The sequence below is a fragment of the Takifugu rubripes genome, chromosome 15, assembly GCF_901000725.2.
Source record: "Takifugu rubripes chromosome 15, fTakRub1.2, whole genome shotgun sequence".
NCBI lineage: Eukaryota > Metazoa > Chordata > Actinopteri > Tetraodontiformes > Tetraodontidae > Takifugu > Takifugu rubripes.
Window position 1 is genome coordinate 2,841,574 of NC_042299.1, and position 121,352 is coordinate 2,962,925.

The window sequence follows — 121,352 nt, forward strand, 5'->3', positions numbered from 1 at the left end:
AACGTTGACTTCAAATGCAGCGTAGTCGAGGTTAAGGGGACCGAGAACTGCTCTCTCGCCACCTTATTGTGTTTTCAATCTTTTCCTCCCTGCATCTTTTCTTCGTCTTCATGTTTGTGACTATCCTCCGTCTGCGCGCAGTGGGAAAATGAGCAGAACAAAGCATTGTGGGGGTTTGAGGATGTTTGGAGTCTTTGTTGCGCGGCCAGCTGGACGTATAAAGAGCCGGAGGAGGGGAGGTGTGAGCAGAAAGCTCGGGGTCTCCAAACTCCTCTCTGCTAGATCCTCCATTCAGATTCACTCAAGCAGAACTCCTGGCTCGCTGTTCACATCCTCAGCACCTCGCCCTCTGTTTGTGATACTGTCGCCGCCCTGCCCGCCTCTCACAACATCCCAAATCCGTGATGGATTCCAGAGAGAGCCGCTGCACTCACCCTCAAGAATGCGATTCAGTCGTGTTAAATCAAGCGGGCGCTCGTGTTTGCCGTCTTTTCATTCACAGCCTTTGGTAAATAAAACTTGATGAGGAAAAACTGAAGATACCTAAGCAGGAAAGCCTACAGCACTGGATTAAGCCAGCCTTTTATCAGCTAACGGCTGAAATGTTTGGCAGACGTGACGGCCGGGCAGTTTTTCACTGAGCTGTGAAAGAGCTGCTGATAGAATGTCACCTTGTCGCCGTGGCAACAAACTATGCATTTTAGAGCCAAAACAGTCTCTTTTTTTTTTGCTTTTCTAAATTATTCTCGTTCTATAGAAGGGTGGAGGCGCAGGCGTTCCATCACACTGGGGGGGCTAGGGGGGCAAAGTGGGCCCACTGATATCATAATGTGGCCTTGGCCTCTTACCGCTCCCTCAGAGAGGATTTAGCCAGAGGGAAAGGATCATGGGGGGGGGGGGCGCGATGACGACCCACATGAGAGGTCAGCTACCTCACCAATAGCCCTCCACTGCTCGAACATGACCCCCCATCGTGGGCTCATGCTCAACCCTACGGGAGGGGGCTCGGCTTGAAGACACGACTGAACTTTGTCCAGGCTTAGAAAAGGCAGCGGCTGCACTGATCAAAGAAAAGCTGCGCAACAGACGTGCGCGGGTGGTCAGCAGGGCCGAGAGCTCACACTGACGTTTGAGGGAGAAGGAGCACTTCTGCTCCATGTGAGGGTCCGACTAAAGTCCGGCTGGGGGAGATAAAGCCCGAGGATTTCGGACAATGTGAAGGAAATAAAGGAATGGAAAAAAAAACCTGTGCTTTTTAATGCAGCCGTTGACAAGAGGGATAAACAGAGTTTTAATCTTTAAGTGTGTGAATGGTTGGATCTCAGTGATAGCGTTTTATTAATGTAACACCTTTAGTCACATGATCTGGTGTAGATGTTTTCATCATGTCAGTAGGGTGGTTTCACCCCCCCCCCCCCCCTCCCCCACGAGCTGCCGCGCCACCTGCATTATTTCTCTGGTTCATCCAAAATCTGCCGCTAACCATCATTTGCTCCTCGTCAGGGTTCCAAGAGGCAGAAAAACATTCTTGGGGAGATCTCTAGGGCACCACAGGGGACACAGCAGTCCCTCATCCACCCACCACGAGCGCAGAACAGACTCTCCAGACACGTTTCAGAGTGCCGGAGGAAACCAGATTACCTACTGCTATGAGCCTGAAAATGAATCTCATTCAACTGAGCCCTGGTCACCTCTCTGCTGGCCGATCATTGGTGACGATCTGGGTCTTCACCTGGAAGCAAGTCTGACTGTTTCATTCATGGATCCTCCAGAAAAGTTGTCAGGATCAATCAGCCGTCCGCCGAATGTTCCGACAGCACTTTTGTTTGCCTTTTGCTGCCAAGGCAACGTGATGTATGAGACTCATACTGTGCCAACAAGCAGCTACAAATTTGTTTGGCTAGTCAACTGGTGGGAGGGTGGGTAGTGAGGATAAGAAGGAGGTGGGGGACAGACATAGTGAAGCAGTTCAGAGGGTTGGGGGGGGGAGCCCTCTGTAGCCATTTTGGCCCTATGGATGCTGACAATAGTCAAAAGAAATCATTTACATCCGACCATGAGAAATTTATGTGACAATTGTGCTTTTTAAAATCGTTGAGTGCAGAGAGAATCAAAAGAGGGAGAGGGCCCAAAAATCAAGATCTCGAATGGAGATAAGCTTTGAAGCAGAACACAGATGAAAAGTCATTATCATCAGTCCTAAATAAATCCTTAACATCAACAGCAAAACCCTTTGAGACCCATGTAAAATGTTAGATCTGAGTGATGTCATCACGTCACAGGGTTAAAAGTCTAATAAGTGACTCTTAAAATGGCCAGAAAAGAAAGGACTCATCAAACAATCCTGGATTTTTTTATATAGGAAAATTGTATGAATTAGTTGTTCTTGGTTCCTCCCTCACTGCCAATTTTTGTAAATGTCGTATCACGTTCCCTTCAACGGAACATCTTCAAATAAATCCCCTGTGGCTGAATAAGAACCGATCAAACGTTGGAGAGCTACGGTCAAAGGTTACGATCTCATCCACGTTCGTCTTTTCTTTCATGAACATCTAAAAAGTAACTGTCTTGATGCAGGAAACCACTAAAATCACAGCGCTTCCCCTCTACTTGAACTGTCGGGTGGTTGTTCTTTTCATTTTCACATTAAAATAAGTGAAATCACTGATCCTTTATGAATTCCAGGGAAAAATATCTGCTCATTGACCAACGATCCGCTCTGCCTCTTTGAGTAATGAAACCTATCTGACAGTAGTGAACAACCATCTCCGTGATTCCACCCCCCCGTTTTCTCCATCCTCCCTCGGTCGGAGCCTGGTCCCTCCCTCCCCTCCCATCCCATGCAGAATGAATGGCACAGATGTTATTGGATAGGACAGTACCCCCAGTCCCCTTCCCCTCACTAATCGCCCAGCATGAGGTCTCAAACTTGTTTTCTGATGATTGTTTCTACCCAGAAGAGAACTTCTCCCTTGTTGGGGGGCTCAAGCACACCCAAAGAGGAGGGTGATGGGGAGAAAAAGAGGAGGGTAGACTTGCAGATAGCCTTGTTGCAACAAGATAAACACCACATATGGTTAACTCTTTGCTCCCTAGTACAGGTTCCATGGTGAAGCGTGACAGCAGGAGAGGGTGACAGCAGTCCGCTGAGGCGATGAAGGTTGACGTGCTGCAGTAGAGCTTCGGGTCGTGGTGGCTGAAGATGAGGGTTGGAGTGTGGCTCCTCTGGGTGTCCTGGCTCTTCATTTGGCCTGAGAGATCTAGCTGCAAAGAGATCCACCCTGCTGGGACGGAACTTCATCAGAGGTCAAAAAGCCAGGCTAGAGAGCGCGCCCGGCACAAACACCAGCAGCTGTATCACAGGAACGCATCGCACCGGCGAAAAGGTGAGCCAACGGTGTGTAGTCATAAAACCCACCAAGCCACAAGATTCACTGGAACTGGTGGAATAATCTGATAGTATCAGCACCTTTATGCTTTGGGTCTGATGGATCTTGGGGTTATAGGCAGACAGGGATGACCACAACACTGTTGATACGTCTGTCAAATACACTAATCTTTATTGGTAATATTATCAAAATGATTGGATCATATATTTATTATTATGCTGTAGAATTTCCCTTTATTTAACCCGTGGCCCCCATTTATAATTTTCAAAAATATCCTGCATTTGAGCGCTCATGTATAAAGTTTATCTGAATACATGGAAATGTGCTTTTTCTTTCAATACCTGTGGCCCAAATCATAGATTTAATGATGAGTAGTTCTCTAAATGATATGAAAGGAATCCATTTTGTCAAGTCAACATGTATATTCAATTTCTTCAGCAAAAGTGAATAAAGATAGAATAAAGAAACAAACTTGGCGATTTTAGATCCATATGATCAACAGCTGTAAAGCACTTTTTACATCAGAAAATTGTTACTATTTATGAATTATGAGGCATTATTTTCTCGTCCTGTCTTGATGTTTGGATCAATATTATCATCAGTGTTGTGTTTATATTATGTATTCCACTCAGAATCTGATTATTAGAAGGCAAATGTGGTTAACGTGAAAGAACATTATGCTTTAAAGGGACTGTTTGGTTTAAACCAGCTTAAATGTCTTCTGTTGACTCTGTTTATAGCTTCTTTTACCAAACACACTTTTTACTCTGAAGTCACTTTTTTTTATCACATTCTTCCCCACTTTGCTTGCCACTTTTCCTTTTTTTTCTAACCGTGCCCCTCCCTCAATTCCCGTTGCAATGCCTCGGCTGACCTCTGGTCTGTAGTGTGAAAGAAGCTCCTTCCCTCTGAATGTCTCGGCCCGGCAGCATTCCCATGGGCTCCGTTTAGCTGGGAATCATTCTTCATCCTCTCTAAAGCTTTTGTTTGAGGCTGAAAGCTGACCGATGCCCGGGCCATCAGGCCCGGCGTGTAGGATCAATAAAAACATCCATCAGTGTAGACTTCTCTTTTCTGAACCTCACAATGAAGAGCTCAGCAGACAATACTCCATTTATGTCAGCCTTTAACCAATGAACTACTGCGAGTTCACTTAATTCTGCCTCATGTTTGCTGTGATGGAGTTTGGAAACTTGTCTCCCGTCACTGAAAGCCCCCCCCCCCCCCACACACACACTTGTGGCAGTCAATGAAAACATTTGAGTAACTTTGCTCCATGCCACTATAGATGTATTGTGTTCTAACCATTGAAATGTGTTCTTTAATATAGAGTGAATAGTTACTGCCATTACTATTATCTTGTTTAGCTGCAGTTGTTTTGCCTATTGTACAAATATTCAAATATAATATACAGAACTGCGTGTTGGCCTTCAGACAGTACCTTTGGAATCTGTAGACGCATAGCTTCCTCCCATTCTTTTGTAAGGCTCCTTCCTGTCTCCAGCTGCAAAATAGGACAGCAGCATTTATCACATTCCTTTCATTGTTTGTTTTTGCCGAATGGAAAAATATGAATAGATCAATTTAGATCAGTTTAATCAATTTCTTTGTTGTCAAGAGCATTACTGCGATAAGGGAAGAGCATAATTTGGTATAGGCATTGGGGTAGAAAAATAACATATAAGTATTTCTGAACTTTTACGTTAAATTTTGTCCGTGTAATTTAAATGCATTAACGACAATAACTGACAAAATGCGCCGTTTTTAACGACCATTTCACATGTCGGTCTTTTATTTTGAAAAACCCGCCCACCGGAAGCTGGCTGTGTTCGATCACATCGTGAAGTATCACTCTGACACAAATCTTGGCACGAAAATTTAAAATGGACCGTCTGTAAATTCTGTAAAGTCTCTTTGGGTAGTTCTGTTAAGCGTCGTTGTTAACATAATTAGTAATTGTTAATTAGCCACGCTGACCTCGCCGTTAATGATGAAGAGTGCTTTTCTATTCATATTCTCTGGGATTGGAACTCTCCTGTCAGGTAAAGAACTGAGTTTCCGTATTAATTTGTAAAGTTATGCTTCTATAACTCCGCAGTTCCAGACATCCTGGAAGATCTAACGTTACCATCGTTTATATTTAAGTTTAACTACACTAGTTATTTGTTAAGTGTATTATTTATATATAAGCATTCTTTACATTTGGATTTCAAATCATATGATATTTCAGCGATGACCCTATAATGGGGCTGAGTCTTGGCTTCCCACAGTTTTCAGCAATTCTGGGAAATATAGTTAAAGTTCTGCTGCTCCTCCTAATACTCAGGTAGAAAACAATGATCATTTCACCAAGAGGTTTTATCCATGTATCTATGTAATGATATCATACAAATTGTTACAATAATATCCAAGATATTGCAACGTGTGTTGAGGTATTGTTTCCAATACTTGCTTATTTAAAGTATCTCAGATATTTGGGAACTCGTTTCATTTTGTCAGTGTTGCTCTGATGCTTCCACTCATTTCCAACCACTATTGTTTGCTGGGATTTGACGGTATTTCCTGGAAAAGTGACTGAATCAACTGTTCACGTCACCTTTGAGGTGGCATCAAACATTTGAACGGCTTATCACAGGATGTCATGTGAAAATCTTCTTTTTTCTCCCCAGATTTATCTTTCCGTGTCATGTTCTTGTCTCTTTTTAAAGCAGGCAACATGTGGATCTATGCGCTTCCTTTGCGTACGAGTGGCAGAATTAATTAATTACCACCCCGATTTTTCTGCCTTTTTCCAAATCAATCCAAATCGACGAGAACGTCGGCACGAGAAGCGTCATTGTTGTGTAGCGGATGTGATGTGTTCGGGTCAGCCTTTGTTGGGGTGGAGAGCCTTGAGCTTCAGGAAGCCGATCGGTCTGCCGTTTCCTTCAGCATGGCCATCCAACTGCAGCGGAAGTCCAAACAATGGCATTCCACTGTTGCTGGATGCAAACACACAGTATTTGTTGGATGCAGGACTCCAAGATGTTTGTTGTGACCATTTCGATAGATGCGAAAACACCTACACAACACATAGAGCAGAAGATGGGCTCCGGGTTTTTCCTTCCTTCCTTTTTTTAAATTCTCTCTGTGTTTCCAGTTCCCAGACTCGGTGCGGAGGAGATCGCGCCCAGCATCGTCCATCACCCCTCCGATGTGGTCGTAAAACCAGGGAACCCTGCGCAGCTGTCCTGCAGGGCAGAAGGCAGCCCTCAGGTCAGCCTCGAGTGGCTCCAGAATGGCCAGCCTCTGCAGATGTCAAAGGCTGATGGACAGATGCAGCCCATAATGTTGCCAGAGGGCAGTCTCTTTTTCCTTAGTGTGGGAGAAGGTCCGAGAGGTCCGTCACACGAGGGCGTTTACGCCTGCGTCGCACGCAACGCCGTTGGAACGGCAATCAGCCGCAATGCATCGCTGCGCATCGCAGGTACGCTGAGGTCAACGCAGATGGCGGTGACGTGTCACAGCTCCCGACCACCTGCCGTGTGTGGTGACTTTGCACCAATGTCAGGGGTTTTCTGGGAAGAGTATATTTCTCCAGTTACCTTCTGACTCATATGGGCTTAAACTCTTCCTCTAGTTTGGTGTAATTGAGTGTAATACAGCCGGCGTGCGTTTAAAGCTTCATCCTCATCAGATGGGGCGTTTAGGGTTTTAAGTGTTGTTTTTCATAACTAACTGGATAATTCTGTTTATTAATCGTGCTTGAGCTAAGGCCAGATGTTCTCATAGTGCTACAGGAGGAGTTCCATGTGCAACCCAGCGACGTGGAAGTGGCAGAGGGAGAGGTGGCCGTCTTGAACTGCGGCCCACCCACAGGACGTCCTGAACCTAACGTCCTCTGGAAGAAAGACGGCGTGCCCGTCAACATTACCGATCCCCATTTCACTGTAAGTACACGTGGATCTAAATCAAACAGGGTCCTGATTCTACTCATTATTTTAGTGTGAACGTAAAGTAGCTATAAAAGGTTTGTGGGTTTGTAAAGTGGAGAAAACAAATGACAATGAGTGTTTTCGCTCCAGCCAGTCATGATTACACTCCATCTTTCTGACTGCTGCAGGTGCTGAGTGGGAAGCTGATTGTGGCTCCAGCAGAGAAACAGAACTCTGGTTCTTATGTCTGTGTGGCCACGAACACTGTGGGTGTGCGAGAGAGCAGGGCGGCGCGCCTCTCTGTGCTGGGTGAGACTGTCGCTGTGATAATATCCCCATAAGTAAAGTGGATTTCTGCTGGAATGGCCAGCAACATAAAAGGAGCGTTTACAATCACTGGCCACTTTATTAGGTCCACCTGACTTAACAAGTGATTGCTAATAAACAAAGAAATAATCAGCCATGTCCGGCCCTTGAGGAGAACTCCAGCCAATAGACCCAACTCAACACTAACCCTAACCCTAACGAATCTTCAGCAACGATGCTGTCGGGTCAGCATGGACCAAAATATCTGAGGAATGTTTAAACCTTATTGAAAAGTATGACACAAAGAATTAAGGCAGTTCTGAAGGCATAAGTGGGTCCAACCTCTTCTGTCCCGTACTTGACGGTTACTGATTATTTCCCAAGTGTATTGATTATTCAATTATACTTTTAATTTGATTGAATTGTAATCACCTGTATGTGTATCAATGGTCGTGACCTAAGAGGCCCAGGAACCTCTCCTCTATAGCTGCTCTTCTCTTCTACTGTAGCCAAACCTACACTGCTGCTGAAGCCTGAAAATGTGTCTGTGAAACTGGGGGAATCTGCTCAGTTCTACTGTCAAGCTAAAGGTGACCCCCCTCCTACTGTGGTCTGGAGCCGAGAACAGGGGCCTTTGCCCAATGGCAGGTAGGTTCATAATACCAACTCACTCTCTTCCTTTTAAACTGTCCAGTAAAAGAGTTTGATGTGTACTTTGAAAGTTAACTTCATTTATGACTCTGTGTGTGTGTGTGTGTGTAGGTATCTTGTAAACCCAAACCAGACTCTGCAGATCCATTATGTGACAGCGCAGGATGCTGGACTGTACACGTGTACAGCTGCTAATGATGTGGGCGTGGTCACCGCCAGTGCACAGCTGTTGGTCGAAGGTGAGAAAAATACTATTTTAAAAAGTATTTAATTGGAATATCATTGGATTGCACCTGTTCTTGCTTTTTTATGTTACACACAAGGTTATTCAGTGTTCTAGCTTGTAAAATATCTCTGTAAGATTGTAAATGATGTAAATTACAAATGCTATAAGAGAATGTGTTGTGCCTCCAGAAGCTCCCAGCACTAAACAGAAAGATCTTCACAAAGAGCTTTCAGCCCTCCGGGTGGATTTAGAGAACATCACCATCGCTGCTCCCGGTTCGAACTTTTCCCAAGTCCAGTGGAAGGTATGAGCAAACCAATTTACGATGTACAGAGCAATCGGAGTCCTTTCTGACTGTTGTGGGTTTCCCATGTTACCAGCTCCAGGCTCTCCCCACCCAGCCTCACTACCTGGATGGCTTTGAGGTTCTCTATCGCTCTCTGCTGCCTGCCAGCTCAGACTGGGCAGCAAAGAAGGTGACGATGCCCAGTTTTCAGTGTCATCTGGGGCCCCTAAAGAGAGGTTTCAAGTACGAGTTCAAAGTTCGTCCTTATGGGAGCAACTTGTACGGGAGAGAGAGCAACACTCAGCACCTCAGGGTACCAGAAACAGGTGATCAAAGTCTGTCTGTGTCCTTTAGTTTGCATTTTCTATGGATGAATCCATATTTAAAAGTTAATAATAACACCAAACTAACCGTTCATGCAGTGCCCAGTGCCTCTCCACAGACTGTGTCCATCAGTGTGAGCCGTCAACAGAATAACACCATCCATCTCAGCTGGGAGCCCCCTCCCCTTGACACCCACAATGGCATTTTACAGGGCTACCAGGTAATCCATATTTCATCATGTCTTGTTATCAAAATCTGGTGTTTTAAAGCAATATGCTAAGAAAAACAACCATAAATGTACTGAATTACTATTATCTAGGCCGTAAAAATTACAAATGAGCTTTTAAACAAATAACTCCACTATTTTAATAATGCAATCAGTGCAACTTGTTATGCTAACATTGTAGCTAATGGAATGGAGGGAGAGCTGAGCTCAGAGGTATGAAAATGAGCAGAACCTGCTGGCCTAAGAAATATGAGCTTTAAATACCATCTCAACACTAAGCATGTGCTGTTTCAGTTGTGGTCCGACACCTGGCTAAATGTATACATCTCTCGTTGGACTTAAAACAAGTCGATCATTTAAAAATCATCCTATACTTTACTTTGAAAAGATTTGCTATATTTTAAACATTTTAAACAAATCCACCTCACTGATTCGTATTTCCTGCTTCAGGTGTGGTGTGTGGAGTCTGAAGAGGAGCGGTACCAGAACTGGACACTCAACAGCAGCCAACAAAAACTGGACATCTCTGCTTTAAAACCCGGGAAGCAGTACTGGATAACCGTCGCAGCAGTGAACGGAGCTGGGGTGGGAACGCCGAGCGATCCACACGGATTTCTAATCAGTGAGCTAATAAACCTTTCCTCTATGAGTCCTGTGATGTCACCATATGTCACTGAAGTGTGTGTTTTGTCTTCAGACCCACAGAAGACCGGTTCATCTCACTCAGACCTCTCCTGGGGTCTGACTCTGCTTCAGGACCCGCTATTGATTGGCGGTATTGGCGCCCTCTTGTGGTGCACTTTAATGATAGCAGCTGTCTGTCTGTTCAGGCGCCATGGCAAGACAGGGCGCCTCCTCCCAAGACATGGAAGGTCAAAAGGTGGGCCTTAATACAACTCTTAATATAACCCTTATTTACTCATCGTCGATCTTATATCTTTGATTTTCTTCCCCCTTGACCATAGGATTAAGCAAGCTCGTAGGTGAGGACCTCATCATAAAACACAGGTAATGTGAAGTTTACATTTTAGGATTTAGCAGATTTTTTTGTCCAACGCGACCTGTAGTGAAGTGACTCTCCAGGGAACGTACGAGTTGTCGTGTGCTGTGATGTTTTTGCTGTTGTTAGCAGACAGAATATCTTTCAAAGTCTAATATTCGATTCAGATAACCACAGTTAGAATTATAAGTTCTTATTTCCGGAAAGTCTGAAGACATTCTGGCATCCCACCTGCACAACAGTGTAGACTTAGTGCTGCCGTCATGTGTACAGCATAAAATCAGGGTTTGAGCTGTACAAAACACCCTTCAATAGGAAATTACATACTTCAGATGATGCATTTAGAGGGGAGACGTGTAGTGGGACATTTAGATTAGAAGGCCTGGATATGACCCACCTGCACGCCTACATGGGGCTGCTCATTTTGGCAGGAGTGTACAGGTCAAAGGGTAAAGCCCCCACAAGCATTAGACTGCACTTGTTTCTGACCTCATTCTTTGGGCACATAATGTTGCTGAACCTAGAGGTGACCAACTGCAGCCACCACAGGCTGGTACAGCAGACACCAGGCGGGATGGGTGCCGCTCTGATGTGTCCGTCCCTCCAGAACAGGGTAAATCTGGACTCATGAGAACACATTCTCCAGAGTCTAGGCTTTGTTCTGCCCAGCAAATTGAAGCTCTTTTACCCTCACTGATCAGTGCTTTTCTTTTCAGTCCCGCTTCCTCGCGTTCCCTTTGACTTGTTTGTGTGGAAATGCTCTTCCTTTCACTGTTAAACACAGCTCTGAGTTTTACTGTTGACTTTCTACAAGTTTATTTCATAAAACATTTATGACGATGTTTCGAGATGATGGTTTCCCGCATCCTTTTAGGTTGTTATAACTGGACACGTGGACGGTTTTTAACCCATTTTTCGTAGTTTCTGCAGTCTCCTTAGACCTTATTCTGATCTTATGCATTTCTTTTTGGCCAGGAAATGTGTGTATACTTATGTTATAAAAAGATGAGTAGTTAGAAATATAATAAAAGTCCAAAATATATATTTTTTTCTAGGTCAGTGATCTGCATATCACTTGATAGCATGGGCGGGTGGGGGTGCATTAGATCATGTAGATTCAAGTACAAATACCTCACTTAAACAACAAATGCTCTAAATAGAGATACTCCTTTCACAGGATGGCAGCTCCCGACTCACCTTGGATGTCTGGAGGCTGGAGACCTGCCCTCAATCCAAAATATCAGGATTTATGGGCTCATGGTTACAGTCACCCAGGACTCCGGAGCACTAGTGAGTAATATTCACAGTTGTTTGTTACATTTACAGAGGATATTTGTCTCTAAAAGCTCTCCTTGCTAGACATAATGACTCAATTATTAATATAATTGACCACGGAAGACTTAACAAATCCCATTAGACTCGGGTTTATTAGTCACCGCGACTTTTATTTGTTCTTTTTCATAAATCGCTTTTAGTGTATTATTCCTCTTCCTTTAGGTCTCCCTGTTTCAACCTGTAAGGATCCCAGCTGCCGAGACTCCGCGGTTCCCGTGGTGACGGACAGCTGTGGGGTTTACGGGACCTTTTATATGGACCTGATGGGCAACCGCCTCAAGACCTTCAACAGTCCCGGTCCCTGTGCTAAAATGCCACACAGGCTACCCCAACAGCTAGGAAGCGAGACCATCCAGATATTCGCCAAACCCATTGCCAAGAGTTTCGGCAGCCAGGAGGCATTGCCATGGAAACAGGCCATACGCCCTCAGCCCAGGATGGGTGTGCTAAGAGAGTCGTGGGAGAAGGGCCACAACAAACAGGGTGAAAACCTCATGATTGCCTCCACTTTCAAAACATTATTGGACTAAAAGTTTTGCTTTAGTCTTGAATTCGTAAAATATTTGGAATAATAACTTCACCATTATGGTTAATAGTGCCACGTTCAATATCCATGTGATGGTTTATCTGCAGAGCTGCATGCGGTCAACAGCGTCCCCATCTTGCCAACCCGGACCCCCCCTTGTTCTGGTATCTGTAACCAGAGACTAAGTCATATACCACCAGGTACGCTCAGTGCTATTAAAAATACCTTTTTTGCTTTTAAAGTTAAATACATTGGTTTTTAAAGGTGCTGCTATTTCACTGTATAGACAACACCATCATAACTGCGAGTTATTGCTGATTCCGAAATGCGTCTTTGTGCAGGAGGACACTCGGACTGCGCTCAAGTGTCCCCTCGACTGCTGCACTACTCTGCATCGTTACACCTGTTGGACATGTTGCCCCCGCCGCCACCACCTCCAGCACCCATAGAGTCGCCCAGCCTCTCCACTGATGAAGGGTGAGGCCCACTCACCATTTCAGGTCTAAATGAGCGTACTAGAGGCGATAAAGTAGAGTCACTTCGCTCCATAAATAGCTCCATAAATGTGAAATGCTTAAATTCTTATAATGCTGCCACCTGAAATATACTTATACTTCTAATGACACACACACGCTTGGTCGAGCTGAGGTTTGCGGTTAAATGATGAAGGCTTCCTTCAGCTTTAATGGTAAACAGTAACATGAAAGCCTAGTTCCTGTCATGATGTGGTCTCCTCCGAGCTTGATTGATCCAAAATCACGTCCATTTCCTTCCTCTCATTGTGCTATTTTCCTGTTTAAAAGGCTGACATATGAAGACCAAAGCGGTTGCCTTTGCAGACATGCGTGTCTGGATTTAAGAGCACAGGAAGCAGGGCTGCATTCTGTTTCCTAACTCAGGAACATCGTGCCAAATTCCATATATAGACCGAAGACAGATGAGCTCCGACTCCCACATCCAACTCAGGAAATGAGAAACCACCGAACCAATCCCCAAGTGTCCCGAGCACAACGATTTGATTTGATTCTGCTTAGACGTCATGTTCTTCACCTCCTCTTCTTGAAAACATAAACATGAACAACATAATCATACAATTGGCCCTTTGCGTGTATTTTTTTTCCCTATTCCGAAATATTAGAACGCAATCATCCAGCAAACCTGTCTGTTGGGAACTGGGCTGAGAAGCGGAGGGTTCTGGGTTCGAGTCTCAAAACATGGAAGGTGTTCAGGTAGTACGGGAAGATGCCAGAACACCTTCAGAGCAGTGCTGAGGTACCCTTGAGCAAGGTACCGAACCCACAAATATTCACATCGGGTCCTGGGACTCCTCCGGGGGGGGGGCCTGCCTCCGCCCATCGTGTCCCCCCTCTCTGTGACCCCGAAGAAGACAAATACAATCAGCCAGCGAACCTGTTCTGCTCATAATGACAAAAACAGAAGGTCTTCGAGGATCAGCAGAGACTCAGCTTGGCTCGGTTCTCAGATCCGTGCGGTTTCAGCTAAAGTGCCACTTTTCCCCCTCAGCTCCAGTCGATCTACAAAGCTAACAGTGGACATGGGTTCTGTGCAGTCGGGCAACGCGGCATCGCCCCGCCGTGGACAAGCGTCAGGCAGCAGCTACAGCCAGATGTTGGCTCCATCAGCTCATCCAGCTGTGGATGACGCGCATGACGACAGGCTGACAGCAGCGGACGTCGGGCAGTATCTGGAGCTCAGTCCAAAACCGGAGAGGTGCAGGTAAAACCGAGTCACCCCTTAAATTTACAGTTGACAAGCTCATGAACGCCACCAGATGTTGTTCGTATGACCCTGTGACCTCCGTGTGTGTCAGCAGCGTCCTCCCTGAGGAACGTTCTTCTCTGTCCCAACACCTGGCCCCCTCTCTGGGCTACGTCGCCGCTCATCTGAGGAAGCTCCCTGCCTCTGATGAGCCTGAAGCCACCCCCGTTGATCTGAGACGCGCCCGCCTCCAGAGCACGCCGTCATCCTGCTACAGCGACTGGGACAGCTCGCTGTGGAGCACCTGGAGCTCCGTGATGGACGGCAACATGAACAGCGCGAGAACCAGCCTCATCAGCTCAGTGGACAGCTGCTACACCAGCGACAGCACCAACTTCAGCCGCTGGCTGGCTGCAGCAGCAGCAGGGAGCGTGAGTGGAGCCTCCCTGTCAGGTGAGCAGCTGCAGCCCCCCCCCCCCGCCCACTGTAGCCACCATTGAAAACGCTAACACTGATCCTAACCCCACATTTATTCTTGCACTTTTCACTATATTCACTCTGCACTTACTACTTAATGTTCTTCTCAAATTCACAGGTAAGAAATTAAGTTGAATTTATTATTCAAGATGACCAATTAAAGAATAGCATAAGAAAAAAAAGGACAGAACACTGATGAACTATACTGGGTTTATTAGCATCGCTTTAATAAATGCAAGGTAGAAATAATACCAGGGGGAAAAAAGTAGAAAAAAACTTATTTGTTACAGTAAAAATGTCTTATTATTTAAATCTATAATCTTTTTCCTTGCTGATCTTTTGAAAGGACTCTTAATCTTACTAAACCCCAGTAAAACCAGCTAAAACACACTGTAATAGAGGTCGCTTTTGTCATTACTGCGACTTTCCGCTAGATGGCGCCACCGGTTGGTGAATGTAGAAACGGAAGGATTTAAGTGTTGATGCTCGTGCGTTGGGAACACACGCTCTTAACAGAATTTACAGTGAATTACTGGAAATACATCATCACTCTGTCGCTGGCTGTTTGGACTGATGGTGCAAAATAACTCCTAATGGATCCTTGTGAATCACTCGTCCTTCAAAAACATCAGCAGATTGAACGATGTTAATACTATTTTTTTGTTTATTTATTGAAAAGTTTTTATCTTGCAATTATTCTCATTCCATTAATTATTGTAGTTTTGTATATTTATACTTGCAAGTATAATTATTTATCAATGCGTGGGTTATTATTTTAATAAAACGACTATAGAATGTCAGAATTTATCCCATGAAAACACAGACAGCAATATTTTGATTGCTATTTACAGCTATATTGATTTTTTTGGTTTTTACTTGGACTTGAGCTAAAAACTCCTTCTGTGTTCAGACTTCTCGCCTCCAGCTTCCCCCCTCAGCATCCTGTATCCGTCACTCCGGTCAGAGGGCGACCTGTTCGGGGAGCAAGAGCGCGTTCCTGTGTGGGACTGGAACGTGGCCTGGATGGAGGAGATGGAGGCCAAGGTCAGAGCGCACCACCCTGTGCGCCACAGCAGAAGCTTTGACGTTTAAAGACCTCGGAAAGATCTGACGGGATCGGCGGAGCCGCAGGAGGAGAAGAGGAAGACGTGACGCCGCTGCGCTTTGCGCCATCTTTACGTGGAGTTCCTGGAACCTCCATCAAGTTTGCAGCATGTCTGGTTTTGCTTTTCCTCAGACCGCCTCGGGGCGGTCCGACAACCGTTTGCATCCTTCAAATGACTTCCAGTGACTCTCTAATGTTTTCCCTCCCTCTCATTAAGGAAGAGGATAACGAGCCCTGGAGATGTTCTCGAACAGTCGGCTCTCCTCACAGCTCAAGCTGATCCTCTGTTTGCTCCAGGACCTTGTTTACTTCTGTTTAAATATATATCACACGTGTTATTTAAAGACTCTTCCACACATTCCACATGAATTTCTGTTTCTTCTGATTTCTTTTACATGTTGGAGATTCTTTCATATTTTAAGCCTGTTTAAATTGCCTTAGGCAAAATAACCCTTTAGTCTGAAATAACAAATATAGAGAAATGTTTCTGTTGAAATCGATTAATAAGTGCTGCTTTATTCAGCATTCAAGTGTTGAATGAAAGCTTATCTTATCGTGCTTAACCGCTAAAGACGTTTTAATGAAATCTTTGTTCTCTTTGTGGAATAAATGTGAGCAGAATCCAGTTTGAAAGGACTTCAGACGTGTCCTCCTCTCCTGGCGGGTATGTTGGAAAGAGAGTTGATCCGTTCAGCCAGGGTGTACGTTTGCTGTCAGACGCCTGTGTGCGTGTGTGTGTGTGTGTGTGTTTGGATCACAGCGGAGCAGAGGAAGTGAAGGCTCGGCATTCTTCTGTGCAGCCTGTGGGCAGATTGTTATTGACCACAGCTGCTCCTAATAGCTGTGCAGAGCAGGAAGGTGATGTTTGACAACTCATCTGTTCTACTACATTAACGGCCATGCAAACAACGCTGCTTCATCTGATAATGACTAGTAATTACAGCCCATCAGACGCACTAATTAAACCCTAATCTGTGGTTGTGCACCCACACCGGTTGAAGGTACTCTTATTGCTTGGTGTTCCAGTGCAGGCTCTCTGTAGAGATATTGGGCCAAAAAATCTAATATGTTTCCCTCAAAGACTTTGTTTTGGCGTGCAGCAGCGCACTTCAGCATTGTTTTTCAAGGTAATCCCTGTCTCACATCAGAACTGTTCAGGTCAACCTTCTTAGCGCTGCTAAAACACGCTCTTTTGGTTTTTAGCCCCGCCCAGGTGGAGAATTACGCAAGTATTCCAAACCCAAACTCGGCCATCAATGACAGAGGAACCAACTTTAAGGTCGCAAAAGCCACGGCCCATGAGAGAAGTTGAAGGTTTTTCTTTTTTTGGGGGGTTAAGATTAAATTTGGAGATAAATCTGCCTGCTTGGTTTGAAGTTTTTAGATAAAACAGCAGCGGCTTCACATTCAAGCAAAATAAAAGCATCAAGAACCAAGAAAAATATACGAGTTTCAAGCGGTTAAAGCCATATATCATCCTCACAATCTGTGAGCAACTGGATTATTTGTGTGTGTGTGTGTGTGTGTGTGTGTGTGTGTGTGTGTGTGTGTGTGTGTGTGTGTGTGTGTGTGCACATCCCGAACTGCCAAAGGGATTATCCTTCATCTGTCTGTTCACTAAAGGCCATATGTTTCTACAATGAATAGTTCAGCTCCAGTAAGCAGCACACTTGACCACACACACACACACGACTGTATGTTTACAGTAATAATTTATATGCGCACACACGCGCACATTTGCTGCTCCTGGGATTTGTGCTGAACAGAGTTTGGTGCATGCCAGAATACCAGCTTTAAATCTATAGCATGTCAGCAGACCGATGACATATAATAAACATGCCGAATACAGACACACACACACGTATGATGGATAATTGCTTCTCTGGGGGCTTACATTAATACAGTAGAACCAGAAAAGTTGATATTTAACATGCAGCTTAGCTTCAGTAATTTCCTCTCAGCAGATTTAAAGACGGTGTTTACATCACTGGCGGTTTGTAAACCAAGCAGGCCTCTCAATCCCATAATCAACGCTGTTCTTTATACGAGATGGAGGCATTTGATTGGTCAGAGTAAGGAAATTTGCAGCTGTGAAAGGGTGGCACTGAGAATCAAAGCAAATAAAATGAAAAATGGTAAAATAGTAATAGTAAAATAACAAAGTGCTGAGATGACAGTCAAAAGAAGAGTTTAGTCTTGTCCTATTTAGCCTTTATCACAACAGCTATAACCAGCTCATTTCTCTGTCCAAATACTTCTCTGCATCACCAAAACCAGCTGAGGTAGCTTCCCTGTCCCAGTAAAACCAGTCAATGTCCCTTCCTCTGGTCCTAAACTGCTGCAGCTCCTCCGTGACCACGTTAGCATGGTGGTGAACTTGCGTGACCTGTTAAACGCACATCATCACGCTGCGTTTCACAGTCAGGCTCACTGGACGCTGCAGCAAATTAGTGAATGATTGAGGTCCTTGTCCCAATTAACTTTACAAAGGTTCCTGTTTACCATATCCCATCAAGGCTTTGCTGACAAGTGTTGTAGTAAAACCATAAATGCTAATACTACCTAAAATAACCCCAAAATCAGTTTCACAAATGGCAATTTTAAGTGTATATTTAATTAAGCAAGCTGGAGTAAGGACGCGTGCTGAGGGGAGCTGGTCAGTCGTGCTGATCTGATTATGCACAGGTGGCTCACATTGATTGACAGCTCACAGAGATGTGTTGTGGCATACAGACTTGCTAATCACTCTATTGACAGGGAATCAATACTTCCCAAATGGGCCTTCATTTCCAATGCATCTGGTCACGGCGAGAGCCCGACTCCTGCATGTTAACGGGTTCACTGGGGCTGCAGCTCATGAAGAATGCTCACCGCCCCACCGCTCCGGCAAGACTGTTGTGACTCAGCACATCCTTAAGTTTGCGAGAATATGGCTCGGGCTCAGTGTGGGTCACCTGACCTTCCCTGCTGCCGTAGACGCAGCATCGATTCTGTAGATCTTTAAAAGCGACCACTCATTTAGTCCTGGGAGTTTCGCCCTGTCAGATGGCTGTTGGCCCGGCCGAGGGGGAGTAAAAGGCCAGAAGGGGTGGGTGGAGAAGGAAGACAAAGTGTTTTAACCTCACCTTTTCAAGCTGCGGCAGCTGCAAGACACGTCCCCTTATTTGATGGTAGTAATTTATGTGAAGGGTAGCCAAAATAACCCTAAAACAAAGCTTATTTTACTCTAGATGATGGGATTATTAAGCGATGGTAGTTTATTCCTCAGAGATCCTGACTCAGAAAGTGCACTTGTGCAGTTACAGGACAAGAGTTTAACAAATCCCAGATGGAACATTTGTCTCGGTTTACATATAAGAACTGTCCTGGTTTATCATGACAGACGCCAAACATGTTTAGTTTCACCGGTGGAGATCCTGAAGCAGAGCAGGGATCTTGCTCAGGTGACGAGGAGTTTGGATTTTGTTGTTTTTAATACTTTTAATTTAATACTCAAACATTCTACACAGCATCTCTGTGTTTCTTCTCTTTGGATCAGAGAGAAACAGAAAGAAACGTTGTCTTGAAATACAAAGAGAGGCTAGCCTGCGGCTAACGTTGGTGGTTTCATAAAGGACAGAGGTGCATTTTAAATTTAGAGGGGTAAAAGCTGCAGTTTGGGGGGGGTTGGAAGTTTGTGGATCGTCTACATGTTGAACGCTGTATCTCTTTGTCGTGCACCGTCTGCGTGCGGTGACCCTGCTGCTAGCACAATAGCTTCATTTCAGGCCGTCTGTCTGTGGAGCCAAGCCGGACGCATCCATCTCTGCTGTCACGGGAACATTAACATGGAAATTGGTGTGTTGCTGTTCAGAATAAGGAAATAAGGCTTTAAATGATGCCGTCTCTGTTCCTGGTCTCTTCAGACCCAATGGGCGTTTCCCCGTCCGATGCAGGCTAATGAATGGATGAGATGATTTACGAGCGAGGCGGAGGGCTGAGATGGGAAGGCTGGGGGCGGTGGGTCGCGCCGTAGAAGGTCAGTAACGTAAATCTTCTGATCGTCTCTGTTGTCCTTTGGTCTGGGTAATGTGGCATCTGCGGGTCACATCAGGAGCGCTTTACCAAAAATCCAAAAGAGGCCCTGGAAGTCACTTGCTTCTCACCTCGAGTTAATACAGCCGCAGATCTGAGGATTTCATCCGCTTGTAAAATACGATCCAATTTCTAAAGTGAGATTGAATCCAGTCGTCGTTGGTTATCTATTATCCGTCAACACAAAGTGGATCCTGATCACAGATCCTTCTCTCTCCCCCTCCACATCACGTCCTTGTTATGCTTTCGCAGCTCCGCTCCACCGTGTCTGTCGGCGCCGCAACGTCTGAACAATCTAAGACGAGCACAGAAGTCCAATAACAAAACACCATTCGGGCCATAGGCACAAACAACAGTCAGAATCCGTACCCCCACCCGAAGGCGAAGGGAGGCTACCCTCTCATCCACCGGGGTAAACTCCAATATACAGGCACTGAGCTGGGGAGCAACGAGAATTGCCACCCCTGCCCGTCGCCTCTCACCATCGGCAACTCCAGAGTCCAACCCCTCTCGAGAAGACTAGTTCCAGAGCCCTTGCTATGCGTCGAGGTGAGGCCGACTATATCTAGTCGGAACTTCTCAACCTCGCGCACCAGCTCAGGCTTCTTTCCCATCAAATAGGTGACATTCCATGTCCCTAGAGCCAGTTTATGCAGCCAGGGATCAGACCGCCAAGGTCCCTGCCTTTGGCCGCTACCCAAAACACAATGCACCCGACCCCCTTGGCCCCTCCTGCAGGTGGTGAGCCCACGGGAAGGGGGTCCCATGTTGCCTCTTCGGGCTGTGGCTCCATGGGCAGAGGTCCGGCCACCAGGCGCTCGCCAAACGTGCCCCACCCCCAGGCCTGGCTCCAGGAGGGGGGCCCGGTGAATCCGGGCAAGGGAAATGTAGGACCGATGTTGATTTCCATCATTAGGGGGTCCTGGGCTACGCTTTGTCTGATCCCTCACCGAGGACCTGTTTGCCATGGGTGGCCCTACCAGGGGCATAAAGCCCCAGACAACGGAGCTCCTGGGATCATTGGGACACGCAAATCCCTCCACCACGATGAGGTGGTAGCCCAGGAGGAGTATCTATTTATCCATCAACACAAAGTGGATCCTGATCCCAGATCCTTCTCTCTCCCCCTCCACATCACGTCCTTGTTATGCTTTCGCAGCTCCGCTCCACCGTGTCTGTCGGTGCCGCAACGTCTGATCTGCAGTTTCATCACCCAGAGCAGGCAGAAGAAACACACCTCTTCATATGTGTGTGTGTGTGTGTGTGTGTGAGATAGAGCTCACACTCTGCATACATCTGTAGAAACCTGCAGACTGACGGGCCTGTTGCTCTCAGCATGGAGAGAACAATTTCATGCTCCCGGGTGCGTGCAGAGCTCGCCCGGGTGCACGGGACTGTGAAGCTGGGGAAAGAATGGCCGATGGGGGATTAAGGAGCAAACAGAAGCTCAGCGATAAGCCAGGTTTTTATTTATTTCTTTAGAAATCACTGGAAGGTGTCATGAGAAAGTTGGAGGCTTTCAAAGCTTTTTAGAAGTTTGAGCTCCTGCAGATTTCATGACGGACAACTGCTTTTTTTGCTATTCACATGCCAATCTCTGCGCGTAACGACCCTCCTCTGAGCTTCCCTAGACAGGAAACGGCTTCCACGCCACAGAGGGGCCGACCTTTAACCTTTTCAGGAGTCTAAACTTCATGTTTTACTCCATTTTTACTCCAACCCTAACCCCGGCCATCAGCACCTACCTGAAAATACATTTTGCGGTTTTCACAAGACAAATATGAAAAGATTTCCCCCCCTTTCCCATCAGGTCATTCCTTATCTTGATTTGCCGATTGGAAATTATTTTAAATTGGCAAACATACCGGAGAGACGAGGTAATGTTTCTACATTAAATGTCTCAGGAACCTGGTTTCATCTGATTAAAGGAGGCTTAACCTTTGCAAGATAACGATGTCTCTCATTACGAGCACCTTGTCATCAACATCTTGCATCACGAGGAGCTCCGCGGAGCGCCGGCGTGGACGGGAGGAGCCGCTATAGCGTCCAACGATCAGAAGGCTGAACAATCGCCGAATGTGGCTTCAAATGAAAGAAGCAGAGGCGTGAATCAGCATCAAATGTGTTTTAATGTACATTTACAAAACGACAAGAGTACAAAAGTCAGTCCACAGACAGTTTTTTTTCTTTCTTTTTTGTTTTTAAGGAGTATATGCAAATTTCGATCTCACAACTGCAGCAAAGGGTCCCTCAGACGCGAGCGGAGGGGAGCTGGAGGGCGTACAATCACACTTCTAACTTATTCCTCCACAGACGCTTTAAAACAAAAAACAGGGAAACATTCTTGCGGACGGCACGCGCGCACGGATCTCTGCTCCTTTTGGCTTTTTCTGACCCTCCTCCCCCTCAACCAACAAACACACTTTGTGCTTCATATTGTCTGTTGTTTTGCCGTCACGACAGCAGAGTGCAACAGCACTTTAGGCTTTTTACCCCCCCAGAAAGTGTACATTATGACAAAAGGTTGGCACATTCAAGAAGACATGAGCTTTTTATAATAACTTAATTTACATGTTATTTTTTTGTTCAAGTCCTCATAAATACAATATACGTCTCTTTCCCTGTATCCAGAGCCCACAAAAGAACAGTACAGACAGGTATTTACAGATCCGGATAGATAACTCATAAATAATTAGAGCGATATGGGAAACAGGACGAGGAGTTTGTTTCACAGTAGCATCAGCGGTTCGGAGCTCCTGACTCTAAATCCCCCCCCCCCCAGGTAAAGATCTTTGTGTCCATGCTGGAGAGATGAGGTCCAGATCTTTGTGTCCATGCTGGAGAGATGGAAGGTGATGAAGCAGCGACGGCCGCTCACGCTCTTATCTCATTTCCTGAGGGAAGAGCAACATTTAGCATCATTAATTATGCTTTTTTGGAGTCAGGACTTTCCTCTTCTGCTTTACTTGGTTATATTTTCAAGAAATCTGGGTCCTATTTATGCTTCATCCGCCATAATTTTACCCTGCTCCACACCAGCTTACGATTAACAACGCCTCCACATGATTTTCCAGATAACATATACAGGAATTCTATACTATAAAAGAAAGACAAGTATCCAATCGTGTTTTAATGTGAGTGCACATCTGTCAGATTGATGCGTGTCATCATTCATGTTCCAGGGTGGATTTCCGCTGGAGTGATTTGGCTGCGGAGCAACTTTCATGAATATGCATGTTAGCTTCAGCGAGCGGTCCTCCGAGCACGCAGGCATATGTCAGACAGCGCAAATGCTACGTGAGCTCTACCTGATTTGAAGAAAAAAAAAAACATTTCAGCGACGTTGCGTATGAAAATAAGGCGTCCGCTGCAACAAATGTGACCTAAAACACAAGACAATCGCCGATCCGGCTGAAATCCGTCCGTCAAAATGGTGTGGGATGAATATTTTTATAAAAATAAAAGCAGATCTATAAGAAACAGAGGCTGCGACGCTGTGGGTGTTCATGAGAAAATCCAGGAAACATCTAAACTCGCAGATTCAGATCAGGAATGGACGCGTCTTCATTCCCAGCAGCGTTCGCCTTTACCATCCCTGTCTTGTTTACAAATGAGCCTCCAGTATCAAGTTGATCTAACCCCCCCTCTGCCGAGCACCCACAGGTCAAAGGTGATAGATACCAGTCAGACACACCACAGGAGGAATGGGTAATCCAACCCCGGCTTCCTGCGGAAACACCTCCGATTTTATTGCAGATCCAGAGGTCGTCTTTTCATGTCGGAAGCAAGGCGTGAAAAGGCCACTGTGGGTCAGCGGGTGGGGGTGAGGCCAAGCCCGACACACAAGGCAGGCTCTGTGAGTCCGTGGTGACAGGAAAAAGGGCATTTCTCTACCACATTCCCATGTCAAAGATCGGAACGGGAGAAAGAGCTGCCGCACCACTTTCCTACACTCTTCCGGCTCAGCCGTGCATTCAGCACCAGAGACTATTGAAACTGAAACTGAAAGTCCAGTTACACCACATTAGCACAAAGCGTTGCTTTGTCTTTAAATATTTATTAAGTATTCGGGAAGAAATGGCAGCTACTATCCGAACAGGGCAGTCTGCAATTAAACCAAACTGAGCAAAACAAGTACAGGACTGATATTTTTAGATCGTTATAAGCTGACTGCAGCTTTTTCTGGCCTTTATTTATTCACAGATGGAACCTGTAACTGATACTGTATGAAACACTCTGTCAAATCTGAGATTCTATTAACGTCATGCTCAGTGCCAGTGAGACTTTTCCTCAGGAGCGCTTCGCATGTTTTCCGAGGTGATGCGGCTGTACGTTCACGGGAGTGTTGAGAGGAAACATCCTTCCAGTTCTTTCACTCAGAGGAACCTGCAGGAGCTGCGTTTATATAAGCGCTCCCAGGCTGATGTGCACTCCAGACACTGGTTCTTACTCTAAAACTATTCTGAGGAGATGCTAATGGCAGATCAGTGTGTACGAGCCTGCGGTGGTGTGTGCGTGTGTGTGTGTGTGTGTGTGTGTGTGCGGACAACAGGGAAATACCGGAGCACTTTAATGCTTGTGTGTGTTTTATGGAGCAGAAATAATGATATGTAGATACAGCTAAAGCGTATGAAACCCTCTGCTTGGCAGGAATACTCTTTGTTCCAGTGCTCATGAATATCTAAAACCATCAATTATTAAAACCGTTTGAGTTGAAAAAAAACTTCTCGGCAGTGAAATTATGAAATCTTTAGAAGATCCATCCCCGTTCTACCTCACTGTGTTTTCTGAGTCCCCGGGAGCCCGTGGAGCCTCTGGATGAGGAGCTTCCCGTAGTCGAGCAGTTACTGGACATCTGACTCCTGGAGAGGTACGCGGCCTTACTGCCGTACGCCATCACTTCCTCATCTGAGGACGCAAAGATGGAGAAAACAGGGAGGTGTAGTGTGGTCCAGACCGGTCAGACTAGCTTTACAAATGTCAGAATTCATGCTGATCGCTAGCTTGAAACGAGTTACGGGTCGTTACCGTCTGCATTGTTCCTGGATGTTCCGCAACGTACGTAATAAGTTGGGATTTATCGCCGGCCATTGTGAGATTACAGCTCTCTGGGGGCGCAAAACTGCTCTAGCGGCTGTTTGGAATTGTCGCCCGCTAAAAATGTTTGATTAACATATAAAAATCTGAAAGCACCCAGACTATTATGGAGCTGAAAAAACAAAATAATGTTTTACTGTGTGTGTGGGGGGGATTCAATGATTATTATTACACTATAGGAACACATTTTATTGCTGGCTGCAGTATTTGGCTGAGGGGAGAAAGTACTGCAGTGCAGCAGCAGCAGCAACATGGTGCAGCTGGGAAGTGTTATTACTGATTCTGTATTCCAGTGATGCTGCATCACAGTGACTGATGACTGGAACGCGCTGCGCAGCTCTTACTGTCGACGTGTCTTTGTCCCGAGCCTTTCCGCCGCTGGCTGCTGCTGCTGCTGCTGTACTCACTCCTCTCCAGCGATGACAGTGCTCCATTTGCCACACCGCCGGCCTCCGCGCACTCCAACCGGCTCTCGTCTGGAGGAGGCTCCGGAGGCGGGGGCAGGTCTGAAACAGAAAGAAGAGGGGATTTGAGTTGTGCTGAAGTCACGCTACCTTTTGTCTCTTAAGCTCATTTGGGTGCTTTTGCAGTTCCATAATAGCTGAATGGAGCTTTAAAGGGAAATCGGGGTGATTTAGCTTGTCTTTTCCTGCACATCACTTTTCTTTTAGAAGACAAACCAAAAACTAAGAACCCAGAAATGGAAGCTGATCGTTACAGACGCGTTCTCGTCCATGTCGGCAGGGGTGATGAATGTGGCGTCTGCACACCAACCACAGTTTTTAGGATGGAATAAGAATTTAAATCCTCGCCTGCAGGATTGTTACGGACCGCGGGATGACAGAAACTGACAAAATATGTCCTGTTTTTATGTCTGACTGTTTCCTGCGTGTCGCCCGTGATGAAACAGAATCACAGATGGTTGTTCTCACCTCCTTGTAAATCTCTTCTGTACGCTGAACTCTTTGACACCTTTTTCTTCACTCTGGATTTTTGGTTGGGAGGAGTGCCGGTGTCTGCCGGGGAGGAGCGGTTGTGCACTGTTGACAGGGAAAACACAACAATCACAGCGTTATTTTCTCCTCAAATTAGCATATTCATGCATATGGATTATTTAAAGAATGCCAACTCAGTTTTGATTGTTCGCCTGTGTGTGTGTGTGTTGTTTACCGGGTGTGGTGGCGCTGATGCTGTCTTCGCTGAGAGCTGGCCCCTGGCTCTGCAGGCAGCGATGAGCAGGGCTCTGGCACTGCAGCGTGCCAGCCTCTGATGAGCCGTGATGCTGTTGGCCCGAGATGTTGGGGTTGGACTGGGTGAGCGACGCGCTCGGCGCCTGGGGAACTGGCACCGGACCGCAGGGTAACCTTCTGCTGTGGGAAGAAAGGCAACATGTCACCTCAGGAGGGATTTAAATATAAACCAGTCGCTTCGTATTAGACCAAGATGACCTCGGTTGATTTATTATCTGAATAAATATCGTCTAAATGGATCAACGCGCCGCTGTTTTTGTCGCTGGAGTTGAACAAAGGTCGACTTTTTCAATGCTGAGACTTTAAGCGGAGAGACAAGTCCAACGTCTTTATCTCATAAATAGATTTTCATGCGCTCATAATCTCCCTCAAATACCGTGAAAGCTGCTGACTGTCATGGAGGCTGAGACGGGGGAGGTCATGGTGCGCTTGGTTCTCCTCGTGGGGCGATGGAGTGAGCGTGGCGGTCGACTGGTGGCTGTAGGATGTGGCCGGGGAGGACGCGTAGTTCCTCTGTGCGGGACAAGGCCCGTCCTCACATCCTTCCATCAGGTAGGTCCTCTCTGGGAGAGGGGGGCACCACTCCTCATCCGACCTACAACCGAGAGAGCAAATGAGGGAATGAGGCAGTCGAGATCTACTCTGACCGACCGCGGCCCAGCTAGCTATCAGGCTATTTACTCCTTCGTGCTCGTCCTCCAGGCTGCGGTAATTACCGTTGGCCAAAGCAGCATGAGGCTAATCTTCCACTTGCTGCAAGTATTCAACGCAGCTAATCATGTTTCGAAGGGAAGGAAACAGCCAAAACAATTACAAGCTGTCGAGGCCACAGGAGGAAGTGGAACCCTGAAATAGCCATTTACAGATCTGCGTACACGGAGGGCGACTCACCCCAAGTCCATGTCCTCGGGAAGGGAATCGTGCTCGTACTGTTCCAGCTCACCAATCGGGGGCGGTGGGGGCAATGCCTCCATCCAGGTAAGAGACGGGGTCTTCACGGCCTTACCCACTTTCTGCTTGGGCTTCCCTACAGAACAGATGGGATACAATCATCCGGTTACTTGTGACATTTATTTTTTAAACGCGAGGGTTGCCTAACTCGGTCGGTTAGAGATCACAGCAACACAGCAAACATGCATCATGATTCTGAGCCATCAATGATTTAGAAGCTCGTCCTCCAAGCCAGAAATCGGCTTCTTAATCGGCAACAACAATAGCAACAACCGGAAAACACAACACAACACATGGAAGAGGACGTACAAAAGGGGGAATGATGATGAAATCCCAAACTATTGGGGAAAAAACAGTTGGGAAAAATCCTGGAGACAACAGGAACATTTCGATTTACTCCTGCTTCCTTGTTCAGCTCACGTCTTCATTTCCTGACTCGCCTTTCCTCACGCACGCCGGAGCCGATTATCAGGACAAATTCCCTCTTAACACACCGCAGACCACAGAACAATCATATAGGCCATAAGATAACCGGGCGTTTGCCCCCCCCTCCTGGTTGTGAAGGGGGAAATTCCGGACAAAAACAGCCCGGTGATCCTTACGCACCCTTTTAAAGCAGTTGTGATGTGATTTGGCCATAACAAGGACCTCTCCTCACCGTTACAGCGCTCTGGTTGGGCGTACTGAGCTCCGGGTGGACCCAGCGGGGTGACCCGCTGTCCTTCATCCGGCTGCTCTGCACCTGGAGCCGCCGCCTGCGTCTGGTTGGTGAAAGGCATGATGGAGGTGGAGGCATAGGCAGCGGTGGACATGTTCTGGGCGTAGGTGAAGCTGTGCAGGTCCTCACTGGTGGCGTCGATGGTGCTGTAGATGGGACCCTCGGTGGAGCCGCCCATGCTGTATTTCTCTGTCTGGTTCAGGTAGTTGGAGATACCGGCGTCTGCAGAGGATGCAGATGTTGTTTAGTGGAAGGCGTTCTTCTGAAGAGATAACTCAGGTCACCAGGGCAGACAGACCATTGTAGTATCTCTCTGTGGTGTCATGGCTGGTGGTGCAGCAGTTCCCAGCCTCTTTACCCCCATGGACCAGGTTAGAGGTCGGCCAAGAGTCTGCCAGCCATGGGTAGTTGCCCATGTTGCCTCCCAGCACACCAGGCCTGAGGAGACATTCCGGCATCAGTAGAGGCAGAAACGGGACATCGTGACAGAATCGGCTGAGATCACGTGAGAATGGACGTCGGCAACTTGATAGGAAACAAAAATCCCTAAAATCTGACTTAACCAACAAATATGAGATGAATCACCTTCCATTGAGTCCTGATGTCTCTCCATGAGGGAAACCAACTGCCGAAGAGAAAGACAGTAAACGTTACATGACAAAATGTCTACATTATTCAAGCACTGGCCTTGTGCATTTTCCACTTCCTGCCACTTGAAACATCTTTTCTGCCCCATTCAAGAGGTAACTATGGTCCAGTAACACTGGAAGATAGCATGGATCTGGGAATCGCTGGCTCTCATGGAGGTTAAAGTCAAACTTTGATTATCATTTCATTTGGGTGATTAATCACTTCAAATTTGAAGGAAAAAAAATGCTAATTACGAAAAACAAGACGCTTCTATCCAATATGGTGTTTACAATATATGCAGAGGTTATTTTGACTCTGGAGATCAAAAGTAGATCTAGTATTAATCACATTCAAACATGTGTTTTACTGCAGGTGGTTTCGCCTCAGAAATGGAATTATTTATTTCTCAGGGTAAAATTGCAGCAACCTTGTGTCGTTTTGGTTCAGATCTCAGCTCCCCCAGACAGAAAACACGATTATCCACCTCTGTTTTTCCCTCTGACCTGCGGGCGTGTACGCGAAGGAGGCCGTGTAGTGGCTCAGCTCCTTCCTCTTCTTGCGTCGACAGTAGATCCAGACACTGAAGCCCATGAGGATGACCCAGCAGGCCCCGCCGATGCCCGCGATGAACGCAGGCTGCTTGACCACGCCGGTGATCTGCTCGGCCAGACTCACGTTGCTTTCCTCGTCGCCGCCGCCGGTTCCATCGCCTGGCACGTTCAGCTGTTCGGCTGGTGGCTCTGTGGCGAAAGGACAGAAATGTTAAAGCACAGGAAGAGAAATGACAAAAATAAACGTGTTTTACATCAAGACAAGTGTCAACACGATCAGGGCCTGATGTAAAACGTCCCAGTTTGAGCCTTTATGGTGATTTCTGCGACTGCGGACTCACTGATGAGGATGGACACGGGCTGGCTGCGAGTTCCAACACCAGCCCTGGTCACCGCCGCCACCTCCACCTGGTACAGCACGGGCATCAGGCCTTGCAGCACGGTGGACAACGTGTTCCCGTCCACCGTCTTGTTGAGGTAATTCCGTGTCTGGTTGTCTGCGCCGCTCCACGCGCACCAAATCTGGCAGAGATGCAGGAGCGTTAGCCTCGGATGCCTTTTTGGGGGGCCTATATCCTCGGCTGAGGAGATGCAGGCCTTTGCGTTTAGGTGCGCTGATGAAATATTTAACTACAGGCTGCAATATCCAATAAGTCATAGGCAACAGCCAGACATTCGTGCGTTTGAAGTCCTTTTTTTGCGACCGGTTGTGTGATTATGGAATGCTGGGTGCACGTTTCATGCGCGCGGGCGTTTACCCTGTACTCCTGGATGACGCCGTTCTGCATGTGGCTAGGTGGAGGCTCCCACGAGATGCTGATGCTGGAGCTGTTGCTTGGCTTCACCACCGTCACAGTAACCGCTCTGGGCGGGGCGCTGGGGACTGAGAGGACACAGGCGGATACAACGCGGTTAAAATCGGAATCGTGCACGCTGCAGGCAACGAGGAAGCGGCGCGCAAGCACGGGTCAAGAGAAGCAAATACATGCGGTAACAGGAAGGAGCATCAAGCTAATGTTGGGCTTTTTCCCTCAGTAATCTACTCAGGAAGGTCTTAGCAGTGACAATACGTGCGGACAAAAAAAATCGGCTCCCTTGTTTTTGATCTTTACCTCGAATAAAATTAAACTGCAGCGGACCCCAGGCAGCAGGAGTGGATGCCGGCTTTAATTAAATTAGGGCTTGGCGAGCCAAAATGGTGGAGAATATAACATTAACCCCAAAATGAGATAACATTGCTGCGATTCACATGGTGCCAAACAGGCTAATGAAAAATTTGAGAGCACTAGACTGTCAAAGCAAACCTTGATTAGGTTTAGGAAAAGTGGATTTTCTTTTGAATCTAGTTACGCCTCAGACGTGCTAAATTACGTACCTTCCTCTGGGGTTCGAACCAACAGTGTTCGGCTGTCCTTGCCCTGAAATTCATCAAAGTACGGACGGATCTTTAGTTCGTACTCGGTTCCCTTGAGCAGGTTGATGAGAACGGCGCTGCGTTCGGACGGAGAGTTGATGTCATGGAGGACCCAGCTTCCCCCGCTAGGTCTGTAAAACAGACGGTAGCCCTGGATGAACTGAGACTGGCGATCCACCTTAATGGTGAAGCAGATGGAAGAAGAAGAAGAAGGGAGATGAGAAGCGAGAACAAAAAAAATGGTCTGTTTATATTCAAAAGAGGCCCTCACAGTCCAGGACACTCGTATGGAGGCTGCTGTTAGCATGACAGGATCTTGCAGCTGGACGGCCACTTCTCCCAGTTCCCTCTGAACCTGGCGGTGGTCCACTCCCTGACCCGTGGGGCTCACATCTGAAGGAAGGAAAAACACTCGCGTTGCATCAACGTTGCACGGCGAAAGCGTTAGCGCAGTGCTGTTTAACGCTAGGTAAATCAAGCACGCTGACCCTGCGTCCTGACTGGCTCGGAGATGGGACTCGGGTCGCTCAGGCCGTAGGCGTTAACCGCTCGCACGATAAACAAGTAGACGGTGTTGGGGAGAAGGCCGGTGATTGTGTGTGTCTCGATCTTGACCATGTCGGCCACAGTCTGCCACGTGCTGCCGGCTGATTGGCTGTGAAAAGAGATGAAAAGGCTACTTTGATGACGGTGGCGGTACTGAGGACGGACTTTCTTTCACACGCAGCGGCGACGTCCAGGTTTTTCCCCGACACCTCGACATGCTCAACGACATTCCGTGACTCGTTCGGCAGCGAGCCAGGAAGCAGCACTTGCTTCATTAGAAGCTGCACCACTTTTCCGCTCATTCGCTTTCAATCAAATTTAGCAGCTTCCTGACAAAACCTGCATTTGAATGACTCTCCTCAAATACCCTGAACTGGGCCAGCAGCCATAAACTGGACACTATATTCCAGCAGGGAGAAGCTGCCTTCTATTGTGTTCAGAAGTGCTTTGTAATGCTATTAAATGAGAGAGAGCATGAGAAGATCTGCTAGCAATAGAGCTATTTAATTTCTTGCGTGGAAAACAAAAGCAGATGTGAGCAAAGTCGCTTGGTTCCGAGAATTTGAAGGATTTTTCACATTAGATAATTTGCTGTTTTGATGAATAATGTAATGGGGCTTGTAAAGAGACACAGCTGTGGACAGGAAATGAGGCCATGTTGGAAGCATTGTGATGCTACAATGATACATTTTTTAACTTTCCGACCTTGTCTGCCGCTGAACTGACTGCGGTAAGGTTTTCCCCAAACGTGTATCTGTGTTTTTACGGGTTCTCCGTGGTTCCTGCGAGGGTTTGTGGCGGAGGAACCTTCCGCCACAACAACAACAAACTAATTATGCTGAATAGAACTCATTAGCGCTGGTACTCAGCTGGGTTCGCACAAAAGACGGCGAAGAATCGGATCATGAATATTCAACGGTAGAGGCCCTCAACACTTTTGCATACTCTCTGTACACACTCTGGAAACAAACCTTCACACACCTGAAGACAGGAAGTGCCGCAGCAAACTACACAATCAGTTTGTTTTACTCAGAACTGTTGTTGTTGGGCTACAGGAGCACCAGCACCTCCGGAGGTTAGGCTCCTTTATCTCATTTCCCCTCGATGCTACCTTTTCCCATCATTCCATCCTCAACTTTGTCCCCGTAACGACTCCAACATGGACCTTCTCGCCTGAAGATGCTGCTGTGCTTCATTCTTTTGTTTAGCTTGTGTGTGCATGTGCCTGAGGAAAAAAATTTCTCATCCAGGAAAAACATCTCATTCCATATTATTTTTCAACGTCACCACAAAAGCGATGAGCCAAGACTGGAAAAAGGTTGAGAGTCAAAAGAAGCAAATTCTCTGGTTTTAGATTCCAAAGGTCCATTATCTTGACGCGTCAACCTCACCTGAAGGCCTCGATGATGTAAGAGGTGACGGCGGCTCCCCCCTCATGAGCGTTGGGTTGCCATGTCAGAGAAATGCTGTTTTTGGACACGTCGGTGACGATGGGTTTGTGGGGGGGTCCCGGCAGCTGGAAGGGCTCAGTGGTCTGGACTAGCGATGGGTCGAAGCTCTCTGGATCAGTAGGGAGTGAAAGAAGACGTGTGTTTACGTTTAATTCTGCAGCGGCAGATACCAGACTAGCATGACGCATGCTAACCAGACGTTTTACAGTTCCATCACCAGCAGGGGTTCACTGTTTCAATTAAAATCCAACACACACAACGAACCCTCCGTCGTTAGGACTTCACACATCAATGACATCAATGACTTCCCCGCGTCTTTTGTACAGTTTTTCCATTTAAAAAGTCAATAGCAGTGTTTCTCCAGCTTCCTAATTAGCGACTGAACAGAACAGCAGGCTGGGCACTTTTTATTTCCAGGTGCATAAAAAGTGTCTTTTATTTGGTGGTGAACGTGCGCTGGACATTATTAATGGATGGAGACTTTACCTTTGACTGTGAGCACTCCACTCCAACTGGTCTCCCCACTAGAACTGGAAGCCAGGCAGGTGTAAACTCCAGAGTCCGTTTCCTAGCAACACAAACAAACGCCGTCAAGTCTCAAAAGTGAGAGGTAACATCTCTCAGAGCTGGGTGTTTTCCACTCGTTCCTCTGACATTTTGATGTGGATCGGTCTGAAAGAGCATTGTAACGAGATCTCTCAGAGAGGCGTTCAGGATCCCTTTAAAGATGATGTGACAGGGCGTCAAAATTGTGATTTCTGAGGTGAGGAGATTTCAGGAAAGAGGGCGCTGGAACATTCTCTCCTTCTTTTATTTGACAGATGTCCACAAACGGAAACGCAACGTTGTCGCCGTGCACCCGCGTTGAATTCTGAGCACGTTTTTCTGATGACAGGAGTCTGATTATTGATGCATGGACAGATACAATAACGCACAGATGACAATCAGACAGGTGAACTTTAGCAGCACGAGGGGCCTCATGCTAATGTACACATTTGCATGACTGAGGCGTGAAGTGGCAGCATGAATCTTAATAAACTGTCATTTCGTTCATCAATGGCTTCACGCTACTGTGATTCAGAAGAAAATAAAGGTGTTTCGCATCGTTCTTGTGCATATTAATTGTCAAGACTGTATCTCAATGAATCGCTTTCACGCCAGACATTTTGTCAATTGTAATTATTTCTTTTTCTTTTTCATAACCTCCATATTCCCAGAGGACCTATTTGCTGTCAGAGCTACTGTCGGGAGCCAGGAGCTTTTATTCTGGCGGGTCGCAGCAGAGGAGGAGAGCTAAAGGATGAAAGGGCAGAATTTTAACGACCGGCTCAACGTCGAGAAATTTCTGAGGAGCCCGTCTACGTCCCCAACAGCTACTTAGCATTCTGGATGGGCTACGAGCAGATGTAATTAAGAGTTGTGTGATAAATGAGCCTGTGTGTGCACATGAATGCTGGTTATTACATTTTTGGGGGAGGCAGGCCAAAAGCTAGACAGCCTGTGAAATTACCCACAACAGAAGAGGAGGTCGGGGGGGGGGGGGTCTCTCTGTGGGACACCGGCAGAGAAAGAACTCACCTCCAAACATGTTTCTGCTGCTTCTGAGTCTCCCTTCGTGCGGTTTAGGTCCGCAATCGTCAATTCAACTGACTCGAACCCAAATCTAATTTATTTTTTTAGGTGATAAAGTGTGAAGACTTTATTTTAAAGTAACACGTTTCTGCAGTTTGGCAGCAAACTTGATGTTCATTAAGAGTAAAAATCACTGCTGCCTGTAGAACTGAGGGCTCCGTCTGGGAGTGTGTGTGCGTGTGTGTGTGTCCGTTCGGTTTTCTACCGTTTTTCATGCAGGTTATTTGAGTTTCTCTGCCTCATCCGTTTATATCCAGAACCATTCTGGCAGAAACACAAATCAGATTTCTCGTATTCATTGATTCTCCCAGCACAGCCCGCGTTATTCCCGCTGAAAAGTCCATACATTATTCAGAGGATGTACACAGCAGAGCCTATGGCCTCTTCTCTCCTGGCTGTGGGCCGGTTCTTTGCTAATGCTGACAGAGGAATTAGCGCCAAGCTAAGTGGCGTGTCAGCGCGTCCAGCGGGGCACAGGACAGGTGACGTCCCAAGCTCCTCCCCTTTCCCTATAGGCCTTGACCCTGCATTGACCTGCTGATGGAGCATCCGTCTGCAGGGTTCAAACACGTCCCCAGATGGTGGCGTTTGATTGTCGGATGGGGAATCGACTCGGAGGGAGCGTGGGAGGGGCTAACGGGGGGAAACACCTGACTATTAATCAAGGCTGGCAGCGCCGGTCTCGGCACAGGAGGAGATTTTTAAGAGCTTCAGACTTCCAGAGGATCTGCAGATAGAATGACAGAGTGCACCGGCGTCTAAGAAGGTTGCTATGGCGATAATGATCCCTCTAGAATTCACTTCACCAGCTTGTGTACAAGATTTACGGCAAAACTAAAACTGCATATTTACATTTCAGCGTGTATAAAATTGGTATTAAGCAAATGACAGTGAGCCGGCCTCAACTCGGATATTATTATTCCTTTTAGAAATTCCAAGTTTGGGAAAGTTTCTCAGTAGCCTGACCCTGCCGAATGGCACCGCCACCCCCGCCCCCCATCCCCCGAGAATACACACTTCCAGGACTTCTTGGCACCAAGTGAGAGAACGTATCTGTGTGTGTGTGTGTGTGTGTGTGTGTGTGGAACTGATCCCAGCATAATAGCCTCTCATCTCCAGGGCACGAGGAGCAAACAGTCCATCTGTCCCGTCTCCACGGCTCAGATGATATTGACTTATTTAGAACGATGAGCTCGTGATTAAATGTGTGATGCAGATTTTTATTCTTCTCGCCAACGGAGATCTCACTCGCCGGTTGGTGTGAACGCCGAGTACAAGTCCTCGTTGGAGTTAGTTTAGACAAAAATGACAACAATGGATGGACTCGGTGATTCCATATCTATGTACACACACACAGACACACACACACCACTTGCTCGCTAACTTTAATGTCAGGTAATAATTTAAACCGATCTTACAGATCTACCTTTGTGCAAAAGATACAAAAAAGTGCTTTTTGTATTTACACCCCTCCCCCACCCAATCCTGGTCTCTGAAGATCGGTTGTAATCTCCATATTTATAGCTTATAATGAGTCTAACGTGGTCAAGTTGGACATGACTGGGGCTTTGGCTCGCTGCGTGTTAATCCATCACTTTGGTGTTCAACAGCTCCTGGCTGGATTAAAATGAATTAAACTGTCATCTGACATGGAATGAAGGGGTCGGCGCAGACGCCGGTGGCGTCCAGATGGTTCCTCCTACTGACTCTAATGGTTCTCTGGGTCTTTCTGCGGCACCAGCAGCGGGTGGACGTTTGTGAGAGACCTAAAACATTCACCTGAGTTGATATTCACCAACAGCTTTGGTGATCGTTCACGTCTGTAAAAAAGAAGTTTGGGATCCGAAATTATTTTAACGACGTATTTAATTCAAACGGAATTAGCGCCAAATTTAGAAGCAACAAAACGCTGCGATTTAGCACTTTTTCTCTCCATTCAGCCTCCACTTCCTCTCTATTCACCTGCTGTGATGTACTGAGGATTTAATTTTAAGTCCCAGCGATTATTAATCATTAAGAACCCACAATCAATTAATACACCGGCCTCCTGGTGCGTTGCAGGCGATGCGTTGACCTCGGGTGCTGCTTCGTCCCCAGGAGGGATTTTTGGGCAGAAAGGATTTCATTAGCATGGGGGAAGATAGTGCTAACGACTGCTAATGGCCTTGGATGCTTATTATCATGGTGATCACACCTCACTGATGTGGTTTCGCAACAGTTTCCACCTCGACTCTCCTAAGAGCTCATCATTCGCATCAACAGTAAAACGCCCTCAGTTGAAGAGCTTCCTACTTTCTGTGTAATTAAAACCGCTGTTTAATCACGTGGAGTGTGTTTATTCAATCTGAACTGCAACTGCGCTTAATGTGCAAATAGTGTCTAACATAGACATCGTGCGCATTTCAATGAGAAGAAGGTGCGGAGTACTTATGAATATGCATCATATTTCCCACAGCTGAAGGTCACCGGGAGAAAAGCGGATCGGTAATTAAACAGTGGTTAAAGCACCTGAAGGTTGCTGATTTGGAAGGTGCCGTTCTCCATCAAGATGATTCGGCCATCGTTTCCAAGGATTCTCTGGCCGTCCTTCTCCCACTGGATGCTGGGCGTGGGGTTGCCCATGATGTGGCAGTGCAGCTGAATAGTGGAGCCTGGAGCTAACGTGTGATTGGCTGGTCCTTGGCGGATGATGGGGGGGACGTGGTCGGAGGGTGCTGTCAGGTGCAGAAAGAATAAATATATGTAAATGGGAACCCTTGGCTGCTAATGATGACAGTTGTGGCGACAGAAAAAGATATTTTCAAAATGCACATGAATATTTAATTCAGGTCGCGTGCAGAAGACACGTAACAGAAAGAAACGAGAGCTAATCCTCGCCAACATTTGGGTTTGTTGTTAGCAGATGTTGGATGTTTTGTCTACATTAGCAGCAGCAGTGGAAAAGCTTTCACACATGCACCGTATGGTTGTCCACGGACGAAGCACAGGCGACCCATAAAAGTAGTCCCAATCTGCACCTAATGCACACATGTGCCCCTGACTGTCAACACTGAGAACAGTGTGGACATATATGGTTGCAGCTAACGCTAGTGCCCGTGGACTCCGTCCTAAATGTAAACCGCCTGAGCTGAGAGTTGCCAAAAAGACTTTCGGCAAGCTAAGATAAAGTCGCGAAGAGTGAAAACGGCTTGTCATTGTTTACATTTGTCATGGCTTGTCACGGTGTATAGCCTCATTATTATTCAGACCCTGCTGATATCATCAGCTAACAGATGCTAACAGAAAATGTGGAAGGTGACCGCTGAGGTTTGTGTCGTAGGATAAGGGCAAAACCGTTGTTTCTCCCCGAATCGGTGTGATGGCCGGGTTGGGGGGGGGGGTGCTGTGTCACTCCGATCTTATTTACATAGAAGCATCGGTCGTTGTCTCTTTGAATTACATCAGATAAGGAGCCCTGCTGCTGGCTGAGTCGGAGGAAAGTGTTTTCAAACTGTGCGCGTGTGAGGTGAGAGAGGATAAATCAGCAGCTTGTCGGACGCGTGTGATCAAATATGAAACAGAATGTGCTCCGTTTAATTCAAAAACACATAACACATTCATTTGATTTGGGATTCGCAAGTAAATTTGGACATCTTTTTAACTGACTTCTGAAGTCAGATTTAATGCTGCGCAGATCAACAGAATTCAGAATTAAGCTAGCTTAAAAAAAAAAAAATCAGCTATAACAGAGCAAAATAGTGCTTTAGATTGTAACTATCCCCACTGGGATCAATAGTGTTACTTACTCATATTAAATTACATCATATTATATTTCTACTTAATGCATGAGATTAGATTTTAAGTGATCAGTTCAGTTCCATATCCATTATGTAATGATTCTTGGTAAATGTGGTGGAAAAAGTCTTTTAATTGCAATGCTAAGAGGTTGATAAGAGCAGGAACTGTAAATGCATTATTGTCCAGTGTGTTGCTGTGATGTGAGATACTCACTGCTCTCCACCTCCAGCAGGGCTTTCGTGAGGATGCTGCCGGCTACACTGATGGCCTGGCAGATGTAATATCCCGAGTCTTCCACCTGGACATCGGCGATGGTCAACTCGCCGCTCAGCGACACTGAAAAACGACCTGACTGAGCCGGCTCCTGGGTGGGGAACAGCAAGATCTGGAGGGGACAAACATCCCAGAGCTTCACGTTGCGTCTAGAAACACGTGTCTGGATTCATGTTGTCTATGAGCTGAGTGGAGCTGAAGCCTTGCTCACGTACTTTTAAATATTCATCAGCCAGCTTGCAACGAATGCAGCTAAACACAAAGCTAAACACACTTTACCGCTTAAAATTGACAACTATCTGAGCCGGCGATCTTTAATGTAGACACGCCAGTATTTTAGCTCAGGCTCTAGAAACAACCAATAAAGAGCTGCGAATTGGACAAGGTAAAGCGTGAAGAATTAAAATTGTCAGCTTTTGCAGATATTAAAACATATATTTTGTAATATATCGGTGTTGGAAGCTAACGACAGACAGATTTGAGATTTGTTTGATTGTAGCTGAAACAACCTGTTCACAGCAGCCATCTAAGACCCTGTTCAGGTTCCGTCAGGTACTTTTGGCTATTCTGAGCCTTAACGCTGTGATAAAGCGCCATGTTACTACGCACACACGCGCACGTTCTTTTCCATCTGCTCTTTTCCACTGTTCTTTTCCATCCACCGACTGGAAATGGATTCCCACTGCAGGGCAGACACTATTCACAACATGCTACCCACATACTTCCCCTTCCTCCACACTGTCCGCTTTATCTTTCTTCCACTCTTTTCGTCTCCCACACATGTTCTCCAGGCCTCCTCCAATCTCATCCCCCTCTAATCTGTACCTGGGAGCCATGCTCGCAGCACCCACGCGCGCCCATCAGGCCTTTCAGCATCGTCTGCCTAGCTTATCGTACACCCTAATGCATAAACAGTCCCCATAACGTAATAATACCTTCTTTGGACGAGGTGTGTTTACGTTTGTGAGTCACGGCGCTAAGCTATTGACCCAGATGATCGCCAGGAGCACGACAAAGAGAGCAGATGCGAAGGAAAGAAACCAGCTTTAGCGGTACCGCGTTCGGTCGACACCGAGGTTGAGCTAAAATTACACTTTTGGCTGGTTTCCTTTTCTTTTCCATTTCTGTTTCCATCTGTTCGCTGCCGATGTGAACCTGAACGCAGCACATTTATGCCTGTTTACTACACGCCACTGTCAAGCGCCACGATTGGTCTTAGACTAGGTTCTAAGGCCCGTTTGACACCAAGCATCGAAATCACCTGTTAAAAACGGGTCATATTGGGTTCGACCGCTGTGGGCTGAGACAACAGTGGGGTATTTTTCGACCAATCCTTGTCCTGCAGCGGTCTTGAGCTAACTTTACGAGTATGAGAAGCTGCAGTGCTCTTCGCACCATGTTTAAGCGCTGTATGCTGGAGGTTACATCTTCAGGGGTCAGCAGAGATAATCAGCTACCTCCATCTCCCCTCAGCCTCCAACTAACTTCATGTCCTCCGTCACTAAATCCAATAATCTCCTCTTTGGTCTTCCTCTTGCACAAACAGCCCAACATCAGCGTCCTGAACAGGCTCATCGAGAGGGGGTAAAACGCAATAAAACGCAGGTTTCCATCGAAACACAGGGCACCGCGGAGGTCAAGGAACTGTCGTCCACTGTAAATAAAATGTTAATGGATGACTGAAAAATATCGGACAAAAAAACGGTACCTGGCTTCCTTCTTTCTGCCAGAAGACAGCAGGTGGTGGGTTGCCTTTAGTGCCGCAGAGGAAGGTCACGGTGCGACCTGGAGCTGTGATCTGGTCACGTGGCCGAACGACCATCTGAGGAGGCACTGCAGTGCAGAAGAAATTACAAAATAGTTGAAATCCTTCCTTTTGAGAAACTCACAGTCCTTTCATTCACAGACATGACGTTTTGAGGTAATGAGACCAATGAATTGACAGCAAAGTCCCAAGAGAGAAGCGGGGAGCTTCTGGAGAAGAGCCTGGAGCAGAGGGAGCGCCGGCGTTGCTCCCGGCAAAAGGATCTAAGGTTAGCTATTATGCTGCAAGGGCAGCTCAGAGAGGAAAACTAAAGAATCTAGAAGCTCTTTACATGACATGAGAAAAAAGCCTTTTACTCTGTTAGAACCTGTTCTCATCATCAAGTACTCAGTGGATCCTGTAAGCTAATTAAATGTTTTTGCACACCACCAAGGGCACCGTTTGGAGAATAAACCATGTTTAAAGAGTCTCTCTCATTTGATTTTTGCTATATTTACAGTTCAGGGTCTCCCGGAACTGTAAATATAGCAAAAATCTACTGTAGTCTGTTCTGACAAGCCTTTTTCCCTTTATGCTTGTTTTTTTTAATCCATATTGAGGACCTAACACTAACTCCCAGAGACCAAACTACAGTAGGTTCCTCTTCACGAAGGTCCCTCAGTAAATGTCATAAAACAATTTAGGCATAAGGGAGGGGATGGGGGGGGGGGGACTATATATCAGAATCAGAATCAGTATTTTTCTCCTACCATCGCAGAAATATACAGAAATGTCTCCATTTCTCTAAATGCATCCATACAATTTTGCTTTCTATACATAGCCAGTGTGTTTATATTTCCATACATTATCTATATTTCCGCATATAATTTGTTTAAATACAGGATCAGAGATATTATTTTACTTGAAGACACTTTTTACAGCGTGGAAGCGTGTTAAAATACGCACTTAGTTATATTTAAGATGCCCTAAAAATCCAGTAACAACATTCAGGGTTTTTCACCATCGATGGTCACTTGTCAAATCTCTCGCGAGCTTTCTCTCTCTCTCGTTCTCTCTCTCTCTCTCACACACACACACACACACACACACACACACACACAGACACATCTCTGATTTCAATTAGCCCTCCCTGCATCGAGTGGACTGTAAAGACACTGATGCCTTCTGCATGTCTTAATTGATTTTTTTTTGTCCACCAGATCTCCTTCTTGTTCCTGGTTATTAATGGTTATTAATACCTGTCCTCCCCCTTCTCCTCTCTCTTTACCCAGCCCCCCCATCAGCAGGAGGGTCCCCCTACATGAGCCTGGTCCTGCTCAAGGTTTCTTCCTGTTAAAGGGGAGTTCTTCCTTGCCACCGTTGCTTGTCTGGGGTCAGGCCCTGGGATTCTGGAAAGCGCCTTGAAACAATTTTGATTGTAAAAGACGCTCTATAAATAAAGATTGATTTGATTTGATTTGATTAGTAAAACACTTTATGTCACTAAACATGTGAGCTCATATAAACAGAATAGAGCCGTGACAAAAGCACAGGGCATTTCCTACTCTCACCTTTCACCAATCATCCAATAATATGACGTGTATGAAGCTAAAATATTCATGGGAACCGCATCACAGACCGGTTTGTCTTGCAGGACCGTGACACGACCGTTCTCCAGTTTCAAAGTAAGCACTCTTGGGAATGTGCGTGGACGCTGGTCACCTCAGGGAGACGATTCATCCGTTCGGAGGGTTTGAGTTGAAAGTGTTTGAATGAAAGAGTTGACAGACGAAAAAAAAAAAAGGTTTGAGGTCAAAGTCCAAACCTGAAGCAGAGCCGAGTGAAAAGCTAAGGTTCCTGTGAGCCGCGCTCGCCGTTTGGGGCTGTGGATCGAGCGTCTCTTCAGGCTCGCTCTCTGTAATCACTCAGCAGAGGTCAGTCATTTCATGCCCTGCACACACAGTTTCTTCTCTCGCCTGGGGAATTGCTCTGCCTTCCAAAATGCTCCTTCCACCACGGATGCCTTCCCGCAGCAGGAGACCATCCGCAGCATTTTTCAGAGCTGTGTGCTTATTCCAGCTGAAACACTCCTCCCACACATTCCAAACGAACATCCTGCTGCACTATTGTAATCCATAAAAACCGCGATTTTCTGTGCTCCTATTGCTGAGACACAATGTTCACTGGTTACCTACCAGTAGCAACTGGGGGGGGGGGGCATTACTCTTACTCATCCTTAACAAACATCTTAGGTGAACATAATTGGTCTTTCCCAGCATGTTCTGAAACCCCCCAAACCAGTGATGTGACCAAAACATCACAAACATCATGATTACATCATCTGGTTCCTGGTCCATGACTTCACGCTTCAAACCTTCCAGAAGACTCCAGCAGGGAGGAAACTGACTGCTAATAACTGGACGTGCAGCCATCTACAAAATCTGGATCGTCTCGTTTGACATATTCGCCCAGGAAAAAGCAAAGTTTGCTGTGAATTTCCCGGGATCCTTCTTGGCCTTCGCCAGCAGGAGGGAGGACAGCAGGAAGAAACCCGGCTCCTGTATTTTTGATACGGGCTGAGGACGCCGAATCCCAGATTTCGCTTCCAGCTACCGCATGATCATGCGATTCAATATTAAAGCGTTGTCATATGAGATCCGTGTCAGAGGCGCGTGTCCACGCACATAAACACGCGCGTGTTCGCCGGGTCATTAAAGAAAAAACCCTGTCACCTGAGCGGTCCCACTCAGATCTGAAAGAAAGCCATAACTCTGACCCAAATGCGCTGACAGCTCGGAATATTCAGGGTATGTGAAGGCTGTTTTTGGTTCACTTCACAGCCCTGTCTGGAGAATAACAATGTTTGATTTGAGACGGCAAGCCGGCACATTGCTTCGGGCTGTAATAAATAATTAGCAATAATGGGCGCGCACGGCGCGACACTGAGCCTTAGATTTAGGGCAGGGATAAATATCAGCGTCGGAGGAAGGAAATACGGAGACGGATTAAAACAGAGCAGCTGAATTATACATGACAGGAATCAACAGATAATGATTGAATGTCATGGGAACTATTTGCACACCACATCTTTTTCAAAACGCAATGTTCTGATATTCTGGGATTCGGGCTTTGGATATGACGGTTGGGCTGTATTTCCCCCCAACAAAACTGCACGTGTCATCTGAATCCTTAAATTCTTTGAAATATACAACCGTGTCTGCAAACAAGAGGCTAACGATAGGAGGCATTATCAGGGCAAATCGCTTGCCAATGTCTAAATAAAGAATAGAACGCTCGAGACGGGAATTCAAAGGAACCCGATGACTTTTTTCATCGGCTGGATATTTCCAGGGAACGCATAACAAGGCGAACATGCCTTGAGAGGCAGGCAAAAATAGACGAGGACTGCAAGTTGCGTTTCCACAGCTTTTATGATAACAACTGTCAGACTGAAGGAGGAAAGCGCCGACTCTCTGTGAACGTCTGTGCTTCTGCGTGATAGAAAGCAAATGTTCTCGCAGCGCTGAGAAAAATCTTGTCCAATCCAAGTTCAGCCTGTAAGTGGAGGTTCAGGATTATCTTTACCACAGCTCAAACGTCTGTCTCCATATGATAAATGAGGTGAGGCAGACAAAGAGGCCTGTGGTGCAGTAGACATTCCCAGCGAAGGCATTTCAGGTTCATTACTTTTATCTAGTATGAACACATTTTTACGCCTTTATTGTGCTTTATTTTAAAATTCAGAGCTAAAAGCTATCAAACGTTTCAGCATCAGGCCACATTCTCCAATCACCCTCCGCATCTTGCCACTGGAGTCCCGCTGAGCTCATAAACTTACCCTCAGTTTCCACGATGGATCCTGACAGACACTGACCAGGTCATGACACTTCAAGTTTAATCATCAGCGTCAGCAACACAGTTTAGGCCCGAATGATGTGAGAACTGTGTGTGAATCTGGGATGTGGGCTGGCAGGGTATTAAGGTGCAAAGTCGGATTGATGATGGTATTGCTGAGTCACACCTTCACTACATGAAGGACGACTAAGGGGAAAAAATCGCATAGCTCAGAGTGTCATTTGTCCCATGACTGGCAACTTTATATTAACGCCTAAGTAAAGATCATTAGCCATAGCGCACCCCTACGCTGCCTTATACTGCTGACGGCCACCCCGAATCGTGTCTTCATCCCTACACATTTATGGAAACACACACAAACTCACTCACTCACACACACACACACACACGCTTGCTCTCAGAAGATTAACTGGGTGACTATTAACCTTGACATGATGTATTATAGCTGGACCATATTCATTGATACTTTAATTTCATTTGGAGGGCTGGTAAAAGGATTGGGAATATTAAGGAGAAAGGGCTGTAATTCTTAGCTTCTGCAGCCATTCCCTGCTACAGTACATGTGACAGAAATGCTACTGTGTTATATTGGAATTGAAGGTCGTCGGTCCTCTAAGGGAGAACATTCGCTGCACAGTTTGACTTCACGTGACGTCCTCTCCACTTTAGTTGCAGTACATTCAAAAGACATGTGGTGGAAATGAAATGTTGTTTACTTTAGCTTTACTATGAGTAAATTAGGGTCACCCAGGGAGCAGATATATCAGGCTGGATGTATTGGGCTTCCTTCATGGGCAAGGTCACTGAGAAACCTGGTTTGAGTCCAGTTTAAGTCTCCAGTACTTTGGGACTGTTACATCAGCCAGCATCCAGTCAGACCAGGAAAACACTCACTTTAATTCACTTTAACTCACTCCAGTTAGTGACCACAGCACACCGATGGGCCCAAACCATTTCATTTTGTTGCACAATCTTAAAGCATTTTCATAAAAGTAAGATGTTTGAAGCTGTAGTGAACAACTTTGCTTCTACAAAGGGTAAATCTGAAACACTGGAAGCTCGGGGTCGCATCCTTAAATGGTTATTTCATCAGTTTCCACCCCCTTCCTCTTCAAGCTATCATTTACCCGCCATATTATCTTCTCCATTTCTCTGACATTGGAAAGAAGACAGTGTTTGACGGCAGTTTGACAACGACTGCAAGTATCCGTCAATTATATGTTTATCTCCCAGAAAGCCCAGCGAAACACTGAGCCTCAGCAAAGTGCAGCTGTGAAGGTCAGGCATTTCCAAATCACCGGTAGTAAAACCGGCTTTAATTTGCAGCTATTTTCTATACTTATCACCCTACCACACAAATAAGCCTGATTAGGCTGTTTGCGTTATATATTCACTTCCATTAAAGCATTTTTTTTCTTTCCAGCTTTATTAAAATGAGTTTCATCATTTATAGGCACAAATATTGCTGGTGAGCAGCTCAGCAGTAAAAGTAATGTATGTGTCTGAAACACACACACACACACACACACACATATTCAGAGATGACACAAAATGAACTACTTACTGGATGGGCCCACTGTGATGGAGAGAGATGGAAAAGAAAAGAGAAGAATGATGAATGAGCTGATGAACAGTAGGATGATGAAAATGGATGAATGTTGTGAGCTGTTTTGAAGACTGACGGCGGGGAGGAGAGTGCTGATTAAATGGAGTGATCACAACTACGGAAAGATGAGAGGACGGACTAGAAGCAGCCACACAGGTGAAATAATTCGAATAATGTGTCTCGGCGTTGCATTGTGTTTACATGTGTATTTTCTGATGCATTAGCAAACTGCCTGGGTCTGGTTGTCAGAAACATTTGCTCACTTTCGCGTGTTGACATCTCAGAAGTGTCGTACCGTCTGGAAGGTTCTTTCACAGCCTAAAACTCTTCTCTCTTTTATCAGCTGAGTGTTTCACTTCAAGAGTCTGACTTTATTCTAATGCAATTTCAAAGCCTTTGGATCTCTCTTTCTCTCTAGGGGGATGATGAGCCGCGCATTTGAAAGCAACTTAAAAAAAACTTTCTTATAGTATCACTTCACGCTAGTGGAAATATTGAGAGACGTTCAGATAGCCACAACGTCTTTCTATTTGGAAGAATTCTTCTTCTAAGAATAGCATATTTCTGAGACTAATGTCATGATACACTGCACAACAGATTAGGGAAGTGACTTCATGTCATTGAGCAGGATCAGACATTTTTCTAGCCAGGGTTGAATTCATTGCTGGTTCAAGGGCGCGCGTTGAGGGTTGATCACTCTTACCGTGCACCTGGAGGCTGGCGGAAGCTTCTGCTTTTCCCACACTGTTCTCTGACACACAGGTATACGTTCCCTCATCTTCTCCTCGTACTTGACTCAGACGCAGGCTGTTGTCACCGCGGATCTCAAATCTGCAAACACATTTACAGACGCTTTTACCTGCTTTTACAGCACCTTTAACGGGTACTTGCATTTCAATGTTCTGTGACTGTACAGAATATAAGAGCTGTGGATGAATTCAGAGTGTCGTTATGCAATAACGTGCTGCTGCTTTATGTTTTGTTAGTACAATGCAAGGTCACAATGTCTGATGATGCCGTGCAGGAAAATTGAAATGAGCGCAGGATGATAATCATCCTTAATCTGGCCAGTATTGTTTTTATCTAACAGCATACAGCAAATAACATGCTGTCTAATCTGAGGATATGCATTACATGATGTTCATCTTGGCGAGGCGCTGAGCAGAGTTAGCAAAGTGTGAGTGGTTGTCGGTTTGTTGTACCTGCCCCGCGGAAGTTCGCCCTCCTCTCTGCGCCAGCGGACGGTCGGCGCTGGGTCTCCGTGCACCTCGCAGTAGAAGTCCACGGTATCATCCGCCAACACCACCTGGTTCACCGGCTGTTTGGTGAACACTGGTCTCTCTGATGGAGACAGAGTGAAGGAAGATTTCTTTAAAAAGTATTATTTTATTTTCTATTTATTTTAGGTTCTACCGCAGGTCTACTGCAAAGCATTTGACATTTTTCAAATAGACACAGAGGCTGGAGTGCACCAGGAAGACGACTGGTCTGAAAAAAAAGGCATAACAGGCAGGAAAAGAGTTGGGAGAGTTGATGTAAAGGCTAAAACGTTGATGGATAAAGCATCAGAGAACTTTTGAAAATGTGTCATACGGTTACCAAGGCAACAAATTAAAAGAAGCACCTCCAGAGATGTGTAGCATAGAAACTGAACTCAGATTAAAATGTCAGGAATGTGGAGGAAAGTGTCAGAGAGAAGGAAAATACCCAATTCAAAGCATCTGCTTTACTACTTAAAGATTTGTTAATCATTGACTGAAATTTTTTTGAAAATTAACGTATAGTCTTTTTTTCCACAATACTAAAACAGAAATAATAAATTGCTTTATCACACTAAAATTTAATATATATCAATAAATGGACTGTCTCTAAATCTGTTAGCATTCTGCTAATGGGAATGGTTTTAATCATCATCCCTGATTGTTTCCAGGCTGATGCAGCTGAACAATAAGACTGAGGAAGAGCAACATCTAAAGAGAGAAACATGCATCATGAGCTCTAATCATGATCTATTTTTAAAGTGGTGACGGCCAAGAAATGAGTGCACATGTGCACTGGGTATTATCTTGCAAATTTCACAGATGGCTGTAAATATGAAAAGTGAGGGGAAGTGACACGGTGTCATGCAATGATGCATTAGGGGGGTTAGGGTTAACTGTTGCACCACATTGTGGAGGAGCAGCATTTGGCTGGTGCTGGGGAGGGGGTGGGGGTGGCTTGTTGGGAATCAAGAGAAATGATCAATCTTTAATCTGCTTCCTGTGATCAAAGACTCAAAGCAAGCTGCTCCGCTCTACTGTGAGCAAAGCCGAGGCAGAAGCAGAGAGGTTAAGAGGGCAGAGGACCCTGAAGGAAAACATCTATGCAAAAAAAAAAACCTTAAGAAACGTCACATTTTATAGTTAAAGGTTGTTGTTGCAGGACGGACAACGTTACTCACCAAACACAACCAGTTCAGCTGGATCACTGTCTTTCTCTCCAACCATGTTGGTCCCAACGCACACATACATGCCGGCATCGCTTTTCTTGGTATTAGAAATCATCAACTTCCCTCCTCGGATCTGAAAATGACAGCCAGAGGAGGAAGAGACGTTTTATAGATATAACATGACAGGTAAGACACGTCTTACACATGGAACCCCGGGCCAACAACCGTAGAGATATGGCTTACTGCTTACTTCAGAACATGGAAAACCACTGATTGAAGCTGCATATATTCTGGTCCTAAAGGTTTGAGTTTTCTCTCAAGAGTCAGCAGCTCTGATGAGCAGAGGATCAATGCATGTCAGGAAAACAGGGCTTTTCAATTATAAGCCATGACTGGAGTTGGAATTGATTGTTAATCAGGGGCTTCCTCACTGATTGAAACTCCCCATCATTGATTTTTGTGTGGAAAACCAAAAACAAAGATGACTCAATGGCTTAAAATCTCCCCCACGAGTCGATATTGTCTGTTTAACATACTGAGCCTGAAAATAAATGTTTGGCATTTCAATGAGTGCAAACAGAAGCTGAAGTTCTGGCTTATTTAAAATATATCGGACAAAGAAAAGAGAAAAAGAAACAACTGGAATCTGTAATTTGCAGAAATGTTTCCAACTTACAGTGATCCTCTCATCTCGGTCATTGACCCGGACATTGTTCCTCTTCCAGGAGATGGTGGGCTCAGGATGACCTCTGGGGGGGATACACTCCATGACCGCCGGCTCACCTGCTGCCACCACCACATCACTGGGTGTTTGACGAAAGTCGTCTCTCAAAACTGCAAAAAAAGAGAGAAATGTCCATAGTAGTAATACGGTTTTCATTGTTTTTGATGCCCCTTGTAATCACACACGCAGAGGTCTCTTGACATTTGTACTGACCTTTAGATTTCAAAGGTAATTTACCACACTAAGCAGAAAGAAGTACAGTTTCCCTCGATGTGACTTTAATATAAGCAGGACTGGACATTGTTATTGATTCTCTGTGGCTGTATTTCACATGATGTCGCCAAGGTTTTCATTGACTCGGTGTCATGTTTGCTGTGTCAATAGTCATCAATATGGAGGGCTCTTGTAGGGAACCCATGCATGTGATAAATTATTCACTTTGAACCATGCACGCTCGGTATGGTGATCCCTATGGCAAACACGCATAAATACATTGGAAATGTGGTCAAGACAAAAAGACACCTCTCAATCAAACATCTGGATGGTACAGATTTACACTCCAGTCTGTTTTAAATGCATTGAGCTTTCAAATTTCCAAACTCCATGAAAATGCAGCGTAATCAGTTTTTTTATCAAAGTATGGGTAGTTTTAGATGTGTCATTTGAGTATTGTTTTCACAAGAGTGAGAGCTAGTGTGCATTAACAGGCCAGGGATGTTCCATTTCATGAAACATTCACGATTTAGCCTCAGGGAAGTCCGTAGCCTCTCCTTCCCAAATTCCTCTATCTGTATTCAGCCTCCATTAGCATTTAACCTGAAGGCACAGTGCTTTTTCTTTTCCATTTCTGACTGCAGAGCTATATGACGTCTCATATTCCAGGTTTGGGGGAAGCTTTTGAAGTGAATGATGATGTCCTGACACTAGACATGTACTAGAACAGGCTTTAGCCATGCAAACCTGCAGGCTACGAGTCTGACCTCATGCTAAAAAAATACAATGGGAATAAAACAATCAATTACTCTGGTAAGATGCCATTCCTGACAAGCTTAATACTGCCATAAGCACTCTTGAAAAGCAAATGGTCTACATATTAAAACCTGTATTTGACATGTATATTAAAAACTATTTTAAAGGCAATAGCAGCAAATTTTGTTGAAGCAATTCAGCACTTATGAGTTTTCATTTATCGCATTATAATTCTCATCAAAATGAAAGAAAACGTTTTATTCTGTTATTCATTCTGACAGATCAGAGCCCCTCATTGCCCTTTCACTCTTCATTCTTTCATTTACACTTGGTGGGAAAACTGCCCAGTTTTCCATCCACTCTTGTAGACTGGAGTCCACTAACACCCAAATGTTGCTCATCTTCAAAATCAGAATGTTTATCACCTCTCAACTTCAACTGACGTGTTACCGGGAGCAAAATTTCCATATGTAAGACCAGACGTGGAAATAAAAGCAAGGCTTTCGGTCCTTTCAAGCAGCACACAAACACAAAGCCACGAGATATAAATAGTATAGATGATCATCAAAGGAAAAATGTTAACTGGAAAACAGAAAAAAACCCAACCAACAAATATGCAAGTATGAATGGATGTAATTAAGCAAAAGAAACCAGAAAGTATCCAGCCTGTTGGATGTGGACTTGATTCTTCCCGAGATGTTTTTGCATTCATCAACAGAGGTTTGAATGTGAACACATCTCCAATACAACATAACGCAACAGTAAATAATAATGAATCTACTGCGAATCCCATCACATAACAGACTTTATCAAAAAGGTCCTTTGAGTCCTTTTGTCACAGACAGGACGCTTATGTGCCAGGATGTCCACACTTCTGCAGCCTGACTATAAATTTTGGTGCAGAACAAAATAAGGTATCTGGAAGAGACTTGACTATAAAGGTCCTTTTCAATGTTGAAATTTCAATTATCATGTGTCCGTTCTAAAATATGTCTTCAATAACACGTTGGGGTTTTTTTTGCAATTTTTGCATAAAGGATCAATAGAAGTGAAATGTGAGACCTTCAGAAATAGATAAGCAAACAAAACAGGTTGTTTTTATTATGACAGAGTTCTATGAAAGAATTAACTTGGATGCCTCCGAGTAAATTAAAGAAATTGAGTGTGCACAACACACAATGGGCGTAAAAACAACACAAAATTCAGATATATGTTGGTGTAACTCGTCAGTCAAAGCAAAGAAAATAAAAGTGCACCATTGAAATAGATTTTAACTTAACTGTAATCAAGATTGATTCAGATGAGTTACGAACAAAATCGATGTGAAAATATTGAAACTGTTGTGTTCAGATGTGTGAGGAACAGCAACGATGATGTTGTGATGCCACAGCGCAGGAGGCAGGATCACCGATCAATCTGACTAATGACACAGGAGGACGGAGCCCCGTGTTATCACGGCCACCCTCGCCATCATCGTTAACCTGAATGAATCCACACCGAGGACTCCGACATTTGCTTATCGGGCCCGTGTGATGAGAATTCATTCAATCTCACTGTCAGACGTTTCTGCGCGAAGGCTCGTTTCTCCTGCTGTCACCTTAAAGTGCCAGACTCAGAGAAAGTGAGCCGATATATCAGCCTGTTTTTGTTCGTAACGAAGGTCACGAGAGGTGGGCGCGTCCGTGTTTGAGGAGGACCCAGGATATTTTTCATTGCTTCCTAAGATGATGGAGCCTGAGCTTGCTTTTGCCCTGATAAAACTCAGTCTGAAAAAAACAGCCTGATCAACTTTAATCTGTTTGTCTTAGAGGGATCAAGTTCCCACTTATGGCTTTAGACTGAGTCATATCCTGATGGCCAATTACTTAGCTATAGTGCAGTTGGGGCACAAATCCCATTGGTCCCAGCAATCCTGGAATGATATGCCAAACCACACCCCTGGCTTGCTAACCAATCAATATTGGCAGGCCATGAGACCACCCGGATTAAATTGCTGAGGAAACTGTCCTATTGTATAAAGTCAGAAGGGAAACAGGAAGATGCTCTGCTAAACAGACTGCTAAAATGACCTATCACACAGCATTTTTAACATCATGACTCCAGGGGACGCTGATCTTTCACACTTGCTCTTCACACTGCAGATGTGAGCAGTAAGATGCGATCTAGAAGTTTATTAAGCATAGTGGCAATTACCCATGAGACCCCTTGGGGCCCATATTAAGTGGGAGCACTTTGACCTTTTCTTTAAACCCCTTCAACAAAGCCACAGTAATCCTTGGCAGGATTTAATCAGGGCAGATATGCAGTGAAATATAGAGATGTGAAATATAAATGTTTAATGTCAGACTCTGGAAAATCAGATATATCCTTGTATATATGTCAGGCATCAGTATCACCATATAATATGATTACAGATTTAGATTTCTGTTGGGGCGTCTCAATCGTTCACACGTGGATATTTGATTTGAAGATTGAATCTCTTTATATCATCATCAACAGGTTGAGAACCACTGAGCATCCTTTTCGTTAAGGCCCTGTAGCGTTTTAATTAATTAATCCCTGGGGGTGAGAACATGAAAGTCACTTTGTGCAGACATATAAATCACACGGAAATGTGTGTGGGCAGTAAAGCAGTGTGTGTTGACCACTGATGAGAGCGAGAAGTGTATATTGATTAAAACAAGCAGTGAAGGATGATCATCTGCTCTTTGTGGAGTTTGTTTTTGCAATACTTTACCTCAGGTGAAGAATCATGACTTTTCTCATGTGATCATGTTATTTGATATTAAAAAAGTACAATATTATTACTGTATTGTAAGTTAGAAGCTTCTCTCTTCATCTATACATGCAGCCTTGTCACCACAGTGTTCCTCCACGTCCTTTTCACCAAAAACGGGAGCCATCTTTTATAAGTCACAGTCATTACCCAGAGTGGACCCCCCCTGATCGCTATCAAATGCTACCCCATGATGAAACGGCCCATACAGGATATTGCTGTGGGTTTGGCTGGTGATAAGGGGGCTGGTGGGGAGGTGTTTCACAGTTGGAGACAGATGTCCGAGCTGCTTCCCCCACCCACCCAATGTAAACACAGACGCACACGGATCGAGCAACTCTGGCAGCAAACAAAAACCGTCTGCATCCACTAATCAGACGATTCAAGCTAAAATACAGACACAAATAAAAAAAATATAAAACTCAACGTAACATTTCCGGCTAAAATTTTTACTACCTACATGTAGATATGATCAGATCAGACAAGGGGCTTAACATGAAGCCTAATGGAGCAAAAATGGATAAAAGGTAGACAAAATCTATCATTAAAGATTATAAATTTGTTTACTTGATCTCCAAAAGGACAAAGAGCTCCAGGCTGGAAAGAAGCTTCCTGTATGGGCTGAAGGTTCCATCCAATTTAGCCTTGTTGATGAATAAAAACCTATTATCCGATCTAGAGCGGACAGCTTCTCAACCTGGTCTTTGTACAGTCTGGCATTCAGCACAAAATCACACATGTACTTTTCATCAACGTCTGGTGAATTGTTCTCCTTAAATGTACCCCCATCTGCTTACTTTTGTCCCTTAGTATGATGTCTGACATGGCCATTTATGCCGCTGCTGAGGCTGCTTAGCTTTGTCAGCTGAGCCCATTTAGCAACAACAGCTGTGACCTCACTCCCCCATAACCCAGACCCCTCCTACCAAACTGGGAGAGATGGTCAAAGACAGCATGAGAAATGATCTCTGCGAAGCTCAGTGTAGATCCGACGGTCAATTTGAGTGAATGCTTCAAAACTGGATTCAAAATAAGACGAAAAACAGTCGAATCAAAGCAGAGAGTGTCTGCGATTCTCTGCGGCACGAATTAGTCTTGCGTGAAAGTGTTGGCATTATTCACAGTCAGCCTCGGGAAAACCAATTATGAGCCAACGGGCTTGGATAACACTGAAATCAAATCCACGAGTCATGGCGATGCATTACAGGAAGATTACAAGTCCGTCATTAGCGTAGATAAAAGTCTTCCTGCAACATAATCAGCAGGAAAACCCAAGATTACATGCTATTAAATATTAATTTCACCCTCTGACACTGTTTACCATGCCTAAATAATTCAAACAACATGATATCAATGTTGCTACATGTGAAATTCTGCCTTAAATCAAGTTAAATGTTACAGTCGGAGCAAAGCCCCCACTCCCCAGTGCTTTTAGAACACATGCATGCTGAGGTGCAATGTTTCACAGCTTTTTAAGTGCTCATAAAGGCCTCATCTTTTCAGCATCCTGTTCTACATGTAGTCAATGGTCCTGTCAGAGTGTGGCATGTTGGAAGGGGGTGGGGTGTGCATGGATGAGCTGCAGCCATATGGGTGTAAAGGTCTAATACTTGGCAGCAGCGCAGCCAATATAAGTGGGGGCCCCACATGCTGCAGTCAGAGACAACAGGAGGGTCTCATTATCAGCCACAATTGAAGGGAGGGGGAATTGTGCGTGGGCGGGTGCATGCCTGCATGTTTCTGTGCCCTAATGAAGCACATGGCCCATGACATGTTAAAGAACAGGGGTTCAGGATGACTGGTGACCATCGCATTAGCACAAATCCCCCAGAATGTGACAGAGACATTTCCACCAGGAGTAGTGGGAACCATTTTCTGATCCCACCACGGACCACAGAGGGTCTATAGGTGATATCCACATCAGCTCAAAACAGAGGCGCATATCTGCACCATTAGAGTGGGTTGATTGCTGAATAAATGCTAACAGATTAAATTTAGCATGGTGGGGAAAATCAATGTGGAGCTTCAAAAGTTGGGCTAACATGTAATTGCTACAGACCAAAGTCAAAAAGTTCAGGATGAGGATAGCAAATGCAAACAATTAACACAGCAGAAAGTGTGAGGCTGGAACCATTAAATCTATGAACTCAACAACTATTGCACCCACGGCTTGACATATACAAAAATTCCAATGGCATAAAGTAAATAAAACAACAGCTCTGCTAGTCTACATTACAGATTATCTCATCTAGAATTTCCTATTGCGTCATCAGTAAATCCATCCAATAGCAGATAGTAAAACTGTATGTGTTTTGACATTTAAAGGTGTGGGAAAATGACATTAAAATGCACTGAACTCATGTTATAAACACAAAGTCTGTTGTCTTACAGCTGTCAAGTCCAGGTTGCAATGATGCATCGCTCAGAATGCTTTGGAAGATAACTAAAGATGAAAATAAGCAATTAAAGAGAAGCGCGTGAGCGCTCAGAGCTTCGTGGAGCCTCCATCAATGCCACTTCACTGCTCTGCCTCTTGTTTTCCATCAGACAAACAAGAAGATGCCGGAGGACTTTCAGCCATATTAGCCTAAAACTACCGCATTTGCAAACAAGCCGAGAGTCACATCACAATAAGATGACAGCAAAGTGACAACGCACACAAAGTCCCATATTATCCTTAAAATAAAACACCCTGAGTACCCCCAATGATCTCACACAAGAACACAGCTGCAGTACATGTGCGTACATTTCAACACAGTGTTTTCGCTCCACATGTAGGTAAATCCCTCCAGTGTCCCGCAGGACGAATGTTGGCCACAGCAGCAGGTGACAATCCAACTAAAAGCTCCCCCCCCAGCAACTGTCTCTCACACCCACCCACCCACCCACACACACACACACACACCCCACACTACTAGGGCAGCAAATGAGACATGCGATTAAATCTCATCAGCTATTCATCAGTTCTTCTTACATTCCTATTTTAAGACCAACTTTTAAAGGGGCAATAAGTGAATTTTTTTCCACGGCTAGGTTTGCTGTTGGTTTGCTGTCTGTAGACGAAAATGAAGTGTGCGATGAGCCCCCACCCCCCTCCCCGGGCCTCTCGCCTCCTCTGCAAACAAAGCTCTGCAACATCACCATTTTGTGCAACATGTCGCGTGCTCATTAAGTAACTAATGACGTTAGAAGTCCGCGAACGAGTCAACTTCCAGCAGGTTTTCTCTGCTGTTTTGTCTATAAATTAATCATGATGAAGTTAGTGTGTCACTGTTAGTGTGTCACTGCATCAAATGGTGTCAGCAGGCACTTTAGTAACTTCTTCCCCAGTGTTGCTGTCATGACGGATCCTGGTTGTCTTCAGGTGAATGTTTTGTTCCACTTTCCGCCATTTCGTTTCAAATGTGCGTCCACGGGCTGCAGCCTTTTACGGGGGAGGAGGAGGGAGGAGGAAGCGAGTCACATGCATGTTCTTGAACACGCCCGGCTTGTAAACAAAGAGCTTGAGATCAACACACACACACACACAGACACACGCAGAGGGTGTGTGACATTACGCTATTCTCCAGATGAAATTGTTCCCAAATTGACGACCATCAGTCATCACTTTTTTAAAATTTCCCCCAAAACTCACACACTAAAAAAAAAATTGAGATTGCCATCGAGTATCAGTTAAAATCATTTTTATATCAGAAAACTAGAAATGCTGTAGCTGTGCCAAAACCCTGATTAGAAATAAACAGCTTTTAGACATAGACTTCTTTAGCCCTTTTTAAACTCTCCTGTCTGCTAAAACGTCCTTGAGCAAGAGATTTGTGTCTTATTTCAAAGATGCGCTACTTTAATTGACCTTCAAATTTGACCTTCTGCACTGAGAAGCACGGAGAAAAACATTAATTCAATAGATAAATATTATCACATCATCCAAACGCAGTCTTTAAGATTTATCCGGCCCATCCTGTGATGCTCTGACTTCTGAGACGGAACGATGGAGCACAGTCAAGGTTGGTTTACAATCATTATCACAGCTGAATGAAACAGAATTTTCTTTAGGAGATGATTTCACCAACTAATTAAAAATGGTTCTCAGGGTGACCTCCAAACCTTTTCTAATTATTTTAAAGTCTTGTTTAAGGTTAGTACTCACTCAAAAGCAAAACCATGACCGTGTCTGTTCTATGTTTGGTATACAGGGTGTATCTATACAATGGCCGTCTTATAAGCACCAAAGAACAAACGTATATCTTAAATGTCAGGGATGAGACCTGGCTATGATCCTCTCTAAACGTCATAAAAGGTTAAATAAAAATAAAATAAAAGCTGAATCCAATAAAAATCCCAAACACAAACCTGTCAAAACACGACATGTGCCAGCGACTCCAGTATTTCTTAGCAACCCCCCCGATCACATTTAAAAAATGATCAGGCGAAGCCTCGACTGACACGTTTGAGGGACGCCGTCAGAGACAGCGGTGATATTTTGGAGGTGGTTTGAGAGGAGATGGTTTTTGGAAATGTGCCCGAGCGCCTTTGAAACACAAAAAAAGGGACGACATGAAAAGATATTTTAGTCTGAGCCATTTGGCCAAATCATGAGGGATGAGAGGGATTCAAAGGGAGGAAAATGGACCGAGAAGAGAGGGAGGCCAGCTGCACTTGGATTGTAATCCAAGCAATATATTCCATGATATGGCAACAATGGGATTATAAAAGCATTCATGGAAGAAAGACAAATATGTAATGTATGCATGACCTTGCAAAACACCATTAAATCTCCTGTGCTGGCCCCACCCCACAACATGGAGGGCCCCCACAACAATAGCCTTGCATAGGTGGTCGAGCTCCTGTGTGGTCAGCTAATAAAGCAATTGTCTGGGCCTGAAAAGAGGATTACTTTAATCTAGTAATGGCCATCGTCGTGTGGCCTATATTAGTGGGGTAAGAGGGTCACTGAGGATTGTTGAGAAGCTATTGTGACCCCACCACCCGACTACCACACACTGCCCACAGCTGACCCTCTGGCCCAGTCAAAGCTACTGTAGTTCAACCATCCGGAAAATCAGAACCCCTCTTTAACTCAACCTGAAGGGAATTCCACTACTACATACAATAGAGCCCCCTCCAAGAATGCGCCCCCTCGCATACGAGCCATTAATTATTGACTGTCGCACAGAGATAAAGGAAATAAACACTGTCAAGAATGCCTTGACAACAATAAGGCGATGTCAACGTTAACAGGAGTCACGCCACTGCAGCACCGTGCCTTTCTGCTCCCAGGCAGAACAATGGCAGCGTTGTCAAATTAAAAGCATGTTGCAACAGAAGGCAACAATGAAAGTTCGCACGTCTCCATTACAACCTGGAAGCGTTCCATTTTTCAGAGCAACGCTAACTGTATTTGTTAAATCCCATCTCATATCACTCGGAATGTGAAAGCAGTGTTTAAAGCCTTCAAAAATTCATGGGCGTAGCTACTTACGGTACTTACGCGCTCTTACCTGTGGGAGTGCACAGACACAATCGCACACAGCCGCACCTCAACCGCATTAGCAGTGGCTAAAGTTGAGGCCAAACATGAAATGTGGACCTTTAATAACCAAAATGGGGTCTGAGCCGCTCCCCTACTACTTCATGGAGTTTGCTGGCACAGAGTTTTTGCAGCACAAGTGATGAATTTGGTGAGTCTCATTTTTGCCTCTGTCAGGGATGGATGGGATGTTAAATACGGAGACCCCGTCAGCTGTTTGGAAACGTCGCCGCCATTCTGTGAGGCCTATAAGTTTGGGCAAACAATCACATCTTAACGCCGGTTGTGAGTGAGTTACTTTCAAATTTTTGCCATCAGACCACTTCAGTTTTGGAAGAACTGACCCAATTTTCTATTTCTAGATTTATTTTATTGATTTGTCACTAATGTTGGTGGGTTGTTGTGTTCATCTGGTTTCTTTGAGGAAATAAGTGAAATACCTTTAACATTATTATACATTTAAATTGTAACCCTGTAGAGGGAGAAGTTTCCACAGGATCAGAGCAGAAGGTATGTGATCATCCACTTCCCGCCCTTTTTGCCTGCCTGGTCGGTCCTGTGGACCGGAGGTGGGTGTGAACATGGCGGACGTGGTGCGACTGGCAATAGCAACAGTTCCAATTTTCCACCCTGTCAACAGACTCTAAAAGCAGATGCATCTTAAGCCAGAAATGCACTCAGCTCCAGTTGAACGACTTGAGCATTCACTTGCTGACCTTTTCTAACTAGAGGTGGGAACACATTTTAAAATGACAAAATGAAACTCGCATAAATACACAGAAAAAGAAATCAATAAGCCTTTTCCACAGCTGTTGCTCCTCTATTTACCAGCTCCAGACAGATCAAATATCTAAATACAAAGAGCTTAGGTCTGCTGTGGCCACAGAAATCACTGAAGGATGATTTTTCTCTCAATAGAGATATAGGAAATGTTAATCTAAGGACAGAGAAGGCTTATTGAAGCATCTCAATGTTTTTAACAGTGGCTTGATGGGAGCATAAATACAGAAAATCAGACCAAAATACAGAGGAAGTAGCATAAGCAAGTTAAAAAAAAAAAAAAAGCACCCAGAATATTTACAAAGTAATGCAAATTAAAACCTACAGCATGACTATCAAATGGAAATCAAAAAGGACAGTCAAAAAGAGAACGTATCACCAGAAATGAGTGATGTCATCACTGGAATAAACAATGAAAAATGTTGTTCTGAACCACTAAAACTCCCATTTACTGGTACAACATGTCCATTTAGAACTGCCAAAACTACTAAAGCTCATTTTACACAAGAATAAATCTGAATGCACCTGTGCTTCAAAGAACAGAATCACTTATTTCCTCTTTAACAACAAAGGAAACCAAAATAAACCAAATGAAAATGACCATTTTAACCATCTCCCGCTGTTCTTTCATATCCTCTCGGTAATTTGGAGTGATTGTGGTTTTCCTGTCGTGTTCACTTTCTGGCTTTACTGTAAAAAGTTTTTTAAATGCAAATGAATGATATTGTTGTTGTTATTGTCATTACAATATTAATTTGTGTGGGATTAAAGCCAAGCTTCCTGGCTCATATTTAGTTCTTTTAATCTCCACCCTCAGGCAACAGACCCGTTCCTCCCGTTAGCATCCCTGCAGGGCTAATGTTGGCCTCAATGAGCCAAAGTGGCTTTGGGTCATTTGCATCTGATGACAAAACTAATGACTATCAATTAATCACATTCTTAACTAATACTCAAGATGCATTCGGCTTTAATGCCTTTCAATATGGTAAATGTTGAAATTAATCCTGGTCTACGCGTTTTTTCAACCTTTGAAAATCTGCATATTTAAATGCCACATTACAACATACGAGAATGTTGCTGTTAAAATTCATGAAACAGAACTGTGTAATGTATGTAAATGTAAATCCAGCTACATTGTGCCATGAATTTTACATCTCACCTCTGAGATGTTTCACCTCTGACCATTTTTTTTAGGTCTTTCTCAATACTTTTAAACCTTCATGAAAATGATGAGTTCCAGCTCTGTTAGCTGCTTCAGTGGTTCTAATGCTGTATTAGCACACGAGTCTCATCCAGACAGAGCACAAGGTAATCAACAAGTGAAAAATCTGGGTCGAAAATGCAAATGCGTGGTCTTTATGGAATCCTAATACTGTCAGGATTACAGTGCATGTGTGAAAGCAGCTTAACACTAACTGACAGACGTTTGTGGGCATATGTGAAGAATCTGGGTGTATCAGTGGCTGGCAGCTCTTGTAGATAATGGGATGTGATTGGACACCACGGTGGTGTGCGTGGGGTCTTTATTGCACCCGTGCATCCCCCGTGACCCCGCTGCATTGTTGTTTAAACTCTTGCTCGTTCTCTGCACCACCTGTTGTCAACGCCTGAAAACCCCCCACTACAACTGATCCTTTACAACCCACACAGACAGACACACACACTCTTGTCAGTGGTCTAATTAATTCATGGCTGTCCTCTGGAGGAGGGTCTGGCTGGTGGGTGTGGATCTGATAATCCAGCTCGTGCCCCGTGGCCTCACTCTGGCCATCTGATCCCCATCTTTTAAGAACAGAATAGCCGCCAGCTCTGTCCTTAACAATCCCATTAGTGAAGCATGAACACACCTGAGAACTCACACTGAAGCAGACAAGGAAAGTCTGCTGTCACTGGTGAAGGTTTGAGGAAGCATCCTCAGTCTTCACGTGTGTGATCCAGACAGCTAAACATGTCCTGAACACCCAGCTTTGACCCATCACAAGTCCAAAGTGTTTTGTATTTTATTCTAAATGCCTTGACTGCATTCCTGACCAAGCTTACGGCTTCGTTCACTCGTCTCCCATCAGCTGACACTCCGGTCGGCGTTCTCCGAATTCTAACAGGTGTTGGGGGCCTTTAGTGGTCACTTAGCTGGACCCGCAGTTCCACCGTGTGAAAATGTATGATCACTGCGCCGGGTATGACAGCATGATGCACAAAGCTCCAATCAGGGCCCATATGTCTCCCCAACACTGGGGTTAATGACAGGCACAGCGGGCGGCTTACAGAGGCTGGTCTGTGGAAGGAGAGGGGGGCAGGGACTTCTTTTTATCACAACTCTCTCACTGGAACACTTTCCTAACACCGAACCCCACAAATCCGACACCTTATTTCCTTTCCCTGCATTCAAGAAGCCTGAAATGTAATTTTCTACATAGATGTGGGAGCATGAGAAGTGTTATTCAGCTACACAACTTTCCTTGACAGTATTATAATAAATCTGGAGTATTTCAAGGATTCAGAGGAAAGCTTGTAAGACCTGGAGCTATGCAGACATGGCAGTTTTTCTTGTCATGAATGATTTTCACATGTTTGGTCTAGAGCACCAATGATGACAAATTCTAACGACAATCTTAAATGGTTATTTTAAGGTTAAGGAGGTTTTGTGTATATATGAGTATCAAAATCCTCATTCTACTAGCAAAGTCCATGTTTGGTCCACTAGGAAAAGTCCATGTAGAGCTGTACATAGGTTATAGTTAGGGTAAGGCTTAGGATCAGGAGCTGGGTTTGGTTGGCATTATGTCTTTGATGGCCCCCATAAAAATAGAAATGTGAGAATGTGTGTGTGTGTGTGTGGGGGGGGGTGTATGTGTGTGTGGAAAGAGAAAGGAGGATCTCCGTTTTGACAGTAATGTTCAGCTGTTACCCAACACTGCTGTTTAAAGGATTATTACAAGTGGGAAAGTTGGCTCCAATCATGCACACACACACACACACTCACCATGTCTTCACCTGTTTAGCCACCAACATGCCATAAGTCAGTTGCCATCTTGCAGCTCTCCTGCTCTATTTCACGTCCTAATGGTCAGTCTGAGGGGCTCAAACAAAAAAGAACCCCCCCCCCACCCCCCAACTGCCATCAACATCACAAAAAAGCACCTTTCCTCTCCAGTCCCCTGTCAGCGTGAATATTCATGAGATATAAATTCAGCAGGCAGAGCTGTACCACGCTTAATAAAAAAACATCAGAGGTATAAAACAGACAGAAAGAGCTGCTGGGAGCTTGGGCAAGTCCCTGTGAATGTCAAACCCCCACCCAAGGGTGTCTGGCCTGTTGGCTCTATTGTGCTTGACTGACTTTTATGCATCTGACATGAATTGGCCTCTGCTCATGGCACACGACATTTTCAGGATCAAAGATTCTCTTTTAAAGCATGAAATCAGAGAGGATTGGGGTGAAAAAACAGGCATTTTTAGAGGGAATGCTTCAGTAAGATGACACTTGGTGATTTTCTTAACTTAAAAAGCCAAGTCAAGTACGGCTTGCCAAAGCACAAAGGATTCGATTACAAGGTTTATAAGCAAAGAAAGACCCCACTTTTAGCATGGGATTGTGTAAAAATGCACCACAAAGCCTTTGCACGCCGACCAGATTCACTCTAATAGAAAGCCAACCACCACAATGTCTACTATGAAAGAATGGTCCTTGTCATTTGATTGATTTTATAGCTTTGTCTCTCTTCTTCGCAGCCGTGTGTGCTCACTCACGGCTGCTGACAGAAAAAAAAAAACCCCACACGATAGTCACAGAAGTGTAACCAAAAAAATATGTCAGGTTTGAGCAGGAAGGGCCGAGTGACTACAAGTTTTAGGCTGATTCAGCCAGAAAGGAAACATCATCTGACATTCTTAATACAATATGAGTAAAAGAGAATCTAGATTATTCTGATATAATTGTTAGAATTCCAGATGATCCTGAAAGTGTCAGTTCAGATGAATAAAGTTTCCAGTCACAGGGAATTATCTGAGAACTGTGAAGCAGGGAGCGATCGATACTGACGGTCTATTACACCTCTAATGACTGAGCTATAGTCTATATTACCTGCAGCCATCGTCTTGACTGAATATGTTCACACAAAGGAATCAGACAAATATCCTCAGCTTATCCAAACTTCCCAGAGCCCAAAACAATGGGACTTGTCATTACAGAGAAATTGTGTTTAAAGGAAACTCTCAACTCAACAAAAAAGATTGCAGAGAGACTATAACAAGATAGGGAAAAGTAACCCCACCGTGCAGGAGGAGACACCTCAATATGAATCCAGCCTGCTGAACTGTCAACGACAGCAACAAGTAACACGCTCCCAGCTGTTCCCAACATTCTAGATAATGCCTGATTATTTTTCTTTTGGTACAGATTAAAAACATGACATTAATCCACATATTTTATTTTCTCAGTGAGAATAAGAGGAAACGCTGAAGCAATTACTCCACAACTGCTGAGAGGGGTTAGCGGAGGATGCTACCAATGCTGGCTGAGCCGCAGCAGCTCTTTTGAGTTTGCTCTCAGCTCTCAGCTTCCAGGCTGGAAAACAAAGTGGCGGGTTACAACAGTGTCATCTTCTCTGCTGCCACACTGAGCATACTGGCATCTCCGGACAGTTTATGTGCCAGGGGCCATATCTCCGGCCCCCGAGGAGTCACATAGACTGTGTTTCAGGAAGTAGCCTCGGCTTGGCTCTGGCACTGCTGCACTGTTTGTTCTATACACTCTTTGTCTCTCTCTCTCTCTCTCTCTCTCTCTCTCTCTCTGTCTGTCTGTCTGTCTGTCTGTCTGTCTGTCTGTCTGTCTGTCTGTCTGTCTGTCTGTCTGTCTGTCTGTCTGTCTGTCTGTCTGGTCCAATCTGTCCCTCTCTCAGAAAGTGTGTTTGTGGGTTGCTGTGGGTAACTGTAGACAGCTAAATCCATGCTTACAATGTGCCACCAAGGCTAACGGATGCTAATCTGTGAATCTGTGAGGGCTTCAGGAAAGACAGCATCAGGATCTGGTCAATTTCTGATTAAAGTGGATAAGAGGGAACAGCAACCATTAGTTAATCTCTTTGTACGAAACATTTGCATGGGGCATGAAAAGAAATGACCATTCAGCATATTCATTTTAGTGTGCTGCCTCGCTGAAGGTTTCTCTGATTCCGCTTAATTATTTCCTATACATTTTCCACAAAGGTGCATCGTGTGGTCACCAAACAGGCAGAACAGCAGAGAAAGCCTCATTTACACTCATTGCTGTTGATGCAAAGACTAATTTAACATTCAATCTCATTGTAGCAAACAAACAAGACGCGATCGCCTCAGCAACGCTCGTCACTCACGCTCAAGTCTGTGTCAGCCTGGCCTGAAAACATTAAGGCAGATTGGACTGTGTGCACAGGAGTAATGCAACATTATCATTTGACTATTTGTGAGCTGGTGAATGTTTAATATTGTCAGAGGAACAATCTGGAGATTATCAGGAGGTTTAGGCAGATGTCATCAGTAAAAAACTCATAATCTATGAGCTTTGATTCTATGATCATGTCTTCATTTAGCGGTATAGATGTTTCTTGTACCTATTTTGATAGGGTGATTTGAATTTTTTTATTATTTAATAAAAGTTCTTGTACCATTTTATTTACCCATTAGGTTTCAGCGTTTAAAGATTAGAAAAAGCCACGTCTGTGGGGAATAAAAACTTCAAAAACCAAGGTCAAAAGCACATTGCAGCCCCATATTGTTCCTATTTTCTATTACCCTCCCTCTAAAAATGATTTATTTCATTTCATTTCTTGTTTGCCTTTCATATAAAGAAGAGAAGCTCATTATGAGCCAAAATTCAGCCTTTTTGCTGCAGAAAGGTGAGGGAGGGCGCTGCTCAAAGCCTAATTATTACAGGAGAATAAAAGCTGATTCAAGGCTGGCTGTCATGAAATGCAGCCTGATAAGGAAGTTAAAGTGTTCAGGGAAATGCCAGAGCAGATTAGAGAGGCGACAAAGGTTGAGGGTTCAGTGGTTTTTACTGCAGTGAACCGACTACAGTTTTACAGCGATTGGTGCACGTTAAAGTGAAAGAACTTCTTGAGCCCTTTGGTTTTGCACATTAGTGAAAACGGAGAGGCCAGAGTGAAGGATTAGAGAAAATGTTGAAAATTAAGTCATGTCACCGCTTATTTTTGTTCAAATTATTAGACAAGAATAGATAATAGAAGCAAAAATCCAGCATAGCTGTCAAGTTGTTTCTATTCTTAATCCAGCAGCAGCTGATTTATCCTCTGTTCTGAAAACAGTGATCGCACAATCACCTTTTTTTTAACTTTGCTGCTGCTCATGTTGTTACGACCCAAGCATCCCTGCTAATAGCATGTGACTGGGCTATGTGGACTGAAATGATGTCTGCTGGAGGGACGGCGAGGTGGTCTTTTCTCCTCCTGGAACATTTCATTTATTTAGCCTTTTTCTTTACTATCTGCTCTGTCCAGTGGCGACAACTATTATCTTTCTGCAGGTGCTCACTGTCATCCATCTACATTAACAGGCCTGGTCACAACATGACAAGAGGCCATGCTCTCTTCATAGAGAGGAGATTGGGTGTCTAGAGCGGGCAGAGCGGTGGGGTGGGAGGGGGTGAAGGTGTGAGCTGCCTGGAGATCTGACACCAAGGTCAGGGGTGACGCTTTGAGATAAGTCACCCTAGTGATCGTGATAACCATCCAGCGGGGGCTTCAGAGCTGCCCACTACAAGCTGGAATAATCAAAGGAACGTTTCACTGGTTTCAGGCGTGAAGCTTAACCATTTTTCATCAAATGGTTTAGAACTTCGCGATCAAAGCTACTGTGGGTCGATCGCATGCTTTTTCTGACAGAGGGGTCACTGCACATGCGCACATAACGGTGCGTTCTAGCAAGCTAGTGTGTTAGCCTCCAATTTATTTCTTCTGAACTTAAGGATCTAAAAATGAGTGGGGGAGCTGGAGCAAGTAAAAAGCCAAAAACGTACCATTGCCATACGGAATGGGAGGTGGACTTTTTTTTCAATCTGTCACTTTCAAAGTGTGTTCGCCTCATCTGCCAGTCTGTCATCGCTATACCGAAAAAGGGAAATGGGGAGCGGCATTTTCCGACTGTTCATAAAAGCTACGATACTAACTTCCCTCCGAGAAGGAGAAAGGTGAAGGAACTAAAATCCCAGTTGTCCGAACAGCAGTCATTTTTCTCACAGCTGACTTGAAAAGCAAAGGCAGCCACCGAAGCTTCGTTCCAGGTCACTTAATCGTTAAGAACAAGCAGCTACTGTCCGGACTATGCATCCCTGGCTGATTCCATTCAGTGCAAGTCATCAGAGTAAGGTAATGACAAAAAATACACAGATTTGTATTGAGCAATATGGATTCATGTAGTTATGGGAGGTACACCAACATAGATGGTTCATATAAAGAATCCTCAATATATTTATGAATAAATGTATGTTTTGCAAATTTATAGTAGGTAGATCTTCTTGACTTGGTCATTTGAAAAGTAGCATGCTGAAAAAGTGCGGGCACCCCTGGTTTAGAAAAATCTAATTACCGTATGTGATGTGTCAGATATAACATATACAGTAGAACAGGGGTGTCCAAACTACAGCCCGCGGGCCAACTGTGGCCCTTCGTCCATTTTTAATTGGCCCGCAAGACATTTTATAAATAGAATAGAATATGGCCCGTACTTTTGCTTGAGTATATTGGACTTTTTAGTTTTAACACCAGGGGAAGCTACTGTTGGCATCAAGGCAGTTACTCCACCAAAAAGGAAAACCTGCTTTTGCGCATCACTTTGTAATAAGCGTTTTTCTGGTTAACACACAGTGTACACACCGCTGTGTACAGCGCACACACTGCACATGCAAAAGCAGCTCATCTCATCTGATGCAGATTTGCTCCTTGATCAAGTGACATTTGTCAGGATTTTTGGCCCGAGTGGTGTCAGATCAGGACCACACAGCTTGATGGCCCGATTTACATACCCAGCTGATACTCACCAGAATAATTTACTAAATTTATACGCACGTCCAGTTCAGCCTGTTAATGTTGATAACCATTTCAAGTGAACGTTATTAGGTGTGCTCCTAAGCCTAATAACTTAAATAAAAAGCTTGAAATCTACCAGTTCCATTTTCCCCTTTATTGTTTGATCTCTGTACTGTAAATCTTCTAAGAAGAAATCTGAGGCTGCTGTTCTGGGAATGAGCTACCAAAGCTTTTTCTGAATAACTCAATAAAGATCCATTTATGGGAAGCTGTGATGAAGGCAGTTTTGTCTTTAATTATATTCAACAATATAACATATTTGACCACTTTTAATTGATTTTTCTAACTTTAATACACTAAAGTTAAGGCTATATACCTAATTTCTAGTAAGTGGCCCAGCCCCTCCTATATTTTTATGTATTTGGCCCTCAGTGAAAAAGTTTGGACACCCCTGCTGTAGAACAACCAAACCAAACCTTGCCATCAAAGAATGCATGCACGCACACATGCACGCAGGCACATGGGTCAAAATATTAGTGCGACACTTACTCGCCACCTCCAGCGATGCGTTTCGGCTGACCGCTTCACCGAGGTAGTTTCTAGCGACACAAACGTACACGCCTTCATCGGGTTTGCTCCGCCTTCCGTGAACAATCCTGAGGAAGAAGAGGGATCCGCTGGGTAAGAGCATACGGTGGGATCGAGGGTCCTCTCTGTCCGTCTCCACTCGCTCGCCATCCTTGTACCACTCCACCATCGGAGTAGGTCGGCCTTCGGCTTTACAGTTGAGGGTGGCCGGCTCGCCTTTGGACACGATCAGGTCAGACGGGTGTTCTATGATGCGAGGAGCTGCATCTTCTAATCTCGGTCGAGATCCTGCAAAAACAGGGAGCGTTTTAAAGATTTGATAGATTCTGATAAATGTATTCAAAGTGATTGTTAGCTTGAACGTAGCGTGTTTCTATTAAGACCCTTTCCTGTGTGCCTGAAAGTGATAAATGAAGGCAGACAGAGACGTTCTATATGTCAGCTCTGAAAAATCCCCAGCAAATCTATCCTTCCTCTTCCTTTTTCAATTTGAATGACAGCATGTTGGCAGTACAATTATGCATAAAAAGCAATAACACAAACTGGAGAGCCACGAGGCACAAGTGAGATTTCCCCCTGGAGAGCTTCTGAAAGAATGACAACATGAGGCGCCACTTGCCAGAGATAATTGCTGTACAGTCATGACTGTGAGGAGATTTTCAGACTTCTCTCTCCGTATCGGTGTTTCATTTGTTCCTCCATGCTCAGACTGACATCAGACTGTCATCATTTCTTTCATATTTCAAGCCAGATGTGCAGTATATTTTTTGTATGTTTATTGTAAACTTTAGTGCTATTCCAATAAGCTTCTGAAAGATAGCTGATAAAATGGAGAAAGTGCTGATTTAGACATCATATTAATGTTTTTGACACCAGCTTTAAAAAAAAAAAAAGGAAACCTTTATAATTGGTCTATCTGCCTTGTTAAAAGTTAAGACTTAAATCTACCATTGTGGCTTCCTGGATCAAGTAATGAGGAAACTGTGTCTGAGCTAAATATCATCAATGTGGTAGCAGTGGCTAATGACCAGACTATCCAGGAGGGTTACGCCTGACAATTAGCACCACTGTTTAAATCTGCATGCTGACTGACAGAAAAATAAATCCCAGCCATTCGTGCTTAAGGGTCAGGATTAAAGACGAGCTGACGTCTTACATGGACAGCTAGAGTCTGGAGAGAACCACGGGCTGTCTTCAGAAAGGAGTCTAATAAGTAAGTTTGGACCCTCTAAGGCCTTATTAGCTCCCACACATGGTGTACTATAAGAACACAGCCACAACCCTGCACCATGCACGGGAGCTAATAAAACCTCAGGGATGCTGCAGTAGCCACAGTGACTGACGAGAAGGACGTAAAGATGAACTACTGGCTGGACTGACAATGAGACAATAACACGCTCTATGGACAAATCTGGCAGCCACCAAGGGTTGAAGGGGTGTCCATGTTGACATTTTCGCTCTCCTCTCTCCTTTTTTGAGACTGAGGCATACATTAAACCATTTAAGATGTGGCAAACGCTTCAGAAAAGTGTCCCTCAGTCATTCAGCCTGCTGACATTGCCTCCAAGCATGTACAAGCTCACACACAGCCGCTACATTCTCACATTCAGATGTGGGTATCAATGTTCCAATTATGTTTAAATATAAAAGTGATTTCCTTAGAGACCACGCAGACCAGTGATGATAATTCTCATTTTTTTTAAAAAGTAATGAACAGAGAACCGGGTGATATAAACCAGTTCATAACAAAATTGCAATCATGACTGCTTATCAACCATCATATAAATTGATGCAAATCCACAGGGGGGTTATTGATAACTGATTACTAAGTGACCACTGGATCAAGATGCAGAATGCTGACTGAATCATTGTTCTCTAAAACCAATGCTAGCATGAATATGTAGCTCTAGCAGCATAACTAGATGTTTGGTCAATACAGCATTTCCATCACACCAAGACGAAACTTCTAACCTCTTGTTATCAGTGAAAAAGGTTAAATAGAGTTTTCAGCACAGAGGTGTAAATTAGATACAGCAGAAACACTTTACGTTGAACCAGGCAAACCTGTTCAGTTATAGGTGAGTTCAAAGGTCACAGAAAGCCACAGACAGCCAGATATTTTATATACCGTACTGTCAAAGTTAACTTTAGTCTGCAGAAAATGGGAAGACAAGAGGGAAGAGTCCAAGAGGGTGGCGGAGGAAGAAGAAATGATTAAAAGCTGCAAGCGTCCTTTTGAGAATGGGGATAAAATGCTGAGAAAGAACTTTTCACCCGATAGGTTTTGAAAAAGTGGCTCAGTGTGATATAAAACACAAAGAATAGCACTGCCAAACACCCTCGGCAGCATCACCTCGCGTTATTTATGCCCGACGTGATTGCAGCAGTTGCGACACTCACAGTGCGCCTGCGATCATTTGATTTGCTTCCTTTTCAAAACACAAGAAAACAGAGCTTAAAGATTCGACACACGGTTCAACTAGACTTTTCACTCTGAAGCACAAGTTCTTCCAAAAATATACTGTAGAGGTGGGAAGTTCAATGAAATTTACAATGTAGCTGCAGGTCAAAGAAGCGACTGTCGGATCGCCTGGACCATTTAATTAGAGCTGTGTGTACGTTCAGGCTGACGCTGCTAAAAAGCCTCGACAGAATTTGTTGTTAGAAAGAAAAACAGAGTCGGCTATCAGAAGAGGAGGAGATCTGCTCATCGGGAGTTTGTTTCGGCATCACTTTAGCTGACAGGTGAGACGAGGTGAACAGAAATGTCACACCTTCTCATCCACGTGCTTCAATGCTGTCATTACACATGCCAAATTAAAATATCTTTTTTTTTTAAACGGTCTCCAGCCATGCTGATTAAACCTTTTTCTCTCTGCGTGATGAACTCACAGAGCTTCTTTCAACCCAGTGGTGCCCTGGCAAAAAGGAAGATTAACACTTGCTCTAGTTTGGAAACTAAAATTAAGGCTAAGCTGAGCCAAATCCCACTCTGCACTTGAGATAACCAACCGCCTGTTGCTGCAAAAATAGCCAGATGTTTTTGGCTTTAAAGTTTCCTTTTGAGTTGAACGGGTTGTTTCAGCCAAAGTGATCTGGTGACCTGACTGAGCATCATGATCTTTGAAGAACAAGCAGAGGAGAGATTGTTTATTTCAGCTGTTCAGTCAGAACAGACAGGAAGTCATGAAAGGTCCAGCAACTTAACATTAGAGTTTACCTTGGTTACATTTTACAACCTTTTTCCCTGATGCTGAATATAACTGCAACTGTTACTGTGTTATTTCAATAAACAGGAAGTGACCACGGACTCTGCATTGATTCCTCTTGTTAGAACTTGTTTTATTGCTTTGTAGCCACTTCCTCCTCCTCCTCCTCCTCCTCCTCCTCCTCCTCCTCCTCCTCCTCCTTCTCCTCCTCCTCCTCCTCCTCCTCCTCCTCCTCCTCCTCTCAAAAAAGGGAGATAATTGATTTGCAAATGTGAATTCACAGTTCAATGGGGATCAGACAGGGGAGGGGGCAGTCGGCTTCTCTTTGACCCTGTAGGGAGGCCAAAGTCGGCCACTTGAATGACAAAGAAAGCGCTGGTTGAAAAGACACTGCATCCTTAATTGAGCTTGTGTTGATGCTAATGGGCGGGGTCAATGCTGAAAAAGGAAATCGGGTGTTTTTATCGTGTCCCTCCAGGGGCTGGCAACAGATTCATGAGCTGGGGGCTCAATTGCTTTCTTTCTGCTAGTCTTTAATAAAATGAGAAGAAAAACAGTCCAGACATCCAAGCAGAATAAAGTTCTCTGCAGAGAAAAGCGGTTTGGTTCAGTGTTTGACCAAATGAACAAGGGAGAAGTATTTTTCACTGTAGATAGTGAGAAAACACTGTAGCTTTTCTGGACAGGCAGAAAAAAGACCACAAAGCCCAAAAGACCATTTTAAAACAAAGAATAATTCATTCTAAATTATGACTGTGAGGCCAGGGGTTTAATTACTTTACACTCTGTTTTAGTTCCAAGAGCAGCACCCCATCTAGGTGAATTAATACACTATTTTCAGCCTGCAGTATGTTCTCCTATAAAACATCTAGTAACATTGAAACAGGGGTTCTGCAAATCTACTCTGGCAGCATCTGTCAAACTATTTCCATAAAGCAGAAATTATCATCCAAAACAGATTAATCTCATTTGTTAGCATCCAATTGTTTCAGTGGAAGAGCATGTTTCTTCCACCGAGAGGAACGTTGGGCTGCAGCGTTACGAAGGAACAAGAGAGCAATGCCTTTAATTTTAATGGGAAGCCCAGCAGACCAGAAGTAACAAATGACAAAAACTGGGGAAGGAAATAACAAAAGATATTAGCGGTCCTGGTGTTGGCAAAGATGTTTGCTGCCATGATGCTCCTCTGTGCTGTTTTGATGTTCATTCAGGCATCAACAATGGTTCACTGTGCTTCTCAGTTTTGCTGGAAACCTCAGGACAGTGTCCCAAAGGGGCCTTGGAGATCCCACAGACCAGACCACAAATGTTCAGCTTCACCACTGGGTGCACAAACATGGCTTGTGATTAAAGGGTAAGGCTGGGGAGCCTCGAGAGGCTCTCACAAACAGAGCCACCATAACTGCGGGGAAATGCCACCGGCTTCCTGTGAGGCCCACAGCAACATATTAGATCTGAGTCCACGTCTACACACATGCACACAGTCTGATTACTATCAGCTATCTGTCTGAGCGCATGCATCACGCAAATCACTGAGGGAGGAAAGGGTCGAGACGTGGACTTCCTGAGTCCACATGTAAAAAAAGAAAGCTGAAGAGTTGTGCAAATAACGTAAAGGTTGATCAAATATGGACAGAACCTATAGTTTTCTTTTAAAATGGAGTCCTCCAACACACTATTGTGCTGATCTCCTCCCTCTTTAAAACCTTAAAACACCATGCAGCGCTTAAAAGGTTTATGGTCAGATGTCATTAACCATCATTTTCTGGGTTTGTCCCAAGTTTAAAAAGTATGACAGAATGATCAGAGACAGGATGGAAAGCATCCTTATTACATATTGCATATCGGATAGCATATTGCCGGTTGCCAGACTTAAAAAATGGTTGAGCAATGGCCGACGCAGCCTAGGTGATGCCCACCCCCCCCCCCCCCTCCTTTACTAAGAGTTCATAGAAAAATATGCACTTAGAGAAAAAATCTTGACTTCTTACTCCAACAAAAAAAAGGAACATTTCCAAAGTAGAAACTGAAATTCTCTCTGTTGACTGTCTAAATGACAGATTTGGACAGAAGTGATAACAGATCAAATGAGCTTTTTCATATTTCATATTTGCCAAATCTTCATTTTCAGGACATCCCACACTGTCGTGCACCACAGCTGCTGCCTGAGGCAGCGGCAGAGACCCTCGGACTGTCTCACGTCAGGTAACTCCAGGGGCTGCCGCTGTGCAGAAACAACTGCAGACATCCCATCAGAATCCACAACCTCTGTTGGACAATGACCAGCAACACAATATTCCTTTCAATCAGATGTTGCCCTCAAAATAACAACACTAATGTTGCAACGAACCGTCTATTACCCAAGTCCAAGCGCGTGCCTTCAGGACTACTCTGTATCCTGAAATCCTGCTATGGTTACATTTGTGGTTCTGCTTTGGTTAGCCGCACTCATACAGCCATTCTTTGGGTTCTGCAGAGCTGGCTAGATAAAATATGTGCCAATGATCAGCTCCATAAAAGCAGATCTGGAGCAAAAATCCTGTCTTGTCACTTCTCTTCAGCGATATCTGCATCGGGACAGATTTCCTCAGCATATTTACGCCACCTTTGTTGTACAAAGGTGGCGTAAATATGAGTAAATATGAGTGGGACATTTTCCATGACACTGGATTATTTTGCTCTTTGCACTGACTGTTGCCCAGTTAGTTGTATTACTCCACAGTGTTAAGGGTGTTTGGTTCACATCAGTTTTCTGTAGCTACAATTAAGGCGGGGCCAGCCCTCCTAAAACCTCTGGAACTAATTCTGGAGGCCATCCATCTGTCTGCAGCCCGAGCTGCGGCGTTCAGGCCGTATTGTGCGGGGCCCCACGGGTATGTTGCACTTGAGACCTGCGAGGAGGAGCGATAGCTGACTTCTCCTGTCAGCACTCGCTGCTAAACAGAGCTTGGTGTCGTCACAGTGCTTTGATGGGGAAATCTAAGAGGGACTGTGTTTGCTCTGGCACCCAGCACTGGGAATTAACTCACTACATATACATCTGGTTTGACAATAGCCCATAAGGCACTTGCAAACACAAAGCTGAGGCCGTTATTCTCCCTTGCTTTAGCAAATCCCAATTAATCTGTAATAACTAGTTGTATTCTTGTTGATGCACATCAATGGCTTTCCTTGATGTTAACTGCAGAAACATACCAATCCAATCTGGTAACCAGTTTTTAGGAATGTATTGAGTCATACAGAAGTTGTGTAACAGCTCATCTGTTCTTCCCCGGGTATCAATAAGAGCTGGCTGAAAACTTGGTCCATTTTCAGGAGATGCACAGCGTATTTCATTGTATTATGCAAGACGCACTGAGCTATTGACAAGCTGATTGATCTGCGAGGAACAGATGGGAGGCAGCTGGGGGAGGGGAAGTGTGCGTTTGCTCCCAAAGTGACGACAAAGCTCTCGCTGTCCTCTTCTCGGCACAAAATAAAATATGTGGTGTCAGTTTATAACAGCGCCACTGCGTGTTGCCCGAATCTGCAGGTACTGTAAGAACAGCATTCAGCGGCTGAAGGAGGTCAAGAATAATCAGACAAAATTCACCTTTTGTAGAGGAAAAGGGCTGATAATGAGCTAATAATCATATTTTACTACTTTTAGGTAAATAATTTGAGGATGCTTGAGCATAAAGTCTCAACAAAGAGAAATAAGAATTAAAGAAATTCTAATGAGTTTCTAGGACCCCTGTGTGGTTATTATAGACAAAGCCTTGATGACAAGAGACTTAATCAAGGTTACACAAACCTCATCTGTAGATGATCATCTCGAGACACTGAGGTCAAATTCTGATGTCAGATTTCAATTATTACCAACAAACCTCTGATTTTATTTTCCAGTTGAACAAAGGTGCCTTAAAGACAGAACAAAAATCTGTTTTGGGGGTCACTACGATTCACTACAGCCTAATATGTCCTCCTAATATGTGTCTCTGCGGACTGAAAAGTTGGACACAGAAGAAACCACTGACAGTAAGGTCAACATAAGCAAAAGCAACATCAGGACTGCACAGAAAACTCTTGATTAATCTGATCACTGCTTATTTTCGGCTTTGATTTTATGTGATTCGGTGTAATTAATGTATTTGCATGTATGATGTGTGTCCATTCTCTTCTCTGTCCATCCTCCTCTCTATATGAGCCTGGTCCTTCTCAAGGTTTCTTCCTGTTAAAGGGGAGTTCTTCCTCGCCACTGTTGCTCGTTGGCTGTCAGGCGCTGGGTTTCTGCCGAGCACCCAGGAAATTGATTGTAACAGATGCTATATAAATGAAATGACTTGATTTTATGTGACAAAATAATATTGCAACCATTTAGGGATCAAACTACACGTTCACATTAAGTATAAAGCTTGTTGACAGCAGGGTCGGAAACAGATGTTTTTTCTCCTAACTGAAGAGTTCAGTCACTGTAACCATAACTGAAATTCTGCTACAGCTCCGAGTTGGTGTGTAGACACGTTAGGGTTCACAGCTGTGCTGGTGGTGATCACAGCCGGTTCCTGAGCACCTTCAGACCTTCAGTGCATTTTGAGATTTCATGTAATCACGTGCTGTTTAAATGACAGACATGATGTCCTTTTTCCCTTCATGGATTTTACAATCAAAGTCAGCATTAAAGGCAGCACCATATGTGACGATCAGGCAAAAGTAAAAGTGCCAAAAAAAACAGCCTGGAGGAGAAATAGCCAAAATATAATGAAGGTCAACACTGGAAACAGAGCTTCTGTAAAAAGTCCCTGTCAAATCAGACAAAGTGAGACAAAACGCAATGAAAAAATCTGTTCACATTGTAAATAACTTCATTACTGCACTTTTTTCCCAATATTTTTTTAAATTGTTGGATGAAATAGCTGCAATTTCTTGTTACTTAAAGGCTAAAAAACTAAAGAAATCTCCCAAATTTAAACAGCACCTGGAATCCATTAAACCAAGCGAGGTCAGTGAGGATGATGGTGAGTCCTGAATACCTCAAATGAAAGAGCATAACTGGAACTGGGACTGTTCAACCAGGAGCAGCCTTGATTATTCTGCTATTTCGACCATGTTATGCTAAACCCAAATTGTGCAAGCTTCATTTGATCTGGTGACCAGCACGGGTGCATTGACTTAACCCCCACATGGTGACAAACACGTGGTGCGCTGGCGGCGGGCGCAGGCAGACTGCGGCGTTGACTGATGGTGACAGAGATGACTGACAACAACAGCCCAGGCTCTGGTGTCACCTTACTGAGCAAACAGGGTGAAGAGGAGCCCGTCGAGACGAGGCTCCGACTGCCGCCAGGACAATCTGGACCACTCTCTCCTTTTCAGATCAGAAGCGAGGTTCGATAAATCCTAACGTGTAAAATCAGTACACGCTTTTTTCTTTGTCTTAGCTAGATTGCACGCATCTCTCCAATGCAGTGCGTGCAGACCAGACGAGCATCTGGGCCCAGCGGAGGAGCGCAACCACAGCTGCTCATTTCATATGCGACAGCTTTACAATCACCAGATCCAGGCCCGAACATACTGCTGTCACACGGCGTCTCCGCCCCGTTGAGTCACAGAAAAATTACTTTTCAACACTGCAGACTGGTGGTGGACAATAATGAAGAGCCAAAGACTCTGTAATCCACAACCATGGAGCCTGAGTCACATCAGATGTGGAACAAATAATACCGCTTTGCCTCAGTTGACAACAAAAGAAAGATAAAATGAATTAAATACCAACTATGAATATGAATAAGTAAATAAAACAATGCAGAACTTTGTACATGGAAAGATGTATGCTGAAGGGGCTATTTTATTTGACTAATTCATTAATTACATCTTATTAATAGTATTTAAAATTGATCTCTCTCCCTCTTTTATCGTACCTGCTCGATTTCAATAGTCTATTGTTATGTTCTCCAGTTCAGTAAATGCAGACTTCTAATGTGATGATTCCCATATCAATCAAATGATTCATAAACAATAAGAAAATGCATAATTAGATGTAAGGGAAAATGATCTTTATCCAGCATCACTGCATGTTGCATCAGAGCTGAATACAGCTACTTTCCAAGATTGCTCGTAAACTGATGTGAAAAAGCGTCTTAATCAGAAATGAATCCCACACTAAGGCTTTTCAGACCATCCTCACTTTCTGCTGTAAATTGCTGTGGATTCTGAAGCCAAAGCAAAGGAGTGAGCGTTACCTTTTAACAAAATACAGAAAATGGTGAGGCCAGCAGACCTGCAGTACATTCTGCCACTTCCAAAAGCCCAAACTATTTCTGGAGCTCTCTAGCTGCACAAGGAAAGAGGACAGTGTGACATGTAACGAAGCAGCATCCGGGAAAAGGCTTTTATCCCAAACAAAAACAGAAATCATGTATTTTTCAGTACACTTGGTCCTACACCTCCACTGGCTTTATTATAGTAGCTCATTTCTGCAGCTGCATGCAGTCCAGTGTTCTGTCCCCTAATGGCTGCAATAATAGAGATAAATGAGCAGGCTGAAAGTCAGATTTCAGTTGGGAGCAGATGCTTGTGTGGATCCGCGGTCCCCTGGGCGAGCCACTCAACGGGGCTGCATATGGGCTGCTGCTCTCCCGTCGGCTGGTCTAACTGGTCGTTTACATGGTATCACCAGGAGGACTAGCGGCGCGCGTTCAGGACTGGTTTTAAAGGTGGGAAATCAAAGGTCCGGGGTTCTTCGTCCATACGCAGAGCAACACAAAAGTGATTTTCAACTTACCATATATAGACGTCCCGAGGGTGAACACAAACAGCAGAGGGACCAGAGTGTGACGGCGCTTCATCATTCACAGAGCGGCTACCCAGAGGCAGAGTTGCTGCGCATCCAAACACACGCGTAAAAGCTCTCCAGTCTCTACCAACTGCATCAAACTCCACGTGCAGCTTCCGAGACACCACGGCCACAAAATAACCCCCCACTCATCTCTCAAGAACTTTTTTTTAAAAAAATCTGTCCACCTGTCTGTGTCTAGTCCCGTGGCCAGTGCGCAAAAAGCGAGGTACAGGTGATGAGCGCACAGGCGGCTGTAAGTGTCAGGCTGCGCCCGGTCCCTCCGGGAGTCAGCGCCTCATTTAGTCCAGTTTCTTGTATGAACATGAGACAAAATGAAGAGTCAGAGAAGCTCTCCCGGTGACGGATTCATGTCGGTGCCTCCGGGAGACTTTTTCTCTCCGTTACGCACGCAAATCCCAGGACCCTCCTGCCTCGCTCCTACAACTCTTCCAAACTGAACACGTAGCGCAGACCTAACATGCTGCCATCAACTCGAGCAAGATACGCTTCCGGCTTTGCTTTCAAAATAAAACAGACGTTCCACGGCCCGGCGTCCACAAAATCTGAAGTTAAACCGATTAACGGGAGTAATAATGAAAATAGAGGGCAGACTTGGGACAAATTTAAGGAACTCAAGCAAATTCGAGTAAATGTTTGCAAAACCATGATCAAAAATCCTAATCTCTTCTTTGCAAAATTACATCAATGATAGCCCACAAAGTCGGTCTTCATGATATGCAACGTAAAATTTTGCCCATAATATAGTCACAGTAATATATTAGTACCATATTTTTTAATTTTTTTTACATTTTTTTCCCAATGATTAAAATAATAAAACATTGCTTCCCCCCTCAAGTACGACTACTGATAACAGTAGTTGTTGAACCAATCTGTTACTGATTGAGTGTTTGCTTTTGAAAGTAGACTCGTATTATTTCCGTTTAGTTCGTGTTTTGACCAAACGCTTTACTTTACTAGCAGCACTCAATTAAAGGGACAGTGCACTCTTTATTCAATACTTTGGATTGTGGACAAAAATATATTACATTTCAAAAATTTTTAGCGTTTAGACCACGATAGAATTTGTCCTTTTAATAGACATATATAACAAATTAAATATATATATCATAAGAGTAACATGTGCAACCAGATTATATTATTTATTTTTTTGTTCTAAGCAACATTTAAATTTCCCTGAAACATTCAAAGAATCCAATTCATCCTGATCATTTCTTTTACATTTTTGATTATAAATTATTAAGACACACAGAATCCAGTAGTAACATCAGTAATACTATGATTAAATAATTAGATTCTACTGATAGTATTTTCACACTGATGTATAATCCAATTTCACAGCTAAATTTTACAGCTAAACAGGGATTCCATCAGGGATCCTCTACAAGTGATTACGCTCGGTTTAAATCCACAGCAAGCGATCCCTTTTTGATGTTACCTTGGTTGGAGTAGTGCAAATGTCATCGTGTTTATCAGAGTTGCTATCCAACCACCAAGCTATAAATTACATTGGCAGCCATATGAAGCCAAATGCTAATTTGCCTTACAAGCGAAGGACCTTTGATCGTGCCGACTGCGGTGTCATGTATACAAATCAGGCGCGAGGAGATCCACACACCACTGCAGAATGTCAGTATTTATCTGAAGCGTCCTCTGCCTGCTGCTGATGGGAAAAGAAAAGTAATATTACACATGCCAGGAGATAGAGTCGAATGCGGCCAATGAGACTCGACCTTGCAGGAGCCACAATTGCACAAGGAGGAATGATTGGTTGGAGCGCTGCTGAGCTGAATAAATATTAGGGGTCAGACAGAGCCTGTAAACACAAAGCTCCTGACATTTATAGAAATGCACTGGATGGTGGTGAATACTAACAGGAGCTCCTCAACATTAGCTGAAATCTTTGTATGTCACTGAAGCCACCTCTCAGAATAAACAACCTCCTTTTGGGCTGAGGCTGTGCTTAAATGCCCCCAATAATTCTTTCATGTTTAATGCATGTACATGTTTAATTTAATTGCAAAAACTGATTAATTGAGCACTGCACTGTGATTGAATAAAACATGATGAGGCCCTCTGCTAAATGCATTTCTGCTAGCCTGTGACTGATGCCGCTTCTGTGGTTCTTCCATCAAACGTTTGGTTTGGCTGTCAGTGGAATCAAACACTCCATGAATTTAGACTAATTATCCACATTAGGTGCTGAATTACAATGACAGCCCGTCAGTGCCGCGCTGCTCTTCTCACAGCTGAGCCATAGATCACAGAATTACAGTATTTCCACTCTACAAAAGCCCATTTTAATGATGAGAGTTTTGCTATTTATTCAAGCATCGCAAGGTGAGCTTTCTCTGAAATGTCAGCATTAAAAACCAGGACTTATACAGTCTCATTATTCAGGAAACATTAACCCTATAGCTTCTCAGTCCTGTGCCTTTTTGTCATTATAAAATTGAAGCAGACCGAGTTATTTCAAAAGTTTAAAGCTTCCTTTCTTTTCCTTTTGAGCAGCATAAACAGGTCAAACCTACATCTCGTATTTTTCCCAGACTTATATACTAAAAACGTACAATTTAGTTACCGCTAGTTTCACTCTCGTGTCTGCACCCCATAAAGGAATACATACGTTATCATCTTCCATGAACATTTAAGGTAGTGTTAATTCCCCCTCAGGATTAAACTTAGCAGATCATCTCTCCAGCTATCCATGATTTATTGATTTACATGTTCTAGATGTTAATTAGAGCTAATATTGTTCAGAAGCAGGACGTATGTTCATGATATTGCATGTCAAAATGTATTACTGTTGCTTTTTGGTTGACTGGTACTGACTGCTGATTTACACCCCCAACCACTCCGAAGCATTGTTCATTCTGAAAGTGTCTCCAAGCTGGCATGGCCGACTGTGATGGAACATTTATCATGTGGTCACAGCGCAGAGGTGCTACAACAGCTGGAAGCAAAAAAATAAGTGTGTATTAAGATAGCATCGGCAGCACGCAGTGCATTTAATAGATTCTGGGTCCTGGCAGTCTTGTGTATGTGTCCCTATACCCAATGTTGCTGTGGAGTATGAATATAGCAGCCTATCAGGATTGGAGCCTGTTATCTGACCATTTCTTTTAAAAACATAAGCACTCTTTCTCATTAAGAGCATATCATGTGAATCTATAGGCAACAGCAGTAATGAGAGCCCTATATGTCTGCACCTTCCCCGACCTAGAGCTGGTAATGGGGAGCGGGGCCCTTTAAGAGGCCCCACTGAAGCGATTCTATTATAGATTAATTGATTAAGATGGTGGCACAGTGAGATGACAATATATCTCTTTATTGATCTGCCTTTCAGTGAGATTGGCTCTAAGTCAACCTTCCCAAGGGAGCAAGAGGGAAGGGCAGGAAGAAAAGGGGAAAAGGGAAAAGGGGGGAGTTATTAAGACCCAACAGTTTCCTGTTTCTGCCAGTCCAGCTTGATTTAAACATCATCAGACATCTCTAATGTCACACTCAAAAAGAATTTTCTTTTTTTTTTAACCAGCTGAGACCGCAGGAATGTAAAAAGTTTACCTCTGCATAGGTGGCACGTGCAGACTACCTACATACACCAAGGAGAAAACGAGCTGAACCTTCCCAACCTCATGTACGGTGGATTAAAACCCCACGCGCCATCTGTTGGCACCTCAATCAGCACACTGAAGGGAGCGTATGGAGATCGAGTGGGTTGTTGTGTCGTTGCCACCGCTCGTCGTGACAGCGTTGGGATCACACACATTTTCCACATTCCTACCTGTTAAACTGGACAAACTTCATCACTTGTAATTATGACCACATATAACCACATAGGATGTCACGCCGACTGAGGATGACTGACAGCTTTCACCAAAAAAAGCTTATTCAAATGCCTTGAGTGTATTTTCTGTCTTGTCTTTCCTTTGAATTACCAAGATGAAACACACATGAAGTAATGTATGCAGACGGCTGCTGGAATAACAATATTTTTAGCCTCCTCATCTGTAAACTAGTGCTGCCGTGCGGAATGATTGTCAGCACGGATCTATCAGCTCTCATTAGCGCAGGACTCGCTCTGCTGATACTGTGTTTACTGGAGCATTTACTAAATTACTAAATGAACATGTTATTTGTTTCAGTGGCTTCAAAACAACCAGTATTTGAAATGAGGTACACACATTTTACCAGAAATTGTAAAAAACACAAGTTTCCTACTTAAAAAATAACCTGATGACAGATTGAAACTTGTTCTGATCCACTCTGAAAATACCGAAACAGTCACTCATCATGCATAAAACGGAGTTGCCTCATTTATCAGCGTAATTTGGGGTGAATGTGCATTTTTAAGGATTCATACAGCTCCTGTCTAGAAATTATTGGAAAAATAGAAAAGGATTCATGCCATCCAGTATATAGCAAGGAAATGAGGTATCCTTAGACATACACAGACACACACAGACACACACACACACACACACTGCTATTATTTTCTACTGCCTTCTACACAGAACATAATGAGATGCCACAGGAGCCATTCAAATGTAACACTTAGTCACTCAGCATGAAAGAAGCTAATTTCTACAAAAATCCCGCCAGAAGTAAAAAAACAACAACAACAAAAAAAAAGAAACAGATTTCGAGATTTTTGGGCTTTCTTTTTAAATAAACAAAAAAAAGCTTTTTGACGTGCATTCTTTTCACCAGTCTGAGCAGATCTGTAGGGTTATTATTTAGTGTTTTTAATCGTAACTGGGAAGAAAAGCAGGGAGGAAAGTAACGGCACCAGAGGATGGCCTTGAATTTCATCACCAGACACCTCTTATCCTTTACGCAGAGACGTGCAGGAACCTTTTGTTCTCAGGCTCGATTGTGACCCGATGATCGCTCCTGTTGGGGAAGGGGGGGGAGATGAGATTCTGCTTGTTATTTCAGCTGTGTTGATTCAAACACATTTTAATTCCAGGACACTGCTGTTATTGGCAGGTTGGAAATAGGTTTAATAAAGCAAAATAAAAAGCATTTGCATCTAAAACACCTCCTGCAATATTGAAGTCTTTGTTAATACGAGGGAAAGATGTTTGTCTAAAGGATGTAAAACAGTATCACAGTATTTTGCTTTTAGTCTATATATGTATATATGTTGATGTGTATTCTTATTTTTAATGTGTATTGAATTAAAGTCTACTAATAATTCCCTGAAGGGAGTTAATATCTGCTGTGCAGTAGGTGTAAAGGGTGATATTGTGGAGTGTGACATGACTGAAGCAGATAAGAGTCAGTCAATAATCCAGGCTGAAACCAACAGTGTGTGTGAGCTTCGAAGGAATTTAAGCAAACAGCTTCAAACAGTCCATCGGGGGTTTTAAATGCAGGATTAAAAGGTGACAGTATCGATAAATACGTGTGTTACCATAAGATCTCAGAATAGAAAGACAGAAAAGAACACTGCGGTTGTCAGTGTAGCCAGTGTGTGTGTGAGGAGGACGGATGGGATCTGTTACCCGTGGACAGGCTGCTTTGTGGATGCAACCATCTGTCATCCATCATGACGTAAGTCAAGAGGCTACATGCATCTGATGTCATCATTCGTGGCCCTTCTGAGTCTGGTGCCGTTGCTAGGAGTCACCAAATGAACTTCATAACCGGGAAACTTTACGGTATGGAGACTAATTAATGCCGTCGTATAGATCGTGGGTGTTTTCACAGCTGACGCCTCATCAGCCTTGCATCACTTCTGCCTTCAAAACCTTCAACGTCTCATTATGTCACTCACCAGTTCTACTTTAAACATTTCACGCAGCACACCGATGAGGTGGGAGACGCCATTATCACATTCCTCTCTGCTCTTACGAGCTGTCAGTCCTCCTAGAAGTATATGAGTGCCCTTCAAGTGTGGGGGGGGCAATTGTTCTCTCAGCTTTTTATTTAACTGTAGCCAACTTGACCTTTACAAAATTGCTGACCATGCCATGCTGATTGACCAGATGAAGCCAAGAAGGATTTGGAGCACAAAGAATGAAGCAGGCTCTTTCAGGAAGGTTGACGTCTCCTGAGACAGGTTCATCTGTGCTCTCTGGGGTTTACCTGGTTCTCAGGTATCTTTCACTCGGGAGTAACTAAACCTTCAGGAATGTTTGCAGATATTTGGACTCATCATCTCACATTTTAGCCCGGAGGTGTTGCGGATTATGCTGACAGCCTCTGAAGAGAGTCAGGAAAGCCCAGCAGACACAGGAGAGCATTGAGAGGAATGAAGCTCCATGTAAAATGAAACTCCTCCAAAAAGACCTTTGGGGTGGATTCAGAAGGGAGCAGCAGAAGAGCTGTAGGACCAGATGGTATTCTGTACTTCTAAAGGCTGGAGTTTCCTCACATTTTAAGACAATCTACAATCCCTCCACAGGCTCCAGATGTTTGAAAATGGCAGCACCTTCTGTAGAGGAGCTCCATTATCATTATCTCACAGGCAGAAAATGAATAAAATTTGAATTAATAAAGTAAAAAAAAGAACTGGTAACTCTTCAATCCACTCTCACATTGATTTCTCTGAATTGTCCTTGTGCTTAAAACACCTCAGAGGTTTGACTAATGTCCAGAAAATCTCGTCGATTGAATCAAACCGCGGATAATTCAGGGGGATCGTGGAGTTTCTGTTGTGGAGTCGTGAGATTGCCCGATTATTAACGACTGATCGCGTTCGTGATCCATTACCGTGGTTGATGTGATAACCGGGCTGAACCGAAACACGCAGGAGAGCAGGGGCGCACGTGCACGCACACACGTGCACACGGTTTTTCCTCTTTTGTTTGAGCCAGCTGGATCCGGGTGGGTACAAGGACGCCGCTCTCTGCTGCTCCTGAAGAAAACCTTTAGACTCCTGGCGTCTGGCAGGAGGAGACCTCAGAATCAGGCGGCAGCCAGAAGATCTGGCAAATCCTCCCTGCCAGCCAGCCAGCGGCAGCGCCGCCACAATGACCCCATCCAGCCTGGATTCATGACTTGCGTGAGTAGAGTGAAGAACCAAGCCGAACAGGCAGCAGGAGGGTTTTCATGCTTTCATTAGAGACGTCTATCTAAGAGTAAACAACCCCTCCCCAGCACCTCCATCATCCTCCCCTTCTTTTGTCTCCCACGCTCTATAATGGTGACAGCAAAGACCACAGTTCTCACTTTAATGTCTCCTAGCTTTACTGCCCTGCTCAGGTCTCCCCCCCTTCCCCCCGGCCTTTTCTGATTTACAACACCCCCCCAGTGGCTGCCGGGGAGAAGGGGGAAAGCTCGAAGCAGTGAAAGGAGAGGAATTCATTGTTCCCCCTCCAATGTCTCTCTTTATTTATGACATCTCCAACCTGACTGGGGACGCTTGCTAACCCTGGGGAGAATGTGGACCACAAGTGATGGTCACCAAGCTGACTGATTACAAGACAGCAGATCCCCCCCCCCCCCCAACCACCACCACCACCACCACCACACACACACACACACAAACCCCCCAATCCAAATCACTCTGGGGGAGGCAGCTGACTGACTGTAGAACAGAGGTTTACCTCCAACATCACATGACCTCTTTAAAAAACGCCAACGCTTAGATAAGCAAATACTGACTCGCTTTTTCTTGCTATTTTTGTGGGGGGGAAAAATGCACCTACCAACCTCCTGGCTGATTTGTTTATTGATTGTAGCATATAACTAGTGATATGAAGTCAATTGTTTAATAAAGTGAAATTGTAAAAATTGTGAAGTCTTCTCCCATTAAGAAATGTAGCTAGCATCTGTTCGGTGAGCCATTTTTAAGAGGGTGTGGTGGGTGCAGGAGCTTGTCCCACCTGTCATGGGACAAATTCAATCAATAACTGATTATTAATTCATTATCAAACACATTCATCCACATTCTGTGATGTAAAATAGAGAAAATCATATCAAATCAAATCAAATCAAATCAATCTTTATTTATATAGCGTCTTATACAATCAAAATTGTTTCAAGGCGCTTTCCAGAATCCCAGGGCCTGACCCCAGACAAGCAACAGTGGCAAGGAAAAACTCCCCTTTAACAGGAAGAAACCTTGAGCAGGACCAGGCTCATGTAGGGGGACCCTCCTGCTGATGGGGGGGCTGGGTAAAGAGAGAGGAGAGGAGAGGAGAGGAGAGGAGAGGAGAGGAGAGGAGAGGAGAGGAGAGGAGAGGAGAGGAGAGGAGAGGAGAGGAGAGGAGAGGAGAGGAGAGGAGAGGAGAGGAGAGGAGAGGAGAGGAGAGGAGAGGAGAGGAAAGGAGAGGGATATGAGAATATGAGAAAATCATGCGAACAATAACTCGGGCAATTCTTATTTGGACATTTAGAGAAGGTGCAATTGAGTCATGATGACGCTGCAGACAGACATTTTCCCATCCATCCTGAGGTCACGAGGCCACCGCAGCATTCCTGTTCTCCTCATCGCTGTGTTGCATGTTAGATAAGCGTAGCAGCACTGAGCAGCTGCTGTCTGACAGGAAGTCTACCTGCTCAGCTGACTCAGCAGTTTGTGACTCTCCAGGACAAATGTGGATGTTAGAGGATTCTCCCGGTGTTTAACGACACTGACACCTGTTTGACTGACTTTTACAGCAGGTGGGGAAGCCAAAGAGCGAAGCCGCGTGTCGAGCCAGGAAGCTCTTCACTGAGGAAAGTCCTCTTCCTCCATAAACACCACTGATATGAATCAAGCACACAGCTGCCCAGACAACTGTTCTGCACTGCGCATTATTTACACTCCATTACCTTTTCCTGCATCCTGCAGCTACAGCCATGACAGTGTTTACACACGTACTGCAGAGGGCAAAGCAGTTCACACACACATCTTTAAAATGATGCATTTGCAAATGATGCAGCTGGGCTGTAACTTGTAATGATACAAATGAGCCCTTCTGCCCATAGTCATTAAACAAGAACAATAAAAAAGCAAAATAAACTGTAATTATTTTTACTATAAATGTTAGCTATCTTGGTGATGCTAATGGAAAATGCTGTTTTTACTCCAAAGTTCAACAGACAGCCGGTAAAAGTGTATAAATTCTGCAGAGGCTCGTCACCATGCAGGCTAAAAGTCAGTGGCATTGACAGACCATCAAAGACGGTGAGTGAGGAGAGGTTGAGGATGAGCAACTATCGTTTGTCTTTTTTCCTTTTGAGCGTTTCAGATGAGCCATGTTTCGTGCCAGCGTGGGGAGACGGGAGGCCGTGTAGCGTGTGGCGCTCTAGCCCAGACTCACTGGCTGCCGCTCAGCTCAAATGAGAGATGACAGATAAAAAAGGCAACAAAGGAAGAACGCAAAAGCGAAGTAAACAGGAGCATAAGTGTGAATGAATGAACCTCAGGCGTGTCAGCTACATGTGTAGAAGCGCATAAATCTTTTCCACGTGGAATCTCAATACGTGTATTTTCTACCTGTGATTGAAAGCGGCACCAGTTGTTGCATGTTTGTGTGTATTGGGACTAAATGATGTCACCAGTGACATACTGGGAGTATTCCTGTCTTATAAGTAATCCATCTGGACAGAGCCTAGCGGTTGCTGTGGGTAAAGTGCTGGAAGCTACCTCAGACACCTGTGAGCATTTCCATGAATACCTCTCCTCTCCTCTCCTCTCCTCTCCTCTCCTCTCCTCTCCTCTCCTCTCCTCTCCTCTCCTCTACCTGTCCTCCCCCCTCTCCTCTCCTCTCCTCTCCTCTCCTCTCCTCTCCTCTCCTCTCCTCTCCTCTCCTCTCCTCTCCTCTACCTGTCCTCCCCCCTCTCCTCTCCTCTCCTCTCCTCTCCTCTCCTCTCCTCTCCTCTCCTCTCCTCTCCTCTCCTCTCCTCTCCTCTCCTCTCCTCTCTTTACCCATCCGGCCATCAGCAGGATGGTCCCCCTACATGAGCCTGGTCCTGCTCAAGGTTTCTTCCTGTTAAAGGGGAGTTTTTCCTGCCACTGTTGCTTGTTGGGGGTCAGGCCCTGGGATTCTGGAAAGTGCCTAGAAACAATTCTGATTGTAACAGACTCTATATAAATAAAGCTTGCTTGCTTGCTTGCTTGCTTGCTTGATTGATTGATTGATTGATTGATTGATTGATTGATTGATTGACTGATGTTGACACACATTCTTTGTATCAATAATAGCATTAATCCTTCACAACGACGTCCAGCCCCCAACCCTGAGGAGCACCGTCTGCTTCTTCTGGGAGATATTTGACCACGGCCTGATGGCAAAAAAGACTAAATATTAAGTTTTGTGGGTGTGACAGTGCAAATGAACTGTTCCTTTGTCTTCATGTGTGAAAGTGCGTGCTGAGAGCAGGGGTTTGTACTGCTGGATTTTTTTCCCGATTTGCATTTGTCGTTCTTTTGTCCGCCTCTTCTTCCTGTCTATTCAGTTTTTTTTCTCTCCAAAATGCTGCTTTTATTTCCAACATCACGCTTCCAGAGCTTCATTTCCCCCAGTTGTTAAGCTGCAGGCTGGACAAGACGGAGAGAGACCGAATGAATGTTGAACAGATGGAATAAACTATTCGCAACGCTCTGCAACCTTGAGCTGAGTCCTTCAACTGTCCACCACAATGCGACCTATTAGCACTGGCTACTTATCATCAGCATTGGCATCTAATTCCCCTTTTTACTGTTGCAAAGTGTGACATTCAGAGCCACTCGAGCTTTTTGTTTATTGTTTCAGTAACGTCTTTCATTTTTCCAAACTGCAGCGTCAATGAAAGGAAATCTACCCGTTAGCGAGACATTTAGCTTGGTGCTAAATGGAGCCAAAATGACATCAGAATTCTTGATTGTTTGTTTTTTTTAGGTCATTTTCATATTAAACCACATCTGAAATGAACATTTTATATAATTTTATAGTGATGTGAGCATAATAAAGGTCTGTATTTCCTAATTATGGGATAAATTTCACCATGTCATTGATATTAATGAATGTGTGTCGTAACTGCCTTATTACTGTACCATGTTTATTGAAAAAGGCAGCAAATGAATTCTGGGGTAGAAAGGCACAGGTGTGGGATAGAACATTGGGATACATTGTTCTGAAACACGGGAATTTTAAGAAATGGAAAGGTAATATAACGTGAAGTGATAATAAACATTGCTAATGCACAACTTCAGGGGCTTTAAAATATTAATCTCCCTATTTTTACAAGACACAAGAATGTGTAATAAGCCAGGGGGCTCAACAAGGCACCTAAGTAAATTGTCTGAATATGATGAAATATCATTATTTAATCATTAACGATCGGGGGGTGCGTGTAGTCCTCATTTGACATTGACGTGCACGTGTAAGTTTAATAGCAGAGGAGAGAAGAGGGGAAAACATGAACTACAAAGGATTGATTATGCAGAACGCAACATCCAGATGGTGCAACAACACACAAGGTAAAAAAGAGTCCTCACATGATGCTCCTGTTAGGTCTGCGAGTAAATTCCTTTAATTACAGTCTCATGGAGGCTGCAGAAGTATGTTTTTAATGCAACCGGCAGATCAGTGCTCTCAGCCCAATTAAAGTAAGCTCATAAATAACACAAACAATGGAGCTCTCCCAGCAGACAAACACAAACACACACACACACAGAGTGCATGGTCTGCAGTGGATACCTACATTTCAACAACACCCCCTATATAGCTGCTCTTCAGACTTATTCTACACACAGATAGTGCAGATTGAATGCTATCAGAAGCTTTCCTGGACAAATTGGCTGAGGCTTAGGCCTCAAGACTGCAGCGACTTTAATTGGCCACTGTTGTTTTTTGCTACAGCATAATGAGGGATTTCTCTTAAACCAAGCGAACGGAGACACACACACACCCACACACACATTGTTTGACCGCAGTTTGAGCGTGCTTGCGGTGCAGTGTGACGACTGAGCCCCAGATGGCCCTCCGTGGCCACATCTCCTGCCAACAAAGCACACACCCGTCATTCACTCCTGACTCATTAGCTATAGCCTCTCTTTATGGTCCTCCTCGGATGTTTAATTCTGCATGCTGCTCAATTTAAATCTGCGTGTCGCTGCCATTAAATGTTAATAAAGTGCCACCGCTGTGACCTTGAAGCGAAGCCTGTTCTCCATCATCTTTAAATGGAGATATTAGCAAGAATATCTTGCTGATCGTGGCTGGTTGAGAGAAAAAGGCTCCAAATTGAATACATTTGAAGAGTTGACTGAATAGCAAATGTACCAAATGTTCTTTTTTGCAGGAAAACAAGACTGAAACATTAATGATGACACAAAGGAGAGCCTGTCTGCACAAAGCTAGCAGAATTCACTCAGCCCAGACCTGATGATAGCGAAACCAGCTGGACCTGTGACCTTACTCTAACATAAACATACACACAGAGATAGAGACATACAGGTGAACAACTCTAAACAACTCTGTTGTATTTTTGGTGGTGTGGGGGGGTCCTAATGCTGTAATCTGAACAATTAGATCCAGCCTGAGCAGCTTTTCTTCTTAGATGTTAGGAAGTCAACGCAGCAGCTAAGTTTCCAAGTTGTTACGATAATGATCATTTTTATGGTAAAATATTAATTCTTTTCAGAAGAAAGGTCTGCGCTCGACATACACACACACACACACACACATACACACACACACACACCAATTCTTTAATGTCTTGTCCATTGATTAAGATTGATGCCGAGGATTCCCCTTAATTAGCATTCATCCAGGAGGTGGGACATGTGTGTGTGGGTGTGTGTGCACGCGTTTGTGTGTGTGTGCGCCTTTGGTTGGAACTTGTTGATCCGTAATGAACTGAGAACAAATCAGACCACGTGGGTGTGAATTTGTTGACACGCGACCATCGCAGCTCATTGCCGAGGAAACAAAGGCTGAGCAGCTTTGATTCCAGTTACCCTTCAAACATTTCAGTGCTCCAGGGATTCAATTAAAAATGGCAATTATCTTTTTCACAAAAGAAGCCACCTCCCCTCTGTTTTCCCCTGGAACGGCAGCACCAGTGAGCAGCGGCCTGGATCCCAGTTACCCTGCGGTGTCTCAGCTAACACAAATTCGAAATATTCCTAACAAATCACCCATAAAGTGGGAAAAGTGACAAGGAAAAAAATTCCTGCTTGCATTTCCATCAAACATTTCCCCCCCTACACAGCGGTCAAGAGCTGCTCTTTGGTCCTCAGTGGGTATTTTTTTGCAATATTATTTCATAATCAGGTGTAACATGTGTTTACAAATGTTACAAATTTCACATGTGTCATATATATTTTCAGTCATTAATAATCAACTGATGCAACAAAAACCCGAGTGAAACCTTTGGTAACTACAATGTTTATTTTTATTAAAGGGACCTTTTCAATTGCATTCTGCAGGTGTTTATACTAAAATGTGACGTGATATTTTGTGATTTAAATGCTAATTTAGCTGTAATAGCTAATGGTCGAACCAGTTTTTGAAATGCAGATTAATAAGTTTGTAAAGAATTAATCATTTGTGGCGCGTCTGGTTTCCTGCCTGTAGTTTAGACAACTTTGATCCCATCGAGCAGCCAGATTTTTCCATGAGCTGCAAAGCTTCAGCGCTACATTCCCTCAACTCTCCCCCCTTTACCGCCCCCGCTCATGCTTGCCTAAAGTTGACAGGGCACAACGCCAGTTTCCAGTGTTGGAGGTAGGTGGGAACGTGTTGATAGTGTGGAAGTGGAAATGAAGCTTCTGGGTGTCATGTGGACGACCAAAGAGGTGAAGAACATCCTCCTGAGACAGGATATTTCTCCACGTGGACGACCTCATGCGGCTCAGATGCCCGTTTCATCTTTTGATCCAAATTAATGTTGTGCTCAATAACAGCTTTCAAAGTCTTAACTTGTGAATTATTTAAGCCAATGAGCTACGTTGCCCCGGCGCATTTTTCATTCCCGTTTCTCAAGCCGTCAAAAGTCCGCGTTGTTTCCCTCGGCTGCCTTTTATGTCCTTGTTTGAAGGCGATAGGATGTGTCTTTTTCATCGCCCGTCTTCATGCCTGTCCTGTCTTCTGCAGCTCCGGCTTTTTACAGCCTCCGTGAAAACCGGAAAAAGGTGGAGTGCCTTCTCCGGGTCAAGGAGGAGATCCTGCCCCAAGTGGAGGAGTTCAAGTACCTCGGGGTCTTGTTCACGAGTGAGGGAAGAATGGAGCAGGAGATCGACAGGCGGATCCGTAGTGGTGAAGAGAGAGCTGAGCCGAAAGGCGAAGCTCTCGATTTACCGGTCGATCTTCGTTCCTACCCTCACCTATGGTCATGAGCTTTGGGTAATGACCGAAAAAACAAGATCACGGGTACAAGCGGCCGAAATGAGCTTCCTCCGTAGGGTGGCTGGGCTCTCCCTTAGATAGGGTGAGGAGCTCTGCCATCCGGGAGGAGCTCGGAGTAGAGCCGCTGCTCCTCCGCGTTGAGAGGAGCCAGATGAGGTGGCTTGGGCATCTAGTCAGGATGCCCCCTGGACGCCTCCCTGGTGAGGTGTTCAGGGCATGTCCCTCCGGTAGGAGGCCCCCGGGAAGACCCAGGACACGCTGGAGAGACTATGTCTCTCGACTGGTCTTGGAACGCCTGGGGATCCCTCCGGATGAGCTGGAAGAAGAAGCTGGGGAGAGGGAAGTCTGGGCTTCTCTGCTTAGGCTGCTGCCCCCGCGACCCGACCCCGGATAAGCGGCTGATGATGATGATGATGATGATGATGATGATGATGATGCGGTTAATGAAGACAAAATGATCTTGGTGCCGATTAGAAGACAAAATGGTTTGGGAATATTTGGGAACGATTGAGTCGTTTTTCCATCCGATCTGATGTATCCTCTTTTCTCTGAACTCATATCGTACAGATCAGGATTGTATTCTTCAGGAATACACGGGATGGACGGCACGCCGTCTCAGTGTCCCCACCCCAGGGACATCAATATGCAGACCTGTCTTGACTGTTTATGCGCCTGTTTGTTTAATGCTAATCCGAAAAAAACCCTGCATGTGTTCATCGCCTGCGTGCTGCAAACATGGGAGCTGACGGATGAGAGCTGCGACGGGCCTCGATCCCTCTGCTGATATGGGTCGGGTGAATGGCATTGTGGGAAAAAGGGGGGAGGGGTATCACAGATTCAAGAAGACACAACTTTTTTGTAACCCTTAGACAGGCATTGCTGTGTGTGTGTGTCTATGCCTGTGTGTGTGTGTGTGTGTGTGTGTGTGTGTGTGTGTGTGTGTGTGTGTGTGTGTGCACCAAGGGGGTACAAGAGCCAAAAATAGTGGGACCAGAGGAATTGTCTCCCCTCCAGTCCTCATCCAGCATTGATTGTTTTTATTGATCGTGTCTGTCCTTCAACATGGGAGACGATTCACATGACACACACACACACACACACACACACTCACACACACACACACACTAACACACACACACACCTAATATCACAACCTGTGTGTGACAGCCAAGCAATCGCAGATACACCAGGGCAAATAAATTAAAGTAAAGCTTTGCTACCCAGAAATTCTTTGTCTCCCTGCAGGTAACAATGTGCACCGAGGTCACCTGACAAAGACTTACGGCTTCTTTAGTTTAATGTGTGTGAGGACGAGCACAAAATCACTCCCTCAGCTTCAGTCAGGCTGTTTTCGAGACAATGAAAAGCAGGCAGACGACCTTGCAAGGCCGCTAACCGCGAGAAAAGCTGTTAATATTTCATTATTACACTGGGTCTTCCAGACCTTCCCCCTAGAGGTGTGTGTGTGTGTGTGTGTGTGTTGGGTGAGGGGTTTCGGTGGGGGGGTGATGATGTCCTGTCAGATTTACATTCTGTTTGCAGCTTTTTGCTGTTTTGCTGTACACGATTCCTTCACACAGATTAAAAAAAACATCTGACTGCATCGTGTGACCCACCAACCTTGAGCCTGATGCTAAAGAGACGTTAAACCTGCCGATTGTGAGCTAAGACACGTGGCCATGAACTCAAAATGTCCATTTTCTCTCTAATGTAATAGATCAATATATGATAAAATGAACCAGTCCTGCTCTTGCTATTCAATTACCCAAAACAAGCTGTAGTTGGGTGTAATTGAAATTTAGCCAATGAAAAACTCAAAGCTCTGCCAATTTACTCTCACAAAGACGCCCTCAGGGGAGAAATGTAAGCTACTAGCTTACAGGCATGTCATAAAATGACCTGTGGGGAAGGCTGAGGTTTAGCCGTCGAAAATTAGCATATCCAGATGTAGCGGCCTTGATTTGATTTCATTGCGTTAATTGGATTTGGTGTGCTGTGCAGCCGCGGACCTAAAGTTGAAGGTCTGGACTTGACAGCAGCTGCGGGTGGATCGCCAGCACAGCTCAAGGATGACGGTAAACCAGTGTGAGTTGAGAATGTTAATGAAGAGAAGGGCTGTCACACGAGGCTGCCGCTACACGCCGCGCCAAACGCGAATCATCGCGGCGGATCTGCGCCATGATTGGGATTCCTTTATTTAAACACCGAACCGGGTCTTGTTGGAGGGCAGCAGAGGGTGGAACAAACTCCAACTTGCATTACATGATTGTTAACGCCGTGACCTTTGACACAGCAATCAGCAACGAAATGTCAGAATGCATGTTTAGATCAAGCAGCCGGTGTTTGCAGTGCACGTACCCACATACCACGTGCACTGCTGTAAAGGATGGATTGCTTTTTGGAGGGGGCGGATGATCTATTTACACACGTCCTGCTGACATAGGTTAATAGCCACAACGCTAATGCTAATCAAAAACAGCATTTCTTAGACAAATTGGAATGAAACTACGTTCAGAAAATATAAAGTAGGCAGCAGACAAACTTTAAAGGCTTAAAAATGATCTGTGTTTGCTGGAAAGTTCTTTCTTCCGAAAGGATTTTCACCACCATCTTCTCCCACTTTATCCCTTCCCGGGGTTCAGAACAGATTTACATTAATTACGGCCGTTTATCAAAAGACTAAATGTAAAGATATAAAGAAGCTCACAGGTATTAAGTACTTTAACTGTTGCCTCTGTGGAGCCTAATGGGGAAAATTTGCAATGTAAATGAGCTCTCATCAGCTCCAGACTAGGTTCACTGTCGGTGTTGTACTGTTTAGGTTATTGAAGGTATGGAAATGCTGCTCTCCTGCTCTGTCCCAGGCTCAGTGAACTTCACTTTACACCTCAGCAGGTAGTTTTTTGGTGAGCCTGACCAAGCAGTGGTCAGCGGCCTGTTGCCTGTGGAGCCACTCTGCTTCATTCCCATGCTAATATTAGCAAAATACTGGTTTATGTGCATCAGGCAGCGTGACAGCAGGACCCGCAGGGTCCGACGCAGGAGTAAGAGAGGTAAAGATTTGCTTTTAGACGTTGCTGTTTAAAAGAAACGCTGAGAAATTGATTTGGACCGAGAGAGCTGTGGGGTAATTTTACAGCTCCGAGTTTTGCTGCATTCAAGTCATGACTCTCGCTCTCCTCATTAGCCCTTTCCAGCTGCTCCTCTGACATCTTACACTTCATCCAGACCCCCCCAACGTCCCCAGGAAAGACCATCATTGTCAGAGCACTTCAGATGCGTGCCCAGTCATTTAGGCCAGAGCCTCTGACGCATTACACTTCAATAAATGAACTGTGTGGGGCTTTTGTGTCCACGTCTTTTGTCTCGCCCACACACTTTCACCACCACCAGCTTTGCCAGCACCAACACGGTGGCAGCAGACAAAGACGCACTGTCCATTAGCGTAATTGGACACTTTAGTTGCTGTGAAGGCAGCGCTGCCCAGTAGCTTTTCATGAATAAAATATTAGCCGTTACCTGGCGACTGCAGGCCCAAAAATTTGGTCCGTTAAATACTGTATATATATACATATATATATATAAATCACTAATCATCAATTTAATCATCAATTTAATCTGTTGCTTGTGTCACCTGTAGTCTTGACTGATTTTGTGGAACATCCAATTTCAGATTGTTCAGCTGTGAGTAATTCTTCAAGTGCTATTTTTCTACAAGGATATTAGCATTTGTGATGGAAGTGTTTCTCCAACACTGATTTATTTAGCATTTTGATTTTTGACCTGCTATCTGTGTGGTGCTAAAAGCACGATGTGGTTGCATGCATCGTGAAGGTGCTGCTGCTAACTCCCAGCGGATGATCTTCCTCAGACCTGCCTGCCTCCCCCCAACTCCTCAGGGTCCCTGATGAAGTGTGGATCCCCCATCAAAAGCTGCAGGAAGCCCGAGTCCTCCATTTCAATTCAACGCAGCGCTGATAAGTCGAGTTTGATAACGGCCGCTGTTGATCTCTTATCGGGTGCACATATAAGAGGTCTGCACAGGACATCTTAGAAAGACGCAAAGGAATTTCACGTAGATGAGAAGAGCAGATGCTGTAGGTATCATTTCCATCATTCTTTCCCAAAATTCAAGCTATCGGAATGCTAACACCCTAAAAACGCCCAGTAGGTGTTCAGCCAGGATCGTATTGAATTTAGAATTTGTCGTCCGTAGGAGGCGTTCTGCTGCTGCTCCAGCTGTCATTGCGTGCTTCCATTATTGTTACAGTAACCGTCTAGAGGTGAGAAAACCAGTCGGTAAGTGGAGTCAACAACGAAATCGATGGCATCACAGTGAGCCAGATCTCATCTGTCAATCATGGATCAACTGACATTTGACATTTCATTGACTTCATTTTCGCACTGACATTAAACAAATGAAGGACAGACTGGAGAGATTTCCATGGAGTCCCTGAACAGGATCGATCCTCCTGATCAGACGTTAGCGATGGATTCAAATGTCAGTTCTCATTAATAATTCATCACGGTGTTTTGACAGGTGCGGCGTGTCTGCGACCACAGCGTGCCAGGCATCATCTCACTGAGATAAACGCACACTGGTGATGGCTGGACTCAATAAAAGCTGATAAACTAATAAATTGACATATGTCTATCCTCTCTCCTCTTCATTCCCCCACCCACAACCCTGCTAACCAACAGCAGGGGGTCCCTCCACACACACACCTATGATATGAGCTTTGGTGGAGATTACTGACTGCTCTTCAGACTACACACACATACATGCATAGACACACACTTCTTTGTGGAACATATAGGAGGAGCTGAGGCCATCTGTTCAGTAGAAAAGAACTTTTTTTTTCCATATTTCACATAAACCCACAGGTCACTCGTGAAAATGGAAGCGGTCTGTTCTGTAATTAGGGCTCCTGTGTTAATTCTGCTTGTTTGAGCCTCATTCAATCGGGAGTAAAATGTATAGGTTGAGCTGCTATAAAGTAAGACCAGTCTGATTATGGTGCTGTGATTAATACCAAAGAAGAAAAGAGTGTGTGAAGTGGCTTCTATCACACCATCCAGTGAACAGGGAAGAAGTACAAATTGGAGTCGGGCCTGTTTTAAAGTCACCGTTCTCTGATCAATACCAACAGCTTCTCAATTTTGCCTCGAAATGAGTTCTCAATAAAAAGGGCCAAACGGGAATTACGCCCCCTTGCCTTTTTCAGAATCCAATTCCACCGACGACTCCAGACGTGGCCGTAATGGATTCTCTGTTTCATGAGCTTTGGCTTGTGTTCTCCTGGAGCTCGGTTAATATTTCAGCCTGCCCTGTACAGCCCACTTTGTTCTATTGATTTATTTGTGCATTCCTCCACCCGAACACCTCTGTGCCAGGAAAACCATCTATTACCGAATTTAATACCTTTCAAATGGCTCATTTTCTCCTTATTTTCTTCATTTTTCTTGAACTTAATGCGGGATAGACTGGTTTCCAGAAAGAACTGGAGTGCTCAGAAACAGTGACGTCATTCATCCCGGTTTATCCTGAGCAGCTGGCAACAAAAGAGGAAGTGTGATGCTTTGAAAGTCTTGTTCACACCGCAGAGAGATAAGATTTGTTATATTAGCTGTGGTGTGGATCAAGTCAATGGCCCGACTTCCCTTTCCTGCCACAGAGATGGGAAAATAGAAGTCCTGAAGGCTGGGACCTTTCCTGCTTCCTACATCCTGATTAGACTCTTCCTATCACTGTGACCATCTACCTCAGTGTAGAGCTGAAACCCAGTAAAGCTCTTCACACGCTCTTTTATCAACTGCAGATAGGCTCCTTCATCACTGTTTGACTATGAGTCAACAAGAGAAGAAAAACTAAACGAGAGGTGCAATTCCGTCACCTTCCGCCAGATGGCAGTGATGGTGCCTGTTACCATCTGTGCTGGGTTATTTAATGGTGAAAGATGATTGATGGTCAGACACTTCAGGTTGAATCCTAGAACTGACTGGGGGAGCTCCTGAATGCAGGAATCTCATTACTCTGGGATTAAAACTCCAGTTTTAATTACTGCAAAAGCACTAATCAAATCACAGCTGAAAATGGGTTCAAGAAAACCTCTCGGAAAAGACACTGATAAATAGATCAACAATTAAAAGATGACAATTTCCTTCATCTCATAATTGTGTTCAACAAATGAAAACCTTTGTAAATTGATTTAGAATGGATGGAGAGGCATAATGCGTCATAGTTTTTAGCATGAAGCGGAAGTGATCATCACAAACCAGAGAATGCCAGTGAAACAAAGAAAAGGGCGGCAGATATATGGCGTGCTAGCTCATATTTCCTCGGGATGTATGATATTATTTGATTATCTTTCCGATAGCTGCATTCATCACTGTTAACTGCGGTAACTGCGGGTTTATCTGTGGATTTCGCAGCTTGCCTAGAATAACTGCTGCGTTTGTTTGATCCCCAGCAGAATCAGCACGTTCAGTTATATCTTGTCACATTTATTGTCACATTTATTATGACAATGTTTAATAAATAATGAGAATAGTCCTGAAACACCCAGGGAGAAAAGTTGTTTATGAATAGTTGATCAATCGTCTGCTAGTTTTAAATATTCCAAACATGATCAGCAAATGCTGCCGTTTGACTGAACCTCCACATGGATGTTCACATTTCTACTTAGAAGATGACAGTGGTTATATCGTATAAATGTCCCGGTTATGTGCAATTGCTCGTCTCTGCTTCCACCCACAAATATTAAAACTAAGAAGGAGCAGTTTCTGGATTTACTGTGAGATAAAAGCCGTTTAAGCTCCTCTCGTGTGCTCAGTAAATGAGCCATTCTGGAGTCTCGGTGTCACGTTTAAGCTGAAACGTGCACAGTGAGAACATGTCCTGTTGGAGACAGATAATAAAAGGATGGCAGGGAGTCGGGAGACTGGTGCAGGCTTTTACTCCTCACCAGACTGTTCAGGCTTTATATTCACACGCGTGCAGCTGGATCGATGCAGGGGAGGATCAACGAGGGGGGCAGGTTAATGCAAACAGATATTTACAGTATTTGAAACGGTAACGTTTCTGTCTCTGCACACCGAATTCCGCACGACCCAAGCACTTCCACGCCGCCTCACGTTGTCGTTTTTCTGGGAAGGACTTTAATAGTAGTCGAACAAATCAATAAACACAAGCAGCTGCTGGTTCCGAGGTCTCAGCAAGTGTAGAATGATTAAAGGTTCTGTGTAAATGAGTGAAATATGGAATAAAAGCATTCACACATCATTCTACATTTACCTTTGTGAGGACTTTCACCTAATGCATTACACAGCTCCCTCCTATAACCCCAAACATCACAACTTAACCCTGAAACCCGACCTTTGCCCGACCACTAACCTCAGGCCGATTCTTAAAACCACGTCTTAATCCTCAACCAGCCCTTTGAAGTTCTGACGACCAGCTAAAATGTCCTCACTTTGATAGGAGAATGTGGATTTTGAACTCAGTATGGAGTACGTACAAGAATATACATAAACACATACACACACACCCACGCACACTCTGGTTTCAGGATGACATCATAGGGTGTCACCTGCTCCTGAGGAGTCATAACTAATTACACACATTCGTTCACACATGCTGGCGCTCTGGCAGAAATTTAAGTGTCAGTAATTTATTTGAAGGTACTTTTTGAAACAGACGACAGACGGATCAAGTCATGGGTTTGGAGAGACTCACGTGAGGATTTATCCTTTGTCCCATCCGGATAGTTGAGTCACTCCGGGACAAAGAGAAGGCTTTTGTTGCCCTCTAGTGGCGAAACAAAAAAAGCTGACTGAGTGAGACCGAACCGCCCACCAACGCTTGGCAATTACACATTAAAACACACAAGAAATTATATATAATTACACGACCGATTTAATTTCTGTCTGGCTTCTGTCTCTCTTTCTTTCTCTTTTACTTTCTTTCTTTCTTTCTTTTCTGCTCTTCTCTAATTGTTGACTAGGTTTTGACCCATCATCACATTTTTGTACATTATTTTTATACAGTGTATAGAGCAGATTTATAGACTGTATAGAACAATTTATCAAGCATATCAAAGTGAGTGGAAAACTTTATTATAATAATTTAAAACAAAACAATCACTGTGTGTGTCTGAAATTACTCCCAACTTAAACACTTTTCGCCTTAACGATAGTTTGATAGACAGCTTAGCAGAGTCGTCCTTTGTTCATAGAGTGGGTAAAATTTGTTCTTTGACCATCAACTCAGTCCATCTACACTTTGTTTGGCCTCTGTTACAATCAAGATCGTCTACAGGCGTTTAACAAAATCAGAGATTTCTGATCAGCGATGCACCTGAAGCGACGCCTCGTGGTGTGTTCCTGCCCCCTGGTGTTAGAAGGCGGTATTACACTCAGTCGACTGTCCGTGGTCCTCATATTCCCAGGGGAATTAATTAATCTTCACCACAGAGCTCCTCCGCAAGGGAGATTTATTAAAGAGGGTTTTAAAATTTTAATTACTGAAAATATGAAATCTGGATGAAAAGAGCAAGTTACAAAAACTAAAACAAAGAAGACGTAGTTAACTCAGTTGCTATGATGAGGTTGAAGTGAGCTATTTGTACCACTAGGGGGAGCTAAATATCTGCATAAGTGCTCATTCATTCCTATAGTTATTTTGATCATTTATTTTATTTTATTTTTTGCTGTTTTTGGCTTCTGCGTTCTAAACTGAAAGCTTCTGCAGGATGCTGCAAATGTCTCTTTTTACAGGTTTCTGTCTTTGATCAAACTCAGATACTGTTTCCGACTGACCTTTTCTCGATTTTTCAGCGCTTTCAAACGCAATGCTCTCTGCAGGAGTATAAAAGGTCTCCCGCCGCCTCCCTCAGCAAGTAGGTGGTGCACAGCTCCTAATTGGTGGAGCGAATGCCGTGGCACGCACAACCCAGATTGCTGGATTCTCTCTGCTCTTTCCTCGCTGCGTTTTTCTTGAACAAAAGAAACGGCCGAACCTTACATTCCAGGTTTAAAACAAAACACTTGTAGGTAAAAGAAAAGATTTCCTATGAGCTGTAAATAAATTGCATTTAATTCTGCCATGTGCTAAACATTATTTTATAATCTCATTTATGTTTTACCCATTTTTATGGTTCAACACTTTATCCTTGTCTATTAACCTCTGAACCAGAGCAGAACATGTTTAAGGTCACTCACTGTGTTTTATATGCAAAACAAATTCCCAATAATCAAGTGAGTCAACAATTATGAGATCATGAAGCATCACTGGATGTGTCTTGACAACTGGACGGATATTTAAATGCGGAACGTCGGGAACGGAGCAAAGCTGGAACCAGCGCGCGAGGTCAGGCCGGAGGTGACATCACCCCGGCGTGACTCAGGGAGGCCTCACCGTCTCAGCGACGCCACGGTTACCCAGCAGGCTTTGTGTGAAGGTGAGCCCAGCTGCAGAGGATGATATCACCGATGAGCTCAGGCTGCCTCACCGCCGCCGCTGCTCACCTGTTCAAGTTGAAACTCACCTTTGTTCCTGTCATAGCGTCACAGTTTGGTCTATAACACGTTGGCCTCACCAAACCGCTGCCTGGTCCAATTATTGTACATTTACTCATATTTAACTATTTTATTTCATTCAAGCCAGTAAAACTGAAAGTCACCCATGTTAATACCTGTTACAATAGCTGATTTTAAAGGTTGTACGCCTAATTTCCCGTCATACACATGTTCTGACAATGATGTCATTGATGAGCTAAGAATGGATCAGTACCAATATGTTATTAGTTCATTCTTGAAAACCCAACAGGGAGATCTGCCAGTCAGATCCACTGGAAGCATATTTGTCTCACTGATAAATGTAAATTGACTATTTTAGTTACTTACTGGTTTGATCATTTCTAATTCATCAGCTGATCCTCCGCTGGTTACAGTGCAGGTTCTTGAGTGCCTCCTTTGTCCTCAGACCCACACCAGCAGGGAGGTCCAACACCTATAGCCTCGAAAAATATATATTCTATATGTGTATAACACCTTGCTCAAACCGTGTGACTAAATAGGCCAGACTGGCTAAAGACTGCAGCATCAAATCTAGATAAATTGTCTATTTAAATAAATGGATCATAGATTTGACAGTTTTGTGTAATGTTGAGTTACAGAAATCGGTTTTATACATTTTGTTTGAGCATAATTTGCATCGGCCTATTGCGTGTGTGTGTGTGTGCGTGTGTGTGTGTGTGTGTGTGTGTCATATCTCCCTTGGGCACTAACTGTAACTATGGCTAATGACTGTGTACCATGGAGTAAATTTTTAATTGCTGTCAAATAAAATTGAAATGCAAGCTTCCAGTAAAGTTGGCAAATTATTCTAATTTTGACATTTAGACTTCCACACGAGCCGCTGTCAGTGAGCGACTGAAGGAAAGTGAAAAGCAACACATCCTTCATCCTTCATTCCTCTGTCTAAAAACATTAATGGATAAATACAAATTCGAGCAGAAAATGCCATTTTAAAATTCTTATTAACATTAATAACATTAATAATTTGAAATAATTATTTGAAATAATAATTTCAAATAATTAAATGCCTCGTTCTCCCCTCACCTCCCTTTATTAATTGACCATTTGAAGGAAAGAATATCAAAAATAGTCCTCTCATCGAATGGTCCTTTAAAAATGTGGACCATTGTGATTTTTGAAGTCATTTTTGTTAATATTTTATAGTAACAAATGAATGTGTGATGCTTTCAAAGACCAATCCTGATAATAAAATCGTGACCATGCTGTTTTTATTTGTGTGTCAATCATATCAAGAGAATCAAGAGAAACTTGCATCTATCTGTCAATTCTGAATGGTATTTTCTAACACCCCCCTAGATTCAGAGGTCAAAGGATTTTACGGGCAGACAAAACCGCGGAATTATGAGCTGAATAAAACTGGAGAGTCCGGTGACGAGATGAAGTGAGCAGCGTAATGACAGGATGCTGAGAGCAGTGGCGGAGAGTGACAGCTCAGGAGCCTGATTAGCATAAAGCTATTTATTAGGCTAATTCTTAGTCTGAGAGCAGCAAGAGAGACTGGGGAGAAGAAAAGGTGTCCATTCCACTGGGGAAGAAGGCTAAGGATGGAAAAGTGTCATGGAAACAGGCTGGGGACTGATTTGAGAGAGTGGACATGCATTTAAACGGTGAAGGAGGGGTTAAAGGTCACAAATGAGATATAAATCTGGTGTGCAGACTTTTAAATTTACTGCAGGGAGGCAAGCACGGGTTCTCACAGGTGCCGTCCAGTGTGTGTGTGTGTGTGTGTGTGTGTGTGTGTGTGTGTGTGTGTGTGTGTGTGTGTGTGTTGGGGCTGGCTCAGTGGGCGCAGGTCATGATAAAAGAAAGCCCCCTCAGTTGAAATGTTTGTGTTGGATTGGAAGGGGCAGAGCAGGGGGGTGAAAGGTCACACCCTCACACGGTGACCCCGGACTCATCTGCACACTTAACCTCTCATTCAGCCTGAACTCAGCCGTGTGTGTGATGAAGAGGAGGTGACGGAGGAAGGCCACCGCTCTTTGTGTGTTCATCGTGTGTAAGTGAGCCTTGTGCGACTCTATTGACCGGATTGATTTACAACCGAGTATTCAAACACTCGTTAGCACGTTAAAACGTGGGCATCTGCTGAGAAATGGACCAAAATTTATACTCTCAACGTGCACATAAATAATGGTTACATGGATAAGGAAAAGGGCGCTGTGGATAAAAGGGTTTAGATCTTTTAAGGATGGTTTTGGTTTATTCGTTAAAGGTCATGTGACCTGTATTCCATTTTTATGCTAATTTTCTGTGGGAACAATAAAACTGTGATTTACTCTGCAGACGTTCAGCAGTAATAAGCAACACGATTAAAAATGGCTGTTCAAGTCATAATTATAAAGAAATAACCTGAACTGATCCACTGTTCAGGGAAAAAGCTTTACAAGATTTCCAGGATTTCCAGGATTTCACTTCATGGTTTTGCATCTTTAGGATGTAACAATAACATATATCATCATGTTTCCCTTTTTGTTACACATTTAGGATTTCACACATGATATCAAAGAGAAGACAAATGTGACACCAAGGAGCCACGTGGATGCGAGGAACTGCAACCCAGATGGGGAGTTATCATCTCTGATCCGTAATCCCGCCCTGTCCCCTCACGTTCTTATATCTTCATCATGTCGAATCTCCTCCTCAGCTGGACAAATCCTCTTCATGATAGAGAAACGCGGCCATTAGCATACTGTACACAGACATTACAATATGCTAACTGTCTGCTGCCGACAAAATAGGCTCCCTGGCTCGACTTCTCTCTCTCCCTCCCTCTCCAGCCCCTCACCAGATGCGTCCTCATTACCATTCCGCTTACTTATGTACATAATTCTGCATATTATCTCTGACCAACTGAACGCTCAACTGAACGAATCATTAAACATTTCGTAGAAAGATGTTCAGTTATTCAGGATAACTGTTTAAAGAGTCAGTGTCATTGAAGAGTTTTACTTGTCATTGTGAATGTTACTCTGTTTTAAGATATATATATAATTTTTTTTAGTGTCATTGAAGAGTTTTACTTGTCATTGTGAATGTTACTCTGTTTTAATATAGATATATAATTTTTTTTTACTGTTACAGTGAGTATTTATAATTTCTGACACCAGAATCAGAACAGGATCGTTGTCAGATTATAGTTCTGAAGAGAATGAATAATTGAACAACAAACCTCATGTACTACTTGAGGCTGGGCGTCAGAATGTTCATCTGCTGCTGTATCTGGAGCTGCAGACACGACCGCCGTCCTCCCTTCGTGGAGAAACTGAGCTCCTCACAAACATTACACATTCTCTTTCTAGCCGACCACAAAGCCAGAATCATAACTACCCTGCCAGTTTCTTCATCATCACCATCATCGGTGCTGATGATGGGCCAGCCATCGCAGCTGGAAACACACCAAAGCCCGTGTCTGTGATCCTGCTGGATTTGAATCAGGGCAGATCAAATTTCAACCCTGCGACGGTCCTTTATCAAGATACCTCAAAATATCTGCACTTGCCAGGCCAGTAGGTGGCGATAGAGACCCAAACCGAGTGATTCCACTCTTTTGGTGGAGGTTTGCTGCATTAGATGCTCCTGATTGAGATGAAACAATCACACCAAAAGTCAAGTTAGATTTAATGCCTGTGGGTCCAAAAATACTCTGAAATATCAGAGAAAAACATTTGGAGAGTAAGATGTGTAACAGTCAGGCCACAAATATGTGGATCAAAGTATTAGTTTATTGCTCACTTGTAAATCATAGTGTGCAACTAGTCTTGGACTCAGGTTCCATATATTCCCCTCTGCACGTCACTGACCTGCAGAATCTACTGAGTTTCTCAGGACATCTGCTGATCACATCTGGCTATGAATAAAGATGATTGGCTCTCAGAGCGATGCTGAAACATCTGCACTGAGGATCATTTCATTCTTCCCAGTTTTCTACAGAATAAACAAGTTTGAGTGCATAAACATGTGTGTGTGTGTGTGAGAGAGAGATTGAGAGAGAGAGAGGGAGGGAGAAACATAGAAAGTGGATAATTGCTGCATATTTAGACGCATGGTTCCAATATAACTAACTATTGATGTACATTCTACATCTCTCCACAGTGCCCCAAAAACATTTACTGTTTTTGAGAACATTCAAAACTTTTCTTTATATTTTAAGTTAGCTGTTTGTTTCTTTTTTTTTTATCAAGGACATTTCGTTAGCACTTAGTTAAGATTTTTAAGTTTTGTACTTAAAATGGGAGGTTGCTGTTTGCTAGCTCATAAATATTATTAAAATGATTTATCTTTGACTTTGGCCATAATGGCAAAAACAGCAGTTTTCAACACTTTCGTTGTTATGTTTGCCTTTAGCTTGGTGTTTGGTGAATGTCTGTGATCAGCCAAGCAGGAAACGTCTGATGCTAACAGGCCTGCTGGAGTCATGTCATCACGGCAGAGTCCACCTTAACCAGTGAATTGATCCGTCTCCCACGTGTGGACATCAAGACATGGACGGTGGTCCAAGGAACTGCAGGACAGCCATGTCTCAACTCAACTCCCTATATAAATGTCATTTTTTGGTCCACAAGCACAGCAGACCGTCAATAACACCAGTCACATGACCTTTTTGGTTGTTTTTTTTTCCTCCAGGTTATTTCACATCCAGGACTTGGTTAAACTGACTGAACGAGGCTGTAGCCAGTAATCAGGTTATGGTGAGTACCTGTCACGCATTCATTAGCAGTCGATAGGTAAAAATTTTGGTGTTGACACCTTACAGCGAGATAAATCAACTGTCTCTCCGCTCTTTCAGCCAATTGACCATTATTCTCCAAATTGGTTATTGGCCCGCATTGATTTTCCCATTGAACATCCCCAGGAGCTGCAGGCCGACCCACACAAGCTGCTGAGCTGCGGAGCTTCTCGCATGGATACCCACGGCTTCAGAGCCCCCCCCCCCACGATGACTCAGCAGATAACAGTCAGTCAAATACGTCTCTATTATCACAACCAGTAAAAGTGTGTGGAGTATCAATCAGGTCCGTGCAGGGATGATGAAGCCAAAACAGTATTGACGGGTGTTGGTCTTTGTGTTTTCTTTAGCTGGTAATGCCGCGTGTGATCGAGCACTGATCAGAATCTGTCTTTATGAGCTCGGCCTGCATTGATACCGCCGAGGTTAACGTATATGAAGTATATGAAGCCACAGAGACAACGGGCACGTCTTTCCGTCAGCATCTGCAGCACATGCCTGGTCCCTGCTAACTTTCTCATCAGGCTGCTGTGACGGAGGTGAGAAGGGAACAATCTGCACTCCATTAGAGCTGCCGCAGGACGGGAGGGCGCGAGGACAAAAGACAGGACACTGCTGCACACGATGGTGCTGAGCAGGAACACACACCGACACTCGGAGGACACAAAAAGACTCAACCTTGGCGAACAAAGTGTTTGTTCAAATTTCCTCTCAACTCATTTTTAACTGTTAAAAAATCAGACTTTGTAGCGAGTAAATCCAAAGTAAACACTTTGTCACTGTCGCAGTTGGACAGTTTATAGATTATCGCCTCCTCAAACCAAACTCTCATCATTTTTCTACGTCACATAGATGAATTAATCGTTTCTGTTCTCAGAGTGGAACCTACATTTTTGTAGTTACAGAGCCTCTTATGGTAATATTTTATTTTACAAATACAAATAATAAATTAGAATTCATCTCATCGTAAAACCACAATTACATAACTCAAATAAATAAATGTAAGTAGGAGTGAACAACCGTAATATGAGTAGGTGCCTATTAATAACAATAATAATAATTATAACTATATTAACTGGGTTTTACCTTCAAAATAATGTCAGCAAGTCATGGCGTAAAATGAACAATACAAATTTGAAATGAAAACCCAATAAAATAATAGAGAAAAAATCGAATTTTACACTAACAGAAATGTTAATAATCCCCATCTGTACTCCATCTATCGACACTCACATGCATTGGCGTAGCCAAAGAGCAGCGCCACGACTGACGGCGTTAATGTGACAGCAGACAGCTTCATCGGACCCCCTCACATGAGGGCCCAGCATGCTGCCCCCCTCCCCACCAAGGAGTTTTATTTATTGAACTTTTGAAGACTTTTTCTTTAACTGTGCAGCTTCAGCCCCACACGAAACATCAGCGGTCTGTAGAATCATTTCACTCAGCCCTCACCTCACTTCAGACAAAAGTTTGAAGATTTTCTTTCCAAGCTGCATTCAAATTTCTATCAACATAACAAAAGAACCCCCCCACATGTGTCCACAAGCATCCAGGAATGATGAAAAATGAGTGTTCCTACCGTTGAAGCCAGAGAAGTTCCCCCACTCGAGCAGGGATGCGTTGAAAGAGGGTAGCGATGCGTTGAAGAAGGACTCGCTTCCATTGGAGGGGTTCCGGATGGTGTCTGTGAACAGGTTCATCTGCAGAAGGGTCTTGAGGAGGTAGCGCAGCATTTTGGTGGACCTGCACCCCCCCCTCCCTCACCTGCACACACCTGGGTTTGGTTTAGCGTCCCGCTCGAAGACTCGCTGAAGTAAAATCAAAGAGTTGAAACTCAAAACGCTCAAAGCAAAGTCGCTCAGAGGAGTCGGCTGGCCGTCGGTGTCGGATTGGGCCGGGGGAGGGGTGGGTGGGATTCTTCCGTCCTGCTTCCTTTTGTTCTGATCACATAACTTCAGTGGGCTGAACCACTGGAGCCTGGTTTCGCTGTGTGAAAGAATCCAGCAGTGTGATGGTGACCCCTCTGGATCTGCTGCTCTCCTCTCTCTGCAACCCCTCCCTCTGGCTCCTCCTGTGTCCCTCCCTCGCTCCCTCGCTCTCCCACTCTCCTCCTATCTCCAGTCATGGGGTCTCCGGGGGGTGTCTACAAACGAGAGAGAGCAGGTGCTGCCGGCAATAAATGTTTGATTATTAGATTAATAATCATCCCAGGGGAGTTTGATTTGGAGTAAAAAGAATGGAATTTTGTCACAGAGCACTTTTTTGTTTGTTTGTTTCTTTATTTACAGTATGTACACTGTGCATGTTTCTGATTAAATCATTCTAGTGCTATTCTAGGGCGGAAGGAAGCTGTAGATAACAGGATGTCTTCAAAAGTCTGTCTAAATTCAGATGTTAATGTACAAAAATGACGGGAAAATGGGAATTCTAAACTCAATGGGTGCCGCTGTGGTTGCCCTCATATTCTAATGTTCAGAGTTTATGTTGTGTTTATTAAGTGTAACACACTTAAATATTCTTGGTCAAACTGCAGTAAACTAGGAATGTGCTTGCCTAACTGCTTTTATCCTATTAGTATGTGACAGTGAATATTTATTATCGATTCATTACTAATAAACAACATTATTTACTGTATTCAAAGGTTTTTGATGTAGAAATGATCCTGCAAACGTTACAGTGTTTCTGAAAAAGATTCCTGAACAAGCTCTAACCTCATTTACCTGCATGCCTTCAATCGTGCTAAAGCATTAATGTGCACGTATCTACATATCATGGTTCTATGGTCACATGTGGCAGCCTCAGTGTGACTCCCATTAGCCATGCCCGTCCCCCATCAGGACCCTATCCCCCTGCTCCATCACGGTGACAATGGGAGCACCCCATCGACAAAGTTGCCGTGACGACCCCCATCCCAGGATCAACTCCTGGGGTCCTGCTGCACCTCATTTCAGAGGGTCTTTCATTCATGGGGTAACTGTGCCAATGGAACATGGATGGAGAGTATGGACGGAGGGAGTGAGGGAGGGAGGACACCTCTGTCTCTGTCATGCTGCTCTGCGCCTTCAGAGAGCAGCACCAGTGATGCGCTCCGCGTGTGAGTAGAACTCGTGTCAAGCCGTCTCCTCCTCCACTATTAAGCTTCCCCAAGGCGTGGAGCATCGCGACCTGTAAGCAGAGACTTTCCGCACAATTATTATTGGCCAAATTTCCTGAGAACTCTGGTATTTTAATTTTAATAAGGTTATAATCTTATATAAATATTAATAATGGGTCCCAGTCCTCCATCTCTATATCTGTCATCATATCAACTGAAAGGTTTGACCCCTTTTATCAGTCATTTATTAAAATTTTAAGGAAGCCATTAATCCTTAAGCTGCTTGTTTTTCCAGCACAGCACTGATTGGAGCATTTGTAATTCAAATACAAAAGCACGACTGTCTGTGTTTATGGGATGTTTATAGACAAATGAGCCAGCACAACCCAGCGGCTGATTACATCCAGTGACGTTGTACTGGGAGACGCAACTTATCACAACATCATCAGCGGCGCAGGCTGACCATAAAGCAACAATAATGAGGCAGAGCTGAAGTGCTTCTCTAAAGATGAGCGAATGATTGCATGCTGCTCGGTTTCTGTCCAAAAACACTCTCAGTAATCACCCTCCTCGGTCTGATCATTGTAGCAGCAACTCCTCAACTCCTGGTTGGCTCTTCTGCATTTGCAAAACTTCTGCATAAACATCCGGCAGCATTTTCAGTCAATTGACTGATAACTAAAGATATGCGGAGCATTATTAATGAGTAGTTACTTGTGGGGACGCAGTTGTTCTAGCTGCAGCTCTTATATTTCCTTTTTCCCATTGATATGAACACCATTGTCTGAAGCATGGAAATCAAATTTCGTGCAAATCAATCAGCAGCCTGGATGGTGGCCTGTAAATCCAAATGCAGAGGCCCCATTTGTCAAACAATGTAATAAATGGATGCCTGTCACACGTGTTTAAGTGTTTTAACTGAAGAAGCTGAATTCATCTGACGTTATGTTCTCTGATTCCTTTACAGTTACGTCTGCACTCATAGAGAACCAGACACAATCATTGTAAAGATTTCCACATTGCCAAATTCATAAACTATTATGTTGGATTTTCATTTATTACAAGAAGCTCCAGAATCTCAGGGGCTTAACAGAAGATAATTTTCTTGTTTGTGCTTGCTGCTACCTGCTGTTAGACCAGGAAATAGAACTGAGAGTGGCAGGCTGGTCAGTCTGCAGATCATGGAATGTGCAGAATTCATTAATATTTTGATGACTAAATGGCTCCTAAAATGATTTGGCTTGGAAATGACTTAGTGTTTATGTATTTCAAACAAACTTTAGGCTGATAACTGCTGGGAAATTTCAAATTTAATCTTTTTGGGGTACTTAAATTTAGAGTCAATCAATGGATACACAAGATAAGAAAATGCTGACCTGGATCGATACGTTACATCACTCTGAGCTGAGAATCGGAGCTCGTCAGGCTTAGAAAAACAGATTTGCAGACATCATCAATACTGAACTCATTCAAATTCACTTCATGTTCCCACAGTGTTTCGCAACCAATCTGCGAAGTTTCACATTTATCTCGCTTTCAAAGACAATGTTGAAAACACGATGTGCTATAAAAAAAAAAATGCGTCAGCTATTGACACAAGCATTAATGTTCCAGAGTTGAAACTGCTGAAAGTTGTTGAAAGTGCATCTTTAATGAAGGAGCTGTAACATATCATGCTAATGCTATGAGCATTTTAGCCTCATTAAATTTGTATTAGAGCTGCGCAGAGCATGCATGTTTCATGACTGAGTGGGTTTGTCTCATCAGAAGCATTCTGTATCTAAAAAAGGCCTTTGTTGACTGATGTTGATTCTTCCTCTTTGTGGGAATAGAGAAAAACACTTCACATGTTGTTCAGCAGAAACATCAGACAGAGAGTCCTAACCAAATCAAACAGACTTCCTGTCCGAGCTGATTATCTGGCTATGACAGAACCCGGGAAAACCGTCTGCCTCCATTAAGTGTGGCGAACGTCTGACCTGTCCTGAGCGCCGAGACCAGAATCATGCCAACAGTCTGAAGACCACACGATAGGCATCGATGTGACGTTCGCCGCCACGCCAAGCTGGGGCGGAACATCTGTGCCAGGCTCTGCTCATGTGCACTTCTGGGAGTGGCTGCTGCACCCCTGGGAGTTTCAGAGCCGGACGTCAATCCAAGCCTTCACATCCCAGCTGGAGAGAGGAGGGCAGGCAAGCAGCCAGATCAGCAACCCAGCCCGACTGCAGGTGTAGGATCCCCCCCCCCATTTGGTCTTTGTGTAGTGACATACAACTGCCATCCAGACAGGCAGTGACTGGGAGGGTCTTTTTGGCAAGTACCAGCGACCTGGACTGGCGAGCAGTTGGCAGGGTCCATCATTAGAGCTGGGTCCTCCCTACTGCCCATATGCTAAAGAGCCATAATTGGCGTCTCCGTCCTATACTTTTACTGCGGAGGCCAGAAGGATGTTTCCCCTGAGCAAAATGGTTCCTGGCTCCCTCTGGAGCACTGTGTCCAATCACGCCGCTCACAAACTGTCTCTCCAGGAGACCCTGCCTACCATTCCCTCATTTCCTTCAATTGCCTCAGAACTTCAAAGGCAACTTCACAGCGTGCGGACCGCCTGCTGACCTGCTAAACCAAGAATAACCACGCCTCGGTCAAAGTAAGAAGCATCCCTGTGTCTCCTCTATATCTGCTTTTCACGTGGACAGTTTTACCCCAGCATGTTAACAGCCATTGACGCAGTCAATATGCTTCAGTTTGGGGATTATCCTGTCTCCAGAGGCCGAGAAGAGGAAGCAAAACAAAAGCACGAGCCGCACCCCAAAGCCTGATTTTCTAAGCCCTGAGTAAACTCTGGATAATTGTCCAACAAAAGCACAATTAGTCATGACCTCATGGATATTAAGTAGGAAAAGATGGACCTGTCATTTATCCTTTCAGATATTTGCATCTCATGAATTTTCCTGCACACTATTTCATATTGTCTGACTTCCATTTTCAAGTGATTTTATTTTCAGATTAATGCAGATAAATGCAAAGCATTGTTTAAATATGCATTTTTGGAGATCTTCCTGCCTTCTTAAATAGAAGGTGGTAATTTTTCGAGACCCCCCAGACTATGTCTGGCTCCTGAGGTCAAACCATTTCCTAGACCTTCTCAACAACTGAACCAGACAACCAGGTTGGGGATGAAATGAGGTTTGCATCCTCCCCATCAAGCGCAGACCGTCCAAACCGAGCTCATTCCAATCAGAGCTGTTGAGAAAGAACACTACACTGAAGTGGTCTGCATCATATTGATTGGAGCCAGAGACAGGTGAATTATTTGTCTTGAAATCATGAGGAGACTCAAACTTCAGAGCTTGATTGCTTTCCCACAGGCACCCATCTTCTCGTGTTCCAGGAGAAAATCAATGGCCACTGCCGCTCACTCAAAATAAGCTCTAACCAGGATTCATCTGCGCAAAAGGTGCAGTATTCACTAAATCTGGCTTTAATAACATGTCGTCTTATGCTTCTTTAATGGCTGCATTTGGCATTTATTGGATAACACTGACACTTTCCAGTTGTGTGAAATGTTTTCAGTTCGAAAGTTTTACAGTATCAACAATTATTTTTCTAATTAGTCATGCTAAACAGCAAAATAAATACATGGTTGCAAAATTGCAGCTCTCCCCTTCAACAATCATTGGCCTGCTAAAACCACTTCAATGATCATTTTGGGTTTTGCTCATAAAAGATGCATAATATTTCCATCTGTATAAAACCCAAACAGTTAAATCTACAGCTAATTTGTTCATATGGTTGATTGATATATAATATAAACAACTTTGTACTGAAAGCTTGGATCCACTTGGATCAATTGGGCGTTTCAACTATTAGACTGATAAATATGCAAAATGTCTAAAACATCATCCTTAATACTTTATTTATCGATAGTTCAAAGTGAAAAATTACACCTTTACTACTTACTTTCAAAAAGGACAAGTCGGTCATTTATTCCAATATAACTGGACAACAATAAATAAATCTATGTGGGGGGTGTTTAAGCACCAGTGCCACCAATATGCCTTTCATCAATTGAGCTAAAACAGATTTGACAGTGGTGACAAACATTAATGCAAAGTTTTTGTGAGTGTAATGATCTAATTTAGGGTGGCGAATCAACCATATGGGCGCAAGGGATATTAAGCTGTGAGGACTCTTATTATATGTATAAAGTGTGTGTTCTGCCTATAATGCCCCGAAGGCTACTAAAACAACTGCATCATGCACCAGTGGACTTCCCCATCTAAGTGCCAGCATGGAACGGCCAGTTGGGCCCTCCTCCACCCCCCCGATCAGAGGTTGATGAGCCAGGCACTGTAACAGGTAGACTGCCCAGGTGCTGAGACCTCCTCCTACCTCACTAAGCTAATGCACCTCGGCTTGGCAAAGCTGAGCTTAATTAGCCAAGGGGGTTGACCAAAATGCACCATGGTGAGAGTGCTGTCATAGCATGAAAGAATATAGAGGAGGGGGATCGAGTTTTTTTTTTTTTTTTAAGTGTGTGTTGGATGGGGGTCTACAAATTATGGATTGCAACCATCTGGAGCTGAAGGAGGGGTGTGGACGGTGAAATGATATGCCTGACGGAAGACTTTAACAAAGATGTGGCGAGAGAGGGGCGTGCCCAGATCACATGCTGAATTATTGCTAGCATGACAGGGCTATTGTGTGAGGTGATGGGTTGGTTATTCACAGCTGGGGCAGACCAAATTGTTCTTTTATATTCTTTTATTCTGCTTTATTGAAGCCAGAGGGGTTTTGGAAATGATTAACAGACCTCACAACAAGACAGCGCCATTGTCCTGCCTTCCCTCTCAATTAAGTCCATCCATTTGTTTACATCACAGTCTCTGTCATGCAAATGTCCGAGCTGGTTAACTGCCATCACTGGTCTTCCTCCACAGTAACTACCAATTTAACATGACCAACAAAGTTCTTTGGGATTTCCGAAGCTCTCACCACAAGCATTGCTTCCGCCTCAATGTCTCCAGCTGTATGTCAGCCAGTCAGTCAGCCAACCTCCAGCAGCTCTGCCTCCTAGTTATGCTTTTCCCATCTGGTGTCCATTTTGCAGCTCACCTCTCCAAGCCTCTAGGGGGTGGGAGGCCAAAGCCAGCTTAACAAACCCTCTCAATGGGCACCAGTCCCTCCTGCCTCTCTATAAACACAACGAGATGGAGTTTTCATAGCAATTAGGCCAGCGAGCTGAGTGGCTCTTTTCCAGGCACCCGCTGGCCTTCCCCAGCCAAAGCTACCAAGCTCACACGTCGTTCGCATGATGCCATTAGTGCGACCGGCCTGCTGGCAGTGACTAATTACTGGCCTCTCAGGAAACGACCGTGGATCTGATCGTTAGAGGCTCCGAGATCACAGACTGTCTGTTTAGTGGAAGCGTTAGGGACGCAGCAGATTTTAGGTTTATAAGTTTCAGACACCATCATTACAAGTTTGTGCTACCGACCTTTATTGTGGTTTGCTTGTAGTAAATGGGTTAAACAGATCCATCCATCCAGCTAAAAAGGCAGTTGTGCCTGAATCTGCCCACATGTATTTTCCCTGTCAAGTATGTACTTTAACATGATGCAAATTTTAGGTTGTTTTTTTTTTTAAGGTACTTTAAAAGTGTTTTTTGGTGTTCACACTCGGTGAGTATGTAAGTTTATCAGGACAACCTGAACAGAGTTTGGTTGCTGCAGCAGCTGTTGGGCTGAAATACCTACAAGCAATAAATAAATAAAATTAAATACAATTAAAACCTTTGCAGGGTGTAAGGATGAGAACTTGGCTGAAGAATTCCACAGCTTCTTCAGTGTCTGCTTTGAGCATGGGATCTAAAGTACCCCTCATCACTCCACACATTCGTCTCATTAAATCACTAAAGCATTTGAGTGACATCATTATGATGGTCTTGTAGAGATTTGATGCTCGATCAACCACACTGCATACAGATGCACTACAGCAGATCTGTACAGCATCACAATATGAACCCACAGCTGAGCTTTAATCTACAAAAGGAAGATGATTAATGACTCACGAATAAAAGAAGGGCTTGTTCATTCGCCTTGTGTATTTGGCATTCATTTGGTGAACAGACGCAAGTAAAATTTTGGGAAGAACCCAGGAATCGTCTGCCGCCTTCAATCAGCTGCTGGAGGCTGCAGCATTCCCACATTCCTCATCGAATCTTTACTTATCAGCAATGCTCCTGAAGAACTTACTGAACGCTCTGGTTAAACTGGTGTGCTCAGTGGGAAAAAGAAGAGCTTGTGTTTGTCCATTCAGCTTCACCATACTAAGCTGTGAGCATTACTGTTCATTGGACGGGGCAGGCCTTTAATTAGGCAGGCATCTCTGGGGAGCCATTACTATAGGGGAATCTTGCCCCTCTTTATTAGCCAATTTTAATATTGACTGAGGAATACATGCGCAGAGTGGGGCAATTTGGCTTCCTCAGATGGAACACCAGCTCCTGTGAATATGCATGCTGAGATAGAGGTTGTTGAGGAGTTGGGGGTTACCAGGAGGCGTGACAAGGTTGATGGACGACGGTTGTTGGGCATCAGCTGGTAAAAGAACAAAAGGTTTGCGAGTTCCATCGGACTTAATAAAGTGTGGAAATGTAGGCCCAAACAAAAGGCAGATGCAAAGAATCCTCTACTTTCTCCGAAAAGAGCTCCTCTTGATGAGCTAACGCTGTTCCAAAATTGCCATTTAAAGTTTAAAAACACGTTCTCATTGTGAATATTAGGGAAAAAAATCATGGCTCACAATAAAGGACCCGCCTGCAGAACTAAAGTTATTCCTGTCAAAGTCGTGCTGTTCTGTAATAGCTGAATGCATCAAGGTTGAGAAGGAGAGAATATCTCCTCACCTCTTTAGTTTTCATCCCTTCCCTTCATTGAAAATCACACATTTGCCTCTTGGTGGGGCCATTTTCAAATGCCTATTATTGTTCCCAGACTGCTCATCTCATCAAGTGACGTCAAATCAAGAGTCACATCACAGCGAAGGATTAATTAGCAGCTGCACTGCATACATTTGAGTTAGTTCATTTTGAAATAGAGATTAGAGAAAACAGGGAAAGATGTTGTCAAGGTGCAACCTCGGCTCATATTTGGCTGCTAATGTGGCATCAGCGGCATATCAAGCCTTTCAAAATGTAATTATAGCAGGGGATTATGTCCCGGTACTTCACACTAGGATAAACCCAAATTAGCCACAGTGTGTGTCTAAGTGTAGGATTGTTGATGTATGTAGAAGTGGAAGAGGCTGTTATGGGCAGCTGATCCCCCACTGCCTCCGTTTCATCACGCATCAAGTTTTCAGACATGTGCATACAGAACATGGTGTGAAGGAGAGATGCAATCTGTCCTTTACTGGTAAGACTTAGTCATGGTGAAGCTGGTAGAGCAACAATTGATTAAATTGTTTTTAAAAATGCATACAAAATCAATTCCTGGTTTTGCTTTTGACTGTAATTCACCACAAATTTTATGGACATCTCTAATATATAAAATCTCTATATAAAGTCCTTCGACCAAATTTAGTATCTACTTCTGCCTTTAATGACTGTTTAGAACTGCTTTGTCAGGTTCTCTGTGTTGTAATATTGTCATAGCAGAAAATTAACAAATCTTTAAAATCAATTCAACTTAATTCTTTTTAATAAATGATTTGCTCAGTTGAGCAATAAATAATCATGTTACCATTATGTCAGGTGTGTTGCAGATATTCTTCATTATTTATCAATGGGCTTATAATGGTTTCATCAATACATCACAATAGAGATGTACAAATATTGATAATAGATCTGACAACAGAACAAATATCATTATTGTCACTTGGTGTATTTAGGTGCATTCATTTTGTAGTTTTATTGGAGTTTTCTTTAGAATAACAGGCAATTCTGACCTGCCAAAGATTGATTTTGATAATGTTTTAAACTGAAAAATAGGCTATTCAAACACACTTAAAATACTGAAATCACTGTGTTAATATTCAATCTTGATTGTTTGATTTTCTACTGATTTTTCACAAATCTTCCTGGCAAAAGAGCATATGTGAAGCATGTCTGGTTGGGGCCCCGAACATCGCACCAGGAGAAAGAACAAAACCCTAAATCTACGAAGGATTATACAGAGAGTGTCTGAGGTGCCACATTAGGCAGTGAACATCACAGGAAATGACAGCTAATTTTGTTTTTAATGGTCATTTCTGTCAGCCTTTCCAAAATCCAAACTTTAAGGGAGAGCAGAGCTTCATATGCATAAAGAAAAAAGAAAAAAAAGGCAGAGCTGGGTCACATGTGCGGCTGTGATGGAGGGGCTTTAGTGCTGCATGATAATCAAAGCACAGAATATAGAGGGAGGGGGGCAAGGACCCTCTGCACCCAGGGTCTTTTAATTAGGCTCACAGCAGGATGTTTGAGCACGACGTGTGAGCACGCACGCACGCACGGACGCCATCACGCAGGCACACGCTCACACTCACACACACACTTTCTGTTTCATTATTCCACACATGTGTCATTTCCGTGTCTTGTCGGGGGTGTCTGTCAGGTTTTGTTCTCAGGTAATCCTACTACGGCAGGAGCTTTTTGTCTCGCAAAGGGATTATAGGTGACATGTTTGTTCATAGCCTCAATTTATGACCTCTAACTTAGCAGGGTCTTTAAAACACAGAGAGACAAAGAAAAGCAGCTAATTGGTATATTGGCTCTTTCTGTAATAAGTAGATGTGAGTTTTTTGCTTAATAAAGTATTTTTTTCTTAAAAATCCATAGTCCCATCTAAAGCTAATAGCTAATTTTCATTTTGTATTAAAGCAAATTTGCAGTACTGTCAGATTTTTTTGATGGATAGGCTTTATTATTTCTGTTCATTAAATGTATCGACAGGATCAATTTTTACTTTTGAAAAAAGTGAAGCGCAGCTAACCATCTGCCAGATTTCCCGCATCTACTGACATTTAGTTAAGTGACCTCTAACCTCACAAGAAATGTTGTGACACCCAAAGTCACCCAGAACATCAAGGGGGGAAAAAAAATCAATCAGAGGAGCGTGCAATATAAATTTTACCTATGGACAACAGTTCGGTGCATTGAAACAGTGGTAGAGTGAGGCAGAGACTATTGGACATGAAGGTCAAAGTCATGTGTTCTTACATTCTGATTAAAGAGGATTTCAGACCAGAATCCTTTAACAGACTCTTTCAAGGTCATGTCTTATTCGACTTCTATATACATGTATGTGTTTGTGTGTGGATGTGTGTGTGCGCGCGTACACACACATATTTTGTCCTTAAGTGTCACTCCCATTTTTCACCAGCCTCATCCCATCCTCACCCAGCACCTATTCATCCTTCCTGGATTTAAACTTTCATCAAGTCAAACATGCAGCATAAGGAAACATAATAGATGAATTAGATTACAGAAACTAATGTGGTTCATGGAAGTTTGTAATGTTGTCCTTTTATCCACGGGAGCAGTCGACAGTCAGCCGCTGTGGTGGGCTGCTCAGGTCGGCCTCAGAGACTAATGGGCTATTGAGCTGGGGACAGACTGCAGGTCAAGAGGCTCAGGTGGTTCAGCTGCCCCACACCTGAGAGCTACGCATGGAGATACGGGTGGATGATGCAAGCACTCCATCATGCAGCGGCGCAATTATCAATCACTGTGTCCATCACTTCATGAATGAACTGACAGTCTCTGAGGGCGCTGGAGATGACCATTACCACCCCATCATTCTTTAGTCTCCTTTGTCCTCACTCAGATCTCATATAGGCTAGTGGGAACCTAGATGGACATGCAATTAAAACATAGATAGATAGATAGATAGATAGATAGATAGATAGATAGATAGATAGATAGATAGATAGATAGATAGATAGATAGATAGATAGATAGATAGATAGATAGATAGATAGATAGATAGATAGATAGATAGATAGATAGATAGATAGATCGATAGATAGATTTGATCATTTTAAACCACGTTAGTCACATTTGGGCCTTGATCATCCAAGGCAAGTTCTCATCATCTTTGGAGAAAATCTGCTCCGTCATTCTCCGTCAGTGGTCCTGAACTTGAATTCCCTCACTTTTCCTTCCTCATGGGTGAGTCTTGACCCTGACCCCCCGGTTCTACCTGCATGTTTTGTTTGGAGCAGCTGGAGATCAGATGTTTGTGGTCATTACACCATCCCTCATTAGGGACTCTCATCTCAGCAAGCTAACCTAATGAGACAGTGTTTAATGTCCACTGTCCCTCTTCAACCTCTTATGAGAAGGTGTGTGTGTTAGAGCGCGTCTGGCCAAATTACCCCAGTGTTTCGTTTGGATGTGGCACCTGGGCCCCCTGGTTGCTCGGGGGAGGTTAGCTCAGCGCAGTGGAATCCACTGGGGGAAGGCAGCCGGGCCCAGCTGGAGGAACTTAAAGAGCTAAATGCTGATTGGAGCAAGGGCTTCGATCAAAGAGGCATTTGAGTTTGGACATCAAGAGAACCCATGTGGGACTCATGGAGGTTCTTTTGTTTGAGGACAGTTTATTTGTTGTGAAGTTTTATGATAGAATGTCAGAAATTGCAAAGATGTCAATGAACTAAACAACCAAATTAAACACCTGATAAAACGACGCGGATAAATGAAACATGCTGATGCTTCTTGAATGACCAAAAATGTCTGTATGTCAGTGACTGTTGTCATTCATCTTAAATTAGGTCTTCCTTGTGGGTTCTGTGAGCCTTCAGCTCTGACTGACCGGGTTGGAATCCCTGATATTTATCCACTGTGCTGGTTTATCGACCACTATTTTTAGTTGACATCTGAATAATCTGGGGGGGGGGGGGTTTAGTTCCAGCTCAGACGCTCTCACGGACCATTTTTGTCCCAGTCCAAAAACATGCAGACAGTCAATCGGAGACTTTGGCCTGGGGAGTGTTCCCTGGAGAACGCTAGGATAGACTCCACCAACTCTCATCAGGAAGAGGAGACAGTTCGGAGAAAATTTACAGAGGAACTTTCAATATTTTAACATTATTGTGAAACCCTCTGAATACTAGAAATGACTGATTTGTTTTAATTAGATGTAAGTTACAACATAGTAAATGCTGGAAATAGTATTCTTGGTGACAAACTTGGATTTTGATGCCAGAATTGACAGAAAATAAGACAGAGGTAAATTAAATGAGATAATAAATTAGATAAATGGAGAATAATGTTTATCCTTCTGATGAGAGTTAAAGTTCATTTTAACATCAGTTAATGCTTAATCTGGTTTGGGATCAAATAAAACTGGGATCACTTCTGCAGTTCAACTCTTGTTGTGACTCTTCATCCTCACAGCAGATGCTGCTGACACATTTCATAAATTTATAATCTTCCTTAAAAATGATACGTGGTAAATTAACTGCAAAATCTGCATGAAGATTTAATGAGATCATTTTCCTCACATCATGTTGGCTTAATAATTAATAGATTTCTTAAAATTATAACTAGAGGTCGATAAGAAATAAGCAAACACCCTCCATGATGTGCAGTATTTAAAACTCTCAAAATAAATATAAAACAATGTTCTATCAAGGAGGCAATTTAACATCAGTCCTCTATTGTCTTGGATGTCCCTGCACAAAGTGGAATTTTCGTTTGGTATATCTGGATTCTTGGTCACTGCAGACAGACGGTATCAGACTTTGATCTCCAAATACCTCACCAGAAACACAGATGAATGTTTGGTGGTCACATATGAGACTTCCAACAGCTTGCTATCAGCATCATCGTCATCTGAGGTGGAAAATAATGCTGTAAACACCACCCTAAACTATTTTTATGGAAATTTCTGTCTTTTCAGCCAACAAGATGCAGCAGTTCTTTGCCAGGAACTCTAAAAAAAATGAGAAGGAGTTTTTCCAGTAAGGAGTGAGCTGAATTTGTTATGACATGGAAACTTCCAAAGTGCAAAAAAAAAAACACATGGAAAAGGACAACCTGTTCAACTTGTTGCTGTACATTTCACGCTGTGCATTAAGCCCAAGATGACCCCTCAGAAGGCGCAGACTGCTGCTTCTATGGACACAATATAGAGAAAACAGAACTGGTAGGACTATAGTTTGGATTGTCGGGACCACAAGGTTCACCAGAACATATAAGAAGAACAAATGTAGAAATAAATCTCACATGGGGGAAAATACTCGCCTGAAGAAGAGTTTCCACTGGGCCAGAACATTATACCTACAATAAAATCCAAATCAGCCAATGCTGGACATTTATATTTCTCAGTGTGTTGGTCAATATGAGGGAGAGCAGAGGATGGTGGGTGTGGTAATGACTGAAGGGGAGGACTGTCAGGAAGTGGTGTGTGCTCGCCGTGGGTGGGCGCTGAAGATGAACCTTGATGCTGCGTACCACAGCGTGTGCACGTGAGACCGAGACGGTGTCAGCAAAGTGCCTGCTATGCATGATCATCAATAAAGACCTCGACAGGAGGAGAACGCGTCCAGCGTGTCTCTTCTCCCTGCTGCTGGAAGCAGTTTGTTCTGGGCCTGACTTCAGCTCTAGAGGCCAATAAATCGTCGCTGTGCTCCTTGACAACACGTCTGGGGGTGAGAAATGGTGTTAACACTGTGATGTAATATAAGAATAAATTAAATACACTGAATCATATCACAGTACTACTACTACTATTACTACGGATAACAACAACAATAATAATAATAATAATAAT

General features: G+C 44.1%; 2 protein-coding genes across 10 annotated transcripts; one reads left to right on the forward strand and one right to left on the reverse strand.

Annotated features, from left to right (window-relative positions):
• The first annotated feature begins 2,957 nt into the window (after positions 1-2,957).
• Positions 2,958-16,835, forward strand: robo4 (roundabout, axon guidance receptor, homolog 4 (Drosophila)). Of its 4 annotated transcripts, none has more exons than XM_029848854.1 (19): positions 2,958-3,386; positions 6,529-6,855; positions 7,161-7,318; positions 7,492-7,612; positions 8,119-8,257; positions 8,372-8,499; positions 8,678-8,790; positions 8,867-9,098; positions 9,195-9,316; positions 9,773-9,944; positions 10,020-10,202; positions 10,288-10,330; positions 11,500-11,612; positions 11,820-12,140; positions 12,291-12,383; positions 12,525-12,660; positions 13,708-13,920; positions 14,015-14,355; positions 15,290-16,835. In XM_029848854.1, the coding sequence occupies exons 1-19, from the start codon at positions 3,203-3,205 to the stop codon at positions 15,469-15,471; spliced, it is 3,321 nt and encodes a 1,106-aa protein (XP_029704714.1). In that variant the 5' UTR covers positions 2,958-3,202; the 3' UTR covers positions 15,472-16,835. The 4 variants fall into 4 exon arrangements, with proteins under 4 accessions (XP_029704714.1, XP_029704712.1, XP_029704713.1 ...); XM_029848852.1 differs by having other exon boundaries at positions 2,960-3,386; positions 8,675-8,790; XM_029848853.1 differs by having other exon boundaries at positions 2,964-3,386; positions 8,675-8,790; positions 14,018-14,355.
• Positions 16,836-21,668: 4,833 nt separating this feature from the next.
• Positions 21,669-107,379, reverse strand: robo3 (roundabout, axon guidance receptor, homolog 3 (Drosophila)). 6 transcript variants are annotated; one of them, XM_029848819.1, is made up of 28 exons: positions 107,083-107,379; positions 66,831-67,157; positions 48,158-48,315; positions 47,494-47,614; positions 46,256-46,394; positions 45,757-45,884; positions 45,012-45,023; positions 39,557-39,681; positions 37,789-37,960; positions 36,307-36,512; positions 32,653-32,734; positions 32,107-32,275; positions 30,658-30,824; positions 30,441-30,562; positions 30,131-30,347; positions 29,514-29,638; positions 29,097-29,277; positions 28,708-28,944; positions 28,160-28,199; positions 27,873-28,012; positions 27,515-27,796; positions 26,797-26,932; positions 26,282-26,500; positions 25,826-26,022; positions 25,588-25,695; positions 25,000-25,161; positions 24,338-24,466; positions 21,669-22,452 (listed from the first exon to the last, which is right to left on the reverse strand). In XM_029848819.1, exons 1-28 carry the CDS (start codon positions 107,234-107,236, stop codon positions 22,433-22,435), a joined length of 4,275 nt encoding a protein of 1,424 aa, XP_029704679.1. In that variant the 5' UTR covers positions 107,237-107,379; the 3' UTR covers positions 21,669-22,432. The 6 variants fall into 6 exon arrangements, with proteins under 6 accessions (XP_029704679.1, XP_029704677.1, XP_029704678.1 ...); XM_029848817.1 differs by having other exon boundaries at positions 25,826-26,025; positions 107,083-107,377; XM_029848818.1 differs by having other exon boundaries at positions 24,333-24,466; positions 25,826-26,025; positions 107,083-107,377.
• Between the last annotated feature and the right edge of the window lie 13,973 nt (positions 107,380-121,352).

What these genes read in the sequence shown, in the direction of transcription:
- robo4 (XM_029848852.1), top strand. Translation starts at nt 3,203, where the DNA reads ATGAGGGTTGGAGTGTGGCTCCTCTGGGTGTCCTGGCTCTTCATTTGG. An exon ending in AGCCTCTCCACTGATGAAGG is followed by an intron (nt 12,661 to 13,707) that starts GTGAGGCCCACT and finishes TTTCCCCCTCAG; the next exon opens with CTCCAGTCGATCTACAAAGC. An exon ending in CCAAAACCGGAGAGGTGCAG is followed by an intron (nt 13,921 to 14,014) that starts GTAAAACCGAGT and finishes CGTGTGTGTCAG; the next exon opens with CAGCGTCCTCCCTGAGGAAC.
- robo3 (XM_029848817.1), bottom strand. Translation starts at nt 107,236, where the DNA reads ATGCTGCGCTACCTCCTCAAGACCCTTCTGCAGATGAACCTGTTCACA. An exon ending in CCATACGAGTGTCCTGGACT is followed by an intron (nt 30,348 to 30,440) that starts GTGAGGGCCTCT and finishes TTCACCATTAAG; the next exon opens with GTGGATCGCCAGTCTCAGTT. An exon ending in GCGTCATCCAGGAGTACAGG is followed by an intron (nt 29,278 to 29,513) that starts GTAAACGCCCGC and finishes CATCTCTGCCAG; the next exon opens with ATTTGGTGCGCGTGGAGCGG.